General features: G+C 36.9%; 8 protein-coding genes, 1 long non-coding RNA gene and 3 pseudogenes across 12 annotated transcripts; 4 read left to right on the top strand and 8 right to left on the bottom strand.

Annotated features, from left to right (window-relative positions):
* Nucleotides 1–619, bottom strand: part of LOC149000745 (expansin-A4 pseudogene) — a 1,087-nt pseudogene extending 468 nt beyond the window's left edge.
* Nucleotides 620–3,413: 2,794 nt separating this feature from the next.
* On the bottom strand, nucleotides 3,414–6,455 carry LOC149000744 (expansin-A4-like). 2 transcript variants are annotated; one of them, XM_089139655.1, is made up of 2 exons: nucleotides 6,443–6,455; nucleotides 3,414–4,183 (listed from the first exon to the last, which is right to left on the bottom strand). In XM_089139655.1, the coding sequence occupies exons 1-2, from the start codon at nucleotides 6,453–6,455 to the stop codon at nucleotides 3,414–3,416; spliced, it is 783 nt and encodes a 260-aa protein (XP_088995781.1). The 2 variants fall into 2 exon arrangements, with proteins under 2 accessions (XP_088995781.1, XP_088995780.1); XM_089139654.1 differs by lacking the exon at nucleotides 6,443–6,455 and having other exon boundaries at nucleotides 3,414–4,193.
* A 13,543-nt stretch (nucleotides 6,456–19,998) lies between these two features.
* Nucleotides 19,999–29,070, top strand: LOC149000743 (voltage-dependent L-type calcium channel subunit). The gene is made up of 3 exons (XM_089139934.1): nucleotides 19,999–20,407; nucleotides 23,292–23,529; nucleotides 28,051–29,070. Exons 1-3 carry the CDS (start codon nucleotides 20,066–20,068, stop codon nucleotides 28,200–28,202), a joined length of 732 nt encoding a protein of 243 aa, XP_088996060.1. The 5' UTR covers nucleotides 19,999–20,065; the 3' UTR covers nucleotides 28,203–29,070.
* A 2,164-nt stretch (nucleotides 29,071–31,234) lies between these two features.
* Nucleotides 31,235–38,073, bottom strand: KAN (Homeodomain-like superfamily protein). 2 transcript variants are annotated; one of them, XM_089140489.1, is made up of 6 exons: nucleotides 36,865–38,073; nucleotides 36,588–36,664; nucleotides 35,980–36,025; nucleotides 35,591–35,744; nucleotides 31,909–32,005; nucleotides 31,235–31,804 (listed from the first exon to the last, which is right to left on the bottom strand). In XM_089140489.1, the coding sequence occupies exons 1-6, from the start codon at nucleotides 37,703–37,705 to the stop codon at nucleotides 31,691–31,693; spliced, it is 1,329 nt and encodes a 442-aa protein (XP_088996615.1). In that variant the 5' UTR covers nucleotides 37,706–38,073; the 3' UTR covers nucleotides 31,235–31,690. The 2 variants fall into 2 exon arrangements, with proteins under 2 accessions (XP_088996615.1, XP_088996616.1); XM_089140490.1 differs by having other exon boundaries at nucleotides 35,591–35,735.
* Nucleotides 38,074–52,441: 14,368 nt separating this feature from the next.
* LOC149000741 (purple acid phosphatase 3-like) lies at nucleotides 52,442–54,851 on the top strand. The gene is made up of 7 exons (XM_089139758.1): nucleotides 52,442–52,745; nucleotides 52,830–52,986; nucleotides 53,314–53,421; nucleotides 53,528–53,655; nucleotides 54,065–54,193; nucleotides 54,297–54,364; nucleotides 54,459–54,851. The coding sequence occupies exons 1-7, from the start codon at nucleotides 52,575–52,577 to the stop codon at nucleotides 54,670–54,672; spliced, it is 975 nt and encodes a 324-aa protein (XP_088995884.1). The 5' UTR covers nucleotides 52,442–52,574; the 3' UTR covers nucleotides 54,673–54,851.
* Nucleotides 54,852–58,463: 3,612 nt separating this feature from the next.
* On the bottom strand, nucleotides 58,464–61,222 carry LOC149000740 (uncharacterized). The gene is made up of 3 exons (XR_016170865.1): nucleotides 60,113–61,222; nucleotides 58,647–59,839; nucleotides 58,464–58,499 (listed from the first exon to the last, which is right to left on the bottom strand). It is a non-coding gene; the product is annotated as an uncharacterized LOC149000740 (long non-coding RNA).
* Nucleotides 61,223–68,231: 7,009 nt separating this feature from the next.
* Nucleotides 68,232–68,717, bottom strand: LOC149000739 (toll/interleukin-1 receptor-like protein pseudogene; annotated as a pseudogene).
* Nucleotides 68,718–73,792: 5,075 nt separating this feature from the next.
* Nucleotides 73,793–78,213, bottom strand: LOC149000738 (TMV resistance protein N-like). Its single transcript, XM_089141030.1, has 5 exons — nucleotides 77,559–78,213; nucleotides 75,931–77,062; nucleotides 75,372–75,659; nucleotides 74,471–75,289; nucleotides 73,793–74,331 (listed from the first exon to the last, which is right to left on the bottom strand). The coding sequence occupies exons 1-5, from the start codon at nucleotides 77,909–77,911 to the stop codon at nucleotides 74,137–74,139; spliced, it is 2,787 nt and encodes a 928-aa protein (XP_088997156.1). The 5' UTR covers nucleotides 77,912–78,213; the 3' UTR covers nucleotides 73,793–74,136.
* A 15,665-nt stretch (nucleotides 78,214–93,878) lies between these two features.
* On the bottom strand, nucleotides 93,879–100,539 carry LOC149000737 (TMV resistance protein N-like). The gene is made up of 6 exons (XM_089139206.1): nucleotides 99,622–100,539; nucleotides 98,090–99,212; nucleotides 97,540–97,830; nucleotides 96,635–97,456; nucleotides 95,902–96,468; nucleotides 93,879–93,962 (listed from the first exon to the last, which is right to left on the bottom strand). The coding sequence occupies exons 1-6, from the start codon at nucleotides 100,131–100,133 to the stop codon at nucleotides 93,879–93,881; spliced, it is 3,399 nt and encodes a 1,132-aa protein (XP_088995332.1). The 5' UTR covers nucleotides 100,134–100,539.
* Nucleotides 100,540–106,121: 5,582 nt separating this feature from the next.
* LOC149000736 (putative RNA-dependent RNA polymerase 1) lies at nucleotides 106,122–109,133 on the top strand (annotated as a pseudogene). Its single transcript, XR_016170749.1, has 4 exons — nucleotides 106,122–106,143; nucleotides 106,360–107,440; nucleotides 107,917–108,067; nucleotides 108,209–109,133. The product of XR_016170749.1 is annotated as a putative RNA-dependent RNA polymerase 1 (transcript).
* A 1,384-nt stretch (nucleotides 109,134–110,517) lies between these two features.
* LOC149000735 (purple acid phosphatase 4-like) lies at nucleotides 110,518–112,809 on the top strand. The gene is made up of 7 exons (XM_089139700.1): nucleotides 110,518–110,975; nucleotides 111,243–111,399; nucleotides 111,485–111,595; nucleotides 111,766–111,896; nucleotides 111,996–112,124; nucleotides 112,206–112,273; nucleotides 112,360–112,809. Exons 1-7 carry the CDS (start codon nucleotides 110,778–110,780, stop codon nucleotides 112,568–112,570), a joined length of 1,005 nt encoding a protein of 334 aa, XP_088995826.1. The 5' UTR covers nucleotides 110,518–110,777; the 3' UTR covers nucleotides 112,571–112,809.
* A 7,760-nt stretch (nucleotides 112,810–120,569) lies between these two features.
* Nucleotides 120,570–128,658, bottom strand: LOC149000734 (RNA demethylase ALKBH10B-like). The gene is made up of 8 exons (XM_089139995.1): nucleotides 127,235–128,658; nucleotides 126,332–126,457; nucleotides 125,050–125,168; nucleotides 124,853–124,970; nucleotides 123,621–123,743; nucleotides 123,386–123,498; nucleotides 123,153–123,307; nucleotides 120,570–121,851 (listed from the first exon to the last, which is right to left on the bottom strand). The coding sequence occupies exons 1-8, from the start codon at nucleotides 127,866–127,868 to the stop codon at nucleotides 121,212–121,214; spliced, it is 2,028 nt and encodes a 675-aa protein (XP_088996121.1). The 5' UTR covers nucleotides 127,869–128,658; the 3' UTR covers nucleotides 120,570–121,211.
* Between the last annotated feature and the right edge of the window lie 1,400 nt (nucleotides 128,659–130,058).

Raw genomic sequence — 130,058 nt, 5'->3', positions numbered from 1 at the left:
AAAGATAGATGGGCTTCCTGGATTGCACCATTGGGGATCGTTCGAGCACTTAATCTCGAAGCAGGCACCACAGCCAGCTCCATTTTTAAAGAGGACTGTGCTCAAAGCTGCTGTGTTCACTCCATAGCCTTGATCGTAGAGGTTGCCATAACCACAAGCTCCTTCCATTGTTCCAGAAGCGTCGCTGCCGCCATAGAAAGTAGCATGAGCATCCTGCCACTGCGCACCAGTGTAGTCACCTGGGATGCGAGCTTCAACCATCAGAAAGAACCAACCTAGAGAGACCGCAATAACCACACTTGCTAAACCCATTTCCCACTCTTGCAACTTTGGGACTTTAAGCAAGAAGGCAAGAATAGCAGAGATTTGAACAAATTGAAGCTGCACTGTGGTTCCTTATATCTCATCAGTGACATGTATTTATAGTTTTATGTACCCAACCGAGTCCTAACCAGTTAGGATTTTTCCTTAACACTTGATCTGGTGGGCTTGTTGATTATGTCAATACTTGGCTTTGAATACGAATAATTACATCAATGAACAGAAATATTATAAGAGACGCTATATACCCGTTCAAATCTTTTTTATAAACAACCAAACAAACAACTAACTGTTTACCAAAAAAAAAAAAAAAAAAAAAAAAAAAAAAAAAACTAACTACGGTCTTACCGTAAGAATTGAAATAGATAGATTCCTCTATCTTACACTGGACCATTTTTGTAATATTATTATAAAGAAAAGAAACAATTTTTCTTTTCATAATATATAGGGAAATTTTCAATCTGGGCCTCTTGAGTTATTTTCTAATATTACTGTCACCCCTAGAGTTATTCAATTTACAATCAAACCCCCTATTACTAATAGGGTTAGTCTCAATTAGTTTTTAGTTATCAAATTTCAATATTACCCCTACATCTTAAGTTTAAAAATATTATCCACAAACTATACCTCCCAAACTTTGTGAAGATTTATAAATAGAAGCAAAGAAGTCGTAGATAGTAAACAAAGATGATGAAATGAATTGAGCATTAGGTTTTCCATTCAAGGTTAATTTTTTCATTTTGAAAAGTTTAAATTGCTTACATCAATATTAACTTTGATTTCCTAATGGGAAGTAGTGTCATTGATATATTTTTACCCTATAGAGATTAACTCAACGGTGGGGCCGAAAATTTTTCAATAATATATAAATATCTAATAGAATGAAACTTAAATTTAGGACTGATGAAAAGAAATCTCATTCAGTGAGAGAGAAAAGAGGAGCGTATGAAGATTTAGCTAGAGAAAGTAGGCAAAAATCTAATAATAGAAATGAGCTGAAAATATGTGAAAGAAGATTTAGAAAGGTTCTATATTTTGAGACTTAAAAGTTTTCCAGAAAAATAGAAGTGAATGAATAAGAAGAGAGAGATAAGATAGATAAACGATTTATTTAGAAAGGGTACTCCTCAATTCTACCTAACTAAATCCTAGACAATTCACAAAGGAAAACTAACTAAATAAATAAATCTTTAAATCTTGGAGAATTTGAAATTGGCTACAACATGTGTAGTAAGAATGCTTCTTTTGACAACTACAGGGTTAGTTAGTTGGTGATACAAATACCTTTAGGTTGAGAGGTCGTACGTTCGATCTTATCTGATGGTATATTATGTAATACACCCATCGCTAATATATAAAAAATTGTCTATTTCACACAAACACATAAAAGAGGAAAGAAAAAGAAAGAGAATAGAATGCTTTTTTTTTTTTTTTTTTTTATTGGTAGCGAATAATATGGAATCTTACTGGGTACTTTTTAGAATACAAGAAGCTAAGAAGGTAGTCAAGGATTTTTATTTGCAACAACCGCTGTTGCAAGCAGTCAATGGTGTAGATTATGCTACGGAACCAAAATAAAATCGAACAGTCGAAAATCAAGTGGAGGGGTTTATTTGTAAATGTTATTTTTTATTTTTACATTATAAGGGTTTAACAGTTTGTTAATTTAAATACAAAATCAAATGTTCAAGAAATTCACGACTTGAACTTCAAGCTCCAAGCACACAACGACCCCACGTAGTTCATGAACTCCACGACTAACCAAACTTTCTTCTGCATGTCCCGGTCACAAGATTATCCCATATCTCCTTCAATTTCAAGTGTTGACCACTCTATCAGTAGGAGCAAGAGCAAAAGCAGCAATTTAGGCGTGCTTAGAGCACCTAGCACCGATTCCATCAACAAGGGCTCATCTAGATCTTCACTTTCCAGCATCCGTGAACCTTGCCCGATAAACCGCAACATCCATGATTTCTCTAAAATCTATGCTGCCACAAACAACCTCTTGGCCAAGCGCTTCTCTTCTTTGACAGCTCCTTGGCATTGCTCCCTCCATGGCAAGGACGCCATCGTCTTCCAGCACAGGCTGCAACGCTCCATAGAAGCATGGAGGCTTGAAATTTGAAACTGACAAACTCAGACCTAAATGAAGCTGACAAGTGAGTTTTAATGGCAACTGATGGAAGTGTTATGTCTCTGGGAATCCTAGTCCCAAGTTGCGGGGATCTGAGCAGGGCAAAAGGCACCTTCTCCATGCACTCCTTGTGGACTTGTGCTTGTCTTTTATCCAATGGAGGCTGTGTCCTTTCTCTGAAACCCTAAGCTATTCTCCAATGGAATTGAAACCCTCAATCCAATTGTAATGCATTTCACTTTAGGTCCCCGAAATCCAAGTGCCTTGGTTATATCTTTTGGAGTGAGATGCCTATATGATTGGACATGGCTCATCTACAGTTCACGTTTTATCAGAATAATTATTGAAATCCTAGATCAATCAATTGGATCAATAAGACCAAGAATGAGGGTCTGTGGTGAGTAACACTATCCAGCATTGATGCGCAAGTGATTATAAATGACGGATTTCACTGTGGAACTTAATTAAATCCATTAGATTAACATTTCTTAGCGTTTCACGTATGGCTAGAAGTGCAAACACAGGAAACCTAACTCTCAATTATCTGAAAAATACAAGCAATTAAACCATTAAACAACAACCATATATTTTTCTAGGATGTCAATTCTTCTACATATTTGGTTCTTCTCCATGAAAGAAATCTACCAATTAGTATGCAATGGATCATAGGATTCAATCATATGCAGAACCCGGGGGCCCTTAATGATTTGTTGATGGACCAGAGTTGTATTCCTTCTCTGTTGAACAATGACTTACTATTTATTAACACATATTCTTTTATTAACACATATGAAGCTGCGGGTTCCATCATGTTAATTTAAAACCACTTCAGCAGTACTACAATAATCTCAGTACAATATTCTTTCCCCTTTGCAACCTTAGCTCTTTCACCTACTTTTGCTCCATCACAGAAGAAGAGCAAAGAAAAAATGAAACATGAGATGCGAGGGATATCAAATCAGACCCTAAAATTCTTGCCCTCAAACGTTTGATGGAACTGCCAATCAGAAGGGGCAATGTTCCAGGAGGTGGAGGTCCGGCGATCACTGCCAGTAACCCTGAAGGAGAGAGATTGACCCACAAGAATTTCACCGGTTTGCCAGTTCTGGCCCCAGTTTCTCGACAAACTAATCCATCCTGTGTTCGACCCTTTCACGCTCGCCTTCACAATGTCCCCAGATCCTGCTACATTTGTAATCAATATCAAGTTGAAGTATTTAGTGCCCCCTCCCATGGTGAATCTTATCCCACCAATCTTCCTGCATGGTACCCTGCGATAGGAAACCGGAACAATTCCGGCACTGTACTGTGCAATGGTAAGAAACATAGGCATGGAGAGATCAAAGTGTTCCCTAGGAGGGTTGCACCATCCTCCATTATCACTTGGAAGGGCATCGTTAGCTGGGCATAGGTTAGTTGCGGTGATAAAGATAGATGGGCTTCCTGGATTGCACCACTGGGGATCGTTTGAGCACTTAATCTCGAAGCAGGCACCACAGCCAGCTCCATTGTTAAAGAGGGCTGTGCTCAAAGCTGCTGTGTTCATTCCATAGCCTTGATTGTAGAGGTTACCATAACCACAAGCTCCTCCCATTGTTCCAGAAGTGTCGCTGCCACCATAGAAAGTAGCATGAGCATTCTGCCACGGCCCACCTGTGTAGACACCTGGGATGCGAGCATCAACCATCAGAAAGAACCAACCTAGAGACATCGCAATAACCACACTTGCTAAATCCATTTCCCACTCTTGCAACTTTGGGACTTTAAGCAAAGGCAAGAGTAGCAGAGATTTGAACAAATTGAAGCTGCACTGTGGTTCCTTATATCTCATCTGTGACCTGTATTTATAGTTTTATGTACTCAACAGAGTCCTAACCAGTTAGGATTTTTGCTTAAGAGTTGATCTGGTGGGCTTGTTGATCATGTCAATAGGCCTTGAATATGAATAAACTGCCGCAATTTTTACATCAATGGACAGAAAGATTATAAGAGATACTATATACCCGTTCAAATCTTTTTTTGGTCAAAAAACACTTTCAATTAATTTCATTTAATTTCATTTAAAGCAGAATCACTCATTCACAGAAACTAATTATGGTAAGATTTGAAACAAACCAGATTCTATCCTACATTTAATGATTTTTTAATATTATTACAAAGGAAAGAAACAAAATTTTATCATAAATATAGCGAGAACTAATATAATGAAATTTTCAACCCTACCCCTTGAGTTACCCGGTTTTCAAACCCCCCAAGTATTAACGCCATTAATTTCAGTTAGTTTTTATTTCATTACGTTTCGAGTCAAACCCTAAGATTTAGATGCAAATGTTTTGTCCGAGCTTGTGGTAAGCTGCTTCTTCTTCTTCTTCTGTTTTTTTTTTCATTAGTTGGGATAAAAAGATTGAAAGATTACTTGGAAATTAAAAAAAGAATCAATGGAGAAGCGGAGGTGAAAGTATAGATTCCTAGGGGAATCATATGTAAAAGTTTAAGCAATGAAGTTTTGGTAAATAGAGCCTAAGTATAGGAGATTAATAGAATTTTCTAAGAAAAAGAGGATGCCACCTGCCCTCTCATCAGATATCAACAAATATAAATAGAGTGCAAAAAAATGATTAATAACTTCAAACAATATCAATCTATGCACACAAAACAAAAACTATACTAGATTAGTATACAAGAATTGATCAAAGCATGTTATATCCCAAAATATCGATTAATCAACCATGAGCAAAAGCCCTCATCGATTCACCAATTGAGCCTAAACCGTGGCTCTGATACCACCATTATAACTCTTGGTGATGAGTCGATGATTGCAAACATGATAATAGTAGAGAAAAACAAAGAACAAGGAGGATTTGATGATGGAATTTGACCAATTTGGTCTATACCTCCAGGGCTCAAGATTGGAGTCCGATCTACTATATCAAATAGAGGTTCTACTTACAAAATACATACAATAAACACCATCAAAGGTAGACAGCAGCATCGCGATCTCAACGCATCAAAAAAACCTTTGTAACAAGTTATTGTATGCCAAAAACCAAAGAGAAACCAAGAGGAGAAATCAGAATTCTCAAGAACCCAATAAATGACTTAAACCACAATGAAGCAACAAGGGTATATAAACTTTGGCTCAACCAAACTCAATTGGTGCCGGATCAGATGAGATTGGGCCAAACCAAAATAGACCCATGGTTCACAACAACTAATAGAGGGGAGAAAATTACATATTAGCCCTCTCAGCGGCAAAATCAAGATTGTGCCTTAGGGCTTGTTTGGTTACATGAATCTAGAGATTTGAAATCTCTGAATTCATGAATCCGAGATTTATACCTGTTTGATTGTGAAAATCTTTAGATTTAATGAAATCTAGAGATTCATCTCTTTACACTAAAAACGTGAATTTGTAATTTATGGGTATGGGGTGAAATCCAGAGATTTCATTCCTACTATAAAAATGCTAAACATTTGCGTATTCACAAAAATTATAGATGAATCCATAGATTTCATTCGATATTCGGTAGGGCGGGCTGAGCGGGTGGACCCGGACCACCGCGTTCGGGTAGTTTGATTCGCCTTGCCCGCTTGGGGCCCTTTGGTGTGTCCGTTTTGTCTGGTCCCCCGCCCGGCCGGTGATCTTCCCTTAACCAAACAGTTAATTTTATTAATTATGACTCCATAGATTTGAAATCTCTAAATATTTGAAATATCTAGACTCATGTAACCAAACAGGCCCTTATAAAGTCTCCAACCTTTACCGTGCTTGAATTTGGGATATAACTTGAGTGATGCACAAACTCACGAATGAGACTTGACCCCACCCCCAATTGTCAATTCAAGACTTAATCTTGCTGCCATTTCCCACAGTCCACTTCTCTTCTTGGGTCAGAAAACCATAAACCTTCCTCAACCCTAGCAATATAGAAGACGTGTTATCCATTACAGGAGACTCTTCATGCTTTGTCGTCCAAGAAAGATGGCCAAGACAAGCCATGTTGACCTACAATAACTGATGCATGCCCAAACCTCTTTCATCTGCTGGTCTACAAATAATATCATATTCATTTGGTGAGACTTTAAGGGAGTTCCCTTATGACATGTCATATATGCCCCTACTCATTTTGTTAGTAATTAAAGGGGATTCCCCTTGTGAATACCAGAAGTGCCACTAGTCCTTTTGTTAGATTTTGACAGGTTCCCTTATGATATGTCATAAATACCCCTACTCCTTTTGTCAAATTTTAAAGGAGGTTCCCTTATGATATGTCATAAATGCCACTACTCTTTTGTTAGATATTTTCTACAAGGAGTTGGTTGTGACATGTCACAAATGTCCCTACTCTTTTGTTGGATTTTAAAGGAGTTTCTCATTTAATATGCCGTAAATGCCATTATTCATCGATATTTCATCCTCATCTCTATCAAAACCAAATCACAGCCTTGGCCGTGTTATTGGCGAAGACCCATTTTACCATGCTAGAATTTTTGGGCCCGTTGTGGTGTCTAGTGCTCGAATTGAGTGAAAATCATATACACCATTGCATGACAATGTGAGTTGTGTTTAGATGGTCGACATCTTTGAAATGACTAGTTGTGGCCCCCAATTGCTAGGGCTTGCTTCTAGAGCATTTTTGTTGGGTATTTTAGTAATTTTTGGATTTAGGGTTTTCTCTCTATGTCGTCGCTATGAAAAAATCTTTTGTCAGAGTTGGTAGACAACATTTTAGGTGTCGGCGGCGGCTTCTTCTTCTTCTTCTTCGTATTAAAACCATCACAGAGCTTAGTTGTGAGAGTAAACTTTTGGGCGAATCACATAAAATTTAGCCTTGTGCAACTGTGCATCTTCTCTCTGCTCATTTTCATTGTGTTACTTTTCTAATAGGCTGTCCCATACATCCTTCTCTTTTCATTTGCTCTATTTACTGTTGAGCCCTAGCAGTCACCATCTCATTCCTTCCTCTCTTTTCTCCAATAATTCCAACATCCTTGCTATTATCAATAATCTTCATTTCTTCCTTTCTTCATAGTCGCGACACCATATTCTCTCTATTCAATGTGATTGCTTACTGAAGACAGTATTTCTACTATTCTGTCGAGTCTGATTATGAGTAACCCATAGAAGAACCGTTGTGGTTGAACTTTGCATTTGGATCAACAGAGACCTTTAGGTATCTTACCTAGAGAAAATTTGGGGTGGTTGCCGCTCAACTCAAGGTCTTCTTCTATGTCAGAGTTCAATTGGGACTATGTAAGATATGAAATGCTCACTGCACTCCACAGATTAGTCATTGTGATGCTATATTTGTGTATTTCTTTTACATTTTGTTATGTTGGTATCAAATATTGCTTCCCCCGTTTGTATTTTAGTTGTCATTGTGATCTCAAGCTATGATTGTTGGTGATATGGTCGTTCATGGGTGAATTCCCACCACATACTCTGAAGTCTGAAGAGTAATACTTGTGGTTGTCTTCTTCCACACAGAGATCATGGCCTTTGTTTGAAACCCTAAGCCATTCTTCCAAAATGATGAAACCCTCAATCTGAGGGTTAATTCTAATGCATTTTAGTTGAGGTCCCTTAAATCTAGGGCCTTGGTTGTAAAGAATTTTAATTTATTTATGTAATGATTCTATGTGTAACCAATGGTTGAAGACACAACCGTGTATCATGAGTAGCAATACACAAAACCTATCCTTTTTATTCTAAATGGAGTATTTCATGCTAAGTAATCTTAGTTGCAAGCATTTAATTGTCCTCCAAATCTAGTGTACAAATAGTATATATGGTTTTTCATTTAACTATTATCTTAATAGTGAATCAGCTTTTTTTCTCATTCAATATATTTTTGCCCAGGAACTTTTTCCAAGATTAGAAATGTGCCAAAAAGCTTAGCAAATGCATTACTAAAGAAGAGATGGAGTATTACTATTTCCAGCTAGTTAAGAAACATGACAGAAGGGGAAGTTGTTTAATCGGATCAATGATTTACCTGGAACTCCTAGCTGGGTTATGGCTAGAAGCAGCATTGAAGGGATGCAATGAGTGCTCACGATTTGGTCCAGGGCTTCAATGCTACGTGGAAGAGATAAGATTGTAGAGGAAGAAGGGAATAAGCGTGAAGATAAACAACCTTGAATTGTAATTTCAATCATTTGCTGGCATTGAACCTTCTTACTTTGATCTTCCAAATGCCTAAAGGAACATCTTCAGCCAAGACTTCAATTTTGGGAGTTCCAAGCTATTAGAACTTGAACATTCTCATCTTGTTATTATTGAAAACTAAAATTCGCTTAGTTGGGAAAAGAACAACTTAACTAGTCTTGACTGGCCTATGCAAAATCTGCTGGTGTGTATTTTTTCATTAAATTGGTTTTCTCGAGGGAAAGAATGCATATGTATTTGGTTCTTTTAGATTGTGCTTCATTTTCTTTTGAAGAGATCCATTGTAATCTTGTAACTTTCTTCCATTATATAGTCAAACATTCTTTAATTTGATTGATCGCACACCACATTGGTGTGTGAACCACAAATGCATCATTTTATTATATTTTCCTTTTGCCAATTGGTATTTTGGGTGTTCTCTTTGATTGACTTGAGGCATGACTCAGATGTAGCTAGCAGTAATTTCTAGCTGTAAAGATTTCATGGTTCAGCTTACCAGGGAAAAAACTGCAGAAGTAACAATAGACATTACTACTTACCCCGAGCATGGTTGAGATAGATTAGACATGGCCCTTACATTATAACCCGGTTGCTGGTTCTTGGTTTCGAGTTCTTATGGATTCACTAGAAGACTTATTATTTACTAGCATATACGAAAGCTGCAGGTTACCCCTTCACTTGTACTACAATCTCGCTACAAAATGCCTCCCCCGCCCCCCTCAACCTTGGCCCTTTTACCTATTTTTGCTTCTAAAAGTCCTATTATAGAAGAAGAAATGAACCAGGAGATGAGAGGGAATTGAATAGACCCAAAAATTCTTTACCCTGAATATTTGACCAAACTGCCAATCAGTAGGGGGGTCTGGAAATTACAGCCTAACCCTAAAATTTGCCCTCAAACATTTGACCTTAAAGTTTTTCGTTCAAGGTTTTTTTTTTTTTTTTTTTTTGGAGGTAGGGTTGAGAAGTTTAGTTAGCTTGCTTACCTCAGCATTTAATTGTGTTATACTAACGGCAGAGGGTAACATTGATATATTTCACCCTATAGGAGGTTTGATTGATAAAATGGACAACACAACGGGTGGCATTAATATTAAGGGGACATGCAAGGAGTGGCACCGAAAATTTTTCAATAAAATATCAATATGTAATCAAGTGAAACTTAAATTTGAGATAGATTAAAAGAAATTTCATTGAACGAAATAGATAAGAGAAGCCTGGGAAGGTACTGAAGAAAATGAATATTTCATTACATTTCTAATCAAACCCCAGATTCTAGGGACAATGTTTTGTCCGAGCTTATAGGGACTCTATCCCGGAGAGATCTTTCCTTTTTTATTTCGAACCCACGACCTCTTCAGTAGGAGGTGTTAGTTTTATCAATCGAGCAACCTCACGTTTGCAAAATAAGGTGTTATGATAAGTTAATATTCTAAAAAATTTAATTTCATCATGATATTACCCGTAACTTAATTATATCACATGAAGGGTGCTTACGATATATTTGAAAGGTTTTGGGGTGCATGTCCCTCTTATTAAAAGAAAAAAAAAAAAAAAAAAAAGAAAAAAGAAAGAAAAAAAGAAGAAAAGAATGAGAACAAAAAAAAAGGCCAGCTGCCCTAATTTTCTCTTTGAGTGTTAGTTTTGCTTTTAAGGAAGGTACACTCCCCTAAAAATTCAGATTTGATAGTATACAATATAATCTTTCCTAGAATCAGGCTCATACCATTCAAAAAATTAATTTATTATCTTACTCTTTTAGCAATAGGGATTAATCGTTATAATTATAATTATTATTATTACCACTTTGGAGTAGTAAATATCATTGAATTGGATACATGAATCTTTTTCTACTAATTTTACCATTGATCAGAGAAGCAGTACTCCTTTTCTTTTCTTTTTTCCCCTCCTATTTATGAAGCATAAATTTCAGTTTCTCTAGAATTTGCAAAGCACATTCATCGAGTTCTCTATATATAAACCATACCTTCTCTGTTAACCATCCATAAGCGATTTGGATTTTTTTATATGAGTTCTTGGGGGGTTCAAGAAGCACAAGTTAAAATACAAAAAATTGTGCAATCGGATCAACGATTTACCAGCTATATTGCATTCGTTTCAGTCGACAACCGTCCGCTGGTCAGGTTGATATGTGGGATCCTGCAGGGTTCCTAAAAATCCAAATGGAGGGAATGACATATCAATTAAGCTTTGAACTTTGCCATTACCACTGGAAGGAAACCTTTACAGGTCTGACCTGCAGAAGGGTTCTAAAGGCATAAACCCTAATGGAAGAGTTCATGCAAGCAAAGGAGGTGGTGATTGGATCCCCAATAGGCTTCTGATCTAGAACAAGTCATGAAACACAAATTTTCGCTCATCAAATGTTATGGTGATCAAATAGGACGAGGAATTCCTCCTTGTGCACGTCTTTACCAATCTTCAGACGAGGGAAGTGCTTTCTCTGAAGTTCTCTGGGAATGAGGATCCTGTTGAGGCTTTTCACATGTTCTCTAATACGATTTCTTTTCTGCTTTAGCTTGGTGAGGGATGAGGAGTTGATGAATATCAAGTTTCGTCGTGTATATAAGTGCATGAGTTGTAAGATTCCTATTCTATTGTATAAGGGCAAATTTGCTGTCCAAGGTTTCCTTACAAGCAGAGCCCTGAGATCTAAGCAAATGGTTGATGGACCAGAACAGTATTCACTTCCGGTTGTATTGTACAATGACATGAAAAGGGCAAGAAGAACACGTCCAGAAACACAAGTTCTCACTTGTGCAATGTTGTAAGTGATCATCAAACAATATGAGGTCACGGGTGAAGAGGTCATGGGTTTCAACTCTTGTCAATGGCATATATAATGTAATACTCCCATCCCCAATATATAAAATCGGTTGTTAAATAAAAAATATATGTAAAAAAATAAAAATAAATGAGGGTTTCTTCTTGTAACGTCTCAAACTCAACCATCTTCTTCATCCACTCCTTGTGGTTGTCTTTTAGCCAATATTGGAGGCTGTGCCCTTTCTCTCAAAACCCTAAGCTATTGTTCAATGGCATGAAACCATCATTTTAAGTCCCCTAAGTCCAAGTGCCTTTGTTATATCTTTTGAAGTCATGACATGTTAAATCTTACCTATAGGATTGGGAATGACTTGTATAAGTGAAATCCTAGATTGATTGGATCAATAAGAACTGTTTTTGGGAAGGATGGATTTCAAAGTGGTACCAACTTAATATATCTTAGCAAACTCCATTTGATTAACATTTGGAGTGTTATGCTAGAAGTGCCAAACAAAAACTCAACCATTACAAGCAAACATCCTCGGTTGTGCACAATGCACATATATACCAAATAAAATGCTGAGAAAACAAAGCAACTAAAAGGCTAGTTTGGATTTTCTTTTAAATTTAAAATTAATCTTTTAATCTCATCCTTTTATTTGGATTGTGCACCGTAGAGGATTTTTTTTAGTTGTTACCTATGTAGAAGGAAATTTTTTGTGCTACCACCTAAGATACCCCCTAAAATTAATGTCATCCCCTCTATTACAAAATTTATCAGTTAGACCCCCTATAGAGGAAAAATGATTAGTGACAACCTGCTGTTGGGAAGTCAAACTTAAATGCTGATGTAAGCAAGCCAAACTTTTCAAAAAGATAAGAATTACCTTGAATGAAAAACCCTACACTCGACTTTGTCTTTGTCTTCCTATACTGTCTGCAATCACTTCTTTTCTTCCATTCTTGCATCTTAATGATTTCTATTTTTGCACGAATATTTTTTATTCTTTTCTCATTTGCCATCTTTTTTCCCTTAGATTGTGGGATAATACTAGCAATGGATAAATAAAAGCTAACTGAGACTGACAATGCTAGTAATAGGGGGTTGGCATTATATGGGGGGAAAAGTTATGGAACCCTCTAAACTAACCAGATCTTCTAGGATTTCATTTCCTCAATCCTCAATAATGCTATTTTGACTCCTCATCACATGCAATATATTCAGGAGGTCTACTTTATCGGTGTTTAAAAGTGCGGCTTTGCTTCATGCTGCGCATTAAATGTGTAGCATTGAGCTGCAAACGCTCCAGATGTAGCCACATCACCGAAATAAATTGAACTCAAATAGAGAATTGAAAATTTTGTGTTAAGAGTAGTTTAGGAGCTTCTAAACTGAAGCATGGAATTTCATTCGAGTTGCTCTCCCCAGCTTGAATGAAGGTACCTAAATTTCATCCACCCTTCAATTTGGTGCTAGCTTCCCTGTAATATATCTATCACTATCTTTGAAATTTCAATCAAGTTTTCCTTTTTGTGGCAAACCAAATCTCGATCCAGTTAAAAACTCCTCTTTGAAAGAGTTAGGTGCAAGAGGTTTAAACATGAACAACTAAATGGTCGCTGAAACTGTTGCCTTTGATGGTCCTCTCTTGTTTGTCATTGCTTAAAAAAGTTTAGAGCTGCCTACTCTTTATTTGTTTAACCTTATTCACTCACCCAGTTCTCCATTCAACTTTTCGGCTTTCATGCCATTCATCTGCTTCCTCTTCGGATCCACAAGCAAGAGATCTTCTAATTCCAGTGTTGAATTTAAGGTGAGCTTCAAACACGCAATCTCTCTATCACTACATATATCTTGTTGTCTTTGATAAAGGATTTCGCATTTTCTATCATTTATTAGTATTAAATGAACTAGGAATGCTACTTCAGGGTCTTGGTATGTTTAGAGATTCAAATCTTTAACTTGGCATGCTCTATAATTGGGTTTCAGACATGCTTTCTGTAATCACGGGTAAAGCGGCGACTTCTCCAATTGAAAAAAAACGATGCACAACCGACCGGTCCAGCATTGGGGTTGGTTTTTCCCTCATTGAGCTGAACCGGTCTACCGGGTTTACTTCACTTAAAACAAGCAAAATACCGGTGTTAATAAGGGCCAGAATTCATTTTGGTGACGTGGCTTAATCTAGAGTGTTCGCACCTCAGTGCTGCGCATTAACTGAAGAAAAATTGGTATAAGTGAGCAAGTCCATCTTTTGAATGTGTGCTGAAAGGGGCGTCGTAATGTACGTAGTATTATTCCTATTAGGCTTAGGCATGTATCTAATGGTTATATATGCACATTTAGGAGGAAAGGTAGGAATTCTTGGGAAATCTGTGGTGACTTTGATCTGTACACAGTAACACAGAGATATCTTTTATCTTCAAAAGATAATCTCCTCATCATTGCATCAGGAAACAAGGATGCATTGTAAATCAGCTCTATATATATCAGCATGCCCAGAGAGTTTACAAAGCCTGAGGAGTGAACATTTGATGTATTCTAAGGTTGGTCTACGTTACAGCCAACAAAGAAACCCACTCAAAGACATTCATCTTGGCCAGCATCCTCATGCACCACCCAGTTGAGTACCCAGTTGAGGGACAAATCATTTCCTGTTCCTACTTGAGCATGTCTCACAGTAATAGATCTCTACGTAAAGAGGCTCAACAGAACTACTTATTTGGCATTGGTTGGCCATTGACCATCAATACACACCTGGTTTCATTCTCAATCAAAGAACACCACCTAATACACAATCATTCTGGAAGAATGTATGACAGTATGAGTTGTGACATAATATTTTTCCGTAGTGCTAAGATTGTTCAAAGGTAATAATGTTTCAGAACTAGAAAAATGAAGTTAGAGAAAAAGAAGAGGGAAAATGAAGAAAACAAGCTGCTTCCATGGTTGTGCTGACTAGGATTGAACTCCATAACAAAACCAAGTAAAGATCTACCGAAGCGAGTAGGCAGCTGAGGAGGATGCTATATATTCAGTCTTCCTTCGTGCAGTGAAAGAAGTATAATTTGTACCAAGCCAAGTAGTGAATAACCCTCCTTGAGTAAGATGATAAGGTAAATGGGCCAAAAATAGGAGAGATAGAGGTGGCACACTCCATTTTAAGAAGGGATTTTGCCTATCTTGCCATGTTGGAAGAAGAATCTGTGGATTACATTAATCAGATGAACTTATAATATGACAAGGCATCCATTTGAAGAGAAAATGACATCATATGAAAAGCTAATCATTCAAATTTATTTATATATAAGATACTCAAACTAAGGTAGATGACATTGTTGTAAGCAACACCAAATGAAAATTAAACCCTAATACTTCCAATAAGAACAGGATATATGAACTTCTCCCCTCCCACCCTGAAAACATATAAGATGGCATGCTGACCATATCCTCTATTGATTTATTCACCTATCTCATATTCAGCTGGTCCTTCAGAAAAGAGTTCGGCCTCCAGAATATCTTGGTTGCTGGCACAGCTTTCTCTCCTGTCATTCTCGTCAACTTTCTCCATTTCTTGAATATAATCATCTTGAGGGTTTTCTTCTTCATCCATGAACCCTTCTTTTGGTTTCTCCGGATCACGCCAAGCAAGGTGTTTCTGTTCTCCAGTTTTGGTATTAATCATAGCCATTTTATCAAAATCAATGATATACGAGCTACTCCCATGCGCATGAACAATTGATTCCTTCCTCAGAAAGGTTTTCATCAGTGTATTATGTGTGGGTGGAGGAAACCCTTCCCATTTATTGTTATGAAAGAACATCAGAGTCCTTTCTTTGTCTTTCAACCCCCTAGGGTATCTAGAGCAGTGGAAACACAATATATTAGCACATCCAACGCATGGTTGACGCACTTTTTCCATTATGAACTGCACCAATAGAAAGCCTGAGATGCAGAAATATTCAGTACACACGTCATGTAGAGAACCAAGAAATGAAAAAGAAAAATGTACAAGAAAATAAACACAGTAATTTAAGAACAGTAAGAAAACCTGGCAATTTTAAGTTCATTACAGTGTGATGTGATATGAAAAATCCCTACTAGTAAAGAACCAAATATCAGGTCAAGATACATATTTGAAGAAAAAAAAAAGAAAAAAAGAGTAGTATTTTATGTAAAATATCAGTAAAATTGAACTTTTTCTTAAATAAATGGGATCAACTAAATGAATTCTTACAAAGACAACGTATTAAAAAAAAAAATCAATTACTGGAAGCAACATCGAGTGAAACTCAGAAAAATCCCATTGAGATGGGATAGTTATACGGATCAATGCCCCCCACAGTCTTTCTTCTCCAAGGGTGATCTTTAGACCTTACCCTAATCCTTTTAGATCCTAAATCTGAGTCCAATCACTTGAGGAAAATGAAAGAAAAGAACAGATAGAAAGCCTTGGATGCAAAGTAAACAGAAAGATATAAAGATGTTCAGATTGATTCTTGTAGAAAAGACTCACAAGTACAGAGGGAAGCTTTAGCTAGCGGCCTTGTAATAATCAGACAATGAGACAAAAAGAAAGAAGCATAGATAATGGACCGCAAATATAGTTTCTTCTCTTGGTAACACAATACATTAGCACATCCAATTCATGGTTTAGATACATTATCTATTGTGAATTGCAACACTGGAAAGCCCACAAATGAATGAAGTATTCAATTCTACACATCATGTAGAGGAGAAATGAAGCAAAAGCTACAGAAGAAATTTAGCACAATATATAGTTCAAAAACAAAAGAAAATCTCTCAAATTTGTGTTCAAACAGTATATCATGATATGTCCAATCCCATCTTGTAAAGAATCACAGATCAATTCTAGACCAAAAAAAAAAAAAAAAAAAAAAAATCAATCCAGAGAATACCTAATGTGAAATCTCAATAAAATTTGGATAATAATTCAGCATTATCCCAACTAAATAACTATTGCCCTATTACCCCAATACCTAGCTTTTATGAGTTTCTCATATCTGGTTGATACTTACAAATTAGGGGAATGGATTAATAGAAAAATGAAAAGAGCATAAAGATGACTTGAACTCAAGAACCTCACTAAACGAGGTTGGTTACATGGATGACTGCCTTCTACTCAGTCCAATTCAATGCCATAATTGAGACAAGGCTCAAACCATATGTGTCTTTCTCACTATTTCTCCTAAGGTGATTTTAGGGCAGACCCTAATCCTGTGGGTCCTCGAACATGGATCTGATCAGTCGAGGAAAATGAAATGAAAGAACAAATGGAAGCCTTAGATGAAAAGAAAAGTGCAGGATATAAATATTTGTATGTATTCAAAGATAATCCATAAAAGCAAATGGAAGCTTTGGCCAGCAGCTTTGTGATTATCAAACCACTGGAGAAAAGTAAACATAACCAGACAAGAAAGAAAGAAGCATAGATAATGAACTGCAAATACAATTAATCATTGCCTGAAAAACTCAAACCTTTTAGTTATACACACAAGGAAGAAAGTAGAATCACAGGCTGAATAAACTATGAGGAAGGAGATGATGGAACCCTAGGGGAAATGAAATATAAAGAGGAGCAAGCGCGTAGGACCTAGACAAAAATGGGGTTGAGGTTTCTGGCATGGAAGCAATTTAGCGTTTGTGTATCGTTCGGTTGTAAATTGGGAAAGAAATAAATTTTGGTGAAATGAGTTAAGTAGCCAGCCTATGGCTGTGTTTGGTTACTGATGAGAAGTAGCTGTTGATTTATTGTCCTCTTTGTTGATATTAATTTCAGAAAGAATCTGAAACTCAAAAAGTGGAAGTTTTTCCAATTTTTGGATTGAAATATGATTCACATAATATTAATAATTCAATGTATATAGTACCACAGCCAAAGATGGAAGTTTCAGATTCTCATCTAATCACACTATTCATGATCAGTACACGAGAATTTAAGTAGGTGAATCCAGTTGGCCATGCAAAAGCCTCAAAAGTTAAAAATCTCAACCCCCAGAAAAAAAAAAAAAAAAAAAAAAAAGGCAATGGTATATCTTATTCTGTTTTAACTGGTTGCTGCGTGAATGAAACCTTTGGCATCGAGTTCATGCACGTTTTTATCTTATTATGTTTTAACGAAGCCTCCTTGAACTTCATTCAAATTACGTTAATGATAACAGATATGGGTCTTACAAAATTTGCATATGAAGTGCATAAAGCTTCAACCACTATAGAGTTTGGGAAGGGTCATAACATACATAGTACCCTTACAGAAAAAGATTGTATCTCGATTCATGGCTGCAAGCAGTATATGAGTGAAATTGAGAAATCTTATCAATGCGCTGAGGTGAACTCTCAAAATAATGAAATTTGCGTTGTAATATAGTTCTTTTTGTGTCGCATTCTCTTTGAAGGGATATGCTTACACATAATTGTGCTTAAATTGGTTATGGGATAGAGTGAAAATCCTTTGACATTACATGATATGCACTGTCCAGTTACATGGTCAACCTATAATGGAAACGTGATTATGCAACGACTTCTTAGTTTATCTGGGATGACATCAGATGGTATAAGTTCGTAAAGTACGTGCATGGCAGCAGCAAATATAGCATGAAGTTGATAGTCCGGTGTTGGTAGGACTCGAGGTAAGAATAAACTGTTAACAAGGTGACCCTTGATATAAGGTGACGATAGAAAATCAAGTTTACAATTTGATAGTAATTATGTGAAATGCATTCAATTTCACATTTCCCAAACAACTCCTTAACATAATAACCCAAATAGCATAACAAGCTCTTACTAGTAGTATTTTGGTAGAAGATTTTTTTTCTTTTTTCTTTTTTATTTTTTGTGGTTGGGGTAGGGGGGGGGGGTGCAAAACATGCTCTTATGGATAACTTACCCACAATCATATGGTAGATTTAATAGTTAAAATGTTCTTGCTAATATTCGTATAGCCAAATAGTCCTTTATGGAGAGCCTGTCATTTTGCACTTAGCACCGGAGTAAATCTAAAAAGAAGAGGCTTACTGAGAGATGCGACCTGTCAAAGATGTGGGCAAATTGAGGATTCCGAGGATCATCTATTTTTGGAGTGCCCGTTTGCTAGATCGGTATGGTTCGGCTCTACTTTGTCCTATGCCCCCCCCCCCACCAATAGCACCACAACTTCGACTTTATGTTATGGATTGGATGAAGTTAAATTGGCCAGGTGAAAAGCAAGGTCATCGAGCGGGGCTAGTAGCCTTGATTTGTTGGCAACTATGGCTATCAAGAAATGAATTAATCTTCCAAGGGAAGCAAACCTCTCCACAAGATGTAGTACAGAGAGCAGAGGCCCAATTTGCTGAGGTATGTAACTTCAAGTCCTTATCTTCTCGCCCTTCAATAGCAATGGAAGCAAAGAAATGCAAAATACAGCATTGGCTCCCTCCTTCAGGGGAATATGTGAAGCTCAACTCAGATGCATCTTGGTTGAACTCTAAAGGTGGATTGGGTTTCATTATAAGGAATTCTAAAGGTGAACAATTGGTTGCAGTCTCTATTCCTACTGATTTTTCTGAGGTGATTGAAGGTGAGGCCATGGCATTAAGAGAAGGACTTCTTCAATGTCTAGGTGAAGGCTTTTGGTGGGTGGAAGCGGAGGTGGATTACCAACCCTTAGCCAACTTTGTCAATGGTATAGCGGAGGTTCCTATATCCATTCATAATGTGGTTTTTTTTTGCCGGGCGCGGCGGGGAGGGCCGGCCCCCCCCCCCCCCGCCCGAGGCAGGGGGGGGGGGGGGGGGGCCCGCCCCCCCCCCCCCCCCCCCCCCCCCCCCCCCCCCCCGGCCGCCGCCCCGCGCCGCCCCCCCCCCCCCCCCCCCCCCCCCCCCCCCCCCGCGGCGCCCCCCCCCCCCCCCCCCCCCCCCCCCCCCCCCCCCCCCCCCCCCCGGCCGCGGGCCCCAAGGGACATCAATTTCTTGGCCTCTAAATTCTTAGATTGTGTGTTTGTTTTTTCTCCAAGGGAGACTAACAGCTGTGCTGACTCCCTGGCTAGGATGGTTGTCTCTGTGCCAAGCAGAGTTCACTGGCCAAGGTCCACTTCTTGGTTATCCAAGCTTTGTAACTCGGATGTTTGTGCTTCTTTGGTTGAATGAATTTGAATTACCAAAAAAAAAAAAAAAAAAGTCCTTTATGGATCACCGGACACAATCTGAACTTTAATGATCCCCCAAGCCCATTCCAAGTTGATTAGTTGGGCTTCGAAAATCCAAAACATTGAGTTCCAAAACCCATTAATGTTAAGGGCCCAACCCCTTAGCCCTGATTTAGTTATTATAGGTCATAACGAGTAGACCGGGGTTTGGCCTGGGCTGGGCCATACTTTCGTTGGACCTCACTCTGGCCTAGGCTGGAAGGTAATGATTAGCCCAAAGCCCACTATATCTCATACCAAAAAACAAATGTCCACCATATCTTTTACTTTTAACTAATGGAACAGATCTAAACACGTGTTTTATTTCTATTGCCACGTAAGCAAGGAGTTCGTTGTCGTGGCAACGTTGAAGTGGTATATCGAGTTTTGGAATCTTCTAGTCCCATCAGCAGCTTCTTCAGGCAAAGGGAGAGGGTGAGAATTGAGTGGGAGTGTGAGAGGAAGAGAAAATGGCGGAAACAGAGGAAGCAGAGATAGTTAACAGCGAGGTGGCGCCGCCTCTGCGGCCGCCGTTTGACAAGGAAGAAAACAAGTGGGTTGGTGTACTGGATTTGAAGATAGAGAATTCACCAGAGGGGGAGACTCTTCACGGTGTTCTCCAACGTTTTTTCGCAGAAATATTTTTTCCTGATCCAAACAGTTCCGCTGCTTCTTCTTCTTTGCTTGAGAGGATCAAAGCTTCCGTTTATCATAATGGTCCTCTACTTCGTCAAGGTTTCAAGAAATCAAGCGAGGATCTTCTACAATGGACTCGCCAAGGCAGCGCTCTTCGTGCCATCTTGGTTGTCTCTGTGAGTTATTTAGCATAGATTCCAAAATTCTCTTCAGTATTTTTTTTTTATTGAAAATCCAGCAGCATCGGTTGATTTTATATATATTTTTATATATATATTTCCTGTAATATTAGTTTGTGCGAAATCTGATTTGACTCGCGATCGAACGTCTTAATCTATGGCTTTAAATCCTTCTAGTCTGATGCTAGATTATGGTCCCCATTCTAAACGGGAAACTGAGAATTCTGAACTGTATCGCTTGATGCACACTTGAGTATTCGGATACCTAGGCAAGATCTAATCGGGATTCTTGTTTGCTATTGGCCTTAAAGGTATATGCATGCCAATGAAGAAGTTTTTGATCTGTTGATTGTTTACATTTCGAGCTTGTACTAGAAGATTCCATTTTGGTCTGTCATTACCAATAAATGAATGATGAAGAGAGATGAAATTTAATGTAGGAAAGAAGTGGAAAATTTTGTTTCTTGATTAACTGATACAAAATCTTACCAATATGGTTAGTAAGCTATTCGACTGAATTTGACAGAAAATGACCTAAAGTTCAACTGTTATGTTTTTTTAAGGGTCTTTTTTGAAGTAGTTAATTATCATATTTATTATGACTATAGAAGTTTCATTTCCCATCCCATTACATCCAGCAACATGGTGCCAGATGAGCTTTAGCTCTTTTGAAGAATTCGGATCAGTATCTTCTGTGTATGAGGGTCGTTGATTTTCTATAAAAACAATTCGGATCTGTCTTAAATTCTTGTAGTCCTTTGATGAGTTTCTTTGTATTCCTTATGTTGATTTTGTCATGTTATCTAGTCCGCGCAACTTGTGGTCTGTGTGAAATCTCTAGTTACATAGTTTACTGGTATTCCCTATGCCAAATGATCTCAGATAGATACACAATAGGAGGTCCTGGCCTGGTCTCTTAATCTTCTCCTGAAAACGAGGGATCATTTTCTCCATTGGAAAAGATTATTACCATTATATTTAATGGTTTCTGTAGGAGGTCATCCTAAAGACAAGGGACCCCCATTAATGCATAATGATGGCTTGGGTTACATAATTGATCTATTCTATTTACTAACTTTAATTTTTGTTTCTAGAACTGAAATCAGTAGAGTTTGGGGTAAACATTTCCAACCCGTTATCTTTGAATGAATATACTATGCCATTAAATTCTCTAATAGAGGTGATGCTAGACAGCAAGGTAACTAAGGTGTACAAGCTAAGAATGATAGAACATACATGGAAGTCCCTAAGATTGATAGAAAACTAGGACTATCATAATTCCATGGCTGAGTTTCTTGTACTCTGTTATTTTTTAACTCCATAATTGACATAAGCAATATGGCCTACGATATAAAACTTTAGGCTGTTTTTGAGCACGTTGTCCTTGTCAGATGGTGGTTCCACAGCCATGACTTGCTTTGGAGCCATGAAAACTATTCAATGCTTAATACTAATCATTGATGTATTTGTTGAGATTCTTCTGAACAATCTAGTACGTTTGCAAATAAATATTAAGGGAAATTGTATTGTTCCAGACGGGGAAGTAACTCAAGGATGAATAAATAGTGGCAATAAAATTGCTTTGCGTGCCTTCCCCCCCCCAATGCTGGAACCTGTGATTCTGTGCCCCAATTTATCCATTGAGTGGGAAGATGCAGTTTCTAACACTGGATACCAGGGGATTGAAGAGTTGAACCAATTGCATCTGGTTGGTCATGTTATCTCCTTCATATATATTTATCGTGGCACTGACTAATCAATTGTCAGTGAGGAAACCTCTTTCTTGTTCTTCTTCTGTTTTTCTTTTTTATTTCTACAAACCATGTATACTTCTATTTATTAATTGGGGCTTGGATCCAGCTGAAGCAGCTTTTCTTCCTAGGTGACAGGTTGTCTTGGTACTGGAATTTGTGGATGCATGTGTCTTCACTAGTTGCGGTTGATATTTGTCTAGTCTGACATTACCGTATCACAATACTACTTCGAACATTTTTGAGAGATTCAAGCTTATCCAAATAACAAAGCTGTAAAACATGAAAACCGTCAATAACCCTTGGATGTGCAAAGTAGTTGAGATAGGCCACCTACAAGTGCTGTCCAATCTGATGTCATCATATAAAAATACTACTCTGAAACTAATTTGAAGGATTCAAGCCTTGTCCAAAACAAAGCTGTAAAACATGAAAACTGTCAATAACTTATAGATGTTCACAGATGTGCAAAGTGGTTGAGATAGGCCACCTATGAGTGCCTGACCCTGAAATATTTTCTCTTTATTTATCTATTCCCATTATTCAATTACTGTTATCGAAACTTCTTACTTGTAATCATTTATCGCCGATGTATTGGTCTGCTGTCAGATTCCCCTGTTTTTAAATGGATTGTAGGCAGTTACAAACTGGGATAACAAGTATTGGTGTCAGTTAATTTGATAGAGAAATAGATAAAATAAAATGAGTTGGTGTATCCTTTCTTAAGTGGTGCTACATTTGTTAACTGTTGGGTATGCTAGGTATGCAGTTCTTATTTTCTCTTGGTGGATGCCATATTTCACTAGTGGAATTTCAACCTTTCAATGAGGATCAGATTGTTGCTGACTTGACTGCTGCTCCTTGAAGAATTTTGTACCAATTATTTAAGCTATACAACTTCACTACTTGTTAGTAATTTAAGATGGTGACGCATATGCACTTAATTTCTTAGTACAGTTTTAAGTTATTTATCTGAATTTCATACTTGTTGATCCATATTGTGGGAGTCCATGTGGAACAACCTGCCATCTGGATTTCTCCTTTACAGGGTCGTTTCCTTTATGTGGTTTTTCTCTCCTGTTTTCACTTTTCATACTTTATTCCTCTGAATTCTCTCGAATGATTTGCAGGTTGGAACTATCATCCTCCTTTCCTTGACAGGATTGCTGGTTTTTATACTTTTCTTTCTGGTGGCTACTGTCAATGCAGTTATCGTCTCTCTTCTCATTTCGTTAGCAGCTGCAGGAGGCTTCTTAGCGATTTTCTTCACCTGTGTGACGGCAATTTACATTGGAGCATTATCAGTGGCTGCTTTTGCTATTGCCACTGCAACAGTCTCAACAATCACCGCTGTTTTAATTGCTTCAGGTTCTCTCTCTTGTTTACATGTTCCACCTGTTTTATTTATTTAACACATTCCACTCATTATTGCAATTAGAAAACTAGAAGATTATGGTCTAATTAGAGCATAGATATTGTCTGCTGTGATCATTTGATAAGTTTCGTCCCAATATACCCAACTTCCATTGTGACATTATTCTTTGCAAAGACATCATCTTATTATCTATAGGTCACTTCCTTGCTTGTGCAAAGCTTCTCTTCTCTTGATATTGGACTGAAACGGCCATTGAGAACAAAAACAATAAACAGAAAGTTTTTTTTCCCCTAGTTTTGTGGTGTGGGGTGGGAAGGAAGCGGGATTGGTTGAATCAGAGAACCCAAGAAGTTGATCTCATGCAAACTCAGTCTCGAGCCAGGGAAAACCAGTGAGAGATCAATTGCTGCAAGGATCAACCAAGGGATGAAGAACAAATCTGCTAACTGAAACTTCATTGTATTCATTTCTCATCAGACAACATAAAATGGATAAGATAAAGAAGGGGATATTTGGGATTAGCTCTCTCAGTCAGGTTCTCTCAGCCCATCAGCCTCTCACCTTTGGTCTGTCACTGTTATTACATCTCATATCTACAATTAGAGCACTTTTCTCATTAATATTTTTCCTCTTCTGCTTAGTATCATCCTTCAATTTATAATAATTCAATTAAAACACAACTGCGGTCCATATCTAGTAAAGAAACCACTAATTGCATAAAACAGAAAATATTAGAAACTTAAGCGTACCTTCTATTTTCAGAAACTAGAAACTAATAAAATTAAAGACTAAAAAGAATCTCAGAAGTCCTACAAGAGGAGGGTAGATAGACTAACACAAAAGTATATTCGTTTACTTGTATGGCAATGGTTTGCTATTTCTTTTATTTTTTAAAGCTGTGGGTCAGCTAGCTTCATGCAATGGAGAGTTGTTGAAGTCCTTTAAGTTGGTTTTTTACATCCTGTTTATAGCTAAAAAATTAGGATTTTGTCTTAAAACAAACTAGATATTTTGTTTGTTATTAGGAACCTTTTCTTATAAGGAAAGAGTTGTTAGCTTTCCTATTTTTACATTGTAAAAAAGAATTTCAAGACCTATTTAACCACCTCCATTGATGGGAAGAATAAACTAGACTAGTTATTGATTATTATATTGCTCGGCAGACAAGCTTTGACCTGCTTCCTGTCCTTCTCTTTTCCTTTTTATTTTGTTGTTTACATCTACCCTTATTTGACTTATCAGTTATCAGCCTCATTTACCTTCAGACTAATCCATCAAACCAGCAAAGGATTTCTGTTACCCGGACTATTCAATTCATCTTGCTGCCTCTTTCCACCATTGCAACTTAAACTAAAACCTTCATCACAGCTTTGATTACCTAGACCTGAAACTAAAGTTTATTGCATCCTGTTTGTCAGAATCTCTCCACCTTTGGAGGAATGCACCCTGCAGTACCCCCTTCATTGGATCCGAATTTCATCAAATCTGTCCACTAGAATCCCCTTGTCCTTAAACTGCTAAATCTTTTCAACAGTCCTAAGTTAGGAACATGGAAGAAAATTCGACCGAAATTGTCGAAATTTTGGTCGAAATGTCTGCAAAATCACATATTGAAACGAAACACAATAGTAGGAACACGAAATGTGTCGTATTGACTGATATTTTGGTCAATACGACACGATATTTTGGTCGACACTGAAACGACACCTACACAGTTATAAAAATCACCATTATATTGACCTATCGTCATTTCGACCCGAATCGAGTGATATCGCCTCTTACATTTCAACCCTATTTTGAATTTCTTTCTCTTGTTTTCATCCCTCTTTTCACCTAATTTCTACAACTTCATTTCATTCAAACACTAGATTTGCTCCTCTATTTGTGGATTTTCTCAAATCTTGCAAGGTGAGTAACCAACTTCCTCATTTTTTATTTTTTTTAATTTTGTTTGTGCCTTAAATCTTCTTGGATTGCTTACAAATTTAAGTATGTTTACTTTAGAGTGTTGATATATGAATTTGTAGTGTTAGAATTATTTTTTGATTCTTCCTACTATTTTTGTATTTTTCTGTTATTTAAAAATTATTTTGTAAATTATGTATATTGCTAAAAATGTATATGTATAGTAGATGTATGAGCTTCAAATTAATGTGTGTGAGAGTTGAGCCACCATATTATTGCAATGGTGTTGAATCATTTTTTTTTGAATTTTAATTATCATTTTACTATATTTAATATATATTTAAATAATTAAAAAAATTTAAATATTAAAAAATAATAATAATTAAAGGGTTAGCCACTAGTGGAGCCTTATGGTGTCCTTCCCATTGTCACCTATCAGAGTCAGCCATTGGAACCTTATTGTCAGTATGGACCTTATGCTAAGAACCAGGGTGCTCCTTCATTTGCTGAGCAGATTTGCCACTCTATACCACAATCACCATTGGCCTTTCCATATGCAGTTGAGCCAATTTCTTATCCAGAGATCCAAAACTTCCCACAATCAGGAAATCTTAGGCATGTGGATGAGGCGACATATACAGAGCTGTAGTTGCTGACTACGTCGACAACTATATGGGGAAAACATCATGGGACTTGTATTGTCATTTGTATGGGGTGAGAGACGGAAGAGGGAGACATGGAGTAGACTTGTAATTGGTAACATTCTCGCTTTTTCTCGTATGTAGTATATACTTGGATATTACATTTTCAATGGTTTTTTTGGTAAACTAGTAGTTATATAGTGTTTATTATGCTTGAAATAGGTAGTATGCAATAATCCAAATCATTTTGAGTCCATATGAGGCTCGAAATTGAAGTTCCAAGTTCCATAAAAAAATGTCCAATTTCGACTGAAATTTCGGCCTTTTGCAAGGTCAAAATTCCTATTTTGGTCGAATTTTCTTCCTTGGTTAGGAATTGATCTCTCTTCACAACCCTCTCAAACTTTAAGCATTATAACACCCAGTCCCTTCCAAGTTTTATCCCATTCTTACCATTAGAACCCTACTTCCCTACAAACCCTAATTCACTATTAAAGCCTTAAAACCTGCCGGTTTCTGTTATTCTGTCCATCAGTGGTAGGTTACACTTTGAGGATCCCTTCCCCATAATAACCCCTACTTTTGATCCCAAAACCAGCCCCTAAAAACCCCACTAATCCCATTTCCCTATTGTTTTTGAATTCCCTCCAACAACCAAAAAAATCTATGGATTCAAATCCAGCCTTCAGTGGATCAGAACTGGAACAAACCCCACCTGCCCATTCCCCTGAAAGTGCATTCTGATTAGAGTCCGGTTACCCTGAGTTATTGACCCACTGTTGTGATGCCTGAAATCCTAAAGTTGGCTCCAATCTGACTATGATCTTGCCAGCACTGGCATTTAGTTACCTGTCATCCTTAGTTACCTGTCAATTTTAGGCTACACTAATTGTTCACTTAAATGGTAATTTCTGAATTGTCTTTTGCAATTTCATTCTTCGTGCATCAATCTAAAACACCCAGGTTCAACTTTTCCGTTCTAGGCCTTTTATTCCCCTTTTAAACAATCAAATGCTCTTTCAGATCTTCGACAACAGTCCAGATTTTCTATTTTGCTTTTTGGGTCATGTATTCAAGTTGAACAATTGAAAGCTAAAGCTGGACCAGCTCCAGCTTTGTTGTGATGACATCTTAACTTGGATAATTATACATCTAGTAGAAACTAGAAAATATGCTGGAGGAATACCAATATAGCTTATGGGAGTTGGAATGCAATTTTTATTTTAGAGGCTGGCTCAGTAAAATGAGATTTGGGGACTCATCTATGGACTCAAGGGGCACAGCTGGTGCACATGGCTATATAGTTAAAATGCTGTATACATTCTGAATCATATCATTTACAGTTTTATTTTCCGCCAAATGGGTCAATTGAATTAAAAATGGAGAAGAAGGTAACAGGCAAAGCCTGAAACACAGATACAACAGTAGAATAGCATAGAACACCCCCTCCCCACCTGTGGCATTGGTATTATCAAGAAAGAGCAATACTAGCACAAGAACATTAAAAAACAAATTAAGTGAAAATGGCCGGCAATGTAACTGCATACTTCGTCAAAACTTTCAAATGGTAGAATATGTTGTCTGAGAGTATGCTAGGTGTTCAGTTATGCTGAAGAAACTTAAGCAGGAAAATGAAATTAGAAATTTTTGTCAGAATTCATGGAGTACGTAGAGATCTGAAGTGTGACCTGGGCAGGAGACCCATTTGGAAGGTTTCTTCTACAACATTAGTTGAAAGTTGCTAGCCCTAAAGTGAAGGCCTTAAATCTGCATAAAGTTTCATGGCCAGGCCACCCGTTTGGAAGGTTCCAGCTACAACATTAATTGAGAGTTGCTAGCTCTTGGCAAAGGCCTTTAATGTGCATAAAGTGTCCGATGTTTTGCAGAAACTTTAACTATTTACTTGTTTGGGATTGTCAATTTCGTTACATTAGGGAACCAATGATTCAATTTTAGCATTTTATACAGGTTGGATTGGATTCTTCTGGACTGTGTGGTTGGCAACAAAGAAAAGCGTGGGCTTTGCAAGACATTCACTGACCATGACTGGATCAGCAGTTTCTGCATATTCTGCTGCTCGACGAGCTCACCACCATCATGGAGTGGATAAGGTTGACTGAAGGAACGTTCTAGCTAGTGTGGTTTGTATATTGTCATATTCTCAAGTCTTCTGAAGGTAGTGATGGTTAGCTTTGTTCTCTGTTAGCTTCTCTGTGTTTTCTTTCTTTTCCTTTTGTGTTACCTTTCGTGTATAGTTTTGTTATACATGGTGAGGCAATTGACTCTTACTTGGAGAGTGGAGACGATAGAGTTCAAAAAACTGCTGTAGGAATTCCATAAATAAACTGTGATGGTTCTTGTTCGATACACTGCTGATGGCACTTTTATGACTCCCAAATCCACTTCACACATATTTTGAGATCTCTCTTGGTGACAAGCTGATGCTTACTGTTGCAACTCTTTGCTGCACCCATTGAAGTTGGAACCTACATTCTATACCTATGCTATACGGAATCATGAAAGTGGTGGGCAACCATGCTCAAGTGTTAATGTATTACAATACACTGTCGAAAAGGTCTTTGTTGCCTCGTCACCCTGGAAGATATTTGAATTCTGCCAGGTATGCAAAATCAAGGATGGACCAGAAAATCTGTTTACTGTTCCAAGTAGCTTTTCATCATATAGGTTTTGTTAATGTTAGTGATGCAAAAGATGCAGGACAATGCCTAGATGAAGATGATGTCTCCAGCCAAAATGCAGTAGAGTCATTCAACCTTCACAAGACATTCAATGTTATAGAAGAACGAAAGGTTACACCTCTCCACAGATTCTTCATTAGGAGTACTTCTCCCTTCCAACTCAATATTTACATCTCAGCAGACGATCTAAGTGAGCTATAGAACCCAGAATTTTTGAACTTTTCTTTTTCTTGGACACCCGAAATCTCCTTCTGCTTGGATTATTCTTCTCCCTGACCTACTTGCTTGGGGTCATCAGCTTTGTCTAACAGGGACAAATGGTGTACAAACTTATCTTTTGGCAAATCGGTGTACGCTCTTATGGAGTCAGCCACATTGCTTCTGTCTCTGCCATTCCTGATATGTTTCTCTAGGTGCCCACATCGCCTCGAAAACTTCTATCTTCTTGGTATTTTGATCCTTTATCCAGTTGATTCCCTTGGAATCTTACTGGTTTTTTTTCCTCCCCAGTACTAAAATATCAGGAAAGAGAAAATTGCATTAGCACCTCCAAAATGAAGGCCTTAAAAGTATTAACACCACTTCAAACATAATTAGATTTTCGTTGTGTCAAATAAAAATTCAATTTTGAAATTTTTGTGTTTTTCAAATATAAAGTGGGGTCAGTGTTTTAAGACCTCTATTTGTTTATGTTTTTTATTTAAATTTTTTTAGCATATTTTTTGTAATTAAAAAAATATATGTAAAATGAGTGGTTGAAATTTTGACCTTCACCACTTTATTTGATTTTGGCCTTATGAGTTATGAGAACACTGAAGTTAGCAAGGAAAATGCCGTGTGAACTGTTGCAACTTTAAGTCTTTCCGTTTTCATTTGTAAAGTAGCGAATCCATCAATCAAAGTCAATTTGTCATGTCAAAGCGAAAACTTGTGTCTTTTGGGGAGTTCAGAGGTTAGGTCTGTATTTGTAACAATGTGGTGATCAAAACCTCATAATCATGGAAGTTTGTAAGTAGACTCTTAAAACATCCAAACAAAAGAAGTAAATTGGAGATGTTCGACGTTTCAACTAATTCTTTTATTTTTTATTTCATTTTGATAAGATGTTTTTTTTTTTATAAACTTGATAAGATGTTTCAACCAAGGGAGGATGATGGATGCGTCAAGCAAAGTTGACATTGCAAAAAGATCCAGCCCAAAGCTCAGATTGCTCAGATCCCAAAGCAACAAATATGTATGCCATTAAGTATCAAAAAGATTCAAAATATAATTCACATTTTCACAGAGCTGGACTTCAGTGGCGTGCACGAGATTTCGACCGTTGGTTTCTCATAAATGTGAAAACACACATTTTAGAAATGGACAGTCAAAATCAAAATCTCGTCTCAACCGTTCGCTGCAAATGTGCACAAACTCTCACTGTTGCACAACCAACTGTTATATATCCGAATATTGAAAGGTATGTTTCAACTTGTAACCCAGCCAAGAGTTGAAATTGAAGCTAGAAAATACTTTTGGAGACAGTTTTCTTTTAAAAGATTCAGGTGAGAGGGACTAGCGCAAATAAATACTTTTGGAGACAGTTTTCTTTTAAAAGATTCAGGTGAGAGGGACTAGTGCAAATAAAGATCACAAAGCAAGTTATCTTTTTTGTTAAAACCAATTAGTTGCATATTATTGCAACTGATGTTAATGTAAAGCAAGCAACTATTTTACTAATCAAAACCAACTAATCCTCTCTCTCTCTTTACATCATTGCATATATCACAAAAGAAGTGCAATTACCATTGTTCTTCCTCCTGAGACACCTGGATGTAAATGTTGCAAAAAAGGAAGTTTTGTGCAGGTGAGTTGATTCTAAAGGTTTTTTTTTTTTTCATTTTTTCCTTTTTCTTGTTTGGGTATGGATTCTAATGTTCTGATAAAATATTTATGTAGGTTTTACCAATAATGTGTAACAGACAATCTTTCTCTGTAATACAGTTTAATAATGGTGTCAGGACAATTAGTTGCAATCATAGAGAAACATATCTCTTTTGCTGAAGTAGACAAATCTCTTTGTACACTAGATGGTTTGTTTGTTTGTTTTCATTTATTTTATTTTTTTTTTATTTTTTTCCTTCTTCTATAGGGTTTTGTTTAATCAGAATGAATTTGAACATAAGCTCAATTATTTAACTTTACTTTTCTTATGCGCTTACCAACTGTGATCTGAGATGAAACAAATGATATAAACTCATTTAGACAACTCTTAAAAGTCAAGCTTTCACACTCTCACAAGACAAAGGAGCATTTCGCTTTAGTTCTGCGCATTAACTGTTCTGCGAAAATAAAAGAACCGTTGAATGACAACTTGATCGAAATTTCAAGGGAGATTTTGATATTGACTGTTGAAAAACAGCAGTCGAGATCAAAATCTCGTTCGAGATCTAGATCCGACGGCTTGTCTTTTTGCTGAACGTGTCCTACACATTTACTCGATCCAACAAACGAGTATCGATCCAACAAAGGTACTCGTGAGAAACACTCAAAGTGTTATTGGATTAGACATTTTTCTTTTTAATTTAAAAAAGAGAAACACAACCCACATAGTGCACCATTGAGACTGATTCCCTTCTTTTCTTCCTTCTCAGCATGCACATGGAATAATATCAGCTCAGAATAAAGTGCAGCTTTCAGCCACTTACAAAAACCCAAAAAGAGAGATGTATGTTTGATACAGCTTAGACTTTACATGCTTGGGATAAGTAACATATGGCTTTAATTTCCAACTCAATACCTCTGTAGATCTTTGGTTTTGTGACCATATATGTGTATATATCTATATATTCCCTTTATGTCACCTTTGAAGATACTGGATTCAATCAAGGGATGCCCACTTAAAAGAATGACAGGTCTCTGCTACCATTTCAATCATGTTCTTCACTGTGCCAACCAGGTCTTCCTAAGGTGAATTCCAAGCTAGGATTCTTGATGCCCAGATGAGACCCTGGAAAACTTTTTGATCTGTTGAAATTGCTCTCCTGTGATCATGAAGATTTGTTATCTAAATGTTCAAGTTGAAATGTTAACATGAGGACGTGAATCTGAAACTAAATGGTGTTACTATAATGGTCACTAATATTACCTCAACTTGGTCTCCAGGTCTTTGTTGAGACAAGAAGGTTGAAGGTCTTTGCCAGTCCATGTCACTTGTGTTATTTTGCAGAGACAATTCTCTACCACTGAAAATTATTCATAAAAGATAAAAAGTCAGAATGAACCAATGAACCCAAGTTTTCAATATACATCATTGCTTCTTAGGTAGGATTCAAGGATATAGGTATCATAGTAGTGAAGCAAACCACTGGATGAAAAATTGATGGTTTGAACATAAGACGCTGTATGTCATAGAACTAAATTTGAACATAAGTTGTTGTATATCATAGAACTAGAAGTTAGGGAAACCTGGAAACAGCTTAAATGCGAAGTATTTTCCTTCAAAAACTCACGATCAAGTGACTGTTAAGGATAAAGGCACCTACTTTTTAATGTCTGTACAAAAGAAATGAAGCTAAAACAAAGATGACATTTATAAAGGCTAAAGTTTTAAGATAGGATTTAGGATAATGTTAATACAAGATGCCAATTTCATTGGGTACATGATATGTAGGTAGATCAATCTAGTCTTCCAACGCTAAACCCATTTGATTTTATGACTTTCCTTTTTGGACTATCCGATTTCCAACTAATTTGGTAGTTTATGATATATTCATGATATATTCTGGAGATAACCCACTGAGAATTCCTCAAACCATTTTTTTAAAGCTCCTTATGATATCTTCTTTTGAGATTTTCCTATACTAACTTTTTCCATGATTGTAGCACCCACTTTTTGGGTAATCAATGAAGGGTCTGGAAGGATAGGGATTCCTTGATCTGTCATTCAAATTTTTTTCCACTGTTGATTAAGCAAAGGCCAAGTATTCCTCTAAAACATGGTAGTGGATGCCTGTCTAGCAGAATACATCAGAGAGCTCCAATTGATTCATTGACTTCCTCTTTCAAAATGATTCCAGATATATTCCGTTACCATACAGAAATATTGCATTGTTGCCTATCAGATGTCTGATTCCCTTTAGAGTTGAGAAATGAAGTAAAGTGGCAACCCTAGGGTTAGTGCCTGGGGGAGAATGGGAGGAATTTGTTTGTGAAGGGAGAGTCAAGGGAAAGGACTTGTTTGCATTCGTTGCAGTTGCAAGAGAAATAGAGATGCAAAGAAATAGGAGACCACAGCAAAGTAGAAAGGGTAGAGCCAAGGGGAGTTGTGAGAGGAGGGCTTTCAGGGGAGCACAATGCTTGGGGCAGTTGTGGGAGGGAGATAGAAAAGTTAGGGAGCAAGGTTGATCAAAGAAAGAGAGAGGACAGCTTGGTGGGATTTGAAGAGGGATTGGGAGGAGTATAGTTACATCCTCAGCCCTTTATGTAACTAACAGCCCTCTTGGTTACAAATAATAGATATACATGATGAAGGATCAAAAAAGAAGTTGGTAACAACAATCAGCTGTTTATAAATGTATTACTCTAATATGTATCTCTTGCTCTCTCTATTACTAAGAAGGCAAAATACTGCGAAAGCTAAAGGAATTAATTATTCAATAGAGTTAAGATATTATTTAAGTCATATTAATATTGTTTTCTTGCATCCTTTTAATGACATCTACAGATTTTTTACATTTGAATGGATTGAATTCCCTAAGATTCAATCATGCAAAACAGGTGATGCGACTGGCCTGCCTATACTACGTACAGTATGAACTGATATCAGGCCTGATGTTTGTAGAAAATTTATGGGGTACCAGTCTAAGTGGATGGATTTGCTCTGGTTCTTAAGACTTTTTGTCTGATGGATGGCTTCTAGGACTTCAGGCCAATCTTTTTTCTCACTCTAAATTTCTTCTCCTACCTATGTTGCATACATTAACTAGGAATAGAATCAATTAATGAACACTGGTTTTCAAAAAGAAAGAAGAAAAAGTAAATATAGAAAGAAGTTGCCATAAGGCGCCAAAGCAGTTACAATATCCAGCATCAATCCCCTTCAAGAAGGCCCAATTCAACAATATCCCACTCCAAAAAACCCTCCTCAAATAATTCATATAAGCAGTACTGGCACCCAATTTCACAGGAATAATACATGGAACCAGCAAAAACAAGGGTATAATTTATGGTAGATTTGTAATCCTCACCCTTCTTGAATGAGAAATGAAAGTTTGTCACAATGATGAAAGGGAGCCAGTCTTAGTATGGATGTCATGGTGAATCTGGATTAATGCTCAAATATGAAAGGAATGTGGCAATGGTATAATTACCAAAAGTATTTGGTGGGGTTGATGTAGGGGAAAGACTAGTATGTTTTCCTCCACCCACGGTGAATGGGATTCCATTAAGCTCAGGTGTCAAATAGACTGGAGAGAGCATCGTGAAGTTGTAATGAGAAAATACCTTCTGTGTGGTGGAAAATTTTATCCAAATAAAAATATATTTGTCCAGAAAACACATGGTATAAAGGAGGGGGAAGAGGAATCAAATGGGAGAAACAATCTTTTATATGCCCTATATTTGGGTTTGGTTCCTCGTAGCTAGAAAGAGAATCAAAATCAGATCAGAACCATAAAACCTAACTCCTCTTTTGTTTTCTTTTTTCATTCCCCAAAGTTCACAGTTAATATATCTTTAGAATGACCCATCCTTCCCAGCACTGAAAAAATTCTGGGCGAAGTGTTACTGTTAAATAATAATGCAGGGAAGAGAGATTCCCTGCAACAATTGTCTTAGATGCTGGAATTTCATGCTTGGTTTATGAAAATCAAGAAAGAACAAACATGAAGTATCATTTTGACCTCCAATAGTTTTAAATACAGTAGTCTTTTAGTAAAATTAAACTTTTCCTTGGCATTTCATGCTTCCATGTTATTTATATTCTTAAATGCAGCAGCAACTTGGTGACATTTAGAACCACCTGTAGAGAGTTTTGGTATCTAACATGATTAATTTGTCGAGAAGTAATAAAATGTGATAAGCAATCTAAACCTTGACAGCTAACTGTGGGAAGATGGTTCTTCTAGAATTTATATTTTTGAAGTACAATAGCCAATAGCCAAATTAACCCTCAATGTGGCTTCTAATGTCTTCCATGCTATCAAAAAACAATCTTTTATAAACAAAGGTCCTAAACAGTATCACACTGATCGATTATAAACAAAGGTTTGATATATTTATTCAGTATTTCATTTATATCTTACTGTGTAATTAAAATGCATCAGAAAGGTCAACAATATGACAATCAAATCCCTACACTAATATAATCTATGAAGTGATTATTGACTTTTCAAAGAATTCACGAGTCCCCTCTTAATATTATTAAAGGAAGAATGGGTCTTTTTGGTCACATATACAATATTCCTTGTGAAAAGAATAAGATCATATGTTTCAATGTTAAAAAGAGAAACAAATATAGTAAGAACAATATATAATATAAGAGATGTCAACAGTCACAAGAAAGGAAGATAAAGTGTTGCACTGGTTGCTTTCTTTAACAACCATTGAAGCTAAACATAGCATATGCTTAGATAATCGAAAAGAAAAACCATTAAAGAGAAGCAGCAAAAGCAAAGGCTGTCAAAAGAGTTCTTTAACTCTTCCTTGTGGACGTGTGTTGTACATTTTCTAAGCTAAGCATATCCATGCAAAAGGGAAAAGAAAAGGCTTTAACCACCTTATCTGAACGTGTAAGTATAGTTCTTAAGAGAGAAAGAAAGAGGAAGAACCTTGAAGAGTTGCTCCATAAAGTTGTGGTAGAAGGGTAATCTGAGTCTCTCTGTACAGATCCATCTGACAATCCTCTTTGATCGATTAGCCCATCTAATCTAAGATCGCCCGTTCTTGATGCAATATCTTCTTCTCCAGAACCATCTGATTGACCTTCAAGAGAAGCCCACAATTAGAAATGGAAAATTCCTGTACTAAGTTCATAAGAAAAAGAGCTTGGGTTTGTGTACAAATAAGACCCTAATATGAATATAATAATAATGTAGATCTGTGTATCTTTATGTATATGTACGTATATATGTACTTCGGCTGTATTTTTGGTAGAGAGGTAGAGAGAGAGATGGAGAAGTTGCTAAAATGAAGCTGAAACCAAAGCAATACGAATTACCTGAGGAAGCTGCAGGTTTGTCAGTGGTCTTAACAGTTCGATACATCTGCAAAGGTGAAGGGAAACAAAGACTGAGTAGAAAGTAAAGGAACGTGAACCAGCGAAGAAGCTGGGGGAGGAAATGAAATAAAAATAGAAAGGGCAAATAGCCCTCTTTTCCCCAAAAGATAATAGAAACTTTCACCATAAAGAAATGTAGAAAAAGCCATTCCAAAATCAAATCCAATGGTTCTCCACTTATTACAGTCTCTCTCTCTCTCTCTTCTGTTTCTATATATTTTTTTTCCTGGGTTTCTTCATTAACCACGAGGATGATGTTTGGTAAGGATAGTAATGATCTGTATTATTGAGAAATGATGGCTACTTTTAATCTTTGATTTCTGTTCACTCACTCTTTCTCTACTCAATCTGTCTCTCTCTAAAACAAGAAGCTGTCATGTCTGAGAAATCAGACTAATTTGTCATTCATTCATTCACTCACTGCATTCATCGGCTACTGTGCCGGAAGAACTTTTGAAGATCTGACCGGCCGGCCATAGAGGCACAGAGAGAGAGAGAGAGGAATAACAAGAGAAGAAGAAGAAAGGCCATGAGATTTACTTCAATACCTGTAAATGACTCTTTACATGAGCTAATGTTAGATCCTTGACATCCATGAGCTCAAGAACAGACTTCGGAGTAGCCCCTGAAAACCAAACATAAACACAGAAATCAAATCTAAAGAATTAGATGCAAAGACCCAAGATCTAATAGCTTATCTAAATTACATAAAACTGAGAAATATATCAGAGGGGTTGTAAAGGCCATGCCCAAGGAGGGAACTTCACAGTTCCTTTGCTTCCTGTAATCAAAGAAAGAAAGAGGTGGTAAGAACAGAAATCCTACTTTCATGGCCCCCGAGGAGCTCCACAGCATGAACAAAACGGGCATGAAGTGTGGTTGTCCAACGCATTCGAGGTGCCCTCATACTCCTTTTCGCCGGTAGCTTTGGCATAAATCTTGACCTAATCATTCCATGAGAAGCCTCTGAAGGTCCCATTCCATATTGGTTGTGGTGGTGATGGTGGTGGTTGTTGTAATACTGATGCTGCAGTTGGTTAGATTTGAATGAATCTGAAGACAAGCCATTAAACCTCGACAAAGCCGCAACTCGATAAGCTGGGGACGGAGAAGAAGAATTTAATCCAGAGCTTAATATAGCCATGGGGTCTAAACCCCCTGGCTGAAAGTTAGAAGTAGGAGAAGCAGATGATGACCAAGAAGAATAAGAGGACACTGGGTAGAGACACTTGGGATCCTTCTCTCTTGAACTATCAGAAGCCATGAAAGGGAATGAACGGTTGTGATACACTGGGATCCCTTTTATGGGTCTCAACCCATCTGGGATATCATGGAGTAATACACCATCGTTTATCTGATTAATCCAGTTACTGTTAAGATGATGAAGCTGTGGCTGCCCTTGACGAACTGCAACTTCGTCTTTTCCATTTCCTCTAGTGAAGTTTCTCCCCCAGTTGCCTTCAACTCCTAACCCATTTCTTGGGTTTGCTAGTGAAAGCTCTGGGTAAGCCTGAGAGTCTGTCTTCACTGGACTATCACTGTTTGACCTCAAATCCTCCTGCCGTCTCCAAAGATCAAATCCTGTGTCAGACGAAGGAGCAGCATTAGGAGGGCTAATGTGCAAAGAAAGGTCAGGAACTGACATGGAAGAAGATTCCACAAACATGATGAGATGATGAGGAATTCTTCTGCAAGACTCCAGATGAAATTCCCAGTAGTTATACTGTTGTAAAGTTAAACTCAATTGGATATGTAAATTTTTGAAGTGGATCTTGCTTCCTTTCCTTCACTTGCAGAGAACCTATAGAAGGGCATGATGGTTTGAGCTGGGAGGAGAGGAAAGGAGAGTGAGAGGAGTGGATTAATCAAAGAGAGTCTCAAGAAAGGCACTGTTTTTAGTCTTCTTTCTTCCTCAACAAAACAGACATGCTTGATAAGAGGAATAGAGAGAAAAGATGAGATTTGTATGTTGTTATGCAGTGAATGATGTATTAAAAAAGAAAGAGAGAGGGGCATGGAAAGGAGAGGGATATGGGTCTGCGTTCTTCAAGAGTATATCTTGAAAGATGACACTCAAACTTGGCTTTTCTCTCTCCTTCTGGTCTATAGTCAAAACACGCAAAGCAGCAGAGAAGTGGGCCATGGACTTCCTTCCCCGGAGAGAACGGGTTAAAAAATAGAAGAAAGAGAAAGAGAGTCTACCACATGATTCCTTTTCCCCCACCCTCTTCGGTCTCTTTCTTGTTCTTGTGTTTTTCACTCATGAGATCTATAATTCTATTATAAAAATGAAGAAAAGAAGGAGAAGAAGAAAAAAATCTCTTAAAATCAGTTGGGTTTCAAAGTGTAAAGCAAAATTTCATGGGTTTTTCAGATTCTCAAGAGATATTGAAAGGCAAAGTCATTATGAAGCCATTGACTTGAGTGACCCCATGCAAAGGGGTTGTCGTTTGCTTTCATATTGTTAACATCGTAAACCCTAATTCCTTATACCTTCTAATTCCCTTTCATCCTCTCAAATATTCCCTTTCTTATCTTTCAACAACCCTTTGTCTACTACATCATAGGTGGGGTGGGTTGGGTTTTCATTATGCCATGTGCCTCCTCCTTCATGACCATCCACCGCCCCTCATTGACTCTTCAACATGAATAGATTTTTCAAAACCCTAAGTTGAATCTCACATTAAAGAATAACATCTATACCCTTTCTTCTTGGGAGCTACTCCTCTTCTTAAATGCCCACCTCTCCCTTCCCTCATATACATCATCTATGCTGCAATGCAACACTTCATAGGTCACCATATCAGAGATGATTGAAATTGAACAATGACAACCCCCCACCCCCCACCCCCTCTTAGGGTTCTACTTAGGGTTTGGAGATGCTTCCTTATAAGTCATGCCTAGCTATACTTAAAAAAAAAATTTTCTTCTTCTATTTGCCATTGATTGGACGGTGAGCATTTATGAAATGAAGCATGCTCACTGCATATGACGACTAGTTAGTACCAAGAGTAACACATAACATGACCCACAGGCACATGTTTGTGCGTGTGTCTGTTCATGTACCTTGTTATATCATGTTCACATTCTGCAAAGGATGTAAAAGCTTTACATCCTCCTTAATCTCTACCATGGAATTAGTGGGTCCCCTTTATGTGATTTGATATGACATACTTCATCAGCTTAATTTAATGCTTACAACCATTCAAACCTAACAATTAACACCTTTGCCAATCTTGTGGGTATCCACATTCCCTTGATCAGGTCAACCAAGGTTGATGACCAGTAAAAGTTCATAAACCACCCCAAACATAGACCCTTCAAACCAATCTAGCCTTTCGATGTACAAGGGATCAAAATAGAGTCGTCGACTCCTAAGCTAGGATGGCCCTGTCAATGCCATGTTTGACAGTTTTGCCAAATTTTAATGCATAGATTCCGAGTCTCTATCTCGACTCATTTATGAGTTTTTGTGGTTCATAAAGCTCTTTTACTTCCAAAAAAACAAAAATCAGATATAACCTCTAATCACCCCCAACTAAGACATCTTAATTGGTTTACTGAGAGTGAATCTTCCTAGGAATTGATAGATATAAGTTTATGAAGCAACTTAGAATAAAAGCCTAAGAGATATCTTCAGCAACTAGTCGAATAGCTTTAATCGTTGCAGGTTTCCTTTCCATACTATTTTGAAAGATGCAGAAGTTTCACTTCATCCAAATGAGATACAGTGAAATGTCATGGTGATATTTCTAACTAAAAGACCGACAAGAAATAGGAGACTTTTCATGAATCTTGATGGCAATATTTACATGTATTCATGTTTCAGTATTAGGGTTTTATGTATATTTTCATGCTTTGTTGAATATATTTCCTTATTAACTTACTATTAGAAAGAAGAAGAAGAAAAAAAATCTTTTCATGCATTGGCATGCATCTCCATATACTAAAATAAATAAATTCTGTCAGACATGCCCAGTTTTCTGAATCTTAAACCAAATCATGTCTCAGCTACAGCCCTAACTTCAACAAATTCGAGTAAATCTTCATCATAGATTAATGAGATTACATTTAGAATAGGTGATTAGGATCTTGTGCAAATGGGGTTTAATTAATCTGTGCCTATCCCTAGGAATAATGTTCTCTTAATTTATAGTACACACCGACCACAAAATATAAAGGCCACGTACGTATGTATAAGAGATTAATCAAGAGATAATGTATGACTTTTGTGGAGTGTTAAAGAAAATAAAGAAAAACTTGAAACTATTGAAAGACAGAGAAAGCTCGTTTTCCAAGTTCACTTTAACAACTGGGAACTATTCGTATTGTCACCTGAACACAATGCATCTCATTAATGTTATCAGATATAAAATAAGGGTTTACCCAACAAAAAAGATTCAAGTAGGAAGTCAATATCTTATTGTAGAAAGCTTAGTTTTTTAACAAACAGAAAAAGAAAGAAAAAAAATGAAGGAAAGAAAGCTTAATGTAGGCAACCCTATCACATGATGCAATACCCAATATCAAACGTTTCGTTTAATTAAAGCACTTGGAAAGGTCAAATTTTCTCACCTCTTTAATTAGATTCTCTAATGACATAGCCATAGCCAATCATCTTCTCTATTATCTAAAATAACACTCTACCCCAGAAATTATCTCCTGGTTGTACATTATAAGTAAGGGTGTTAATGGATTGGTTGATTCAATTCTATTATTTATTTTTCTATTATTTAATGTAAATTTAAGGAAATTGAAACCAACCAATTATGGGGTTTCTGGTTTGGGGTGGGCTTGGATTTGATCCGATTTGTGCCCTTGGTATCAATTCATCTTGGTTCATTTAAAATCAATTAAGCATGGGTTTCTCTAAATCAAAACCAATACCTAATTGTTCAGGATTTAATTTGATTTTGATCGAGCCTAAACAAATTGATTCAAATCCATTTGGTCACTTAGAAATTTATCCAGTCCATTTTTGACAAAGAAATAGATGGTTCATTTTCCATCCATTTCCTTGTAGACGTATGACATGTGTCCCAACGTCACATCAAATTATTGAAATCCATTTATAAGTCACATCAAAAAGTTGTGATTAAATTTAAAAACGAAATGATTTGATTTGTAAATGGATTTCAACTTTTTGATATGATGTTGGAATATATGTCATACATCTACAAGGTCCATTTCCTTATTAGAAATAAACTGTATATTAGTCCTTGGTCAGTTCGGTTTCGAGTTTGACATCTCTATTTCTAGGATTTAAGGTCATAAATTTTTTTTTCTTCCTTTTTATTCTTTTCTCATGCTCGAAGAATATTTGTTTCATTTCTGTGTGATTTTTACCCCAAAAAATGTGTGGTTTGAAAAGTTGAGTTGGAGATTGATTGAGTCATTATTTATCCTGTGGCAATTAAATAATGAAAATGTCTACATCATATATAACATATTCTTTTACTCCTTTTGTCTTAGTTTTATTATTATATTATTTTAAATATAAAAGAGTTCTCAAGAAAATTTTGAAAGTCATTTATTAATGTATCATAATCAAAAGTTGTCATTGATTTGACAATTTTTAACGATACATGTGAAATATTGATATTATTCTTGTTAGGGAAAGATGAAATACTTTAGAAAAAAAAATAATCCTTCAAAATTGGATATTCTTTTCTGATTAGAATGAGATTACCTTATTTCAAAACCTTCACTATGTTATACGCATGTAAAAGAACATCTTGGTATTAAGCTGAGACAAGTTTCACGACTTATTCAAAAACTATTCTAATCTTACTCAATAAATATTAATTTTATTTATTTCTAAGAATCAATGCTGATTTCTTGTGACCTAAGGCTTACGAAGAAAAAAAAATACGACTTTTTTGAGATGCTTATACATCAAAAGATTTCAAAATTTTAAAAGAAACATTCTTTCTTGCATATTTTAGTTGTTTAAGCTTGACCTGTAATTGCTTTGAAACAATTACTATTTTCTTTAGTTCTTATATAGAGAATATATTTTTCCTATATTCTTTTTTTTTTTTCTCATAATGTTATGTCTAATTTTTTTTTTTTTTTGTTGGAAGAATGTTGAATCTTTTGTAATAATAAATATTAATTTATCTTATTCTTTTTCTTATACTACATCATCTTATAGTTTACAAGCAGAAAATTCAGACTAGAGGTTTTCTAAATTTCATATGTGATAACTTAATATATTTTTATTTAATTATATAAACTATTCTATAAATTGGTAATATTCTGTAAAACTTTTCCAGTTATATATGGAGAAGGCTGTTTTTGGGTAATAACTAATTGGATCTAGCTTAATTTTTTCATTCCATGACTTGCAAATAAATTCATCAAAAAAATAAATAAATAAAAACAAATAAAAAAAGTCATAGCCATTAGAATATTTAGAGACCAATTAATTCCTTCAAAATTTCCTTGTGAAATCATTAAGAAACTTTTTAATCCATAAACTAATTTTGAAATGATTTGATTGTCTGAAATTAATTAATATTGCAGTCAAATATGCTAACCCTAAAGAGACTAATCATTTTAAAAAATCATTTCTGGAAACAAATTATTCCCACAATCAATATAATTAATATAGCCATTTCCAAACAACTTAAACTATAATTCCCAAAATCAATTACAAATGTGGTCAATATACTAAGAGCAATAACTAAGAATGTATTATAGTACCCAGCCCTCTTCAGTCAACTGCATGGATTGATTTAAAAAAGAAAAAGAAAAAAATCCTTTTAGGGATATATATATATATATATATATATATATATATATATATATATATATATATATATATATATATATATATATATATATATATATATATCAAATTTATATATTTCTATATATGATTGACTTTTTAGGAGTATAAATCTGATATTATTTTTTTTAGCTCTCAAAAATGAATTGCACATAGGATCATTGAATGGTGTGATGGCAAGAGCTTGTACTCCTAGTGCCAATCAAGACAAAGATTCCAATTTGAGGTAGTCATTTACGTATAAAAGATGCCAAAGGTGTTGAGACTTTACTCCCGTTCACCATTCTTAGAATATTAATAATTATAATGGTTTTTTTCTTTTCTTTTCCTCTTCGTAGAGATAGTCATTCAGTAAAAACAAAAGGAAAAGAAACATGTACGTTACTTTTTCTTGAGTGCATCTTTATACGTCAAATTTGAAAAGATAAGATTAGTCTATGTTAAAATGACCACTAAAGAAGCAACGAACAATGATGAAAGCAAAATCAAAACAATAAAGAGAATTTAACGTGGTTCATGACACATCAACAAAATGCGCTATGTCGATAGACAAAGCTGAAAAGGTTGTCACTATGTATAGAATAAGATTACAATCTTAATTGAAGGAGAGAAAAAAAAACCCAAAAAGGACATTACAAGCCCTGAACCCAAACCCTAATTTGAAAACCTTAATTTTTTCCTCCTATACTAATGAATGCTTCTTTCCCCAGGCCATGCACCTACAAATTGATCTTTGATAAAACGAGGATTTACCTTTGAATATGATCCCTAAAGAATGCGGAGGTGAATAACAAGCTACATAATAACATAATAATAAAATTTTCATCTTTCATCAAAATGAAATGGTCATTTATACCCCTTACACAACTTACTATAACTTCTATGCCCATTATGTAGTATTGTCTTGAGGAAAATTTTGGGGGGGGGGGGATGAAAGAACATAGCAACAAGTGAACCCTACAATAGAGAACTCACTTGGGTCCCATGAACTAGAACTTGAGAGTAGATTGATAAGGAAAATAGTTTGTAGTATAAGGCAAGAATGAATCAAATGGAAAAGATGAATTTTCCACTAGACATAGGAGGGCGAAAAAAGGAGAGAGGAGAGATAAGATCATAAGAACTGGCCCAAGCGTGTGCATTATTCAAAAGAAAAAGAAAGATCAAAAGTAAAAGCGATCAAAAAACCCTAATTGGGATAAAGGGGCAGGCGGGCATGTATTGCATTGAGAGGCCAATCAGAATCACCCACGTGGCCCTTCATAGATTTGGTCTAATAATTGGTGTAATGATGGTGTTACTGAGAAGACAGTATCTGAGTAAAAAGCTGTTAAGGTGGCCGACGTTGAATTTCATGAAGATGTGAAAGGTTATGAAGATATGCATAAGAACATCAACGTAGAAAGTTTCGTATTAGGAGTGTAGTCTTCTTGTCAACATAGAGACTAATGAAAATACACTAGGAATCATATCTCGATTGATTTTGTAGGAACCACACTCTGGGTTGGGATTTTTTTTTTTCTTTCTTTCTTTTGACAATCTTTGGAGTTATCATCAGCAACTAAAAACCATTTCTTATCAACAAAACATAAATAAACCAAATTGTAATCAAGCAAAGAATATATTGGAGAATGAAAAGCTCCATAGATTCTGCCGCTCTTTTGACTCTTTCTCATATCTATCACTCACTCACAAGCAACCACCGTGCCTCAACATTCTTGGTGGGTCCAAAGCAACATGGCTATGGTCTTTCCCCAGCTTTCTCTCTTTCTTTCTCTCTCTCTTTCTCTCTCATGTCTCAACTGGTGAGAAATAGCTAAGAGGGTTTGATTCTAGTAAGAAAGAAGCCTTTTGCACTAGTGGTAAATCGGCTTTCGTGATTCCCAAAACATAAGGGACCTTTTAGGAAGGTTTGTGTTTTGCTTTCTTTTAGTTGACACGACTATGTGATGCTTCTTTCTCTCTAAGGTGACGACAATGCATGCAAAATAAGCAAAGCAAAGCAACCTACTAAACCTTCCTTTCCGTATCTCCAACCCCCCCCCCCCCCCCTCTCTCTCTCTCTCTCTCTCTCTCTCTTGGTTGATATCTGCATGGAGGAATAATATCATTCCCTGTTTCTTTTGCTTTTTACTATAGGACCTAACAATAGGAAAGCAGTGCTACCCATATCCGGAAAAAGTATCATTAGACAGACCTAACCCCACCCCAGCTTCCTTTTGACAAAGAAAACAAAACCCATTTCCCTTCCACATTAGTCTTTCACAAGAGAGATCACTTAGAATTAAAGCTCTCTTCTCCTAGTCCCCACTCCTACACCATGGGGCAACAACCATCTCTCCTATATAACAAGTTTGAACTTAGAAACACCAATCAAGTCTTGACCTCTTGATTACTTCACCATACCTAGCTTTAGAACTTAAAGGAAATTATGTTCTGGGTTATTTCTTTTCTTTTGTTAAAGAGAATAATTAGTAGAAATGGTTAGCTAGTAGTGGTGTGACCCTTTGTCTAATCCCTTCATCCATTTGGTTCAATAAAACCTTAACAATAACTTATGTTAAATGAGTCCTTATTAGGGGGAGGTCTATATTTTCTTCACATTTTTTCATCACACAATAAAGATTGGGTTCACGTGGGACTCACTAGAGATCGAGTGTTCTGTGCTCTGCCAATAGCGTTATAACCACATATATATGGGGCCTACAAGTGAAAAATAAAAATTAAAAATTAAAAAAGTGAGACTCATCACCAGTACCTGTGGGGAGCACTGAGGATCTAGACTCCTAGAGATCCCACTTTTAATTTATTTTGTTGGTATTAATAAGTGAACCCTACCCTTAATGTATGGTGAAAGAAACATAAAAAAGAAAACACATAGAATAGAGGATCCAGATTTATGTTAAAAGAGCCTCAATGCCTAGAATACCACAAAGCCTCTTAATGACCCTTTGGTACCAGCTTAAATATGCAATTTCAATGAATACAAGACATCCCAACAATATTTTGATGATTCAAGTTTCGTAATTAAGTTGTAAATAGATAGAAGAGAGGCGTACATACATAACGTTTAAGCCTTACGGACAGATTCTACCAAACAGATTTAAAGGATAATCAGAGAATCGAGGGAATGGGATGTTGGCAAAACCCATGAGTAAATTAATAATTTCACATGGCTGTTTATATTTTTATTTTTCCTTGTTACAGACTCACAACTGAAGTGATTCCAAAAGATTAGATGGTTTCCAGCTTTGATCACTTTAGGGCATGAACCTCGAGGCATGAACAAACCCCGGAAATAATGGAGAAATTATATAGAAGTTAATGGGAATCAAATTAATGATTGTTAAGTTATATGTTGTTTCAAGGTCAAACACCTTGGTAACTGAAATCTTTTTGTCTTTTAAGAAAAAGAAAGCAAAGACAGAAGGTTGAGGTTGAACATGTTTTAGAAAGTTTTAATACGTTAAGACATGTGTATGGTATTAATGTAAGACCTAAGAAAGCAAAGACAAAGCAGTAGAAGATTCCAAACTTGACCGTGAATCGAGCTCTGAGCATTTCTCATGATCTAGGCCCTCGAGATATCTCTATTGACCCATTAATTAAAGGTGATTTACCTCTCTCTCTCTCTCTCTCTCTCTCTCTCTCTCTGGGTGGAAAGTGAACATGGGGAAGAGAGACACTGAAACAGGAGAGGAATTAATGGTATGAGACAGCGTGCATGGCAGGCACAATTTAACTGCAGGAACTAGAGAGACAGACATGTCTATTGAGGATAGAAAAATAAGAATTTTATTTCTGTTTTTCTCTTCCGTGACTCTTTACTGTCAGCACATCAGCCGGCCCTTGACTCACACTCACTCACACACACACACACAGAGTTTCTCTCTCTCTCTCTTCTCTCTCTCTCTCTTTAAGGACATCTCGTGTATCGAGACCATTACCTATCACCTTTCTTATTCAATTCCTTGACTTTCCTTTTGTATTGATGTTTATGAGACCTTTCTAAAACCCCATTAAATATGAAGCCCTAATCTTCTTGGATTCTCCAAAAATTTTCCTTTCTGCTCTCTTTTCTTGGTTCACTGCTTTATCATATGGCAGTTGGGTTCCATGTAGGAAGTAGAAGAGAGAGAGAAAAAAAGAGAGTGTGTAGTTGTAGGCTGTATCTGCCAACAGCAACAGCAGAAAGCTTAAAGGGTAGCATAAAAAGAAGAAAGCCCACGTCCATTTCATCAAGTATGGGGATTTAAATGGCTCAAATTCAATACAAGAAGATCAATTCCCAAAAACCCTGTTGGGTCAAGTTAAATTTTCAGACAACTGATGCAGCTCAAGTGGATCCAGCTACGGTAGAGAACATATCTTGAAAGGAGAGAGAGAGAGAGAGATGTAGGAACCCAAGAAGGGCCAGGGATCGAGAATGGAGAGTATTAAATGAGGGGACAGACTGATTAGGACTTTTTTGTCAGCTAGGAAAAGAAGATATGAGAGGAAATCATTTTGTAATCCATTGCTTTATGATTGAAGAGGAGAAAGAAAGAAAGAGAAAAAGAAGAAAAGAAAGGGAAAGCTTTCTTAAAGCTTTGCTGACATTAAAAAAAGAAGGTCATGATGGCCTTATGATGGGCATAATCTCAGTACAGTGTTGTTCTTTTGCCTACTTTAACCGAGGTTCTGACCCACGGGCAGCGGTCAATACCTGTCAAGCTCCAACTCCACTGAGCTTTCACATCATGTACATCCCCCATTTGAATGAGAGAATGAGAGAGAGAGAGAGAGAGAGAGAGAGGGCAAAGTCGGTGTTGGGTACTTGGGTTGGATTTAAAACCAATGTTTCTGGTTTGTAGAGGGAATTGAGAAAAGGGTCCACCTGAACTGACCAGAGCTACAAGCTCTGATTGTAAAATTCCAAATCCTCACTACTATCTCTCGCGCTTTAAATGCCGGGCAGTCAGTGCGGGCAGCGATGTTCATGGAGGACAATGTCAGCCTTCTCTGCCTTCCCACAGGCCACTGCACGGTGCTTTGAAAGGGGAAAAAAAACAAAGCATGAAAACCCTCTCTCTCTCTCTCTCTCTCTCTCTGTAATTAAAATGAAGCTTCTTTGGGTTCTGAATATGATAGATTTGGAGATGCAATATCTCATGATAATCTCATCTTATGAGACATTGGTTTCAAGGTCAAATTTAGGTTTCTGATTGATCTACTACAGGATTTCCTCTATTTAATTAATTGCACTCGTTCTTTTAAAGTTTGAACAAGGAAACATTAGTATATGTATATCCAGTTCAGATTCTCCCAAAGATGATGTTTAGTGACCAAACATTTAGGATTCAACATCAAAATAAGTTTATCTATTACGATGCCATCATTAAAAATAATTTAATTAATCACCAAATACTGAAAGATTATTCATGATGTAGAAATTCCATGAGCTATATGGTCTATATGTGAATGATGTGAGTTAGGAATTTCCTCAATAATGGTTGGTCTCACCTTCACCAACCCTGATTCTTGGTGGGAGCTTGGGTTGATAGTCTAATTATTTGGGGATCCACTCAAACTTTGCTATAAACTTTGAACCCGTTTGTATTGTGAATCAGTTCATTTTTTTTTGATAGAATCTGACTCGATCCAATGCAATTTTGCTTAGTACTATGAATAAGTTCATATTATTTCATTTTCAACAATGGTGGCTTTTTTGCACGGGGAAATCCTCCTAATAAAGAGAATTGCTTTCAATCTATTAGATTTGTTGGTCAAAAAATAAAAAGGCTTGTATCACCAATACCTTTCTCTTTGTACCTAGACGCCATTTTTTTTCCGGTGAAGACATTATTTTAGATTAAAGTTTAACGCATCTCAATTAAGATATAACACGATACTAACCGATTTATATCCATATTACATACAGCGCCATGATACATATAGATACATCCCTCAAAAGGGCATGTATGAAATTGCATCAAACTATATTGCCTAATATAATACAGTACTTGGTATGCAATGATATTTCTCTTAAAATTACATGATTGGGACATCACTTGATGCCGATACTTTTCTCTTAAAATTACATGATTGGTACATCTTTTGATACCGATACTTTAAAACTTGTCTTGGATGCAATTGTGGACCTCGATTCCATTTCGTGTAGGACTAGAATATCAATTTTGGACTTATTTCATGAGGATTCTATTGATAGAAATGCTAAAAGTGGATCTTTCAAGTAAAAGTGTTATGTTCCTTATTCTTTGTTCATGGTAATGAAGAAGATAAGAATATCGATAAGTTGCTTTTTTTTTCTCTCCTCTCCGAATATGTTTGGAAATTAATTTGTAATCCACACGGTTTCATGACCCACATGGCTAATTCGTATTCCTAGATACGAAAGCGAGTGAAAATATCTCGCTATCACCATTGTGGATAAAGAAATTGCTTGGATGAAAATGATAGATACCATATGTGATACAACATAGAATATATGACAACCACGGTAGGTGCATGGCTACATTTGAAGGGATGCATGGATTATATAATTGGACACAAACCTCCAAATTCTCATCAATTCCTTTTGAATTGTTTTCTTAATATGACAAGACACCTTTTGAATGTATTAAAACCACACAACTTGCAAAAAAATCAACTTAATAGCCTAATTACCTGCTTGATTTGAATGACAACTAATCAATAATTTCTTAGCTTAAATGCATGGATTCCTTACCTTTGCTGTTAGTTGAAACTTCTAATCCTTCTTCCACCCTATAGTTGTTTATTCCTATCAATTCAATCATGTATATTTTAACAAATTTACTTGTAAGAGAGAGAGAGAGAGAGAGAGAGAGTTTGATAGTGAGTGAATGAAGAATCATCCAATAAGGCTGGGACATGGGTTCAGACTGCAAAGACCTATTGGCTGGTTTGTCTTGTATAACAGCTTGTGTCACTCTCAGTCGTCTTAAAGCCAAATATGTAAAGGGTGTGTGAAGCCATGAAAGGGAATGTGATTTTATTTAGTAAAAGGCAAACCCAACTTTCTCTTCAAACCCTAAAACCGCTGGTTGTTTGGTTCTGAGGAATGACAACTCCATTTCCCTTTCATCTACCCTCCTTTATAAGCTTCCAACCCAAACCAGGCATCAGATCATCCACATTTGAGGACCACACCATTAGCATATTAAGAAAGTCAAGAAAGCTGGTTACTGCCAAACACACCCTCATGTCACACATACTGTGAGTGATAACTATTTTTCACAAACTGGTAAAAATCAATTCTCTCTTGGTATGCTGTCAACAAAGGTGGTGAATTAAATTCTTCTAGTAATAAATGATAATAACTAGTGAAAAGATGGATACCATCTTTTTAGTTCCTGTGTTTTGGTTTATATCTTTCACATTCAATCACCCAACTTTCCTACACAAATGCCATTCCTTCTTAAATCTTATTAATTAGGGTTTAAGAAATTTGTGACTTTTACATTCTCCTAAATTGGAAGACACGTATCAGCATTCTTCTCCTTGGGTTTTCTATGTATAGGGAGGTCAAATCATCATTAAATTGACAAAGTAGAGCGACCCATCAAGTACAAAAAATGTGTATTTCAAAAGAGAAGTCTCTTTCTCACTAAATAATCATAATGGAATTGTTTGGTTGATGAAGTAGGTATTGAATCTATTGATGGTATAATGTCTTTGTATTGCCATCAATTGTGTTCATGGACTGACTTTGAAAAGCCACTAAGATGCCATAAGGCCCTAGGTGTCGAAGAATCAATCTATTCTATGCCTTTTTCTCATAATTGGGGCATGGATCACGAATTGGTAGTTTCATGTTAAGAGATCGAGAGCGACACAATATAATGTGAATTTGAATTATGGCGAGATTTTAATTGGAAATTGAAAGAGGTGTGAGGATGAACTGTAATAATTCTATATTCACCGTTCTTTTCACATCATTTTCGATTAGTCTAGAACAAGAATCCATCCTTGGGTGTGATCACTGGTCTCCTTAAAGAAAGACCAGCACCATGGGGGTTGAGCCCACCTCTAACTTGTATTATGTACAAACTTTGATAGGGATGAAGAAACAAAAACAAAAAAACAAAAACAGAAGTAGAGAAGAGGAATGGAAAGGTATGGTAATAGACTTATGGTGGTCCAGCTTGTAGAAAGAACTGTTTGTAACTAAGCCATCAAGGGTAAAGTGGGCTTTGATCCTCTCTCTCTCTCTCAAAGATCCACACCTCATTGAGGTGAGTTTCCATGAGAAAGTCCCAACATAATTAGGTTGCTCTCTCTCATTTGATTCCATGTGTACAAGTATAAAGCATTGTAAAGATAAAGGGCCAAAAAGGGGAAGGCCAATCCTTAAAAGTAAAAGAAACCCACTAGATACTATAAAGGCATATCTATCTTGGAAATTGGAAATTGGAAATTATATATAAGAAGCTCCTAGTGCGCATTTCAATTCAAATGACAAGATCAATGGCTACATCACTGATGGGACCAGAACTTCTTTCATCTCCAAATCATTTTTCATTTTTTTTCTTCTTTTTTGGACTGAATCAAGATGTTTATCTTTACCATTTCTGTGAATTTGATTCCATGGGCAGGGTGTTGGCCCATCACATTTCTAGCTCTACACAATTAATATGACCTCCATGGGCTTGTATTACCTTAATGGGTTTGGGTCAGGCCCATTAATGAGGCCTTTCTTGGTATCCTTTCTGTGAATTTGCAAGTCCATGATTTTGGATGACTGGGCTTTGGTGGAAGCACTCGCTCATAACTGAAGTGCCCATACAACCCTACAGCTAATCAAGGCTAGGCCCATTACCATTCGGTCCGGTTCAAGAGCACTAAGGACTGCTGCCAAATGGTTGAACCATTCGGTCCCGTTCAAATTTTCCCTCGTTTTCTCAGGCAGGAGCCTCAGATGGTTGGGGGAACAAATAGCAAACTCGACCAAATGGATCGTGAACCATAGCGGGAAGGGAATCTGACCATGATCAAGGTCTCTGAGTGGGGCTTAAAGTATCTTACATGCATACATATTTGACTCATACCTCGAGCTCTCCTTGAATACCTAAAATACCTTAGTTAGGATACATCGATATAAGCGATACTCTTTTAAAACCCTGATTGTCGGTTTTTTTTTGGTAAGTATTCTCGCCGGTGAGCCGGGTTGCATCCCCGGCAACAGATTTTTGGGTTTTTGTTAATTTTTCTCTTTTTTTCTCTGAGAAAAAGTTCTTAAATCAACCGAAAAATGATTGAATCCATCGGTGGATGTTCTGAATATTCTGAGTTAAGATGGAATATCCGTATTTATGGAGAAACAAACAAAACCCAAACATTATTGCTGATCACTGATCTTTATCCAATCATTACTCTCCACGTTGCACTCCGAACAATTAAAACCGCTCATTTGCGTCGTCCACCGCTTATCCCGGTAGGAAAATGACGCCCGTCAGAAATGGAAGAGATTGTGTTGAAACCGGTTATACCCAAATCAGGTCAAAGTCACACAAACCGAAAAATTCTAAGAAATAACAGAGACTATATAAATCATGAACAGAGAAAGAAATCTTACGTTGGTGAAGAAGAAGAAGAAAGCTCTGTTTCTCAAACTTATCTCAGCTTTCTTCTTCTTCTTCTTGTCTTGAATTTGAATCCTTTGTTTTAAGGGATAGCTGTTTTGGGTTCTTCCTTTACTTCTCATAGAAAAAGACAGAGCCAAGAAATGGCTCTGTTAGGTCTCGTGTTCTCTACTTTGGCTCTCTGTTTTTTCTCCTCTGTTGCGGAGCTTCAAAAACTCCATCAACCTGCTAATGCAGATGGGTCTCTCAGCTTCTTGGTCGTTGGAGATTGGGGTAGAAGAGGAGATTATAACCAATCTGAAGTCGCTCTTCAGGTCCATTCTCTCTCTCTCTCTCTGTGATCGATCTCTAATTTGGTTTCAATGTTTTATTCTTAATAATATTGTTTGTTGGTGTAGATGGGAAGGATTGGAGAGGAACTAGATGTAAACTTTGTAGTTTCTACCGGCGACAACTTCTATGACAAGGGACTGACCGGCGTCGACGATGTGGCATTTGAGGAGTCGTTCACCAAAATCTACACAGCTAAGAGCTTACAAAAGCCCTGGTACAGTGGTAAGTATGATCAGACCGGGTTGTAGAATTGACCATCTAATGGTTTAGGGATGTCAAACCCTACCTGACCAGACCAACCAACCTAAACCGAATTGCATTGAAGTCGAAATGAACCATATCGGTTGGTTTCGGGTTGGAGTTATAAAGTACCAAACCCAACTGGACCACATTGAAATCGCCATTGTACTAAATAGAGAAACCGAGACTGATCTGTTTCTAATTGGTTCAGCTTCTAGACCGTGGTCCGATTATTTTTGAACCAAAGACATCCCTAAAGCAAAAACAATGACGTCTCAAATTAAAGTTTTTTGCTTGTTGAAATTGCAGTTTTAGGAAACCATGATTACAAAGGAAATGTAGAGGCACAATTGAGCCCTGTGCTTAGAACTATCGATAGTAGATGGATTTGCTTGAAATCCTTCCTTGTTAATGCAGGTAAAAGCAACACTTCACCTTTAAATTTTCTTTTGACCTTTTCTCTTTCAAGTTATCTACCAAAATAGAATTTAACAAATTAAATTTTTTTTTTTAATTTTTGCAGAAGTTGCAGAATTATTCTTTGTTGACACAACTCCATTCGTCCATATGTATTTCAACCATTTTGACCACCAATATGATTGGAGGGAAGTTCTTCCTAAAAGAAAGATGTACCTCACAAATCTTCTCAAGGTAACTTAGGAGTTGTCCTTAAATCGGTTTAGTATGTTTAGGAGTTAAAGAAGATATAGTTTCACGTGAATTTTCGGACCTATCAAGAGACTCAAAGATTTAATGTTAGATCTACATTAATCTAACAGTTAAATTATATCCTAAACTTTAGAAACCTCATCATCCTCGCAGCTCTAGTGACTTTCCCTTTTAATTTCAGCCTTATCAAACCAATCAAACCTTGGTCCAAGCCCAACTTCCTTTGCTATCCAAAATTCCCACACCCTAATTGCAGGGCTTTAGAAACCCTAATATTTTACTAGGTTTTTTTATTAGATCTTGGATTCTTTCCTCACTCCTTTGAGGTTACATCAAGTGGTCTGTTTAATAACTTAACATGTACCATTACTGGGTTTTGTGATAAAAATAGGATTTGGATTCGGCATTGAAGGAGTCATCAGCAAAGTGGAAAATTGTCATAGGTCATCATGCGATCCGAAGCGTAGGACATCACGGTGACATAGAGGAGCTTGTACAACACCTTCTACCAATCCTTAAGGTAACTTACACTCACATGTACATCTCCGAAAATAAGAACCTTGTGCACTAAGTAAGACCTTTTATTTGATGTGTTACTAATGTGTGTGTTACGAACGATTCAGGCAAACAATGTCGATGCCTACATAAACGGGCATGATCATTGCTTGGAGCACATCAGTAGTAGGGATAGGTAATTAATTTGAAAACCCTCAATGATCCAAGTGATTAGAATCTTGTTTTGAGATTAATACTGATGGATCAGTTAATTGCGATTGTAATTACAGCCCTGTCCAGTTCTTGACTAGTGGTGGTGGTTCTAAAGCATGGAGAGGTGATGTTAAAGAATTGAACAGAGATGAAGTGAAGTTCTTCTATGATGGGCAAGGGTTCATGTCTGTGGAGTTGACTCAAAGTGATGCTAAGTTTGTATTCTATGATGTTTCTGGCAAGATTTTGCACAGATTAAATCTGTCAAAGCCACTTTATGCCGATATGTAGAGAACTAATGATCCAAACTAGATACTCTGGCAAACCATTTTCTTTTATGGTGCCCTGCCTTATTTGGGTCCCTGTACAGTTCCATGTTGTATTGTTAGGGCAATCAACATCTTTGAATGGAAGAGAGCCAAAAAAGTTCATTTCATTTTACATCTCTCTCTACTCTCTCTTTCGGTTCATTTCAAATTCAACCATTTTGATGGCTCAAATTAGAACAGGAGGCCAAGGTCCACACAAGGAGTTTCTATTGAGCATGATTTCTAATATTCACTATGCTTTTTAATTATTTTTTTTTCAATTATTTTCTATTTTTATTCAAATGAAAATTCATATTAGATTCTCTAGAGAAACTATAGAGGTAATTAAAGAAGAGATCTCACAATGATAGGAGGGGGCACAACCACCATAGATGAGATAATTTAAAACAAAGTTGACCCTTTTAACTTGCAGGATAATCCTTCATCTGGATTTGCCTCTGCACCTGTCAAAGCCAAGGGTCTTCAGGACTAGATTGTGAAAGAAAACCGATTCAATGAAAAGAAAATTCTAATTATCAGACATTCAATTAAGTACCAGCTATAAAAAACAACAGACATTCAATAAGAATACTTCATTGAAAGTTATATGAAAACCATAGGTGGAGAAGAAACGGGTGATAGTGCTGAAGTAAGAAAGAAACTAAAAAAGAAAACCAGCTGGGAATAACAGGGGAGGGAAAGTGAAGGTTAACCGTGCTATAAGTATTAACACCTAGAATTAATCTAAACAATGAAATATTTACAAAAAAGAGAAAGGCAAAATTTATTTCAATTTCTAACAGATCCTAATGGGGGGATTTTTGAAGCATCACAACATTTCACGTTGATCCTCGACCCCACCTAAGGATGCAAGGTGAACAAAGAAATGTAAATAGAAAACAAAATAATTCTAAGAAAGTGGTTGAATTATTATCCAATCCAGGTCCTGAGTCTGCTGTTGGCACTTCTTCTTCTTCTTCCACTGAGTCCGTTGTTGTAGCATTCCACAGCCATGGCAGCACTCTTTCTTCTCCTTCTTTCTCTCCTTCTTCTGTTGGTCCATCATACCAACTGAAGAAATCTGCAACAATTAGGTGACTCGAGCATTCATCAATAGGCTTTTGAAGGTCATGAACTTCCCTACCCTGTAATAACTTGCAGAATTTCACCAAGCCAGTGATAAAAGTATGAGGCTTATAAAAGTTCATTATTCTATAAGTATTGGTGCATTTGATATGGATTCACATCCTCTGTAATTCATTTCCCTACAATTCCCTGTAATTCCTCATAGGATTGTGCCATGTGGATTTTAAGTAATTCAAAGGTTATCCAATTTAAATTAAATTTGAATTTTATTTAAACTCTAGTTTGTTGGATAACCTTTGAATTATTCAAATTCCACGTGGCACAATCCTATGAGGGAATTACAGGGAATTGTAGGGAAATGAATTACAGAGGATGTGAATCCTAATCGAAATTATCATTTGAAATATAATGAGTGTAAACATAATACAATAAAATTTAAAGGGTGCAAACGTAATAGTTTCCAAAAGAATTCTTTTAGTTTTTAGAACAAATTACACTGACACCCCAAAATGGATGCTTTAAAGCACTGACATCCCATTTTATGTTTAAAAAGCACTAAGACCCCAAAATTGAATTTTCATTGGATATTTATCAAATTTATCACTAAAAACAATTAAATCACTATTTATTTTAAAAAAATATCCCTACAATAAATAGTGCCTTTCAACAACAATTTGGACAAATATATCCAATAAAAATCCAATTTTGGGGTATCTATGATTTTTGAACATAAAGTGAAGTGTCAGTGTTTTAAGGTCTCCATTATGGGGAGTCAGTGCAATTTACTCTAGTTTTTATTAACAACTACCTTAAGTGGGGTTGACACTCTAATATCCAGCCTTAAGTAGGAAAAATTATTGATGATGACCCACTTTTAACAAAACTCAGTAATATTTGTTACTTACTTTTTAAGTGTTGTGAGTTCATTACTTTTCTATGCCCAACTCTCAAAGTGGCCTATCCTCTATCTACACCTTTCTATGCCCAAGCCTCTGACTAACGTGAAATTCATATGAAAAAAACAAAAATTAGAAACATTTTGACAGAAAGATCTGAAATCTGAAATTTCAATTATGGGTTTTCAAACCCTAAATACAAACCTCCAACTTTGATAATTTGGGAGATGTGGGTTTAGATTCTTTGTCTGGTAACAAATGGTTTAGGGGGAGGAGGAGAAGATTCGACTCTAATCCCAGAGCACCCAATCTCGACTCGAATTAAGTTCTATGTGGATCACGGGTGATCGAACTGTGCCATGGAGGGAGCCCTCTATTGGCTCTCAAGTAGTTGCCATAATAACGGAATAATCCAATCTCGTGGGCATGCTTTTAGGGCCCCTTATGGTCGAGCCGATTTCAAAAAGTAGCCTGCCCGGCTGCGCGTGGTTGTTCTTTATTACGTTGGGGGGCCCCCCCGTCGTTGGAAGGCCGTCTGATCGTCCCCCCGGTCCCCATTGAACGGGAACGTAACTGGACATTTGAAGCATAAAGAAACAAATATAGAAGCTACATCAAAAGGGCCAGAATTAAGACAAGAAGTCAGCCAGATACTTCATTAACATCCCTGAAAAATGGAAGAATTACGGTCGTAGAATTGCTAAGAGAAAACCTGAATACTATTAAGCTGTACAGAAGTAGCAAAAAACAGAGCATCAGGAAAATCATGTAGAAGCAGGGGTTAATACTACTTCTGCTAAAATGCTTGATCTGGATTTGCTTCTGCACCTGTCAAAGTCAAGGGTCTGCAAGACTAGACTGAGAAAGAAAATCGATTCAATGAAAAGAAAATTCTAATTACCAAACATTCAATTAAGTTCCAGCTATCAAAAACAACAGACTTTCATTGAAGGTTACATGCAAACCATAGCTGGAGAAGAAATAGGTGGCGGTGCTGAAGCGAGAAGAAACTAAAAAAGAAAACCAGGGAATAACAGGGGAGGGAAAGTGAAAGGTAAAAAGAATTTAACCGTGCTAAGCATCAACACTTAGAATTAATCTAAACAATGAAATATATACAAAACAGAGAAAGGCAAAAAAACATTGAAAGATGTGACCGATGAAACAAAATTTATTTCAATTTCAAACAAGATCCTAATGGGGGAGGGGGGTTTCTGAAGGATGCAAGGTGAACAAAGAAATGGAAATGGAAAACAAAATTAATTCATAGGAACTGGTTGAATTATGATGTCATCTAGGTACTGAGTCCAATATTGTTGTATTATTTGGCACTTTTTCTTCTTCTTCTTCGGTTTGTCCGTCATACCAACTGAAGAAATTTACAACAATTAGAGGACTCAAGCATTCATCCATAGGCTTTTGAAGGTCATGAAGTTCCCCACCCTATAATAACTCCCAGAATTTCACCCTGACTGTGTAAGGAACATTATCTTCCACATAATAACCTTCCATTTTTCGAATCACGATGGAATCATTTTCTTGGAGAGGAATCCCAAACCAGTCCAAGCCTTTGAAATGGTGAATGCAAATCACATCTTGTTGATTAGTAAACTCAACGTCCTCAAATCTCACCCCAAGCTTACACTTGATTGCTTTATTATTCCGGTGGATCGTAGCCGCAATCTCTAACTGGATGGGTACTAGCTCACCCTCTTGAAACCACCCGTAATAAAAGGATTCTAAAACAACGCACAAACTTAAATCCATTACTATCAGCACACGAGCAACAATTGCTCATGTGTGACCATTTTGGTAAAAGTAACCTTCCCTACAAAAAAGAGAGGACGTACAACACATGAAATTAAAGGTAAATGACATAATAGCTAGTTAGTTCCCATTATAAGAATATACATAATTTATCCGTACGTGAAGAAGACGAGAAAACTGAAATAATAAGTACTTACTTACTACTTACCTGCTCATGTATATTCCTCGTTCCATCTGTCAAGTCAGGACAGTCAATGACATCAATATGTTCTAAAGATTCTGCACCCTCAAGGCCTTGAATCCCCTTCAGCTTTTTGCAATGCCAGATGGTTAACGCCTTCAAATGACTCAACCCTTGAGAGGTCCAAAGTTCGTACCAGTGAATTGCAATCGACCAACAAAAGCACAACCAGACTTGAGGAAACTTTTGGGAGCTCTTCCAACAGCTTGCAGTTTGAAAACTTTAATCTCCTCAACTTCCTAAAGTGGGACAGATCTATCGAGAAATCTTTCAGATCCCAAGACATACTCAAGTCCTCTAAGTTTGAGAGCAATGAAAAATCATCAGGCAATTTTGAAAGATTGATTATTTCCAAACCAAGGGTACGCAAACACCTCAACCTTCCCATTGATCTTGGCAGTTCCACTAGGTTACAGCAATGTGAAATATCCAATTCCTCAAGATTCTCCGATAGTCCAACGGTGCAATAAGGAATTTCTTCAATTCCTACAACATCAGCAGACAAACTATCCAAATTGCTTGGAAGCTTTTCTATTCCTGTGTTTGACAAGCGAAATGTGACTAGAGATTTCAATTTACAAATGGAATTAGGCAACTCCATGATTTGCAAACAATGACCAATATCAAGAGTTTGAAGTTGCCTCAATTCCCCAATGGATTCATCCAAACTTTCCAAGGTCTTGCACCTTGAGAGATCCAATTCCTTCAAATAAGGAAACCATGAAAACTTTGGGGACTTGGATAGATTTCTAGAAAAAGCAAGATTGAGAACCTTCAACTTCAAAACCTCTGTCATACAAAAATAAAACATACACTTCATCAATAAAAAGTAATAATCAAATAAGAATAGAAAAATTAAGTCCAATAATTTACCTTATTTTCATCTTGAGGACTACTATTCCAGGCTTGTTTAATCTTCGCTTTCCGTAGTTTGAGGTGCACTAGATCCTTGTGATAATAATCGTCGGTATAGATTTCCAGGAACAACTTGTCCACCGGAAGCATTTTAGCGTTGAAGGAGGTCTAAAAAAGTTTCCTTTGACTCTTGATGAATCAATCTCAAGAAACTTTAGATTGGGCATCATATCAAAGTGTTGTTGATCTAAACAAACATCTGATAAGCCAGAACCAAGGACCATGCCTTTTGCCATGAGAGTTCCCTACAAACGAAAATTTGACCAAGTAAATAGAAATCGGTAGATATCAACAATTAAATAGTTAAGTAAATAAATAATGGGTAGTTCATTACAAGAATGCATAAGGATCATGCCTTGCAAAATGTTAATTCCCTACAACAAAAGAAATAATCCAAGAAAACAAAAATCAATTGATACTAGTGGAGTGGGTCCAAATCAACATCCAAGTGGATTTTCAAATATAGAGTGTAATCTATGTCATGAGCAAAAACAAAATAGCAAATGCTTCAATCTTACCGTCTTTCTTTCTAATACTTCCATGATTTCATCACTAGACCACAACCTACTACGCTTACTTGGATCCATACGATTTTCTTCAAGGACAATTTCTCTTCCCATATCTCGTATTTGATCATGCATCTTTAAGACTGAACCTTTTGTACCCCGCCGATCATGACCATCTTCAAATTTAATAAGGGATCTTTGCATTAACCTGGATATTGTAACACTTGGATGATAGTCACATGCATCCCATATAGGAATCACATTTTTTTTCTCCATCCAATAAAAAAAAATGCAGCATCAAGGAACATTTCTTTCAGATTAGGCCCTTCTAGCTTATCATAGCTATACCACAACCTTTTTCGGACTTCTTCAGGGTGGGTTTCTTTCAAATATTGTATTGTACTTTCCCACATTTTTGTGTTTGTTCTTTCTGATAGCCAAGATCCAAACACCTCTAAAGTTAGAGGTAATCCTCCTGAATAGTTTGCCACATCATTAGAAAGTAGCATATAATCTTTTGGAGGTTGTTCACTTGAAAAGACTTGCAAACTAAAGAGTTGAAGAGATTGTTCATGATTTAACTCTTGAAGCTTGTATATTTTACTTATAACTTTGGCATTGATCAAGTTTTTCTCATCTCTTGTTGTTATTATAACTCTGCTTCCATGACCAAACCAATTGATTCCACCAGTCAAAGCACCTATCTGTTCCACACTATCTACATCGTCAAGAACTATAAGAACTTTTTCTTTACCAAGTTTTTCTTTTATCCATTGCTTTCCTTGATAACAGTTGGATATGTAAACCGTGTCTTGTCCCAAGATATCTTTAAGAAGCTGTTGTTGCAAAGACACTAGACCCGTGTTTGATGTTGCTTTTTCTCTGATATCTGAAATAAAGCTATGCTTGTTGTTGAACCTTGAAAGGATGCGGCTGTTGCACACAATATTGGCAATAGTTGTCTTTCCAATACCGCCAATACCCCATATTCCCACAAATTGAACATCATTACAATCAAGATCTAATAAAGATAGTAGATAGTTTACAGAAGAATCTATTCCTCATCAGGCGTTCAGATTCAGCCAATTGGGTCTTGTTATGCAATTCACCTAGGACCCTTTGGACAATTGATTCGATTATGTCGGATTGATCCCTGCAATTTCATATATATAAAAAAAAAAAACACAATAATAATAATTGAGAATAAATCAATATATACTTTTCTGTGCAAAAGAAATTTAAATTTTTTAATGGAATTGAAAGCAGTAAAAAATAAACAATCACAATGATTTGATATATAATTAAAAAACAACAATACGCATCCTTGCACACGTTAACATAAATTTTAAGAAAGTGAGTGATAACACAGCACAACCTCAGTAACTAGTTTATTTCTAGGATCGAGTGATTGCATCGTTTCTACCAAAAGAAAAAAAAAAAAGAGTGATTGCATCATAAAAGCGAGAAAAAAAAAAAACAAGAAAAGAAAAGAAAAGAATAAGAAGAAGCGCTCTACTGCTCAATAGACCAAATCTGATTGGATTGAAGCAATAGATAGGGGATCTGGGTGATGACTCAAAAATTCATTTAGTTTTTTAAAAATCACAACCAGTTTAGATCCTTGGAAACATAGTTAGTAACATATATGCACCAAAAGACTTTCAAATAAACATGTTGTTGATACGGAATCTCGCTCGTCCTTCCCTGTCACGAACCTGCAAGATACGAGCTCGACCTTGGGGGGTCGAGGTACGTCTCCGACGAACAAGTCAATACCAATAATAAGATCTCAACTACTCAATGGAGAACTCAAGTAATTGATCACACGAAGTATGAATACCTGCCTCATAGTGTTTTACCTGAGGTGTGTATATAGAGTATAGTGATGGAGTTATATTCGGAATATGACTCTAATGAGAGTTGCCATAGGAGAGTAACTCTTTGGGAGAGTTCTTTAACCTAACTGGAACTCCTCTGTGGTTGTTGGTCGGTAGGACTCTACCCTTGTGAGGTTTCTTATCCTGTTAGGTGGATGCTGTTTATCACTCTGGCCGGTCCTACCATGAATCGCCTGGTCGAACTCTACTAAGTATCGAACCTGGTCGGATCGTGCAACTGCTGGTTCAGACCGGGAGATATAGAATGACCATTTTAGTCATTAACATAAGCCCCCCAGTCCCTTGTGGTCGAGAACTTTGTGCTCGGTTCAAGGGAGTATTTTTTCAATTTAAAGGATGCATGGTCGAACCGATCAACACACTCTTTATCGAAATCTGTAAGGTTCCACTCATGAGTAACCGTCATTTTTGTGCGGAAGCCGAAGCACGTTCTTCAAAAAGTGTGCGTGTTTTGACACGTGTCATTGCTGTCGCGTCGTATTAAATGCTCGCAGGATGATGAAGAGACTGTTGATCTCCTACCGTCCACGTGATGCTCTTGTCGCTCGTTGGATGGGGATATTTGGATGGTTTAATCCTCATCGTTCTTTTAAGGGATTCAGAAGGCCTTTGGATTGGAATCTTTTTCCAATATATAAAGGTGATTGTCGTCTGTTTCTTCATTTCTTCCTCTGTGTTTTGCAAATTTTCCCTCTTGCAAGTTTTTTGAAAAACAAAGTCTTCCTCTTGCAATTGTTTGAAAAAACGAAGTCTGTTTGTCCCCCTGTGGAAGAGTTTATAACTTTCGTTTCTTCTTCTTTTCTTCAGGAAAGCTTCAAACGAGTAAGTCTTCTGCATCTCTTTTTTCTTTTTTCTTTTCTGTTGATAGTAGTTGTAATGGATAATTTATCATAGGTTATTTTGCCTATGTAAATTGAACAATTGTCAATGGTATTTTCCTCTTTTTGTACCAAGTATACTTGTTCGGTATGATACCATTCTTGGCATATTTTCCTCCTTTGTAAAGTTTACTTGGTCATGGGAATACCCTTGTTCGGTATATATGTGCTCATTCTTGTCATGCACTTGTATCATTACAAGCCATGCTGTTCGGTATAGTAAGGTTTGTTCGGTCATGGACTAAATAGGTGTTCGTCAACAACTGTTCGTCCATAACCCCTACCTCCCGGGCATGATAACTTGGTATGTCTTTTGAAGTATTCGTGCCTAAGGAATGTTAGGTCTTTATTGCCTATTGAGTGTAGGTCTTTTTCTGCCTAAGTAATATCTTAGGTTTTTTATGCCTTAAGATTCGTAGGGCCTTCCTAGGAATCTCAGGTCTTTTTTGCCTAGGTTTTTTTTTTTTTTTCTGCCTGAAATTTTCAGGTCTTTTCTCTGCCTGAGATTTTCAGGTCTTTTTCTGCCGGAGATTTTCAGGTCTTTTTCTTGCCTGAGATTTTCAGGTCTTTTCTCTCGCTGAGATTTTCGGTCTTTTTTCTCGCTCGAGATTTTCAGGTCTTTTTCTGCCTGAGATTTTCAGGTCTTTTTCTTGCTTGAGATTTTCAGGTCTTTTTTCTGCCTGAGATTTTCAGGTCTTTTTCTGCCTGAGATTTTCAGGTCTTTTCTCTGCCTGAGATTTTCAGGTCTTTTTCTGCCTGAGATTTTCAGGTCTTTTTCGAGCATCTTGTTGAAGTTGAGTAGTAATTTGTACGAATGTCTTTATTTATATATAAAAACTAATCTGACTTCTTGGGATTATGAATCTCCCATGTTGTCTACACACTGAAATAAATAGCAAAACTGGAATAAAACGCCCAAAATTTGTCATGTTCACAACTTTCTCAGATGCTATTCTTATTGATAGTATTTCCTGAGATTGTTTGAATTCCATGATCGGGGGATTCTGTCGTTCGTCTCCGGATCTTGTAAATGATATGCTCCGGGGGCGACTTGTCGTATAACTATGTATGGTCCTTCCCAATTTGGGGATAACTTCCCTTGATTGGTTGGATCTGAAGCAGCTGTTCGGCGAAGCACCAGTTCGCCGGGCAAGTATTGTTCATTTCGAACCTTGGCATTATAATATGTCGCTATCCTTTGTTGATATTCTTCAAGTCGGAATTGGGCTTTGTCCCTTACTTCGTCAATCAGATCCAGATTGGTTCGCATTCCTTCGATGTTTGCCTCTTCTTCGAATTCTATTTCTCGAAGTGATCCAATTTGGATTTCTATTGGGACTCTAGCCTCTGCTCCATATGCTAGTCGGAATGGGGATTCTCCGGTGGTCGTCCTGGGAGTTGTTCGGTACGACCACAGTACACTAGGTAGTTCATCTACCCATCTCCCTTTGAGCTGGTCGAGCCTCTTCTTGAACCCGTCGAGCATGGTTCTATTAGTAACCTCGACCTGGCCGTTACTTTGGGGGTAAGCTACTGAAGAAAATCTATGATCGATCCCTTGTTCTTTGCAGAATGTTGAGAATGCTGCATTCTCGAATTGCTTTCCATGGTCGGTTACTAATATTTTTGGAACTCCATATCTGTACGATATGTTATGTTTGACAAAACGCTTCATTTGCTCGGTACTGATAGTTGCAAGGGGTTCAGCTTCTACCCACTTTGTAAAGTAGTCTACTGCCACTACTAAGTATTCTCTTCCTCCCGATGCTTTAGGTAACTTCCTTACCAGGTCTATTCCCCATCTTGAAAAAGGTATTGGGGATAGAGTTGATGTTAAAGGAACTGCAGGGGTATGGGAGATCTTTGCGTGTGCCTGACACTTGTCACACTTCTTAACGAAGTCTTTGGCATCTTCTTCTAAGGTCGGCCAATAGAATCCTTGGCGTATAATTGTATTAGAGAGTGTTCGGGATCCTACGTGAGATCCCCAGGTCCCTTCGTGAACTTCTCTTAAAACATTTGTAGCTTCTAATGGTCCCAAGCATCTTAGAAGTGGTCAGGTGAAGGATCTTTTGTATAATAGTCCGTCCCTGATCGTGAACTTGGCTGCTCTTTGCCTTATTGCCCGAGCAATTTTTTGGTCTTCTGGGAGTTGATCGTTGTCAAGATAATGTATGATCGGCTCCATCCACCCCAGCTCGGTTGAAATTTGCATGTGGTCGACCTTGTTTATGCTAGGGCTATCAAGCTCTTCAAGGTAGATCACTGGTGCTTGGACATCCATTCCTTCCGTAGCCAAGCGAGATAAAGAATCAGCCTAGTCGTTTTCAACCCTTGGTACTTGAGTTATTTCTAGCTCTTTAAAGTACTGTTTGAAATTGTTGACCAGGTTCAGGTATTTCTCCATCGTTCTTTCTTTGGCTCCATAAACTCCCTTCACCTGATTTACAATCAGCTGTGAATCACTTTTGATTTCTAGATGTTGAATGCTTAGAGCTTTGGCCATCCTGAGTCCTGCTAACATGGCTACATATTCAGCCTCATTGTTGGATGCTTTAAACTTGAAGCGAAGGGCATATTTTATTTCAAATCCCCCAGGACTTTTCATTAATAGGCCTGCTTCACTTCCTTGCGAGTTGCTCGATTCGTCCACGAACAGTCCATCTTTCGATCGATTCTACCCCTTGCTCGTCCTCCTCTTGACTTGTTTCTTGTTTTTCAACAATGAAGTCTGCCAGGGATTGAGCTTTGATGCTTGGTCGGGGTTTGAATTCTATTTGATGTTTGCTCAATTCCATTGCCCATGTCACCATCCTTCCGGCCAGGTCTGGTTGGTGAAGGATCTTTTTGAGTGGTAAATTAGTCATCACTGTAATGGGATGAGATTGGAAATATGGACGGAGTTTTCTGGCCGCTATAACCAGTGCCAGGGCTTGTTTGTCCACTTCTGGGTAGCGAGTCTCGGCATCATTTAGGACATGACTGACATAGTAGACAGGTTGTTATATGTTACCCTCTTCTTGCACGAGAACTGCACTAACTGCCACCGACGAAGCGGCTAAATATAGTTGTAGCTCCTTCTTGCTTCCGGTCGGCATAACGAGCAAGGGTGGTCGGGATAGTTTGTCTTTTAGGTCTTCAAATGCTCCCTGACATTCATCATTCCAGATGTTTCCTTTCTGACCTGCTACCTGCTTTAAAATTTTGAAGAATGGCAAGCATTTCTCCCCTGATCTAGAAATAAATCTATTCAGTGCTGCCACCCGACCAGTTAGGCATTGGACTTCTCTGATGGTTCTGGGTGCTTTTATATCCAAAATTGCCTTGATTTTCTCAGGATTGGTTTCGATTCCTCTTTGGGATACCATGAACCCGAGGAATTTTCCCGAAGATACCCCGAAAACGCACTTTTCAGGATTGAGCTTCATCTTGTATTTTTGGAGTACTTTGAATACTTCTGCCAGGTCAGTTAGGTGATCTTCTTTTGAGATGCTTTTCACCAGCATGTCGTCTACATATACCTCCATATTTCGACCAATTTGATGTTTGAAGATTTTATTTACCGCTCTTTGGTATGTTGCTCCCGCATTTTTTAGACCGAAAGGCATTACTTTATAGTAATAGCTGTCCCTATCAGCCATGAATGTTGTATGCTTTTCATCCTCAGGGTGCATAAGGATCTGATTGTATCTTGAATATGCATCCATAAAACTGAGCATTTCATGTCCTGCTGTTGCATCTATGAAAAGATCGATTCTTGGAAGTGAATAGTGGTCCTTCGGGCAGGCTTTGTTGAGATCTGTGTAATCAGTACACATCCGCCACTTCCCGTTTGCTTTTTTGACCATTACCACATTAGCTAACCATTGCGGGTGGTCTGTGCGTTTTATGAAGCCAGACTGTCTTAGCTTTTGCACTTCAGTTCGAATGGCTTCATGTTTTTTAATGGCGAAATTTCTTCCTTTCTGAACAATCGGAATTGCCTGTGGATCAATACAGAGTTTATGCTCAGCTACCTCCCTGTCGATCCCTGGCATGTCTTCAGCCGACCAGGCGAAAACATCAGAATTTTTCTTTAGAAATTCAGTGAGCTCTGTTTGGAAATCTGCTTCTTGCTCGGAACCGATCATGGTACCTTGCTCCTTCTGGTCGGGATAGAAGTGGATTCTTTCTAGCTTTTCCACTGGTTCAGCTCTTTGCAAGGTTTCTTCATCACGGTCGTCCTTGACTTCAATAGTCATGGTCGAGTTTGTCCTTTGGGCTTGTTAGTATTGGAAGTTATTGCTTCAGCCAAAAGTCTGCAGATCACTTATTGTAGATGCTTCAGCCAAAAGACAAAAATAAAGAATCCTTATCATGAATTCACGTTATTGTCAATATGTGACTTGCTGACATAAAGAATGGTTATCATCAATATCAATTAGTAACCATGGTAAATTCACTGTAAATTTGTCATCTCTTTAGGTAATTGTATATAACCAATAGAGAATTCATGTTAGTAGTGTAACTTTTGCAAAACCGATGCAGTTACCCAACATATTGGTCGATTCTCATAAATCTGTGTACGAGTTGCCATACAATTTCGATTACTCGATTTAAGAGTATCCAACCCTCAAACTCGACATCAATAATGATTAATTTGATTTAAGAGAAGAGGGGATGTACGATTTTATGGTTAAATTACCTTAAAGAAAATTTGAAGACAATATTACCTCATAAGGGAATTTGATCACCTCATTATTATTCGGAGAGTTGATTTAGCGTTCCTGATCTGATTTGTACGATGGCTTTTTGATCAAGATTCCCACAGACGGCGCCAATTGTTGATACGGAATCTCGCTCGTCCTTCCCTGTCACGAACCTGCAAGATACGAGCTCGACCTTGGGGGGTCGAGGTACGTCTCCGACGAACAAGTCAGTACCAATAATAAGATCTCAACTACTCAATGGAGAACTCAAGTAATTGATCACACGAAGTATGAATACCTGCCTCATAGTGTTTTACCTGAGGTGTGTATATAGAGTATAGTGATGGAGTTATATTCGGAATATGACTCTAATGAGAGTTGCCATAGGAGAGTAACTCTTTGGGAGAGTTCTTTAACCTAACTGGAACTCCTCTGTGGTTGTTGGTCGGTAGGACTCTACCCTTGTGAGGTTTCTTATCCTGTTAGGTGGATGCTGTTTATCACTCTGGCCGGTCCTACCATGAATCGCCTGGTCGAACTCTACTAAGTATCGAACCTGGTCGGATCGTGCAACTGCTGGTTCAGACCGGGAGATATAGAATGACCATTTTAGTCATTAACACATGTAATCTGTAAAAATTTGAGATATTGGTAATGTGCAGAAGACTTACTTGGTAACATCAACGACTACTCCTGACAAATTTCCTACTTCTTTCAAACCATCCCTCCAGCTTTTAACGATATGGGGCTCGAAGGCATCCTCGTGTTTTTGAAATGCTTTTGCAAAACTTCCCTTTTGATTCCGAACATCAGATGGGTCAACGAAGAAGAATATAGGCAAGACCAATTGACCACTAGATTTCCAGCATTCAACGATCTGAACAAGCTCGTTCAAGCACCATTTGCTCTCCGCATAACATTGAGAGAAGATAGGGATCCAGATTTTGGACCCTTGGATTGCTGCATGTAGCGTTGGGCCAATGGAATCTCCAGACCCTAAATTTTTGCAATCCAAGAACGCATTGATTATTTTTTCCTTGAGAGCTTTGTGAAGAAAACCAGTGAATGTATTACGAGTATCCTCACCCCTGAAATTGAGAAATACATCATAAGTAGAAGATCCAATTATGGTGGAAGAAGAAGAAGAAGCCATGAAGTATCTTGTGGGTTTAGGTTTAGAGCAGAGAAAATGTCTAACAGTCTCTTCACGGCAAGAACAAACTCCCTATTCTGAAAAACACCTTTAATTACATTATCAACTTTTTGAGACTTTATTGGCGGTACAACGACTGACAATTTGTCTTGGAATGCGAGTTTTTTTATATTAATGCCGCCGAGTTGTTTCCTTGAAATTTCCACACTTCCGTTGCAAGCGGAGACTGCTTCATAACAGGTCCTTTTTTTAATCAGTGATTAATATGAAAAAGACCACAAGTGGATTACAGCTGGTTTGTAAAGAATGCTTTACTGAGAAAGTTTGTAATGCTTTACTGAAAAAAGGAAAAACAAAAAAAAAAAAAAAACAAAAACAAAAAACAAAAGAGTTAAGATTCCATCGATCTTCAGGGATTTGAACTTCATTTCTTTTTTGTTTTTAGTTTTTTTTGAACGCTTGAATGATTTTTTTTTTACCTCCACTAGATGTGACCTCGCTTATTTTCAACCTGTTGGATTCTTTATGGATAGGTCACTTGTAATGCATTTAAGTTAATTAATTTTTAATCGAAAAAAATATGACATCTTACGACTTCCCTGATATCATTTTTTCTTTGTTTTTGCACAAAGATAAGGGTCACTAGAATAAGCGGATTAGTCAGTTTTCTTTATTAGTTTTACTGGCAAATTGGACTAGGGTATCTAATAAAAATTCAGTTTTACTCAGTTTTCTTTGATATCATTTTTTCTTTATCAGTTTTAGTGGCAAATTGGACTAGTGTATCTAATAAAAATCTAATTTTAGGGTATTTGCATTTTTCAAATGTTAAGTAGGGTTAATGCATTAAGGCCTCCATTTTGAGATGTTGAAGCAATTTACCCTAAAATTTATTTAAAACTTTCTTTTATAGGTTTCCTATTTTTTTTGAAAAAAAAAAGTGCTGAAGGTGATCGGAACTCTTTTACATTTACCTTTTTGTGATATTCAAAAAAGTCAATTAAAGACTAGACCACAATACCCTTATAATATAAAAGGTAATTTTTTGTTTTGTTTTACATTCAATGATTTTTAAAGTTTCAAATTTATAAAGATGGACTCGTTCAAGAATTCTAAGAATGATATTCATTTCTAAGGCTCTTTTTTGTATCAAGTCTCATTATCTATTATGCCTATTTAAAAGAAATAAGTACAATAATTCATTATTGGTCTAAGAATGAAAAAATGGTTTGGTGAATTTTGTCGAAAATAAATAATGGAATGAAAACTAAGTTTAGTGTCAAAATAAAAAATTATTACGAAAATAATAGTGAGCAAGTTATAAAAGAGGGAAAAAGTATGGTTTTACAAAATATGTGTATTGAGTATTTTACCCTCATCTTAATCATAAAATTTTAAGTAAACTTATGCATAAATGAAGAAAATGAAATTCTCACCATAATCCATAATATACAAAATAATCCATAATAAATAAAAAAATCATTTTTCCTTCTTTTTTTCTTTCCCCCTTCAGGTCAAGAGAAGGTGAAGTAACGTTCCATACTTTTCAATGAAGAGGTCATGGGTTCGACCCTTGTGGACGACAAAGCTCCCTTTGAGGATGTAATCGAGGTGCGCTCAAAGTGTGGCCAAGATGAACCTCAGACACCCCTCCCCCCAAAAAAAAAAAAAAAAAAAAAAAAAACCCTTCCATCTAATAGGAAATGAACTAGAAAATTTAAAAAGAAAAATAAGGTGATTCCCACATCCACCATTTACGATTTATTGGCCCGGACAAACCTTAATTCGAAAAAGAATAATAAAAATAAACTTTAGAGATATATGGTCTCATTTATGATGAGTCAATATATACGTGATCCCTGAAGTATGCCCCATTAGGACTATGTATTAATGCTGTTATAATAAAGAATACTATACATCGAAGATGGTATGGCACACTAGCTCAATCTATCTTAGTCCTTATTGATGAATATAATCTCTAATCCACTTTTTTATAGCAAGACTAAAATCCCATACAATGCATTAAATTTAAAGGTATTTTTCTTTTCTGGAACTGGGTTTGTTTATACTAGCATACAGACACATGGATTAATCCTCAGGAAGCTTCTTATTTTTTCTAGTTAGATAGGAAGATAGCTTTATGCATGGAGAAGGGAGCTATTTTATATAAAGCGAGCTTCGCCAAGACAAACTCTTGATCTCGGATGATAAGATGTTAGTTTTTACCAACTAATAGAGTAACAAGAGTTAATTTCTAAATCGAATACATTGAAGATGTGATCATAAGTTACATAAAATGAATGTGATTTAATTTTAGTCACAATTGAAGGTATAAAAAGTAGAAAGAGAGTTTGGAATACTACAAACTTTTAATAAGCTAGCAACATACATCAACTATAGGATTGGACATATAAGGGTAACAAAGCCTTTTCCTAAGGGGTCAAAGAGGGAATGCTACAAAGGGGGGGCACATGGTAGCATGCCCATCCTTTCCAACGTTCCAATAAGTACTTAATAAATTATAGGATTCAACCATGTGGCATATCTTATTCCAACGAGTAGGATAAATCCAATTTGGATTAAAATAGTACACGTGGCTGAATATTATAATTCATTAGACATTCAATAAAAGATTTCTTCCATAGAGAGAACAGCCAAATACTCCTTTTCCTTTATAAATAAGTAGAAAAGAAAATCCAAATAAATAAAAACCCAAGTCATCAATGTGGATGCAACTCGGAGAGAAAAGGACGAGAAAGGAGGTATAGGGGTTATCATTCAAGATTGTCAAGGGAAGCCTCTTGCAGTCATCTCAATGCCAAGATCTAGTTCACTAGAGGTCTTTGCAAACTGTGTTGAGTATGTGGTGGTTGAGTTTCATTGTCAATGGCTTATAAATTTTATGGAAATTTCAATACCACCCCCTGATCTACCATTTAAAATTAATGCCAATTGACATCCACTAAGTTATCCAATTTATCAGTTGGATCCCCAGTAGGGAAAAAATATATCAGTGACATCCTTGCTATTAAAAAACTTAGTTTTTTTTTTTCACATATTAACTCACCCCTCCCGCCCCCCGGGGGGTCGCCCAAAGGATCACGCCACAAAACCCTAGAACAAGAACACCAAACAACACCCCCCCAAAGGGGCCACGCCCAGGGCACCCCACATGGGGACAAATTCACGCCTCAGGGCGGTTCAAACTCCTACAATTACGCGATGACGAGGTGAGGATGGTTCGACCTCCCATCCGCGATGCCGTGGGCCGCTCGTGAGACTTGTACCTAAGTTGGGTTGTCGGTCCCCCTATAACCAAAGTTAATAGCTGATATAAGTAAGTTAAACTTTTCAAAAAAGACAAGAATACACTTGAACAAAAAAACCCTGTGATCGATTCGTCTTCATCTTCCTCTACCATCTATGACTCTTCTTTCCTTAGAATGTGGGGGTAATATTTGAAATGAACAAATAAAAATTAACTGAGACTATTGGTGTTATTAATAAGAAGTTTGAACTATAAATTGGATACCACCTAAGGTAGCATTAACATTAAGACATAACTCATGGGGTGGCGCTAAAAACTTTAACCACCAGTAAAGCTCTCCTCCACCTCCCACCACCTCAAAATAAAGCTCTCCTTCACCTACCACCACCTCAAAAAAAAAAAACCCAACTTGGTTTATATTGCAATTGTGGTGGCCATTGTTGCCGTTCTTGGATTGGATAGAACGGCAAATCACAAATCGCTCACTGCTATAGAGAAACAAATATAGTGGCATTTGTAAAGAATTTGATGTGCATAATAGAGGATTTTAATCCGCTTTCCTTTTTTAATGTTCCATTTGTGTGTGTTTAATACTTTCCTAATTTGTAGCAGCAAGGATTAGTTATTATGGTTCATCATTTATGGAAGATTCAATACATGGAAGAAATAGGAAACTTGAAGAACTTCAGTTGTAGACCTGCTTAAAAATTGTATGATATGTGCATCTTCGTGAGCTTATCATATTCATGTTACCAAAAGGCTATTCCTGAATCTTGAATCTTGAATCTTGAATCTAGAGCTAAGGTCGTTGGCACATTATTGACATATTAAGCTACAAAACTAATAAAACCATTCACCCAAAAGAACAAAAAGAAAGAAGAAAACACAATATAACCAATCCCATCCTGCCCAATAATTGCAGTGATTTAGGGAACTAGTATTTTATAATCTGGATTTGTAATGCACAAATAGAGTTTGAATTAATTGGGATTGTAATTACAGCCCAGTACAGTTCTTGACAAGCGGTGCTGGTTCTAAAGCATGCATGGAGAAGTGATGTAAAAGAATTGAACAAAGATACGATGTTCTTCTAAGCAACAGCTTTTCTGTTTTCTGGCCAAACAAACCGCAGCTACATCAAAGGGCCAATTTAACGGTAAGAAGTCAGCCATTTCATTAGCATCCCTTCAAACATGAACAAATATTGAAAGAGTTACTGTCGTAGGATTGCTAAGAAAAAAACCTAAATACCATCAAGCTGTAAAGATGTAGCAAAAAACATAGCATCACAAAAATCACGTAGAAGCGGAGGAAAATACTTCTGCTAAAATGCTTGATCTGGATTTGCTTCAAGCCAAGGGTCTGCAAGACTAGACCGAGAAAGAAAATTGATTCAATGAAAATAAAATTCTAATTATCGATCAGACATTCAATTAAGTACCAGCTATCATAAACAACAGACATTCAATTAAGGTGAACAAAGAAATGTAAATGGAAAACAAAATAATTCAAAGGAAGTGGTTAAAAAGAAATCCGCCCCGTCCAACACCAGAATTAATGTAAGCAATGAAATATGTACAAAACTGATAAAAGGCGAAAAGAAACATTGAAAGATGTGACCGATTAAACAAAATTTATTTCAGTTTCAAACAAGATCCTAATGGTGGGGGAGGGATTTTTCAAGCATCCCAACATATCAACTAGATCCTCGACCATCTGGTGGGGGAATGTTGGCATTTCAGGGTGGTTGTTTGTGCTGTCTATGTCCTGAGTCTTTTTTCTCAGCCTTTCTTCTTCTTTCCTTCTTCTTCTTCTTCTTCTTCTTCTTCTTCTTCTTCTTCTTCTTCTTCTTCTTCTTCTTCGGTTTCTCCATCATACCAACTGAAGAAATCTGAGACAATTAGGGGACTCGAACATTTACCGATAGGCTTTTGAAGGTCATGAAGTTCACTATCCTGTAATAACTTCCAGAATTTCACCTTGACACTGTAAGAAACACAACCTACCACATGATAACCTTCCATTTTTTGAATCACAATGGAATCTTTTTCTTGGAGAGCAATCCCAAACCAATTGAAGCCTACGAAATGGTGAATGCAAATCACATCTAGTTGACTAGTAAACTTAACGCCCTCAAATCTCAGCATATGCTTACACTTGGTTGCTATATCTTTCTGGTGGATCGATAGCCTCAATGTCTAACTGGATGGGTACTAGCTGACCCTCTTTAAACTGCCCCCTGTAATTACCCTTGGATTTTAAAACAACGCACAAAATTAAACCCTTACTATCAGCACACAGGCGATTCTTCCTTTTCTGTGACCTTACTGGTAAAAGTAGCCTTCCCTACAAAACAGAGAGGACGTACAGCACATGAAATTCAAAGTAAATCACATAATAACTACTTACTTCTCATTAATAGAATATATAATTGATTCGTAAGTGACGAAGACGATAAAGACTAAAATAATAAGTACCTACTTACCTGCCCACGTATATTCCTCTTTGTATCTATCAGGTTAGGACAGTGGATGACCTCAATATCTTCTAAAGCTTTTGCACTCTCAAGGCCCTGAATCTTCTTCAGCTTTTTACAACGCCAAATGATTAACCCCTTCAAATGACTCAGCCTTGAAATGTCCAAAGTTCGTACCAGTGAATTGCAATCGACCAACAAAAGCACATCCAGACTTGAGGAAACTTCCGGGAGCTCTTCCAACAGCTCGCATTTTGAAAACTCTAATTTCCTCAACTTCTTAAAGTGGGACAGATCTATCGGGAAGGATTTCAGATTCCAAGACATACTCAAGTCCTCTAAGTTCGAGAGCATTGAAAAATCATTAGGCAATTTTGAAAGATTGGTTCTCCTAAGATTAAGGGTATGCAAACACCTTAATCTCCCCATTGATTTTGGTAGTTCCACTAGTCTAGAGCAACTTGACATATACAATTCCTTAAGATTCTCTGATAGTCCAACAGTGCTATGAGGAACTTCTTCAATTCCTACATCAACAAACGAACTATCCAAATTGTTTGGAAGCTTTTTTATTCCTGTGTTTGACAAGCGAAGTGTGACTAGAGATTTCAAATTACAAATGGAATTAGGCAACTCCATGATTCCCTTACACCCATTAAGGTTGAGAGTTTGGAGTTGGCTTAACTGCCCAATGGATTCATCCAAACTTTTCAAGGTGTCGCACCCTAAAAGATCCAATTCCTCCAAATAAGGAAACCATGAAAAGTTTGGGGACTCGGATAGATTTCTAGAAAAAGCAAGATTGAGAACCTTCAACTTCAAAAACCGCTGTCATACAAAAATAAAACATACACTTCATCAATAAAAAGTAATAATCAAATAAGAATAGAAAAATTGTCCAATATTTTACCTCATTTTCATATGGAGGACTACTATTCCAAGCTTGTTGAATCTTCGACTCATGTAGATCAAGATACTCTAGACCCTTGTGATAAAAGTTGCTAGGTATAGATTTCCAGGGACAGTCTTTCCAATGGAACCATCTTAGTGCTAAAGGAAGTCTGCAAAAGTTTCCTTTGACTTTTGATGAGTCAATATCAAGAAACTTTAGATTGGGCATCATATCAAAGTGTTGTTGGTCTAAACAAAAATATGATAAGCCATAACCAAGGACCATGCCTTTTGCCATGATAGTTCCCTACAAAAGAAAATTTGACCAAGTAAATAGAAATCAATGATTATGAGCAACTAAATAATTAAGTAAATAAATGATGCGCAATTCATTAGAAGAATACATAAGGATCATGCCTTACAAAATGTTAGTTCCCTACAATGAAAAAGTAATCTAAGAAAACAAAAATCGGTGGATACTAGTGGAGTGGGTCCAAATCAACATCAAAGTGGATTTTAAAATATAGTGTGTTATCTAAGGCATGAGTAAAAACAAATAGTAAATGCTTCAATCTTACCGTCTTTCTTTCTAGTACTTGTAAGATTTCATCATGAGACCATAACCTACTACGTTGACTTGGATCAATACGATTTTCTTCAAGGACAATTTCTCTTCCCATATCTCGTATTTGATCATGCATTTTCAAGATTAAACCTCTAGCAAACCACCGATCATATCCATCTTCAAATTTAATAAGGGATCTTTGAATTAACATGGGTATTGAAGACCTTGGAAGATAGCCACAGGCTTCCCATATGGGAATCACATCTTCTTTTCTCCATCCAATAAAAAGACTTGCAGCATCAAGGAAAATTTCTTTTTGACAATCCCCTTCTAGCTTATCATAGCTTATCCTCAACTTTTTCTGGACTTTTTCAAGAGGGATTTTTTTCAAATACTTTATTGTACTTCTCCACTCTTCTTTGCTTCTTTGTTTTGATAACAAAGACCCAACGACCTCTAGAGTTAGAGGTAATCCTCCTGAATAGCTTGCCACATCATTTGAAAGTTGCATGTAATCCTTTGAAGGTTGCTCACTTGAAAAGGCATGCAAACTAAAGAGTTGAAGAGATTGGTCATGATTTAACTCTTGAAGCTTGTAAATTTTAACAACTTTAGCATCACTCAAGATTTTCTCATCTCTTGTTGTTATTAAAACCCTGCTTCCTTCACCAAACCAATTGGTTTTGCCAACCAAAGCATCTATTTGTTCCACACTATCTACATCATCAAGAACTATAAGAACTTTTTGTTTACCAAGTCTTTCTTTTATCAATTGCTTTCCTTGATAACAGTTTGATATGTAAATCTTGTCTAGTCTCAAGATATCTTGAAGAAGTTGTTGTTGCAAAGACACTAAACCCATGCTTGATGTTGTTTGTTCTCTGATATTTGAGATAAAACTATGCTTGTTGAAGTTTGAAATGATGCGGTTGTACACAGCCTTGACAATAGTTGTCTTTCCAATACCGCCAATACCCCATATTCCCACAAATTGAACATCACTACTACCAAGATCTAATAAAGAGAACAGATCCTCTACAGGGGAATCTATTCCTATCAAGCATTTAGATTTAGCCAATTGGATTTTGCTGCTCAATTCAAGTAGGACCCTTTGGACAATTGATTGGACTATCACGGATTGATCCCTGCAAATTTCATATATATAAGAAGAAAAAAAAACACAATAATAATAATTGAGAACAAATCAATATATACTTATCTGTGCAAAAGAAATTTAAATTTTTTGATGGAATTGAAAGCTAAAAAATAAACAATCACAATGATTTAATATAACTAAAAAACAACAATACGCAAGAGTGAGTGATAACACAGCACAACCTCAGTAACTAGTTTATTTCTAGGATCGAGTGATTGAAAAAAAAATGAAAAAAAAAAGAAAAGAAAAGAAAGAAAGGAAGAAGAAGGAAGCTCTACTGTTCAATTAACAGACCAAATCTGATTGGATTGAAGCAATATATAGGCGATCTAGGTGATGACTCGAAAATGCATTTAGTTTTTTAAAAATCACAACTCACTTTAGATCCTTGGAAACATAGTTAGTAACAGATATGCACCAAAAGACTTTCAAATAAACATGTAATTTGTCCAAATTTGAGATATGGTAATGTGCAGAAGACTTACTTGGTATCATCAACGACTACTCCTGACAAATTTCCTACTTCTTTCAAAGCATCCCTCCAGCTTTTTACAATATGGGACTTGAAATTAATCTCATGTTCCTCAAATGCTTTTGCAAATCTCCCCTTTTGATTCCGAACATTTGATGGTTCAACAAAGAAGAATATAGGCAAGACCAATTGACCACTAGATCTCCTACATTCAACGATCTGAACAAGCTCGTTTAAGCACCATTTGCTCTCCGCATAACCTTTAGAGATGATAGGGATCCAAACTTTGGACCCTTGGATTGCTGCACGTAACATCGGGTCAATGGATTCTCCAATCAATAATATTTGTTCTATCGAGGAACACATTTATTTTTTTCTCCTTCATAGCTCTATAAAGAAAACTAGTGAACATATTACGAGTATCCTCACCCCTGAAACTGAGAAACACATCGAAGGCAAAAGATCCAATTGTGGTGGAAGAAGAAGAAGCCATGAAGTATCTTGTGAGTTTAGGTTTAGATGAGAGAAGATGTCAACAGTAACGGACTCTCTTCAGCAAGAATGAATGAATGAATGAACTTCCCCCATTCCCGAAAACACCTCTTTAATTACATACCCAAGTTTTTGAGTCTTTATTGGCCGTGCAACGACCGGACTGACCATCTGTCTTGCAAGGCGAGTCAATTTCCCACTTTTGTTGCAGCTAGTTCCTTCTTTCTAGGTAGTGTCTCTTTATTTTACATTATATATATATATATCAACGTCGTTTTCTAAGTCACTTAAAAGACAAATTAGACCACAATATCCTTATAATAAAGAACATTTTTTTTTAAATTTTACATTTAAAGGATTTTAAAATTTCACATTTACAAAGATGAACTCGTTCAAAAACTCTTAAGAATGATATTTTTCTCAACTCTTGAATCATTAACTAGGATCATCAGAAAATGATTTGATGTCCCAAAACAATTTCTTTCAATGAACAAAACTAGTTTTTGAAGAAAATTTTACTGCAGATGGAAGAAAAGTTGATGGGGAAAGATTCAGGTTATAACCAGTAGCATTTGTTAGTATTGAAAATAAAGAATTGATGTTTAAGGAATATTACAATTACCGCTTTAGTTTTTGGATACGTGAAAAAGATGAATCCATGTTCTGAGATTAATTTAAGGATGGAAAGATATTTCTTTAACTATGAAGCTTAAAAATAAAGAATTAACCTTTAGAATATCACAGCCCACACAAAAAAAAAAAAAAGGTAACTATAAAAACAAAGGTACTCATCTAAAACTTATTTTCATTCAGTGGAGTGAACGGGATTTCAACCTACCTCATAGGTTCAGGTTCATAAAACATGATTTAAGAGCTAAGAGATGAATGTTAAACTTAGAGTCCTGAAAGGGTTCATATTTTATAAATTAGAAATTTTTAAATCCTTCAATGTTAAAATAAAAAATAAAAAATCATCTTTTTTCACAAACAAAGTTGAAGTGAAACCAACTTTCTTATTATTCCGGTGCAACTACTGACTAACTGTCTTGGATGGCGAGTCGTTTCCCTGAAGTTTCCCATGGAGGCTAGTCTTCCTAACATGTCCACTACTTTATTGTAAAAATAGACAAAAACAAAGGAGCTGGATTCGCATTAATGCTTGCCTCGGCATCTTATTTTTCGCCTCTCTCCCCCCTTTCGTTCTTTGGCTTTTGCCTTTGATGTAATTGGTACTTTGTATCCCAGGGGCGTCTCTTTTAAATGAATAAAGCTCTTCACCAAAAAAAAAAAAAAAAGGAGCTAGATTCCATTAATCTCTTGGAGTTTGTGTTTACTTATTAAGATTCTTTAAAATGTAAAATTAATATTTTAGTCTTAACCAATTATTTCTTACAAAAATGTATTGCTTTACACAGAAAAGATATGGCATAGTAGAAGAATTTTTTCCGACAACAACTTGCCCAATGTTTTAAACACATTAATCGTCATTGTGAGTAATAAACCATCTTTTATTGCTTAAGCTCTGACATCAAAGCCTAGTGACCTCTACCGGCCAAAGGCTTGAGAACACAAAACTTGCCTTATGAGTCCCACAAGATGTACCCTCCACCTCTTTGTTTGCCTGAAGGAAGAAGCTCATCAGACAATAATGATATAAATATAGTTTCCTCTTCCATTATATGTCAATATGGATTAACATCAAATGATCGCACTGATTGGTTACTGTTGAAACGTTGTTGAGGAGTCTATAAATACACTTGAACACTTGTTCTCACAATACTTCTTTTGAGCTGAAACGTACCAGAGGTACTTTCTTTAATGTATTTAGACATTCTGATTTGTGCAATACGGGTTCTACAGTATCTTCATCCCAAGATCAATCAGTCCAATCCCCAGAAAGGGGTTATTTAAGGTGTATCAGGTTATGTTCACTACTTAACAGAACAACAATAGGGAGAGAGAGAAAGAAAAAAGATGAAAAAATTCAATGTTAAGAATAAACACGAAAATGAGTTTATATAGCGTCCTAAAGGTTGTGGGTGAAAGGGTAAGGTCACATCTCTTTGTGAATGTATTTTTCAGCTCAACTCCCTTCAGGAATGTACTTATCCAACTGCAGCAGCTTGTCTGTCGTTTTTCTCTTACCCACACTCCCTTTATTCTTTTAAATTTTCTGTTTGACGTTGTTATCGACTTATCGTTTCCTTCATAATTTTCGTTTTAAATAAATAAATTAATGATTTAGACCACGAGTGGATATATTACTCTGGGTTTGTTTATTTTAATGAGGTTTGAATTTTTCTTTTATCTCTACCGATTCAGATGTCAGATTTGACCTCGACTCTTGAAATCTGTTTAATATACTTTTTTGGAATAATCTGTTCGATGCTGAAGTTGCAAGTTGTAACTTTGTTCACAATTAAAAATTAGGTCAAGCCCACAATTGAAAATGAAATAAAAAAAAATTTAAGAGGGGTGAGACTCAAGTGGTACCCTGTGGCTTCCTGTATGTATTTGTGGTTGGCAAGTGTCTAGAGAGCACAAAGTACTCCTCGTCAGAGTCACAGATGCAGGCTGAGAAGCAATGGCAATTGTAAGACAATTGCCTAATACTATGGGGATTATAAATACGTCTTTGAGCTTCAAGCTGCTTTGCTTAGTTGAAATGTTTATAGGTAGTGAATTTGGCTGAATATAATATATCTACTTGTTTCTTAAGATTTACCCGTTCAGTTCATGTTTTCCAGAATGAGATGAATGACTTCTGAGTGTATCTTGTTGTAAATATGTTTAAAACTTTATATAAATATTTTATTTATTTTAATTGTATCTTTTATCTATGATTTTATTTAGTCCCACATCGGGTGGAGAGGGTCTGATTATATGGTTTTTATATAGTAAGAGCCCAGATATTATTAATTTACTTGATATCCTATAGTGACCCTGTCATGATTAGATAGATAGATAGATAGATAGATATTAATATATGACTTGGGACTTGGGTCGTAGGCTCTTTTTGGTATCAATTTTCATTCTCTATTATGCCTATTTAAAATAAATAAGTACAAAAATTCATTATTGGTCAAGAATGAAAAAATGGTTTGGTGAATTTTATCGAAAATAAATTATGAAATGAAAAATAAGTTTGGTGTCAAGATAAAAAAATTGTTAAAAAATGATAGAAAACAAGTGATAAAAGAAGGAAAAAGTATGTTTGTTATAAAAAAAAATGTGTATTGACTATTTTACTCTCATCATACTTATAAAACTTCAAGTAAACTTACACGAATGAAGATAATGAAATTCTCATCATAATCCATAATGGACAAAAAGTTCATTATGGATTTTGGAGGTTTTTCTATTATTTTAAATAAAAATAAAATTTAGAATAGATGCCAAACAATTTAAAATAATAAAAATTTTTCATAATTTGACAATGATAATTGATACCAAAAAGAGCCTTAGTGTAGAAACTTCAAAATGAGTGTCACTTACTAACTTAATAACTAATTCTATGTAACACATCATTTGTTTTTACAACTCTGCATCGATGCTTGACCTTGTTATCTTTGCTATCTTTGCTGGGATTGTAGAAAGAGTTCGGATCTGCGACCCCAACGGGGAGGGGCGCTCTTCGACCACAAAAACCTGTAGGGCCCACGGTGAAAAACACTTTTTTAAAAAATTAAAAAAAAAAAAAAAAACTTTTTCACCAGTGGGACCCACTTGGTTTTTTGTGGTCGGATCCCCGGCGGGGAGATGATCCTGATTCTTGTAGAAAAGGAAAGCCAGTCATGAATTTCTTAAAATTGTATTAGTTACTTGATTACAATAGACAATCATGAATTTATTCATATAATAAAAAAAATACCTACTGAAATAATGAGGATTCAACTTACAAATACTATGAGGTAATTCTTATAGATGCTGCTCATGATGCAATATGGAATGATCTAAGAATCAACTGGATATGCAAGGCTATCCATACTTTTCTTCCAAAATATAAGAGATGCAAAGTTGATGCAAAGTTATGGTATCACTATAATGAAGTGTTAATGTCGTGCTCTTGTTTTTATATTTTCTATTGGTTTCCTTGATAGTTTTTTTTTTTTGTAAGCCAAAGATAATTTCAAAAGAATAATGTTGTTTTTTATGGAAAAGGGAGTTTCTATTAGATAAAAATAATTACAAAATGTTACATTCTTGTATAAGATTTTCCAGTAGCATTTTGTTGAATAATATTCACCAATACTAGTATAGCCTACTAGGGTCAAAGTGAATCTTGTCCTTGATAGCCAAGAGACCGGCTATGTGGTCAATGGTGAAATTGTTCTCTCTAAATTGGTGAATAAATAAGCAATCCCTGAATTTCCCCTTCAAATGATTAATATCATCCAAGATATCCCTAGCATACCAAGAAGTCTGGTTCATTCATTGAATCATGAGAGTGGCTTCCCGTGAATTGGAACCAATCTGAACCCGCTGAACACAATATTGTCTACTCTTCTGTAAGCCCTTAAGAATGGTCATTAGCTCCATGGTTAAAACTTGATTATTGTCAGTTGTACTACCCACTGCAAAGAGGATTTGTCCTTGATAATTTCTAGCAATACACTCACATCCACGAAGTCCATGGCATAAGGAGCCATCATAGTTCACACATAGCCACCTGATGTTAGGAGGTTCCCATTTAATGAACGATGGCATGGGTAATATAAACTCGACCTCAATCGTCCACCATTCAAAGAAGTCTCAATTGGGAGGATTATCCGAAACCGAACTTGGAAGTTTATAGAATTGCAGTGGTGTCTCTACTTTCATCTTTTGAATGATCTTATTTTTGTTGTTTCACTACAGATCATTTATAAACAAGTAGCCCAAAAGGATATATATTGAAACATGAAGTAGGACATGTATGTTAAAAAAATAAAATTTTCTAGAAAGATATGTCGAGCATATTTTTTAGTAACAAATCTATTTTACCAATTGATTATCCAACGTTTTTTGTATTTTGGCTCAAAATGATTTTTTTTTGTCTCGATTTTTAATAAATATGAAAATAACAAAAATAAAAATCACGCCTAAAAGAGCCCTCTAACAAAAAAAAGAATTATATTTTACTTAATACCCAAAATAATATTATTGACCACAAATTAAACTTGTTTAAAAAAAAAAATCAAAGGTAAACTTGTCTTTCAAGCCTTTGTGCAAAAACCTCTAGAAATCAAGGTTATCCTCTTCATTAAGACTAGATTTAGCTTCCTCTTCTTAAATACTTGTTTCATCAACCGAATGTTTGAATGTTTCTAACGAGGGGCCACTCTTCAATGAAGCCACAAGAGATAGAGAGGGATTGTTTGGAAGGGAAGGAATTTAGGGAAGGGTAGTTTGAAAATTTTAGGAAAAAATGCAATAGATTCTTCTTCTTTTTTTTTCTTTTTTGTCCATTATTCTATAAGTATTGATGCATTTAATATATCATTTGAAATATAATGAAAGTAAACATAATATAATAAAGTTTAGAGGTGTAAACGTAATAGTTCCGAAAAGAGCTTTTTAATTTTTATTAATGATACTTTAATTGGGGTTGAAACTCTAATCTCTACCCTCTAAGTAGGAAAAATTATAATGACCGTATTTCAACAAAACCCAGTATTATTTGTTCCTTACTCCGGTAACCACCACTAATAGACACAAAGAATCATCAATCTGACTGCAACATGAAATTCAGATGAAAAAAGCAAAAATTAGAAACATTTTGACAGAAAGATCTGAAACCTGAAATTTCAATTCTGGGTTTGAAAACCCTAAATACTAACCTCCCAAATTGATAATTTGGGAGATGTGGGTTCATGATTCTTTGTCTGGTAACAAATGGTTTAGGGGGAGAAGGAGCAGATTAAACCCTAATCTGATCAATATCAGACATCCCAAAGCACCCAATCTTGAGTCCAAGTTCTATGGAGGAATCCCTCCATTGGCTCTCAAGTAGTTGCGAAAATAATGGGTATGCTGTCCTTCTCTTTTATGGGTTCTCACTCCACGGAAGAATCCATCTCGTGGGCATGGTTTTGAAGAACCTTATGACCAGCCATTCCATGAAGGAAGGTAACATTTGAAGCAGTAACGGCTCCAGAGACAAATAACGCTGGATCCTTCAACGAACTCCATAATCATCCTAGGTGTGTTACACAGATGCACTAGACCCTTGGTGATAAAAATTGGTAGCTATAGATTATCAGGTATAATGGCTCCATTTTTTTTTTCTTTTCGTAAATAATAATGGCTCCATTTGAACCACCTTAGCGGTGAAAGAAGTCTCCAAAAGTTTCCTTTGACTCTTAATGAATATATAAATTTTAGATTGGCCATTATATCCAAGTGTTGTTGATCTAAATAAACAGTTGATATGTCAAACGGAAGGATGATGCTTTTACTGTGATAGTTCCCCAACAATAAAAAATTTGACTAAGTAAACAGGTTGATATCAAAGTGCCGGGATCATGCTTTTACCGTGATAGTTCCCCTACAATAGACAATTTGACTAAGTAAACAAGTTGATATCAAAGTGCCGGACTGGCGGATTCTTTGGTCTTGTTTGGATCCTGGGTATTTAGATTTATGTAATTTTGATGCCTTACGTGATTAGTGCGTTACAAGGAAAAAAAGAAAAAAACTAGTTGATATCAGCAACTAAACAATCAATTATATAAATAATGCACAGTTGATTGCAATAATGCATAAGGACCAAGTCTTAGAAAATGATAATTTCCCACAATAATAATAATAATAAGTAATCCAAAAAAATTGAAATCGGTGGATTTTAAACAAGAGAGTGTCATCCATGACATGAGCAAAAACAAAATAGCAAATGCTTCAATCTTACATACTTTATTTTTAATACTTGCATGATTTCATCACGAGACCAAAACTCAAAGGGTGACATTACAGTCTTTACATTGGCTTAACTTTTTTTTTTGTTTGGGGTGTACTGCGTATTTTCTTCAACATAAATTTGTTATCTCTCTAAGTTTTTTTGTAACCCAAGAAGCACTCCAGCTTGACCCTTGTGCTCTTCCGGACCAACTCTCTAGACCAACTCTCTCGGTAGGTTAGCTGAGAAGAGGAAGGGTAGCAGATTTTTCAGGTCCTAATTGTATTTTATTACTTGTACTATATTTTTATTTTTAATATAAACTATCCCTTTCTCTTAACAAATAAAAATAAAAGACATGGAAATAAGAAACTTGTGGAATTTCAGCTGTAGACCTGCTTAAAAATTGTATGATATGTGCATCAAATTCGTGAGCTTATCATATTCTTGTTACCAAAAGAAAAGAAGTAGTCATATTCTATTCCTGAATTTTGAATCTTGCAGACCTAAGGTCGTTGGCACATTATTGATATATTAAGCTACAAATCCAATAAAATCATTCACATGAAAGATAACCCTTTCAACCCAAAAGAACAAAAACAAAGAAAAGAAAACATAACATGACCAATCCCATCCAACCCAACCCAATAATTGCAGTGGTTTAGGGAACTAGTGTTTTATAATCTGGATTTATAATGTTTACAAAGAGTTTGATCTTATATCGAACTTTATCCTTGTAACAGCTAGTGAATAGAGTTTGAATTAATTGGGATTGTAATTACGGCCCAGTACAGTTCATGACAAGCGGTGCTAAAGCATGGAGAGGTAATCTTTTGAACACAAAGATCACTACAAAAAAAAAAATCACTTTTAGCGGGAGTTTTTCCACCACTAAAAATGCCCAAAATCGCCACCATTGGTTTGGTGGCAGTTTTTTAAACCGCCACAAATCCGCCACAAAATATGGTTTTTGGGGAGGAAAAGAGAAAAAAAAAAAATATTTTTTAAAACCCAAAAAAGGGAAAGAAAAACCCACGGTAATACCGCCATTAATCGGGTGTACAATGGTGTGGGTTGTATTTAGTGATGGTAAACAAGAAACCGAAACTAATTTAGTCCGGGCCCACTAATTGTGTGGTGTTTAGTGGCAGTGTTATATTTAGTGACGGTAACTATAAAGCCACCACCAATTAGGTTAATTCTTTTTTTAAAAAAAATTCCCTGTATTTGTTATTATTACATTTATTCCTGAAAGACGGTACAAATACATGAATACAAAGAATATTCAATAAAGTTAAAAGTATTCAAAGAACAAAATTTAAGAAAAAAATACCAAATACATATTAATCAAGTCAACTTGTGTATAAATATACAAAGCTACATGTAGCACTCAAGTTGATGTTACATTGTTAATCTAAACACCAATAAGAAAATAAAAAAATAAAAAAAGGACACAAATTTGAAATGTTACAATGTTTAGTTATATTATCATAAAAACTATTATATACTTCCAATAAATTTTATTTTCATTTACCAAAATATATATATATATATATCTTCGGCCTACACGAAGTTTATTTGATGAATACATTGTTTTTGGATTTTTTTTATCTCCTCAGATTTTGGTAAGGGCATTTTTAGAATTAAAAAAAATAAACAGTGGGTTAACTCTTTCACTAAGAATGGACTAATGTGTTTATTAATGAATTAAAAGGTCTGTATGTTTTAAACATAATGTGGAATGTTAATACTTTAAAGCTTTCATTTTGGAGGAGTCAGAGTGCAATTTGCTCTAATAACAATCATCATGCTCTCCAGTTACATAAAATCTTGATGATTTGGACGTTGTTGCTCTCTAAATTGGAGAAACCCTGAAGGTTTTGAAATACCGAAAGAATTTCTCAGCATAGTCCCACTGGTTGGACCTGACGAAAGCATTAAGAAGGAAATTGTAAGATCAAATCCCTGGTTGACACACCTGGAAGATCTTGTCCACCCAGTGGAAGACTTGCTAAAGCTTTATCCGGCATCGAGTTGTCCGAGTAAACCTTGATGACTGACAAGGCAACATCTTCTGAGCAGTTGCATTGTTGTGCTTGGATGAGGTCGATAAGCCTAGTGCTGAACCATTCCTTCCGATCATGCTACAAGAAATCCGAGCAGCACAACTTCAAAAACTGCCGAGGAAGACAAGGATATTAATTCCACATGGAAGATCATTGGATAGGATGTCTGGATGAAACTGGAACCTTGGAATATGGACAAGTATTTGTCCAAGCTTCTCGAATTGGGAATAAGCAGTTTTAGACAATTCCTTTCATAAGTTTGGCAGAAATGAATCAGAAAGACCCAATTCATGGTTCTGTTAGGCCTCGTCTTCTCTACTTTGGCTCTCTGCTTGGTCTCCACTGTTTGCAAAGCTTCCGAAAATCCATAAATCTGCCAATGCAGATGGGTCTCTCAGCTTCTTGGTTGTTGGTGATTGGGGTAGACAAGGAGATTATAACCAATGTGAAGTCACTCTTCAGGTGCGTTCTCGATCTCTGTGTGATTGATCTCTATTTTGTTTCAGTGTTTTAACTGTTAACATTGTTTGTTGGTGCAGACGAGAAGGATTGGAGAGAAGCTTGATGTTAAACTCTCTAGTTTCTACCGGTGACAATTTCTATGACAAATTGACTGACCGCCGTCGACGATGTAGCATTTGAGGAGTCATCCACCAAAATCTACATCGCTAGAAGTTGCAAAGCCATGGTACAAAATGAAGCGCTTTGGTCAGTTTTGGGTTGGAGTTATACATAGGGGTGCAAGTTTGGCCCTGACGGCTCTGACCTGCCCAGCTGAGCTCGAATAGGGCTTGGCTAAAGATTTTGGCCCTAAGGGCTAAAATATTATGCCTCTGAACTAAGGCCAATATATTTTCTTTATTTTATAATACGTTATCAGCACAATTCCACTCAGCACAATTCCACTCAAAGTATTACAAGTTATGCACTCTTAAACTTTTATCGAAGAATTTGTTAAGTCACATGACAAATAACTATATTGCCGTAACTTGGATAAATGATATAACTACCCTCAATATCCCTCATTTTAAATTTACAAGTTAAATTATTAAAATGCCCTTTGAAGGGTAAATTACGTAACTATATTTATGGTTATTCACTTATCTCTACCACCATCTCCTCCACCTTTGGCATCCCAACCTCTTCGAGTCATGATCGTCTCCTCCAATGAGGAGTACTCTGTACTTCCTAATGGCGGTTGACCATGAATTACAGGAAGGCCCATAGGTGGGCGCAATGGGATTTATTTTTTAAAATATTTTATTATTTTTTATTATTTTTATTTGTCTGTCCCACATACTTTGTGGTTGTAAGGCTATCGGGCATCAGGGAAGATGACCCACACTACACCTCCTCCTCCTTAGGATTTTTATCAGCTCCCGTTTTGACATGGTGTAGCTGTTTCCTCCTGTGGATCGTTGGATTGTCGACACATGTAATATCCTAATCCTAAGATTGTAATCCAACAAAAAGAAACCCACTTTAACCACGGTTATCTATAAATAAATATATGAAATATCAGATTTACCGTTTATTGTACTAATGTTTTTTACAATACTATTTTTATCCCATCCCTCTATGCTACTCTCCCTCTCTCTCTCGCATCTTAACGTCCCCTTCCTCGACTGCAACAACTCCGGCAAGTGCGGATCAGCCCGAAAGAGTTTCTTCTCTAAAGATTCCACATTTACTCTTTTTCTTCCCTAAACCCACTTGCTTGGAGAGTTAGCCGCTCTGAATGTAATAAGAAATGCCCCCCTTCTTGGAAGCAGCGAGCACTTTCAAGAGCCGGTTTAGGTTTCAATAACATCGTTCTTCTTGCTACAGTCTTCAGCAAGCCGAAGCATTTATTGAAGGAATGACCATAGAGTTTGAGCTTCGAGATTCAGGAAGAACAACAGCAAGGCCTTTGCTTTAGAGAACTCACAATTGACAAACTAGCTCTTGGCTTCTACCAAATTATTCTTTAAATTGTTTTTTCTATTGAGCTCCTGAGAGTGCAATAGACGTAGTTCAAAAGAACCTGGTCAAACCAAATTCAATTATTTCATAAACAAATTCCTGTAGAGATTCAAACTGAGTTGGGACTTCTCTCACCAATATTGTGTGGTGCTTCTTTTACAGTACAGTGTTTGTATATGTATGGGTAAGGCTTAGTTAACTAATGTTAATATATATGACTGGTTTCATCCTAATCAAAAGCGACAACATCGTGGGTAGTCAAAATAAATCACCCATAAACCGAAACATTTTTGAATTTAACGAACGATTTGGGCTTACTTGTGTCTAATCGGAAACCGATTCAGTCTGAGTGAACCGGAGATGAACAACCCTCGTTAATGATGGGGTGCCGGTTGGGTTTGTGGGGAGGGCATGCAGCAGCTGCAGTAATATAGCGATGAAGTAGGTGGTCCAAGGAAGGAGATGGGGGGAGAGAGGGGAAGATTTAGACAGGAGAGGTGGACTGCTACTGCTACTGCTAGAGAGGAATGGTGGGGCCGGTGATGCCGTTGTTGAGGAAGGGAAGGTCAAAGATAGGAGAGAGAGATTAGAATAGAAGGATGGGGTAAAAATGGTATTGTAAAAAAAATTGTATGATAAAAGATAAATCTAGAATTTCACATATCATTTAATTTTAATACCTAAGAGTAAGAGTAAATAGGGTGGTGTACGTAATTTAATTTTTTTCAGAGATAATAGATGTAGTGGATTGCATATTTAGGGGTTTACATATAATTTGGTTTATTTCAAATTAAATATCTAAAGAATTCTCTTAAAAAGAATATGATGCATGACAATGGAGAGATAATTTAACACAGATAATTGAGAATTTAGGCAAAGGGAGTATTTTTTTTAAGAAATTAATAAAAGCTCCATTGTTTAACTCTGAAGGGAAGAAAAAATCTCTCAAAACCTCCACGGTTTAACTCTTTACGAAGAAATTCTCTTAAACCTTTACCGTTGAACTCTTAACAAGTGAAACAGGTCTCTCAAAACTCCACTTTTTAATTTAACAAATCTGATGGTTAATATTCAAAGCGGTTCATCTAACCTATTCTTTAAAAAGTATTGATCCTTACCAAGTAGGCAACCCTTCAATGATAAAACCAAAAATTTACTTGTAAGTGTAAATCCATAGTGATTTATATTGGCCTATTTAGAAGGGACAAGATAAAAGATCATGTTATGCATTATCTCATGAGGAAGTGATCTTAATTTTTTGATTAATAGTGTTTTTAACCAACACGTCTTATTGAAATGGTTGACTTTATTTGATCATGGGGAACATTTTGATTTTGGTTTGACGTAGAGGGGGTGGTGACCCTATTTGATTGTCTTAATTAGGAAATTAAATTTGAGAATTCTTGATTTCTTGTGTGGGGTTGTGTCCTTAATCGATTGGTCCTATCAAATTCAGCTCATTAAATACTTACCTGCATTTGGTATTCATATCATTGATCTAGATTCTCAATCTCAATCAAACTCAAAAATGAGGCTATTGTTCAAATTGATATGATTAATCTAACTGACTCCTAACCATGCTTTATTTATTTATTTATTTTTTTGTAACTACTTGTACCGTTTCATTGATGAAAATTTCCTTATAGGATTTTTTGGTAAGAATTCAAGCACATGATTTAATCTTCTAAAATTGTAAGTTCAAATGGGTTAGTTGGCATTTACGCCCTTTCTTAATTCTTTCTCTATCACATTTCCGTTTCTGTCAATAATGTTTCTTTCGTCCTCAATTTCCATTAGTGGTATTGCGCATAATTTAGAGAGAGAAATTAGAATATTTTTTCGATTCGGTTAACGTGGGAGGGATTGCTGTGTACGAAAGAGATTGTGTTTTTCTTTTTAACCTCTGTTCAAACCTCCTCTTTGTATCTGCACTTCCATTTTTAGCTTAAATCTTTTCACGACAGGAGGGAGACACAGAGACTAACCAGGAAAGTCTGAAAGAGAAGGCGAGAGTAATAAGTAAAGCAAAAAAGTTAATGGGGAGAGGAGAGAGAGGGTGAGAGAGGGAGTGTGTTCGTGTATCTGAATATGATTGATTGAGTGAGAGAAGAGCTAAGAGACCTTAAGGCCAGTGCTTTTTGCTAAGCTTTCTCAAGTCTTGCCTCGTCTATGCTGTATTGGGCACTTGGGTTTGGGGGATTTAAGTTTTGGGTTCATCTATTCAGCACCCTCTTTGCCTTTTGACAACCAGAGCTCTTTTGTGGTTTTTCTGGGCAAGAACCCAAATTCTGGTTTCAAAGGGGAGAGATGAGCAGTGAAGCTAGACTGTTATTTGTAGATATAAGGAAAGATTGGGCAAGTTCCGACCACCAGCGAAGGAGAGGAAAGAGTTGAAGGCCAATAAAGAAAATGGGCCTTTTTAAGAACCCAAATTCTGGTTTCCCCTTTTCGCAGCCAATGAAAAAGGGTCGCCCGGGGCACAGGCCTCGAAGCTCCCAGTATCGTGGTGTCACTTTTTACAGGAGAACTGCCCGTTGGAAGTCTAACATACGGTTCTACTTCTTTCTCCGTTTCTCTGCCTTCAACCAAAATTATTCATTTGTTTCTTATTTAGCTCCTTTTCTTCTTGAATTGCAGGGACTGTGGAAAAAAGGTTTGTCTGGGTATGTGGGTAATAGAATCACCATTTTGAAAATTTTGTTTCTTAATTATTCTCTTATTTTTTCAGTTACTGATATTGATATGGTGTTGGGTTTGGGTGTCTTGTATTCTGTGGGTCCATGTAATTATGGTTTTGGGTGTATTTGTAATTGAAACAGGGTTTAGGTCAATTACTAGCACTGAGGTAAAGTTGTAATTACATTGAGATTAGGGTTTAGGTTTCCCTATAAATAGTCTCTGTAGGATAACCTATAGGCATCAATCTCTGTAGGAGATTAGGGAATCAATCCTGAGGATAGGGATTGGGCACAGAAGCAAAGGGAAATACTTTGTGGGTATGAGAGTGATGTGAGGTTTCCTAGAAATAGTGAAACTCCTTTTCTCTCTGGTGGACGTAGGCAAGGTTTTGCCGAACCACGTTAAATTCCCCTTGTGTGCTTTGCTTGTGTTATTCTCTGTTCGTGGTTGTGCATCCATTATCCCTAACATATGGGACATGTTCTATGGTTCTTACAGGTGGATTTGACACTGCTCATGCAGCTGCTTGGTAAACTCTGCTACTTTCTCTGTGTCTACGGATTTGGGTTTTCTTGCTCTCCTTCTAAAGATTAGTTCAAAATTCTTTTTACAGTGCCTATGACAGAGCAGCGATCAAATTTCATGGAGTTGAAGCAGATATAAGTTTCAGTATTGAATATTATGAAGAAGATATGAAACAGATATGTATTTTTATCGGAATGGGGAGAGAATGGGAAACATACACGCTTATCGGCGCGGATTCTTATTTGCAGCTGCCGCTGCCAATGGTGAGGTTCGTGAGGATTAAGCCATGTCATCATATGTGAATCAAACGGTTGTAAACTAAAGGACGGGGTATGTATGTAAATACTAAATTTTACTTTTACATTTGAAGGTTTGAAAATTCTGGAATTTACAAAATTACATCCCTAGCTTTACCGATGAATCCCAAACTCTTCCTTCGAATTCTCGAGTGTCTGAACTCTAGGGTTCTTTCTTCTCAAAATCAAAGTTAAGAAGCTTCTTCTTCAGTACTGTGGTGGAGGGCAGCGGTGGTTCTTGTTTGTGCCGTTGCTTCGCGAAGCCTTAAATTCCAAAGGGTGATGTTAGGTTTATGTAATGGTGTGGAATTCCAAGAGGGTGATGTTAGGTTTACGAATGTTGCGATCGTCTCTTTGTTTGGAATGTTGTGGATCTGTAATGTAATTACCTTTCCCTCTTTTGTATGTTTAATAATTAGACGTTACTCTAACCTCCAACTTGCGAATCGAACATTGTTTTCTTCTTTTCTTTTTGAAAATTTAACGGGTGATCAAAGGTTAACTTAACTAACTCATAAATAATAAGAGGAAAAACAAAAAAAAATTATTGGACGATTCATATTTAGTTAATAGATCTGACGGTAATATCAAACATCATTGTGTGAGTGGCTTTACACATATATTGAGTCAAACTCATGACCTCATACTTCGCTAGACAACCATCTCGACAAACTCAGTAGAATTAATAGGGAATGAAAAAATGTAATATTGTGAAAAACTAAGGTGGTATTAACAAATTTTTTTTTCTTCTTTTTTTTCTTTCAATTTATAAAGATGGGTTTGAAACCTTTGGCCCAAGTATCCCATGGGACCCCATAACCGCATGAACCAAGTCCTCCTAAGTTGAATGAAACTATTTAACTTTTATCAAAAACAATGAACACTAAACACCGTGGTATGTGTGGTTCTATAGATATAAAGAGTCAAACTCATAACCTTATACTTTATTAGACGATCATCTTGACAAAGTCAACTGCCCCTTTGGAGTTAAGGTAGTATTCATGATAAATCAATTGCAGCATTAAAAGTAATTCACTCATAATTAATTCTATAAAATCTATAATAATTGTCATCATGCTCTCCCCCGTAGTATATAATAATCTTCATAAGCGGCGCCAGTTCTAATTAAGGCATGTGGAGAGGTGATATTAGAGGATTGAACAGAGACAGAGTGAAGTGAAATTCTTCTATGATGTACTAATAGGTGTTCATGTCTGTGGGGTTTACTCAAAGCAATGCTAATTTTGTATTCTATGATTGTTTCCAGAAAGATTTTGCAAAGATTAAATCTGTCAAAGCCACTTTGTGTTGATGCGTAGAGAAAAAATTATCCAAATTGGACACTCTGGCAAACAAGTTCTTTTATGTTCTACCCTGTTTGGGTCCCTATACAGATTTATGTTGAATGATAGGATGAAAGTCAACATATGAAATTGGAATTAAGGAAGTTTGCTTGTAAAGATGGTCCTAATCAACATTGTTACACAAGCTTCAAAGAGACCTGAAACGTTGAAACGTTGCTTCTGCAATAAGAGAAGAATCAAATTTAACCCCACAAGAAAATTTCAAAAGAGGAAGGCCCTGTAAATCCTAACTTAAACTTCCAACCCCCCCCCTCTTTTTTTAACGAAAACCAATGAGTTTGAATTTCAAAGGAATAGTAAAAAATTTTAAGTACATCAAAACGAATAGAGCATATTGAGAGTTGACCCATTCAATGGTTATAGAATTGCTCTCCCACCCCAAACACAATGGCCTTTAAACACTAACACCCCACAATATAATGGTCTTTCCGGTTGTACCATTAACTATTCTAACCGAATTGAAGCCATATGATTTTCAAAGATAAAATAGGGTGCCATTCTTTAAAGGCCTCTATTTTTTTGAGTGTCTCAGATGTTAGATCCTTTAGTATTTGGGGGTGGGGGCAGCGTATGCACAACCCATCCCTACCAAGTGCTAATTTGGATTCATGAATTTGATTAGGGCCCAAAACTTTTGGTGGGCCAGGTCCACCTTTCTTAAACTAATTATTAATGAATAGAATTCTACCCACATGGAACCAGCTTGAATATATGTGTTAAACTAATCAAATTCAAACTATAGATTCAGTTACTGTAGAGTCTATGTGCAACAGATTCCCTAACATAGAAAAAGAAAAAAAAAAGTAATTGAAAAATGATGTAAATAGAAAACAAAATAATTCTAAGAAAGTAGATAAAAAATTGAATGATATGTGCATCAAATCCGTGAGCTTATCATTTTCTTCTTGTTACCAAAAGAAGAGAACTAGTCATATTCTATTCTTGAATCTTGTAGAGCTAAGGTCGTCGGTAGATTATTGATATATTAAGCTACAAATGTAATAAAATCATTCACATGAAAGATAACAGTACTTTAATGTAGAATTGAGGAAAAGCAATGCTTGCTTTTTATATTTTCATTTTTTCACGTCCTACGATTTCATTTAATTCCCCCCCCCCCCCCTCCCCACTGTCTCTCTCAATAGCAAAATTAGAAGTCATAAAAAAGCTAATGCAAGAGCAGTAGCTTCAAGAGCCATGGATTTTCGCTACATCAAAAGGGCCAATTAAGGACAAGAAGTCAGCTACGTCAATAGCATCCCTTCAAATAAACACAACTGAAAGAACAAATAATGAAAGAGTTACCGTCGTAGAACTGCTAAGAAAAAACCTGAACACTATTAAGCTGTAAAGATCGATATAGCAAAAAACAGGGCATGAGATGAGAGCATCATGAAAATCCTGTAGAAGCAGCAAGCAGGGGCAAATACTTCCGCTCAAATGCGTGATCTGGATTTGCTTCTGCACCTGTCAAAACCAAGGGTCTGCAAGACTAGACTGAGAAAGAAAATCGATTCAATGAAAAGCAAATTCCAATTACCAAACATTCAACCAAGTTATATGCAAACCATAGCTGGAGAAGAAATGGGTGACAATGCTGAAGTAAGAAGAAACTAAAAAAGAAAACCAGCTGGGAATTACAGGGGAGGGAAAGTGAAGGTAAAAAGAATTTAACCGTACGAAGTATCAACACTTAAGAATTAGTCTGAACAATGAAATATTTACATAACAGAGAAAAGCAAAAGACATTGAAAGATGTGACTGAAGATGAAACAAAGTTTTTTTCAATTTCAAACAAGATCCTAAAGATTGGGGGGGGGGTGGATTTTTGAAGCATGACAACACATCACCTAGATCCTTGACCCCACCTAGGAATGCAAGGTGAACAAAGAAATGTAAATGGAAAACAAAATAATTCTAAGAAAGTGGTTGACTTATGATGCTGTCCAGGTCCTGAGTCCGCTGTTGTATCATTAGGCACTTCTTCTGCTTCTTCTTCTTCATCTTCATCATTATCATCATCTTCTTCTTCTAAGAAAGTGGTTGAATTATAATGCTGTCTAGGTGGTCCGGAGTCCATTGTTGTATCATTCTGCACTTCTTCTTCTTCCTCTGAGTCCATTGTTGTATCATTCCACAGCCACGATGGCACTCCTTCTTCTGCTGCTGCTGTTGGTCTATCATACCAAGTGAAGAAATCTGCAACAATTAGGGGACTCCACCATTCATCGATAGGCTTTTGAAGGTCATGAACTTCCCTACCCCGTAATAACTTCCAGAATTTCACCCAGCCACCGTAACAGGAATTACCTACCCCACAAGGTAATGCATACCAACTATTCATTTTTTGAATCACAACGGAATCTTTTTCTTGTAAAGGAATTCCAAACCAGTCAAAGCCTTTGAAATGGTGAATGCAAATCACATCCCGTTGATTAGTATACTCAACGTCCTCAAATCTCACATCATGCGTACACTTGGTTGCTTTATCTTTCCGGCGGACCGTAGCCTCAATGCGTAACTTGATGGGTACTAGCTGACCCTCTTTAAATAGCTTGTCAAAACCCTTGGATTTGAAAACAACGCACAAAATTAAACCTTTACTATCAGCACACCAGGGATAAGGAGTAGTATCCCCTGACATTTCAGGTAAAAGTAGAGTTCCCTACAATAAAAATACAAAGCAGAGAGGGGAAATTAGGAGAAACTATTAAAAGTAAATGACATAAAAATAGCAGCTGGTTTAGTTAGTTAACCCATTATTAATTGATCCGTACTTGAAGAAGACGATAAGACTGAAATAAATCAATAAGCACCTACTTACTACTTACCTGCCCGTGTGTATTCCTCTTTCTATCTGTCAGGTTAGGACAGTAAACGACAAAAACATTTTCTAAAGATTCTGCACCCTCAAGGCCTTGAATCTCCTTCAGCTTTTTACAACTTGAAATTTGTAACTTCTTCAAATGACTCAGCCTTGAGATGTCCAAAGTTCGTACCAATGAATTGCAAATCCCCAACTTAAGCTCAACCAGACTTGAGGAAACTTCTGGGAGCTCTTCCAACAGCTCGCAATATAAAAACTTTAATGTCCTCAACTTGTTAAAGTGGGACAGATCTATCGGGAAAGATTTCAGATTCCAAGATATACTCAACTCCTCTAAGTTCGAGAGCATTGAAAAATCATCAGGCAATTTTGAAAGATTGGTTCTACTCATATCAAGGGTACGCAAATGCCACAATCTCCCCATTGAATTTTTTGGTACCTCCTCTAGTCCTTCGCAATTCACCATATCCAACTTCTCAAGATTCTCCGGTAGTCCAACACTGTGAGGAACTTCGTCAATTCCTACAACATCAGAAGACAAACTATCCAAATTGTTTGGAAGCACTTTTATTCCTGAGAATGACAAGTTAAGCATGACAAGAGATTTCAAATTACAAATGGAATTAGGCAACTCCATGATTCGCAAACAAAAACTTATATCAAGAGTTTGGAGCCGACTCAACTGCCCAATGGATTCATCCAAACTTTCCAATTTCGTGCACCATGAGAGATCCAATTGCTCTAAATAAGGAAACCATGAAAAGTTTGGGGACTCGGATAGATTTTTAGAACCAGCAAGATTAAGAACCCTCAACTTCAAGAACCGCTGTCATACAAAAATAAAACATACACTTCATCAATAAAAAGTAATAATAAAAAAAAAAAAAAAAATTAAGTCCGATATTTTACCGTATTTTCATCTGGAGGACTAATATTCCAGGCTTGTTCAATTTCAGAACTGCATAGTTCGAGATGCAGATGCACTAGACCCTTGAGATAAAAATTTGTAGGTATAGATTTCCAATAACATTTCCACTGGAACCATTTTAGTGTTGAAGGAAGTCTAAAAAAGTTTTCTTTGACACTTGTTGAACAAATCTGAAGAAATTTCAAATTGGGCATCATATCAAAGTGTTGTTGATAGAAACAAGCATCTGATAAGTCATTACTAAGTACAATGCTTTTTGCCGTGATAGTTCCCTACAACAGAAAAATTGACCAAGTAAATAGAAAACGGTGGATATAAACAATTAAATAAATAATGGGCAGTTTATCACAAGAATGCATAAGGATCATGCCTTACAAATGTTGATTCTCTACAATAAAAAAAGTAACCAAGAAATAAAAAATCGGTGGAAACTAGTGGAGTGGGTCCAAATCAAAATCCAAGTGGATTTTAAAATATAGAGAGTTATCTAAGGCATGAATAAAAACAAAATAGCAAATGCTTCAATCTTACCTGCTTTCTTTCTAGTATTTGCAAGGTTTCATCATTAGACCATAACCTACTACGCTGACTTGGATCCATACGATTTTCTTCAAGGACAATTTCTCTTCCCATATCTCGTATTTGATCGTGCATTTTCAAGATCGAACCGTGCAAACCCCTCCTATTGTGTCCATCTTCAAATTTAATAAGGGATCTTTGAATTAACTTGGATATTGTAACACTTGGATGATAGCCACATTCTTCCCATATGGAAATCACATCTTCTTTTCTCTGTCCAATAAAAAAACATGCAGCATCAAGGAACACTTCTTTAAGATAAGGCCCTTCTAGCTTATCATAGCTTATCCTCAACCTTTTCTGAACTTTTTCAGGAGGGATTTCTTTCAAATACTTTATTGTACTTCTCCACTCTTCTATGCTTCTTTGTTTTGATAACAAAGACCCAACCACCTCTAGAGTTAGAGGTAATCCTCCTGAATAGTTTGCCACATCATTTGAAAGTTGCATGTAATCCTCTGGAGGTAGCTCACTTGAAAAGGCATGCAAACTAAAGAGTCGAAGAGATTGGCCATGATTTAACTCTTGAGGCTTGTATATTTTATCCTTAACAACTTTAGCATCACTCAAGATATCCTCATCTCTTGTTGTTATTACAACCCTGCTTCCTTCACCAAACCAATTGGTTCCCCCAGCCAAAGCATCGATTTGTTCCGCACTATCTACATCATCAAGAACTATAAGAACTTTTGCTTTACCAAGTCTTTCTTTTATCAATTGCTTTCCTTGGTCAATGTTTTTTTCTCTCAAGGTATCCTTAAGAAGTCGTTCTTGCAAAGACACCAGACCCATGCTTGACGTGGCTTGTTCTCTAACATCTGAAATAAAAATATGCTTGTTGAACTTTAATCTGATGGAGTTGTACACAGCTTTGGCAATAGTTGTCTTTCCAATACCGCCAATACCCCATATTCCCACAAATTGAACCTCAGGATGATCAAGATCTAATAAAGATAGTAGATCCTCTACAGGAGAATCTATTCCTGTAAGGTATTTAGATTCAGCCAATTTGGTGTTGCTACTCAATTCGCCTAGGATCCTTTGGACAACTGATTCGACTATCTCGGATTGAACCCTGCAAATTTCATATAATATAAAAAAAATAAAAATACTATAATAATAATTGAGACCAAATCAATTTATACTTTTTTGTGCAAAAGAAAATAAATTTTTTTATGGAATTGAAAGCAGTAACAAAGATTTAATATAATTAAATAACAACAATACGCATCCTTGCACATGTTAACATAAATTTCATGAGAGTGATAACACAGCACAACACCTCAGTAACTAGTTTATTTCTAGCATCGAGCGATTGCATCATAGGAAAAATAAAATAAAAAAACCCTATTACTCAACAGACCAATAAATTTGATTGGGATTGAAGCATTATATATTTATATAGGCGATCTGGCCTGGTGATGATTCAAAAATGGATTTAGTGAGATAAACATGTAATCTTGTGCAGAAGACTTAAGACTTACGTGGTATCATCAACGACTTCTCCTTTCAAATTTCCTACTTCTTTCAAAGCATCTCTCCAGCTATTTACGACGTGGGGCTCGAAGTTATTCTTATGTTCCTGAAATGCTTTTGCAAAACTTCCCTTTTTTTGATTCCGAACATCTGATGGGTCAACGAAGAAGAATATAGGCAAGACCAATTGTTGAGGACTAGGTCTCCAGCATTCAACGATCTGAACAAGCTCGTTCAAGCACCATTTGCTCTCCGCATAACCTTGAGAGATGATAGGGATCCAGATTTTGGACCCTTTGATTGCTGCATGTAGCGCTGTGCCAATGGATTCTCCCGTCCATAAATTTTTGCTATCGAGGAACACATTGATTCCTCTGTCCTTGAGAGCTTTGTGAAGAAAACCAGTGAATGTATTACGAGTATCTTCACCTCGGAAAATTGAGAAATACATCGTAAGAAGATTCAATTGTGGTAGAGAAGAAGAAGAAGAAGAAGAAGAAGAAGAAGAGGAAGAAGCCATGAAGTATCTCGTGGGTTTAGTTTTAGATCAGATCAGAGAAGATGTCAACAGGAAGGAACGAGCTCTAGCCACAGAGCAAGATTCAAGATTCAAAGATTCAAGAATGAACGAACTCACTCCCTATTCCCCAAAACACCTCTTGAATTGCATTACATACCCACCCAACTCTGAGAGTCTTTTTATCTATTGGCGGTGCGACGACCGGCAGGGACTGACTACCTGAGTCTTGGAATGCGAGTCGTCGTTTCGTTTCTCTGAAATTTCCGACTTTCGTTGCAAGTAGGGCCCACTCTTTTCTATAACAGGTCGACTAGTGACGAGTGAATAATCTCTAAGAGAAGACGTACACAAGTGGATTACAGCTGGTTAGTAATGAATGCTCTACTGAGCAAAAACAGTGTAAAAAAAACAAAAAAACAAAAAAAAATCAAGAGAGTTTGATGGATTTCATCAATCAATCTTGATGATTGTTGATGGCGGTACTGTTCCTTCCTAAGGCAGTAAGCACTGTCATTTTTTTCATTTCGGAGGTATATGAACTGTTGTCACTTGTTAATTTACTAGATACTGATAGATCCAATCATCATTCAAATGACCAAGTAGAGAAAGGAATCTAACTGTATATCTAATAAAACAATCTAATCTTGTTGGCTTACACAATTTACCCATTTTGCTTCTGTATTCGCTCGCAATCACTGAGCTAACTACGGCTTTGGCTTTGGATGAATTCTGGTGGAATTTGACCATTCGTATTAATTGTTTTTTCAACTACACTACTGAAATAAAATATATAAAAAAATTATCGAACTACTTTGAAAGTGTAAAATTGTCAATACGGCTCAATTGTACAACATTGCAGAAAGACAATCATACAATTTGTAATGGATGGATGACTACTTTAGATCTAGACTAGAGTCTAGACCATAGAAAAGTCAAGTCAATACGGTGCATCAATTGTACAACATTGCAGAAAGACAATCATACAATTTGTAATGGATGGATGACTTAGATATGTGAACACATACATTAAATTAGGAAGGAAGGTGACAGCACAGGGTGCGGGGGTAGTACAAGGTGCAAGAAAACACAAATTAGACCATAAAACCCTTATAATAAAGAAGATAATTTTATAAAAAAAATTTTACTTTCAAGGATTTTGAAGTTTTAAATTTACAAAGAATGATATTCATTTATGGGCTCTTAAATCATGATTTATGATCATCAACCATTTAAGAAAATGATTTGATATTCTCATAAACAAATTCCTCCAATGAACAACAAAACTAGTTTTTGAAGGAAAATTTATTACAAATGCAAGAAAAGTTGATGGGAGTAGAAAAGAAAAGGAAAAAGGATCCGGAATTGGAATGTAAACAAACCACATTTTCCATTGTTGGATCAGATACCAAAAATAAAAACAAATAAGGCTTGTTGCTATACGTAGATAAATTATTCTTTTTGAATTACCTTTCTCTTGTTTCTGACTTTATTTATAATAGTGTTGAACCTCACGACAAGTTAACAGAAATATTATCATACAACACCTCATCATCTCTAGACTTGAGCGATCTTGTGCTGTTTTGAAAGTATTGTGGGTGAGAGAGTCAAATGTTAAAAAAACAAATACAAACATAGCCAAGAAAAGAAAAGAAAAAATATAAAAGATAATTGCATAAAAACACAAGATTCAATACGAATAAAAAAAACAAAAATTGACCAAATGTCATACATGCAATAGACAAGGTCATCCAATACTCTTTTATAAAAGACCAAAATTGATTGTCACTTTTTTTTATTAGTTTTTCAAAGTTGTGTCGGACAATTTAGCATTATCAGTGGACTGCTGACTTGACCATGATTCATCAAAGCACACCTAATTTGAATAATGAAACCCCTAGCTTAGGAGTCGGGAACACGGGGGAGCACAGAGACGGCTTCCCAACCCCAAAAATAGTGGGGCCCATAGAAGAAAAATGCATTTTAGAGGGGAAAAAAACCCTTATATTTTCACTTGTAGGCCCCACGTTGTTTTTGTGGTTGGAAAGCCATCGATGTGTTCTTCTGACGAGGAGATGATCCCGACTCTAGCTGTAGACTGGTGCAACTCAAAGTAGAAAAATATAAAAATTGGAGTATAAAGGAAGCCTAGTGAAAATCATATAGAAATTCAAGTGGGTCGTGGAAATCAAAGTTTAAAGTATCCCACGATACCATACGATACTAGTTAATACATATCCATATTTGACCCAACTGATACGATACATCTCGATACGTCTCTCCATTGAAGTACACTAAATTACATTAACCAGAGCGATATGTCTCTTAAAATCACCTGACTGATACGATACTCGATACCGATACTTTAAACCTTGGTGGAAATTACGAAATTACATACTCGGTCTTCAAGACTTACTTACAGCATCTCCTAGCTAGTCTACTCTCAAAAAACTGACAGATTCTATGGAAGCTCTGAATTTGGTAGAATAAAAAGTTATATTGATTTGTTCGACGACAAAGACAAAGGTGTTAAATGGAATTTCCATCAGAAATTGAAGTCTCTGTTTTTCTTCACCAAAAGGAATCTATTTTTCTGTTGTATGACTTTCGCTTGTATTAATCTGTAACATTAGCTAGTTTTGCATATATGTATGTGAAATCTATATATTTGATATTTCCTGGAAACGATGGGGGTGGGCTCCACTGTCGAGACTTGATGGACAAACAAGTAGCGGTCAAAAAGGTTCATTATCACAGGGGGTACGGAAGGAAGCGTGACAACAATTCACACTGCACATCGGCAGGTGAGACAGAGAAACCCTTTGGGGTTTGAATTCCTTTACCTCTTTGGACCACCCATTCAGATATGAACTCGATTCTTTTCGACCTATTATAACTCTTAAACTGGTTAATTAAGTTATTAAGTTATGAATCACTCAATTTTTATTAGGGTAACTTTCATTTCACCCCTAGAAGTTTGATTCAAATGAATTTTAATAGTCCAGAACACTTTTCGGATAAAGTTTTTCTACCACAATTGAATGGCCCACTTCTTCTCTTGGCTAACTTTATGAGTCTTTAGTGGAGGTGCAACGACTTGACTGTCTGAGTCTTGAAAGGCCAGTCTTTTTGCACATTGATAAAACCACAAGTGGATTCCAGCTGGTCTGGACTCTGGAATGAATGAAAACTTTATTATAAAAGAAAGTGGATTCCACCGATCTTTGCTTTTGCTTTTGGGATTTGAACTTTTGACCACCGACTTAGGTGGCACCTCGGAATTTTATTTACTTCACTTTTTCGTAGAATTGGATGGCTCATCCACATGACATTGTCATGTGTGTTAATATTAGATCGATAGATTGAGATTTATTTACAAATTATATTAAAGGGTTATGATTAAATGAAAAAAAAATATATAAATTGTAAATGAATCTCAACCCTTTAATATGATGTTTGGACACATGTTATCCATCTATAAAAAAATAAATGATTTTGGTTTATTTTTAATAAGGAAATAGACTAGAGGATAAAATAACACCGAACCGGGTTCGACCGTGGTCGAGTCATTGACCTCAGTCGCAATTGGTTGAACCATCAAGTAATGTCAAAGTGAAGGAATCCGACGGTTACGAAAAGAAACGTGAACTCGTGAAATTTAGGATACACGATTGTACCATACGAAGAAATTAAAATAGCAAGGAGACCCTATATAAACTAAAGATTCGCACATAGTAAAGGTATTTAAATCGTTTCCCTCCATTAACGTTATTCAATTAAGTTCTGCAACCTGTTAGAGATGAGAGCTCTATGGTGATCTGTTGTTGATTTAACTTGAGGAGATGGCTACCCGACTACTGAGTCGGCCCACGTCTAATCTTGTTTTATAGACAAACATTGAAGAATCCGAGGGCTGAACAGTTTTTGGGCACATCATAGTGTTGCCTCCATTCGATTGAAATATTATTATTTTTTTTTCTTTTTGGTAAATATTCTTTTGGTAATATTGAGTCAAATCCCATTAAGCGATGATTCATGGGTAAGGTTTTCCGCCCCCAGCACTTCCAACCTCCCACGCCCTTCTCCTTTTATAACTGGTTTTCTTTCCCCCCCCCCCCCTTTTTCTCTTTTTCCCTTCCTTTCCCTCTCTTTGTTTTCTTGACCCGTGTTTTTTGCTCCTCGTTTGTTCTTGTTTTTTTCCTGGCCCCGCTCCCCCCCCCCCCCTCCGGCCCCCTCCCTGCCCGGGGTCGCCTTCCTTTCTTCCTCTTTTTCGTTTGTTTCTCTTTTTTGCTTGTTTGATCTCCTTTGTTACTCTCGCCTTTTTTTTGTTTTTTTTTCTTTTTTTCCTGTTTTGTTTTTGGGCTTTTCTTTTTTCCTTCTTCGTGTTTTCCCGCCTTTTACTCTTTTTAATAAAAATAATTTATATTTCACTTAATACCTAACATGAATCATTGATCAAGGAAATTTGTTTATCGAAAAAAAAAAATCAAGGGTAAACTTGTCTTTTTAGCCTTTATGCAACAACCTCAGAAATTGTGAAAATGGAAAAATGTTGTTGCCTTTTTGGTTAAGACATCCCGTTGAAGATTAGGCATAGATTTCTCTATTTTAGATTCTTGGCTCATCAAGCAAATGTTTCCAATGTCAGGCCCATAAATAAGTAAATAAAAAAAATAATAATAAAAAAGCCAAAACCAAATGTTTCTAATGAACATCAGAACCATGATTGGGCCACTCTTCATATTATGCCACAAGTACAAAGGGTATGTTGGGAAATGAAGGAATTTAGGAGAGGGTTGTTTAGGAATTTTAGAAAAATTCAAATATAGTGAGGGTAAAAGCAATTAATAAAATTCAAGGGTGTAAACGTTATAGTTTATGGAATTCAAATATAGTGAGGGTAAAAGCTATTAATAAAATTTTTTGAAACTTATTTTGTGGAGACTCAAAATATTGTTTTTAAAAAGCTAAGGTGGTATTTATAGTTTTCTTTCCTTCTTTTTTATTTATTTATTTTTAAATATGGGTTTCAAGCCTTTGCCCAATTATTCCCTAGGGACCCCATAATTGCATTAAAGGTTCTAACTACATTGAATGAGAACTATTGAACTTCACTAAAAATAGTGTACGCTAAACACTGTTGCATCAGTAGCTCTACAGATATAAAAAGTAAAACTCAAAACCTCACACTTGATACTTCAGATAATCATCTTCACAAATTCAACTATCCCGTTGGAATTTCAAAAAAAAAAAAAAAAAAAGATCTCAATGACATAAGGAAATGACAGGTTCATTCTTGAGTTTGAAAGAAGGAAATTTGCTTGTATACACCACTTGAAGATGAGAATATCTTTTGAACCCACAAAAAAGTCCAAAAAAAGCACGTTAATTGAATTATAATTCCAACACCAATGGACGGCACCATGTCCTTTTATGATCTAATGGTTAACAACGAGGGTGTAATATTGCAAATTCATGTCTTAGTCTTTAGAATTTTAAAAATTTACAAGTTAAACCTTCTAAATTTATCTAATTCACTCATAGAATCCTATTTCATGATTTGAGGAAAAATTTAATCACAACCCTAACCTAGATAACAGGTGACAACAAATGACCAATAATCCAAGCAAACCTTGCAAAATGTATGTCCATATGGGATGAAAGTTGTCTTTGGGTTGCATGGATTAAGACCTATCATCGGCATGGAGATGAACTTGGCAATGGCATTGGCAGCAGAACATATCTCCCGTCCCCCAGGAGTTAAGAAGGATAGAATGTAGGCTGCAACACTTTCAAATTTGGAGACTCATCTGGTTATCACAGATACCATAACCACTACCCCTAGTACACCTTTAACCTTGAGGGTTTCTCTATTGAGCTGCTCGGAGAAGAAGGGGATGGGTGGTGGGTGGGCCATCATTCGCTAGGTCTTAGAGTGGCCGTTGTACTACATGGTTGGAAGGAGTTGCAATGAGCTGAGAAAAATCATCAATGGCATCAGAATATGATGCCGGTGCACAAACAAAAATACCCTTTCTTTACCAAAAATCAAGGAAATTACATAATTAAGCGTATGTTTAATTGAGAGCAATAAAATTTAGCAAATAAAACTTTTAAGCAAAATTTTACACGGAAACCTTTACAACATATTGAGAGTTTATTGGGTAAAGAAAAGACTTAGTAATTAAACTTGAACCCACTAGCTAAATTTACAAATTACAATAAAGAGTTATTGAAGAAAAGAGGTTTGATTTTCTTGCCTTCTCAACAAGTCAGATTCGGGTCAGCTCTACATGGATGTTTGCAAAGACAGATGATGGGCTTACAGCAGCAAAGATCAGAGAATCGATGGGTGATTTTGGTCAAATAAGAAATGTGGCAAAATATTCTGCTAGATTGGGTCAATCTTTCAGTTCTTCTAAAGATACTCATAAAATTTACATGCATGAAGTTGAAATTATCCCTGACATAGAGCTGGAAAGAGGACAGATAAAATATGTTTTCTCAGATGGTATTGGTAAAATTTCTGCTGATTTTGCAAGCAAAGTTGCAGTAAAGTGTAGGATAAAAGGTTCTACTCCCTCTGCCTTTCAAATAAGGTATGGTGGCTATAAGGGTGTAGTGGCTGTAGATCCTACATCTGAAAAGAAATTGTCCTTGAGAAGAAGCATGTGCAAGTATGAGTCCCAGAACACAAAACTCGGTGTTCTGACATGGAGCAAATATCAACCCTGTTTCCTCAATCGTCAGATAATCACTCTTTTGTCAACACTTGGGGTGGAAGATCATATTTTTCAAGAGAAGCAAAGGCAGGCTATGGAGGAACTGGATGCTGTTCTAACCAATCCATTAAGGGCACAGGAAGTACTTGACATGACATATCCAGGTGAAAGCAGTGATGCACTCAGGGAAATGTTAATGTGTGGCTATAAGCCTAGTGCTGAACCATTCCTTGCAATGATGCTACAAGGAATCCGAGCAGCAAGGCTTCAAGAACTGAGAACGAAGACGAGGATATTAATTCCACATGGAAGATCATTGATAGGATGTCTAGATGAAACTGCAACCTTGGAATATGGACAAGTATTTGTCCAAGCTTCTCAAATTGGGAACAAAAAGCTTCATGACAGTTCCATTTTAAAGTTTGGCAGAAACGAATCAGACCAGAAAAAGTTTGTTGTCAAGGGAAAGCTTATTGTTGCTAAGAATCCATGCTTGCATCCTGGTGATGTGCGCATTTTGTGTGCCACTGATGTTCCAGCATTGCACCATATGGTGGATTGCATTGTTTTCCCACAAAAAGGACCAAGGTGAGAGACAGCCTGCCTGTTTTACTTTTTATCATACTGGGTCCAAGATAACTTTGTGACATCAATCAGGACCTTAGTTTGACTTCACATCAAATAGGCTTTTGCAGACACAGCTCATGGCATTCTACATGTTTTATTCTGTTTATTTTTACCATACTGGACCTGTGATCTTTTTCTGATGTCTCTCTTAGAAGCAACTGCTAAACTATTGCTATTAAAACAGATGGTTTTCACCATATTGGTTTTTTATACTTCATGTTTCATTGTAAAACCAAAATATCTGGAAGGTTTTGACTTCTTCTCTTGCTTGCCCCTTCTCTTTGATCTTTACCGCCTAATCAGTCGTTAGGCTTCTTCCTTTTCTTTCCCATATAAGAAATTTTCTCATATTTCATTACATTGATTAATATCCATAAAGATCTCAACTTTTCCTTGTCTAAATCTGGTTATTAATATTATCTTAACTGCGGCTGTAGACCACATACAGATGAATGCTCAGGGAGTGATTTAGATGGAGATGTTTATTTTGCAAGTTGGGACCCTACGCTTATTCCACCTCGTCAAGTTCCACCCATGGAATATTTTGCAGCACCACCTTCTTCCCAGGACCATGGTGTTACAATTGAGGTACTAATCTAGCATGATAGGTTGCATGACACACTTCTAAAAATCTTTTTCAGTAATTCTTCATATAAATTCTGGTTTCCATAATCTTGTAGGTGCTTCTTACCATGCAATTTTTGTTCTTTTTATGTTGGGTTGTTACAGCAAGTTCAGGAATATTTTGCTAACTACATTTTGAATGAAAGCCTTGGAGTTATTGCAAATGCACACAAAGTGTTTGCTGATAGGGAACCAGAGATGGCAGAAAACGAAAAATGCATAGAGCTCGCAAGGCTCCACTCAATTGCAGTCGATTTCCCAAAGACCGGTGTCCCTGCAGAAATTCCACCTCATCTACATATCAAGGAATACCCAGATTTCATGGAAAAATTTGACAAACCAAGCTATGAATCACCAGGACTGATTGGAAAACTATACAGAGAAATAAAAGACATATCATCAGACATGTCTTTTGTACAATTCACTCCAGATGTAGCAAGAATATCTTATGACACTGACTTGGAGATTGATGGATTTCAGAATTACATTGATGATGCTTACCACTACAAATGTAAGTACGATTCCAAGTTGGGAAACCTAATGGGTTATTACAGGATCAAAACAGAGGCGGATCTTCTAAGTGGTAGTATCACAGGTATAGCGAAACCATTCACAAAGAAATGGGATGCTGATGCAGTAAGATATGCAGTTAGTTGTCTAAAAGAGGAGGCAAGGAGATGGTTCAATAAGGGATTTGAGGAAGGTTCATCTCCAGCAGCAAAGGCTGCAAAGGCATCAGCTTGGTATCATGTAACATATCATCCTAATTATTGGGGATGCTACAGTGAGAGAACGAATACGGATCATTTCCTGAGTTTTCCATGGTGCATCTATGAAGAGCTGATAAAGATAAAGAAGGCCAAGCAGCATCGGAGGAAGGTTAAATCATTTATCATTGCTGCAATCCCAATTTGCAGATGGTTTTGGGATCAGTTGATTCGGTTAACTAAATTTATGATATTGCTAGGGTTGTTATACTTTTTGTTTGGGACAAACTATTTTGTAGTGTAAAATTTAATTAGGGCTTGACAGAAACACTGAAGTTGTTATCTTTATCATCTTATACCCCTTCTTCTCTCCTCTTCTTCTTAGCTGATTTAAGTTTTCAACACAAACAGGGTATTCCAAACAAGAATGAAAAACAGAACTAAAATGATAGTCATTCAGAAACCCAGAAGCAAAAGTGATACGAAAACGGAAAATTCACTACCATATACCAAGAAATTCGACATGATTAGACATGATCAAACTTTAAGGACTTTCAAAATGATAAAATCATCACCAAAAATAAAAAAACCCAGAATCAGGAAAGAAAAAGAGAAGACCTTGTATTTTGCAGGACGCAAGAGAAAAGAGTCGGAGGAGGTGGATCCCTGCGCCCCTGGATTTTACAGAACGCAAGAGAGAAAACCTTGGACTTCCAAGAATTGCAGGCACCGAAAAAGCAGTTGATTTTAGTATTCCGTATCGGGTTCCGTATCGGCCTTGACTGATACCAACTGGATTTAGCCCTATCAAATTTTAAAAATTGCTTTCTCATTTACCATTTTACCCCTCATTCGTATCAATTCAACCAACCCCTAGAGTAGAAAAAATAAGCTGTTTTCAAAATAGATTTTTAGGTTTATTCATTTTACATTTTGGTTTCTAACAATGGATTCTCTAGTTGCCTCTATGTGCTTTCAGATAGTGACTTGGTTTGTCATATCTACTTCATTTATGAATTATTGTTCATCATTCAACCAACAGAACTGTTAAGCACATGGAATTTCTTACACCTGAAGATGACAATGCATAGGAATATTATATATACATATATCCAGTCCACATGCAGCCTCATATAAATACAAACCAAAACCCTTATACACATAAATTTCTTCCTATAAGTCAAACCAATTTCTGATAAGACCCAAAATTGATTAGATTAAGCTAATCTAACATCATTCTTAATTATGAAGGAAACCCTAAATCTTCAAGGTAATCTCACCACATGTAATGAAGTGGAGCTCTTTTTCCCACAACTATATTTGTTTATTGTAGCAAACCTGCTTTCCTTATTGGTTAGAATTATGTTAAAACTGGTGAAGCTCAGTTGAACTGTTAAAGCATCATAATCACTTCTAAGGCTGGATCTGAGGAAGGTGGGTAGTAAGGAAGGTTTGGCAGCAGAGAAAATTAAAACTGTAAAAAGCACTTCTGATGAATTGGATTCCAATAAACAATAATATACCCACCTCACGGATGGCAAGTTATAAAAGAACAAAACCATAACCAAATTCAGAGATAAAAAATATTCCACGAATTATTCCTGGATCCCACCCTAGACAATGAAAGGCAGAATGGCAGATTTGTTCAGCTGAGACTTTTTAGGTGTTCAGAATTCAAACACAGAAACCCTACTCTTTCTAACAAGGCAAGCATTGCTACTTGCCTTTTCTTGATTGGCTTTCTCTTGACCATACAAAACCAACTACCTTTCTTCATTACAAGAAGACAAGTGGCTTATCTTCTTTTCTTATCTGTGGGGCTCACCCCACTTTCGTGGATTCTTCCTCAACTTCCTAAATTCTTTCTTCAGGGACACTTTTCAATCTCAATATTAGTTTCATCTTGCCTTCTATAAGTTCTTCTTTGTTTTGGTTCCCTCCAGTTTCCTGTTCACAGAGTTGTGATCATGGCTGCTTCATCAGGTTCCTTCATCAACAAGTGTATGGCTATTTGGGCAATCACCCTCAGCTTCTGTTTTATCTTTACATTGGCTGAGTTCCCCCGCATCAATCATGTTGTGAACTCTGATGATTCACTCAGGTTTTTGGTTATTGGGGACTGGGGAAGGAAAGGTCTGTACAACCAAACTGAAGTTGCAGTTCAGGTATTCCAATCTCTCTCTCCCATTCTCTGAATCATATTTTCTGGACAGGAAAACCCTTTATTATTTTTGTTTTTGGGTTATTGCTTCTCCCTCATATCGTCATCTTCTTTTCCTTGGAATAAACTGTCAGATGATCAGATCTCTGTCTCATACATTATTAGAACCTAGTGCCGAAGAACCCTATTTTTCAAATGTCTAGTTTACCAAAGTTAGGTTCTTTCTTTGTTCTTACATGCTCACCTGAAGAATATACTGTGTTTATTTCAGATGGGAAGGATTGGGGAAGAGCTGGACCCAGCTTTTATAATCTCCACCGGTGACAACTTCTATGAAGATGGACTGACCGGCCTTGAAGACCCAGCATTTGAGGAGTCATTTTCCAACATCTACACTGCTAAAAGCTTGCAAAAGAAATGGTTCAATGGTGTGTTCATTCAAACCCAATAAATCACTCTAATATTGTAGAGTTTCCGAATACTAATTGAACTAATTTGGTTGAGCTTTTGCAGTTTTGGGCAATCATGATTATAGAGGTGATGTTGAGGCACAACTCAGCCCAGTTCTTCCCTTCATGAAAGACCACAGATGGTTGTGCATGAGATCTTTTATTGTTAACACAGGTACCATTCATTATTCTTCCCCAGCTATAATGTCAGTTTCTGTGGGTCATCCTTAAAATCTGAGGCATTGAAAACAAGGTGCCCAGGTTGAGCTTACTCGCATCCAACTTCTGCATGGAAACTCTCTATGGTGATCTAATCTTTCTATTCTTTCCTTTATTCTTTAACAGGAATTGCAGAGATCTTCTTCATTGACACCACTCCTTTCCAAGACAAGTACTTCACTGATCCAGGGCATCACACTTATGACTGGAAGGGTATAGTTCCTAATAGAAAGGAATATCTAAGTAACCTTTTGAAGGTAACTCATTCACCCATTTCCACATTATAAACATCAATCTTCTGCCCCAGAAAAAAAAAGTTCAAGCCTTAACATGTCTGATAATGGTTGTCTGAATAGGATCTCGAATTGGCATTGAAAGAATCAACATCGAACTGGAAGATTGTAGTTGGTCACCATACATTGAGAAGTGCAGGTAGTCATGGCGACACCGAGGAGCTTGTGGAGCAGCTTCTACCAATCCTTAAGGTGATCATCAATGAAGTTTTACTTAGTAACACCCACATAAAATAAACAGAGGATAACATGATTTCTTTGAACTTGTTACAGGCCAATGATGTGGATCTTTACATTAATGGACATGACCATCTGGTGCAGCACATCACTAGCTTGGACAGGTAATTAAAATCTATTTCAAGCTTTTGGAAATGTTAAATAGAACTGTTCTGAAAGTATCTAAGGGGAATTGGATTTTGGAATGCAGCAAACTCCAATATTTTACTAGTGGAGGAGGTTCAAAGGCATGGAGGGGTGAGTATGATCTAAACAAACCAGGACTGAAATTCTTCTATGATGGACAAGGATTCATGAGTGTAAAGATGACTGAAACACATGTCGATCTCATCTTTTATGACGTTTTCGGCGAAGTCCTGTACAAATGGAGTGTGTCCAAGGAGCCGTACATTGCCATCTAGAGAGAGCTGATGATCAGTGTATACAAGGTGGCTTAAGCTATTAATGGAGATCTGTAAACTCACTAAATTGAGTTTACAGGCTATTCTTAGTTAGTTCATGAGATTATGTAACCAGTATTGAAGCGAAAACAGATCCTATCCTAAGTGAACAAGAAAAACAGTTACAAGAAATTGACCTGCATGTAATGGTATAATAAAGACATGTACAAGGGTTTTCTGTTTGAACTTAGAAGCATGTATGTGTTTTTTTTTTTTTTTTTTTTTTTTTTTTGTAACCCAACATTCATTCAAAGGCAAAAGCCGAAGCGCCCTGATTACATAGTTCAAGGAGCCAAGGAGTGGAAGATGGCCATGTAGTCCTGCCTCCAAGGGACAAGGCCTTCCTAGCTAGAGAATGAGCAACAAGGTTCACTTCTCTAGAACAATACACAAAAGAACACCGATGAAAGTGGTGTATTACATAGTTGATATCTCTTACAATTGATTGCACCTCAGCAGAACCATTTCCACACCCTCCATTGAGCCAATCTACCAATGTAGCATTATCCGACCTAATATGCACGCTGCCAATTCCTTCACACCTGCCATTGCATGGCAAGTAGTATAGCTAAACCCTCCCCAATCAAACTATCCGAGCTATAATCGGTTCGGATGCGCATGTAGGATGTTGCTATTGTGATCCATTACAATAAAGCCCGCACCTCCGCATGACCCTTCAAAGGTACGCCGCATCACACCAAATGGTCGCATCAAGATTATCAATTGCAACACCTTCCTCTTGATCCTCTCTTTGAGTTGGAGGATGATATTGAGTAACACCCTCAAAGTTCCCCATTGCATTCCAATACTCTTGAAATGCACGTTGGGATCTAGCCACAACTTCTTCGGATCGGGGCCTTTGTACTTGAATGTTGCTTCATTTCGAGCTATCCACAAATTCCAGCATACAAAGGCAAAATGACTTAGAACCATTCTCCCCACCTCTTTACTTGGAAATGTAACTTTCTCCCATGCTTTCAAAGCCTCCGCTAATGAGATTATAGAGCCTCTTGGAATCAAAAGTGCAATCCACTACCAAACCAAACGCTTCGGCATATGGACACTGAAATAGTAAGTGAGCTGAAGTTTCTCGACCACCCCCGCACCTCGACACATAGGATCTAATGGTACTCCTTTTTGGGCCAAACTACTAGCTGTTGCGATACCATCTCGCACAAACCCTCCGGAGAAAATTCTTGATCTTGGGCAATGTTTTACATGACCACATCCTCTTCCACACCCTCTTAGGAATAGACTCCCACTCATGGCTTCTAGATGTAGTAGGCTGACTTTGCTTCGCATATTCCCTCAGATTTAACAAGACATGATAGGCACTTTTTGTTGAGAAGCATCCATTCCTCGCACCCCCCAAATTAATGTGTCTTCACTAGGGCATATCGGTATCCTTACCCCGAAATGGCTTGCGCGTCTTGATGACAAAACCATTGATTAATGATATCCCGATTCCACGTGCGTGATTGAGGCTCAATCAACTGGGCTACACGAGTGATAGGGCATCGAGAGGGTTTTCGGCCCACTACCTTAAAATCCACTCTAGATGGTAACCAATTATCCTCCCAAGGGTTTATAAGCTCACCGGATCCCAATTGCCACATTAATCCAGCTTTCAAAACTTTAAGACCCACCAAGCGCTTCTCCATGCCCATGAAGGTTTATGGCCTGCTTTGGCCTCCAACAATCCACAATTTGGGAAATATATAGCCTTCATGATTTGTCCCCATAATGTGTTGGGTTCCTGCCATAGCCTCCAAGCAACTCTACACAAAAGTGCCCTATTATGTAAAGTGGGATCTCTCAAACCCAATCCTCCGTCTTCTTTAGATTTGCACATTCTTGTCCACGAGACCCAATGGATCCTATTTTCGATTCCTTCGACCCCAAATACGCTTACTCATAGCTCTTCTCACTTCACTATGATGACTTTCAGGCAAAGAAAATGGGCAGCAGATATGTAGACAAAGAAGTTGCAGCAGATTTAATGAGGGTTACCTTGCCTTCGCTTGAGAGCATGCGGTTTTTCCACCCTTTGATACGCCCACTGTCTTCTCTGTTAAGCCCTTAAAGACCTCTCGATTTTGAGACCCCTATCTCGGTGGGCAACCCCAAATATTTAGTTGGACCGAGCAATAGGGAATTTTCAACACCCTAGAAAACCAACATTTTATTCTTCTATGAGTATTGGGATGAAGGTCATTGATGACTTTTTTAAATTTATTTCTTGACCACTGGCCCTGCAATACAATTCCAGACATTGCTTTAACTCCACCACTTGATCCATCTTCACCTGGGAGAAAAGTAGGCAATCATCAGCGAATAAGAGATGGGATATTGAGGGAGCCCTCCTCCTGATACTAACCCCCTTCACCAACCTTTCTTCCTCTGCCTTCTCAATCACAGCTGACAATACCTGTGAACACAGGATAAATAGAAATGGAGAAAGGGGATCTCCCGCTCGTTCCCCTAGTTGGAGTAAAAGAGTTCTTCTCTGTGCCATTCACCAAAAGAGTGTAAGAGACTGAGCTAATACACTCCATAATCAAATCCACCCACCTTATTGAGAATCCCATTTTGAGTAGTACTGCTTTAATAAATGGCCATTCTAATCTATCATAGGCCTTCTTCATATCCAACTTCAGGGCTAGTAGCATAGTCTTCCCCTTCTTACGATGTTTAATGTAGTGAAAGAGCTCATGGGCAATAAAGATGTTGTCAGATATCACCCTATCTGGGACAAATGCTGACTGGTTAGGTGCAATTATATCTGGGAGATATGCTTTCAATCTCTCTGCCATGATTTTGGAAATGATTTTAACCACAACACCACATAGACTAATGGGTCTAAAATTCTCAGCCTTCTCCGGATTTGCAACTTTGGGTATTAAGCAGATGAATGTTCGATTCATCTCATGATGTAAAGTTCCATTTTCAAAGAAGTCAACAATGAATTTATAGATATCATCCTTAGTAATAGCCCAAAAACTCTGATAGAATAAGGGTGGATAACCATCAGGTCCAGGGCTCTTTAAAGGGCCCATATCAGACAAGGCATCATGCACTTCATCTTCGGAGGGGGTCAGACATAATTTAACATTTAATTCATTTGTGACTGAGCACTCTACCTGTTGAAGTGCCTTTTCCAAAGCATCATTGTCAATACCTTCAGAAGTGACTGCAGCCTCAAAGTGTTGGTTCAGCTCCAAGCACACCTCTTCTATAGTCTTTGTCCATTCTCCATCACTTAGTTTCAACTTTAAGATTCTATTTTTCTGTCTCCTTTGCAGTGTTGACGCATGGAAAAAAGCCGAGTTACGGTCCCCATCTCTAATCCAAGAAATTCTTGATTTTTGTCTCCGAGAGCATCCTCCCTCTCCAGTTGCTCCTCCAACGGTGCTTGAACCTCTAATTCGAGCTTTAGATTCTCTTCGGTGTGAGGTTTGCATTGGATCCCTTCAGCCGAGCTTTTAGTTGTTTAATTTGGGTCCGAATATGGCCAAAACAGTCCTTATTCCATCTCTTCAAGTCCACCCGACATCTCCCCAATTTTGTCAATAGAATATCACCATGACAGCCATTGGTTGGCTTTGTCCAAGCTTGTTGCACCACCTCTTTGCATTGTTCACTCCTCATCCAAGCTGCTTCAAACCTGAACGGTCTACGCCCTTTAGCCACACCACCCTCCGTGTCCACCAGAATAGGATTGTGGTCTGATGCAATGGCATGTCTAACAAGTACTGCTGCATCTCCAAATTTAACCCTCCATCCATAATTAGCCAAAGCTCTATCTAATCGGACTCTTATTGCATTCAAATCCCTCCGCCTATTACTCCATGTGAAAGTCGGGCCATTTGCACCTAGATCCATCAGTTGACATTGGTCCGTCATTTCCTTGAACAATCTAGTATCTCTCTGTCTGTCCGGTTGCCCCCTCCTTCTCATACCAGGTGAGATAAGAATTAAAGTCACCAACGTCGGCCGTCATCGATCTCCTTCTCCCCATTCCCATCATTTTCTCCCATACTTTATGTCTATTTTGCTTTTTTGGTTCACCATAGACACATGATAAGTAGAATTTATTCTTCTCTTGGTCAACAATTTCACAATCAATGATATTTTTACATGCTTGATAAAATTGACACCTCCACCTCGCATGCCACATCAACACCAAGCCTCCACTTTACCCACGAAGAAACAATATGACTTCCTTCAAACTTCAGTTTCCTTATAACCCTTTTCGCAATCTCATCCGTGCATCTAGACTCCATGAGGAATACCATGTCGGGGGAATCAGTTTTAATATAACTTCTTAGAGCCCGAACTGTCCGTGGGTTCCCCAACCCACGGCAGTTCCAACTGAATATTTTCATTGGATCCCGTGGGACTGTTCCCCGTCACCACGGGTCCAGAGGATAAAAATATTCCTCCCGTTTTGTTTCTTGAAGCATACATTTACTTCTGTGGATCGTTCCTTTAACCCTTGCACGATGGCTGTCCTCTTGATTTTCTTCTCTTTACCTGCCTTTTTAGAAGATCTGGATGCATCTGAAATATCAAGAATGTGGTTCCTTGCCACCGTCTTCATTTTTAAATTTTGATGGTTAGGACGTTGGCTGATATTGACGAAGGTAGAAGATGCAGTGGGATTCGGAGGTGGTGTGGGAAAGTTGGGGTAACTGGGATGCAAATGACTATTTCCAATGCCATTATGGTAATTTTCCATACTGGAAAGGTCAATAATTTGATCCGTTGGAAAGGTTGAGTTTGGGTTGCATCTAGTGGTTTCAAATACTGTAGGTTGCATGACATTTAGACACATATTTGATGAAGCCATAGCCTTATCAGATTTTAGGGAATTCTTGGACAGCTCGCTAGAAAGTGAATTTGTGTCTAAGGAAATTTCAGCCATATGGTTCAGTAACGACAAAATGGCTGCAGAGTGTTCCGGTTTGTGTGTAAGAAAGGAGTGGATAGAAGGTGCTATTGGGATGAGAGATGAGAAGGATTGACTAGTGAAGAAGGATGCGGATGGGATAGAGGAGGTTCTTACCGAGTTTTCTCGATGCATCGGTCTTAGTATGACTTGAGGGCTTGCCACCTATATGTACCAAACCTCCAAAAAGCTGTTTCTGAACACTGTCACCCTGGTCTTCCTTCTGACAATTCACCTCCCCAGGTTTCCGTTGTTCCCCATGTATGCCATCCGTATTCACCCCTGCCATCTCCGGGCGTTTATCCAATCTTGCCGGCGAAGAAGCAACCGACCCACCCCTATTGAGACTTGAGTTCCACGATAGTTGCTTTGCTTCAAAAGAGACCTCTCTACAGTTCCTCAACAATCGTTCATCAGGAGTAGCAACTCTGTTACCAGCACTTCCTCTTGGTTTTGGACCTTCAGAACAAATCTCTGCGTTCACACAACCATGGGCTCTTTGATGTAAGCTCTTCTCATCAAACCATTTAACGCACCGACTAATTTCATGACCCAACCTCCCGCAAAAGAAGCAGAACAAAGGCAGCCTCTCATATCTAACTTGTACTCTAGCATCTTCTTCTCCTTGACACTTAATATTAATCGAGCACCGAAGAGGTTTTCTAATATCTACATTAACCCGGATTCTGACGAAGCGAACTAACTTGCCAAACTGCATCCCTTCCACCAAGAACATTTTCATAGGGTTTCCGACCTTAGAAGCAATTATTTGCATCACCCCACCATCCATCAGTTCCTTCGGTATTTCATGTATCTCGTATCCGTAAATCTACATGAGAGAAATCCCATTTTGATTTTCATTCCATCTTTCAAGAACCATCAAATTATTCCCAACCGCCCACGGGCTCTCCTCCAAAGACATTCAGCGATCCATCTTATGTTGAAAAATGAACCTCCTTCTTCCTTTCCTCCATCATAGATATCTCAACAGGGAAACAACAGTTCCACGCCTTGCTCCCTCGAGCCGCTTGCCTCCGAAGGGTTTACCTTCCGATCAAGCCAACTGAACAGTTCACAGATTCACTCCGTGAAGCAACCTCCACCCTATTAATAAAACGTCTTCATCTTCATCCTCCTCCAACACATTCAGCAGTGGGTTATTCTTCGGTAGAGGAGAGAGGGAGGGATTGGGGTTAGGTATGGGGAATACAAGGGCTTTGGATGATGATTCTGCTCTGTTTTTTATTGACTCCATGGTCGGTACCTTGGGAAGTTGCAAAGAGAAAGAAAACAGAGATTTTGAAGTTGCAGAGTGCTTTTCTATGGAGCTGATGTCAATACTAGTGGAACCGTGTTTCTGGTGACTATTGCTAGTTTCATGGTTCTTGACAAGTGGACATCAATAGCATCCATGGTCCTTGACAGGTGGGTTTCAACGGCATCACGCCGGAGGGTAGATAGAGAGAATAAGGCTCACCTTCAGTTAAGGCTCACCCAAAACATTGGTTTTGGGTTCAACAAAAATGTGGTTTTAATTCTTGACTTATGTATGTGTTAGAGATAGACAAGGTTATGTTGTTAACTTGTAAATATGGGTTCCCCTAAAGATAGTGGTTTGGTGTATATGTGGGCTTGGGCTTCTACAAAAAAAGTATATGTGGGCTTGGGCCTAGGACCTGGGCCAATGTTTAGACACTGATTGAGAAGGGGCCTTATTGTGAATGTCTCTTCTCTGGAAACACCCATGCTTGTGTCTCTTCACGAAGACGGATTTTCTTTTAGATTTTTATTAGTTCAATTTCTTTGTCAGAAATGGACCATTCATTTTCTTCTGGATGAAGAACAAATGTTCATCAGTCACATCCAAAGGTTTATATTAAATTAAAATAAAATAAAAAATTATATCCTCTAAATCTGACATCAACCTTTGAATGTAACTAACAAACATGTGTCATTCATCCAAAGGGAAATGGATGGTTCATTTCTTTGTAATAAAATTCCTTTTTGTCCAGTCCGTTTCTAACATGAAAATGAACAATCGTTTTCTTTATAGATTAGTGACATATATACCAAAGTTACGTTTAAGGGTTGAGATTAGATTTGGAAGATAGAAAGTTTTTTATTTTAACTTAATCTCAACCTTTAGATCTAAACCTTAGGACACGTGTTGCTTGTCCATAAGGATATGGATGGCCCATTTCCGTGTTGAAATGGACAAAATAAAAATATATTAGAGACACATTCATACATTGGAAAAGGTTGGAGACCTTGGACTAGAAATCTTCAAGAAAGATAGAATCATGGGCAAAAATTGAAGTGCTCACACAGTTAAAAGTTTAAGGGATACTTCTCATCCATAACCAGGGGCGAATGGTCATTTATCATTCATTTTTACAAAAATTATCGACTTCAGCTATTCTTTCCTTGTTATCTTCCTTAGTTTGTTAGGATTTACATTCTCTCTATTTATCTTTTTGCAATTCCCTATAATTAGGGGTGTAAACGGATCGGATAGTAGTAATACCATATCCGCATTCTATTATATTCGGACAGATTCAGATAATATCCTATCAGTTCAGATGATAATTAGATATAATTTTCTTAAGTAGATTTTTCTAAATGGACATGAATACAAATTGAATATAAGTTTTGGACTACCTGTTAACATATTTACCATTTTGTTTGCAAGGTTATGTTTGATATTTAAGAATTTTTAACAATTTTGGTAGTTACTTTAGTAGAAAATAAAAAAATAGTTACATATCTCAAATAAAAATTTATAAATATAAAAAAAATAAATTCAAATAAATAACTTAATCGAACAAATAATAATCAATAAGAAATGAAATGGCAGATATGAATTCAAAAACAGATTTCAATTATCCAGTTACAACCCTACCTATAATACATGGCTAGAATTGTGACACTTAGACATTTTACCAAAAAATAGACAACTTTTGAAAATTTTAACCACCAATCTGGATTTAACCGATCCTATACAAAAACTAGGTTTTAGGGTTTTTCTTTTTCCTGCACAAAAATTTATGATTTAGGGGTTTTTTTCTTTCTTTTTTTTTTTCTCCTGCTGATTTCTACAGATTTCATACGTCTTCCATACATTCCTAACGGAACAAAAGTTTCTGGAACTGAAAGAAGATAAAATATTCGATTATCAGTAAGATAAAATATTCGATTATCAGTAACGGCTTCTGCTCTGATGTCTAACCAGAAAACCTATATTACCCATATCAGCAAAGCATGGAAGAACACAACATAATAAAAAGATTGTTGCTAGGACTTGATAAGGATTCGTTTGTGCAAGGTAAGAGTTCATATGACAATAACAAGATGATGTCATTCTCAAGGTACCAAAAATGAGGAACACCGGGAGAACTAACTAGTTCCAACAGCCCTCCTCCCCAGTAGGAAAAATGAAGTACCTATCCCACAAAATCCACCACAGCCCTTTTTCTCTCGGCCGCGCTTTACAATTGCCCAAAACTGAATTGCCAATTTATAGCCTACCGTTATCTTCAGAGTCATGTTCTGTCTCCTAATTGCTTCTGTTGGCCTGTTTGCAACCTTCTTGAGATCATCACTTTGTTGCTGTTTTCCCTTCACCAGTACCCTCCCGCCATCAGTGTCTCCTACATTTCAATTGCATTCCGAACTCTCAGCTTTTCCCTCCAGTTCACCTTTGGGAGAAGCACAGCTATTACTATTGGAGCTATCCAAAACATTCTCATTCTCTTCTGAAGATGCCTTCTCAACTGCGGAATTCACTTCAGTGGTGGTTGCTGGTGTTTGCTGCTGAGTTCCTTGAGGAGCTGAAGACTGGCCTGAGCCAGGAGGGGGAAGGAAAACTCCAGTTCCAGGAACAGGGAGTCGAGGGGGAGAATGCCTCAGAGGGACAGCAGACCATCCGGTTGATGCAGGAGGAAGTGGGGCAAATGGTGCTGGTGGTGCCACTTGGGCTGGCACAAACAGAGACTGCATGCCATTAGAAGGTGGGAGGTGTTGGGGGCGGATGGCTGGAGCTGGCAAGACCCCACTTGTTGGAATCACCCCATAATTCTTGGGGCCTGAGGGATGGCGAACATGATTTAATGGCCTAGAAGGTGATGGCCCCCAAGGGGACGTTGTTGCAGTGGATGAAGAAAATCGCGAACTCTCACTTGATATGGTTTTCTTCGGTTGAGATTTTGCAAAGGTAACAAGTATCCGCTGCTTGCGAAGAGACGAGATTGCGTATTTGGCAAAATCTGAACTTCTACCTTGCAGCATGAGAAGAGATCTACATTTCCAGAAAGAGAGATGTCAAAGAAAGTCAGGAACTCTTGTAAAGCAGACAATTAATTGTTGGAAAAGAAAATCAGGTCATATTTGCTCCTCTCCTAATGTAGAATCCAAAGAAAGCTCTAATAATTACCAACTCCTGGTTGAAGGTCACTCCTCTTTCCTACATTCTAACATTAGAAATGCAAATCAAGGTGACAAAATTTGAATAATCTTTCACATAGGAATTTTTCCATACCCAGGTTTTGCTACACTCTAATTTATCATTTTCTTTAAGGAATTTTATGTTTCACCTTGACTAAGAAACTGACATGATGGACAATTTTGCTACACTCTCATTTATCATTTTCTTTAAGGAATTTTATGTTTCTCCTTGACTAAGAAACTGACATGATGGACAATTTTCTCTTTTCATTTTTCTTTTTCTTATCGTTTTCTTAAGGAATTTTATGTTTCACCTTGACTAAGAAACTGACATGATGGACAATTTTCTCTTTTCATTTTTCTTTTTCTTTCCCTTCTCCGGATAAAACCAAGACATGATATTTCTTAATAACACTGGACATAACAAACTATTCTAATAGGAATGGGAACTGAAATCTGCAGATCAATTTGTTGTCTACAATTTACTAGGAATTAAAATACTAAGAGAAAGAGAGCTTTCAATATTCTTCTAACCTCTCTTATTTATTCAGTAAATACAGCAACCATAAATCAGGATGCTGCCTTGGAAAAATAGCATGGAACCCATAGATAAATTGCAGGGGTAAGGCATTGATATAAAGCATATTAAAAATACTACGACATGCATGAATTTGGATCAAGCATAACTGTATTTTGTGTCATCATGTTATTCAATTGATTTGATATTTCTTTTGTTCATTTTTGTCATCCCTTGTAAAGTGCCACTGCGTGATGGTTCAATCTTGTGAGGCTCTGCAGTGGTTCCCCCAGCAGTAGCACCGAGGATTCCGGTCATTAGAAGAAATGAAATGATTACAGCAAAATTAATTCAGCCAACTGGACAGAAGGCTATTCAAGCATACTTGCAAGAGGCAAGTTAAAGGTGCTTTACAAGGCATCTTATCTAGAATTATGTGATGTTATTCGATCAAATGTCATGGTTTATGTGAGACTTGTATTATACTCCAGATGCAGAAGGATCAAGTGAATGTTCTAAAGTTACCCTTCAGCATCTATGATATAGCTATTAAGGTAATCACAGGAGCCAGAATTTGGAATACGTGTAATGCACTTGGAACAAAAGAGGGGGAGACCAGGACACTAGAAAGCAATTACCCCGCTGAAAGAGAAAGTTTAAGAGAGCCTCGATATTCTCCCGGGTGCTCTATTCCAATTACTCTGCCAAAAGTCATGTCACATTCTGTCAAGAAAAGGATGAAAACAGGTCGTACAAACCAAGGTGGGCACATGAAAGGCTGTGAGTAATCCCCCTGCAAAAGCCAGTGACAAATTTAGTCTAGTTTAATCACAAAGTTCAGCATCCTGTGTGGATGTATAGAGATTCTAACCTCATTAAAGAAGTCAACAATACAAGAATCAGGCTTCACATTCACAATTTGCAAGCTAACCAAGTGGTCTATTACATCTTGCAGCAGACCTGGAATTGCTTCTACCTTCTTATCTGCAGAATCAGATATGTAACCCAGAAACATTTCAGAAAAAATGGGAATATTAAAAAAAAAAAAAAAAGGAGGGGGGTGGGGGAGAAGAAGAAAAACCACGGAGCTAACAAGTCGAACATGCCTTTCACGGTGACAGCCATGTGTTCACCTTCTGGAGATGCATCAGCAATGGGGAGGCCCAGTTGAATAATTTCCCTACCACGCCCCTTCATTGGTCTTTTTGTTACCAAATACGACATCGGTCCTGCTTCCCATCAAACTAGATTGTTATGGAATTATTGACAAAACAGATAAAGGAAAAAAAACCACTAGGCTTTATTAAAAACGATCAGCTTACATAAAAATATAGTAATGTCTTCTGTAATAGGAAATGATAGATTATTACTTCTAGTACTTTTTGTATAGCTGCTGGAGAACTCCATGTAGTTCTGATTTTTTTAGATAAAACAATGTGGGTCAATGCAAAGACTCTCTTGTAAACCCACATCAGAAGGCATATCGATTAATTATTGTCCTGCTATAGAACTGCAGAGCATTTGGGTTCCTATCTTCTATTTTTTGGGCGGGGGAGGTTGGAATTAATTTGCTCCATGTCACACTTAAGACAATACAACCTGCGCCTTGAAACTAAGCCTTCTTTTTTCATTTGATAGAAGAAGAAAAACTTACAAAGACAAGATGCATATGTACGGTACTACAATTACAACTGTATGGTAATAATCCCAAGACAGAGACCTTCAATCCCCATAATTTCAACTGAACAATGTATAAAAAATGATAACTTGGTGGCATCTTCTTATCATCAATTTGACCAATGAAATCTATTTCTATCTTTAAAAGATCTGCATTCTACACATCCCATTTCCAATTCATGTTGGAATTCCTGGGGAGGAAAAGATACATTTTTCAGTGATCATAGTTTGCTGCTTTTCAAGGCCCAAGAAAATAGGCAAATAAATTAATAATTTTGTTACAATTGGATTGCTGATTATGGACTCATAGACATGAATTGAGCTGTATCCGTGAGAAGTGAATATACTTTTACTACAATCCATTATCTGAGGAAGACTTGAGTGCACCACTTTATTGATTGTTACTATCAAATATAATAAAAGGGGATTTCTTCTGCAAACTAACAATCATGTACTAATAATGGTTAAAACAATTCCCTGAGCTCCTACATAAATTGGGCCTATTAGAGAGCTTCTATGAAAGACTCAGACAAAAATAATAATACAAAACAAATAATGATCTGTACATTCCAAAAGTTATGAGCTATATCATGATACATGTTACAATTCATTTCATTCTGCTGGTGATCCAAATCAAAGAGAAAGGGGTGAGTGAACTTGCCTCGGAGCTGTCCTCTCCGTGCAGTAGCTCTTAACTCATTCACCAGTGAAACAACCTTTGAAATTTTCGAGCTATCAAAGAGTTCTTCATACAGTTTCAATCCGTCAACAGCATTAACCTGTAGGGTACGCTTCAATTGCTTTTAAGAATTTAATAGATGTTATAATGGGAGCAACTTCAAGATTACAGGATCCTACCGTTTTCCCATCAAATATCTCAGTACCCACAAATGATTTTGGGACTGGAGAGGAATTCTTCCTCTCACCCTGGTTTGGCATACTATCTGCATCATTCTGCTGAAGGGCATCACTAGTTCCTGGTGATGGTACAACAAACACAAGAATTAGTGCTTCTTTATTGTAAATGTATGATTATGAAATCCTAATCACTTGCAGCTGGCTACAACGAAACCAAGAATAACCAGGATTGCAGGGCTAAACTTAAACTAGAATTTGAAAGTCAGAATACCAAATTTGACAAGTCAGTTGGTCTTAGTCATTAGCAGAACTAGAAACCCCACTAGTTAACCTGCAGGAACAGATCACAAAGCCAGAAAATAGCAATAACTAAATAAGAAAGAAGCTAGAACAGAAACTGAGTTCCATGGCTCTTTATCAGCATGATGAGGTCAGTAGATTGAAGAGTTGGTGAAAACAGAAACCAGAACCTTGAGGCAAATTTACAGGATGCACAGATGAGCAACTGAAGTCTGAAGTTGAAATAACAGAAATCTACTGTGGACTACCCTGATATTAGAGGAAAAGGCTGAAACAATAGGATAGGTTCATAAAAGAGACATAGAAACTAAGGGATTTAGTGTGCGGAGAAACTAAGAATGAAAGAAAGGAGATATTGGTCTCCTACTAACCAGGAGATGGCTTCTAACTAGTAACCACCTTGAAATCTCACCAAGGTTTGTTGTCTCTCAGACTCGCACAAATGCACAAACCACACTCATTCACTGGCTATCAAATTGGTGGTGGCTAGAGACTGTCACCACCTTTATCTGTTAATTTTCTTGCTACAGAAATAGAAACACAAGATTGGCTAATGTATAGATTTTACAAAATTACACTAAATAAACTAACAAGGAAACAGAGACTCCAAACTATAGAAATCTAATATTCTTAATGACTATGAAACAAAAATAGAAACTAACCACTTAATCCTGTATAGGACCCAAATCCCTAATATTTTGACCAATAGAATTGGCCTCTGACAAAAATATACCCAAAAAACATAGAATCCAAAATTTAAAAATCTAATATTTGTAATAACTAGGAAGCAGAAAATAGAAATGTCTGCTTAATCCTGTATACAACCCAAATCCTTGATATTTGGACTTATAGAATTGGCTTCTCAGAAAAGCAAACCCAAAAATTTTGAAATACAAAATAACACATATTAGTGTTTTTCTTTTTTAATGGGATAAACAAGCCAATCTGGTTTGATAAACTTCAGCAATGTAAGTAAGCATACCGGTCGAGGTGGAACTGCAGCCTCCATCCAATGCCTCCGATTGTGATTTTTCATTTTTCATAACTTCCGGCCTTTCTAAACCATTTGAGCTGCTATCTACTTGAGATTTTGTTACACCATTAGATTCTGCACAGAGAGACCCAACACAATGAAACAACACTCTGAGCACAACGACTACATAACCTCCCCTCAGTTTTCAAAAATTAAGAGAACCTTTCCTCAGTTTTCAAAAATTAAGAGAACGTTTCCTCAGTTTTCAAAAATTATTAGTTTTTCCCCTTCCTCTTTCTATAGAGTAATGTTTAATAATACCCATGGAGACAACACGATATAAGGAGAATAATATAATGTAGAAGGACAATAGAATGTAGTGCTAATCTTTTATAGGTCTCAGATGATCAGTGTGCTTGGGAAGGTGTGTATTCATGTCCCAGAAAAAGTATTTTGATGTCATTGTGATACATATTTATATTGTACCCTCAAAATTAAATTTATACATAGGAGAGGCAATCCTGCTATATTAACTCTAGGAGGTCTTGAAACATCATGCACAAAGTATGAATCCGAAGCTTATACATTCACAAGACTTCCTCCTTCCAAGATAACTTGTAGTTAATTCATAAGCAAGATGCAAGCATTATTTAATATCCTGACCAAGTGACCATGACATTAAATTGTTTAATATAGTGAATCTTGCCAATAAAATATGCAATACAAATAATTACTTTCCTCGTAATTGTTCCATGGTTCACTTCCTGGACCATGAAATTAGAGAACTTCTCAAATCAACAATTTTCTCAATATCAGAAGCTCTAAAAAAAAATTGATACGGTGTATATGAAGAGTCTATTCCATGGATATCTGTAACTTCATAGAATATAGAATTATGCCAAAAACAGTTACCTTTTTTATCCTCTGCAATTGCTGAACCATTTTCATTTGATGTCTTCACAACTGAATCCATATCCCCTTGTTTCACAGTTTCAGTCTTTTCAGGTTTGTCTTCAGTGTTATTTGAATCTGGGTTCACTGATTGAACAGACATGTTCGCATCAAAACGATGAGGTTCTGAACTAGATTTGTGATTCTCTTTGGTAGTATCAGCCCTATACCCCTGTCTATAACCAGCACCAAAAGGAGTGGGTTTTTTAAAATCAGACTCCATGACTTTGATCTGGTCAAAATGTCTCTGCTGTCTTCTCCATTGTGTCTGCTGCAATGCAAGAGTGACTTCAGCAATAGAAAAATACTGTTGCATATGAAGAACCGGTGTCCAATTGCAACGGCGCTGCTGGATGCAACCGTAAACAAAATCGTATTCCCCAGGCTCGCCGATGGCCCGCAAATGATGACATAACGAATCAATTATAGCGTTCGCCGCCGCAAATTCTCCCCGTAACCAGGATATGAACCCGTCGCGTTCATCCGGAAACCACTGCTGTCGGTGGTGGACCTCTCTGCCACCACCACCGACACTACCACCGCTCGGAAGCTGCATTTTATCAGCGATGACCACATTTCCAGAAGGCATTGCCATAACACTCCAACAGTTAACACATGGCTAACCGGCTAAACTCCAAGATCTCTCCTTTTATGGAAAGAAAAAACCGACAAAGTATCCGGATATCAATACTAAATACAAAATTAAATGAATTTCAGCAAAAATGGATTCTTGACTCGACAGTAACCAGTTAAAAGCAGCTGAATTTGAGCCGCGTGAGCAAAATTACACCTTCCGAAATACAGTACAGTAGAACACGTAACTCTAGCTTCAATTTCAATAACCGATCAAGCTAAAACAAAACTCCTCCAATCAAACTACAACAGCATCACTTCGATCAAACTAAACAGAATCGAAATTTTACTATTTCTATTATTCAACGAAGAAAAAAAATCTTTTGGTGATTCGATTCTCACGTAATCAATCAAATGCATAACTGAAAAAGGTTGGTTAAAGTTGGAAAAATGAGATCAGCAAAAGATACAGTGAAAACTTGAAAACAACAGTGAGATAACTGAGAATTCTAAGCTGGAAGATAGAAATGCATGTACAAAGAATAAAAATGTCGATTCAAAAGTGAATTCTCCAGATCTAAATCGATATTGTAGATCGTTAAAGATCGTTCAAAACAACAGTAACAAAAGAACCAGAAAAAAGAAAATCGAAAACGGAGATCAAATTGTAAATATGGTCGGAGATCTAGGGTTTCCGAGACTGGACAAAGTTAGAGATGGAGAAGAAGTTGATAAATTGGCTTCTAAGGCACGCATTTGTGTTTTAAATGGAGGCTGAGGGGCAAAGCTCTCTCTCTCTTTCTTCCTCTTTCATGAACTTCTGTGAATAGTATAGAACAATTGATAAACCAGGAAGGCATATTCTTGATAGAGGGGCATTTCAGGTATTTCACTAAGTTCACTGTTCACAGTTCACCAACTTGATAGTCTCTAGTATAGTTCGCGGCCCAAAAACTTCTGTCCTCTACATTAAATGCACAACACAGTAGCGAAACAATCTTGACCATTCGTTGCCAAAATTCCTGTCCAGATCAAATCTCAACTATTGTTGCTTTCAGCTCTAGATTTGATCTCGACCGAAATTTCGGCAACAAACGGTCGAGATACCTCGCTGAACCGTCTTATGTATTAAATGCGCAAGACAAAAGCAAAGTCCATTGTCGGCTTCATATCCTCGATTTGAGAACGGTTATTTTAAGGCAAACACAATGACATTGTAGCAAATGTGACTTTACTCTCCTAGGGGTTTTTTTGGTATGATTTAAATTTTGGTTTTGTGAGTTCATAACAGACTGAAGTTAGGGTTTTTTTTTACTAGTTAATACTTGTCATCTTAATAAATTAGGGAGATAGATGTTTAAGGTGGACTTTTTACCATATCAAAGGTATGTCGATTTTACTTAAAATACTGAAAGAGCTTAGAGAGTGAGAATTTGTCAAATAAGGGTGTTTGATTATTTTTATCCCGTATTATGAGGAGGAACAAGACCATGCGTTGCACATACATGTAATCTTTTATAGGGTGAATGAAGAATATCATCACGAAAAAGTATAAGCATAAGAGCAGATCTAGGGAAAGGAGAGGAGCTACAACGAACTAGTAAGCAATAGGAAAAAGCTTAGACCCCAGGTAACAACAATGAGGTTGTTCATTAGGACCATTCAAAACTTGATTTTCCAACTATTGCTTCGCCTGATGACTCAAACCCTTTTCATTTCCTTTTCCAACATCTCCTTACAAGTTAAATTCAGATGCTAGTTTGAAACATTACAAAGGGATTATTAGGTTTATAATTTGGAACAACAAGGGAACTGTGATTGTTGCTGTCTTTGAACCTGCCTCCCTTTCATTTATTCTCCACCTTATTAGAAGATAAGTCAGTCTCTAAAACAAAGAGTGAGAATTTGTCAAATAAGAGTGTTTAGCTATTTTTATCCCACATTATGAGGATGAACGAACATACATATATGTAACTTTTTTTTTGGTCAAATGAAGAATATCATTGCCAATATGTACAAGTACATGAAGAGATCTACGGAAAGGGGGGAGCTATAACAGGAGAGAGCCAAGACCCCTGGTAACAACATTCGACTTGTTCATTGGGGTATCCAAAACTTTATTTTCCAACTATTTCTTCATGGGATGTCTTGGACCCTTTTCATTCCCTTTTCAACATCTCCTTACAAGTTGAACTCAAATGCTAGTCTGAAA

This window comes from Hakea prostrata, chromosome 11 (assembly GCF_041222555.1).
Source record: "Hakea prostrata isolate BN-2017 chromosome 11, UWA_Hpros_2, whole genome shotgun sequence".
NCBI classification, from domain to species: Eukaryota; Viridiplantae; Streptophyta; class Magnoliopsida; order Proteales; family Proteaceae; genus Hakea; species Hakea prostrata.
The sequence above is the reverse complement of the archived record's forward strand: the minus strand, read 5'-3'. Positions and strand labels throughout refer to the sequence as shown.

What these genes read in the sequence shown, in the direction of transcription:
- LOC149000738 (XM_089141030.1), bottom strand. Translation starts at nt 77,911, where the DNA reads ATGTGTTCCTCGATAGAACAAATATTATTGATTGGAGAATCCATTGAC. An exon ending in GTCCTCCATATGAAAATGAG is followed by an intron (nt 75,290 to 75,371) that starts GTAAAATATTGG and finishes TTTGTATGACAG; the next exon opens with CGGTTTTTGAAGTTGAAGGT. An exon ending in AGAGGAATATACGTGGGCAG is followed by an intron (nt 74,332 to 74,470) that starts GTAAGTAGGTAC and finishes TCTGTTTTGTAG; the next exon opens with GGAAGGCTACTTTTACCAGT.
- LOC149000737 (XM_089139206.1), bottom strand. Translation starts at nt 100,133, where the DNA reads ATGGCTTCTTCCTCTTCTTCTTCTTCTTCTTCTTCTTCTTCTTCTCTA. An exon ending in AAATACTAGAAAGAAAGCAG is followed by an intron (nt 97,831 to 98,089) that starts GTAAGATTGAAG and finishes TTTCTGTTGTAG; the next exon opens with GGAACTATCACGGCAAAAAG. An exon ending in AGAGGAATACACACGGGCAG is followed by an intron (nt 96,469 to 96,634) that starts GTAAGTAGTAAG and finishes TTTTTATTGTAG; the next exon opens with GGAACTCTACTTTTACCTGA.
- KAN (XM_089140489.1), bottom strand. Translation starts at nt 37,705, where the DNA reads ATGTTTGTGGAATCTTCTTCCATGTCAGTTCCTGACCTTTCTTTGCAC. An exon ending in ATGTAAAGAGTCATTTACAG is followed by an intron (nt 36,026 to 36,587) that starts GTATTGAAGTAA and finishes TCACCTTTGCAG; the next exon opens with ATGTATCGAACTGTTAAGAC. An exon ending in TTATGGAGCAACTCTTCAAG is followed by an intron (nt 32,006 to 35,590) that starts GTTCTTCCTCTT and finishes AATAATTTTCAG; the next exon opens with TGGTAGAGAATTGTCTCTGC.
- LOC149000735 (XM_089139700.1), top strand. Translation starts at nt 110,778, where the DNA reads ATGGCTGCTTCATCAGGTTCCTTCATCAACAAGTGTATGGCTATTTGG. An exon ending in AAACTGAAGTTGCAGTTCAG is followed by an intron (nt 110,976 to 111,242) that starts GTATTCCAATCT and finishes TGTTTATTTCAG; the next exon opens with ATGGGAAGGATTGGGGAAGA. An exon ending in AGCTTCTACCAATCCTTAAG is followed by an intron (nt 112,125 to 112,205) that starts GTGATCATCAAT and finishes AACTTGTTACAG; the next exon opens with GCCAATGATGTGGATCTTTA.
- LOC149000741 (XM_089139758.1), top strand. Translation starts at nt 52,575, where the DNA reads ATGGCTCTGTTAGGTCTCGTGTTCTCTACTTTGGCTCTCTGTTTTTTC. An exon ending in ATCCTTCCTTGTTAATGCAG is followed by an intron (nt 53,422 to 53,527) that starts GTAAAAGCAACA and finishes TAATTTTTGCAG; the next exon opens with AAGTTGCAGAATTATTCTTT. An exon ending in ACCTTCTACCAATCCTTAAG is followed by an intron (nt 54,194 to 54,296) that starts GTAACTTACACT and finishes CGAACGATTCAG; the next exon opens with GCAAACAATGTCGATGCCTA.
- LOC149000743 (XM_089139934.1), top strand. Translation starts at nt 20,066, where the DNA reads ATGGCGGAAACAGAGGAAGCAGAGATAGTTAACAGCGAGGTGGCGCCG. An exon ending in GTGCCATCTTGGTTGTCTCT is followed by an intron (nt 20,408 to 23,291) that starts GTGAGTTATTTA and finishes AATGATTTGCAG; the next exon opens with GTTGGAACTATCATCCTCCT. An exon ending in CGCTGTTTTAATTGCTTCAG is followed by an intron (nt 23,530 to 28,050) that starts GTTCTCTCTCTT and finishes CATTTTATACAG; the next exon opens with GTTGGATTGGATTCTTCTGG.
- LOC149000734 (XM_089139995.1), bottom strand. Translation starts at nt 127,868, where the DNA reads ATGGCAATGCCTTCTGGAAATGTGGTCATCGCTGATAAAATGCAGCTT. An exon ending in AATTGCAGAGGATAAAAAAG is followed by an intron (nt 126,458 to 127,234) that starts GTAACTGTTTTT and finishes CTCTCTGTGCAG; the next exon opens with AATCTAATGGTGTAACAAAA. An exon ending in TTGTTGACTTCTTTAATGAG is followed by an intron (nt 123,308 to 123,385) that starts GTTAGAATCTCT and finishes TGGCTTTTGCAG; the next exon opens with GGGGATTACTCACAGCCTTT.